The sequence below is a fragment of the Trichoplax adhaerens genome, genomic scaffold (genome assembly GCF_000150275.1).
Source record: "Trichoplax adhaerens TRIADscaffold_7 genomic scaffold, whole genome shotgun sequence".
In the NCBI taxonomy this organism is placed as follows: Eukaryota; Metazoa; Placozoa; class Uniplacotomia; order Trichoplacea; family Trichoplacidae; genus Trichoplax; species Trichoplax adhaerens.
Genome location: NW_002060949.1, coordinates 4,865,910 through 4,984,311, shown reverse-complemented (window position 1 = coordinate 4,984,311; position 118,402 = coordinate 4,865,910). Strand labels below are relative to the sequence as shown.

Below are 118,402 nucleotides of genomic sequence, written 5' to 3'. Positions count from 1 at the left end.
TTTAGGAAGAAATTCAATCACACTAGAAGCCCATCCTATTGCATTGATTAATTACTACACTGACTTTAGAAGGAGTAAAATGTCAATGACTCGATTAGGATTGATTCTCCCTATTAGGTAAATTAAATAGGATCTATTTCAAATTGGGAATTTGAAATTTTATCCAACTATAAAGGATACCAATTCATTTCAATTAGTAAACGATTGATCACTCTACTTCCAACTCATTGAATGGATTGGTTATTCATTACGCTGGACACAAGACAGATAGTGATGTCGTGGAAAAAAAGATGATCATCATTATTATTATTACATGGTACGCACAATTAATGAATGCAATCTTATGTTGTATCTTTATATTTCATTACGTACATAGTCAGACACACAATCTTCAGTTTCGTTTTACTCAATTTTATGATAGCTGAAACATTATTCTGTACTCATCATGATCGTCGATTGACTTCACCGCCGATGGCGTTAGTCAATCTATCGCTCCATTCCTACATGGAAATAAAGATACGATGATGAATTGGATGGAGCTTCTCATCACGTTATCATCAGATCTCTTCTTGTCTATTCAAGAGAGAAATCCTATAAACACTATAGTGTACACTTGATAACAATGCTAAGTAATGTATTATTATCATTTTAATGAGGCTATTGCGGACTAGCATGTCGATCAATGATCATGTCTTTGTAGTATTATCAATGTTATATTACAGTATATACCAAATTACCCATGCATTCTTCAGTATATATTTTAGACAATCTTTCCCAGTGATTAATCGTATTATTATTACGTATTTTACATACAGAATTGCTTTGGCAACGATCGGAGGCAATCATGTTTTTAGATAGAGAGGCAAGGAAAGCATTATAGTAATTAGTTTTTTTATTTGTTTTCGTTTTTAGTCATATCTACGATAATGATATCTCAACGTATGCATTAGAGTAAATTACAGTAGTATGACATCATTTATACCATCATGGCATGTAGAAAAAGCCTCGAATAAATCAACTCTTGTTTCAAGTATCGTTATCTGAACAAAAATCCTCTACGTACGAGTACAACTATGGACTTTTAGATGCGATGATCTATAAGTCCATGGTACATCACGCGGTCATTTATATTCTGAAGATGGCTAGAAACCCCATAGTACTGTATAAAAACAACAACAATAGCGTTGATGCTGTTAGCAATTTCAATAGTGTTCTCATTAGTGTTTTAATGGATAGTTTAATACTACGCAAGCGATAAAGTCAATCGAGTTTGTATATTAATTTTTATTTTTTTCCATTCTACTGTCCTGCATGCTACACTAAATTTTTTCTTTGTCATAGTATTTCATGACAATAACATTCAGCAAAAATTAATTTCAATATAGTGGAGCGAGCTATTTATGTTACAATTGGGGATTATAAAAAATTACTGGTAACCAAATAGCTATATTAAAATGGTATTACTTCGAGAGGAAATTCCTTCAAGCTTATACTCTAGTTATAAACGTATCAACAATATTATCACGATCCTTGACATAGCGAAAAATCAATCAATCATCCGCCATCGCATGATGAATGAGATTATATAGATAGTTATTGCTATGCACGGTATAAAAGTACGTAGAGTCATTTTTCATGGTCTAATCGGTTTATTCACTTAATCAATTCTGTGTCTGTTATCAGTGATATATCGCCAATTAATCGCCTGATAATTTATATTGTTATCTTGATTAATGCATCAATCGTAATTTATCAGTTATTTTTTAATTAATTCTATTTGCCCATTATATAGCAAGAGCTTTTTAAGATACGGCCAAAAATTACTTTGTAAACACGTAAATCCCTCAACTAGTGATGAAAACTATTAAAAAGCTTAAATTGACCATTAGCAAAAATAATAATCCACGATCCTCCCATCAACTAGACTGTCCACTGTCGACTGAGTTGTGCAAGCAATCTATAAGATAATGTTGAAAAAGAAGAAAGGAAGAAACAAGCATCAACTAATTTATAAACCTTATCTATTTTCAGCGATATCTCTCACTTGCTATTGTAACAGTCATGGAAATGCAAATCACTGTTATACTAGTAAGAATGGCAGTAAATTGTGCAATACAACTAATCGTGATAAATCTAGATGCTATCATTCTCTCGAAGTCAATGGCAGTGTAACTACTAGTGTTATGGGTTGTTTGTCGCATGTCAACGGTAGCGGTTCGACTCTATTTCACTGTAACTTTGTACCGAATAAAGATGCACCGATTCGAAATTATATACGTTGTTGCAATTCTGATTACTGCAATTTGGCGCCGCCTACTTATCCTCCACCAACGATGAAGCCTCAGCCATCGACGCCGATAGGTAAATCCTGGAGCGATTAATTTTGTATCTTTAACGGAAAGGTGTCAACGAGGATATTTGAATTTTAAATAATTATAGACGAGTTATAAGATATTTCGCGCTTTTTTATTTTAGGTGCTGTAATCCCTCTTAACTTATAATTAACGACATATAAATTGACTGATTTAAATCGATTCAATAATTAGACTTTTGTACATCACGTGGTAGTAATATCGTCGATCATTGATTCTTGAAAGTAATAGAAAAATTACGTAGATGCCTCAACACAACCAATACGCGTGTAATTCCTTTTTTTTAGGAACTCAAAGCACCCAAAGACCAATCGACAGTGGTGATATCGCATTAATTGTGTGTTCTGCTATTGGTACTAGTTTCATCGTATTAGCCACCGGCTATCTCTATCTAAGGTAAAAGAATTTACCTATACAGTGTTCTTTAATAAAGTTCACATTTTGTGATAAATAGAACGTTAGATCATTTATTGGTTTTCAGCGTAAATGCCTTTGCCCGAAAAAATAAATTTTCTCAAGAAGTTCTTTAACGCTCATATTCATTCAATATAGGTTTAAGCGAAAATATCAGCGGGAGTCGTCTTCTAGCTTAGATTTAAATATGAATGATGGAAATGGTACAAGTGCAGCGACTATGGAATCATATAAAATTTATAGTGAAGTTACTTCGGGTTCAGGCGCTGGAAGGCCGTTGATGGTAAAATTATATTTCATTAAATGTAGGCGAATGGGATTATTAGAATGCAAGTTGTACGATAGATAACCACAATCTTTAAAATAGGTCAAGAGAACATTTGCTAAAGAGATCACTTTAGTAAAAGCCGTTGGAAGAGGAAGATTTGGTGAAGTTTGGATGGCAAAATGGCGCGGTGGATTTGTTGCTGTTAAGATATTTTACTCAATAGAGGTCATTTCATACACTGTGCTGTATTTATGCTTGAATTTGCTCTAGACGCTTATGTAACAATAATTTTAAATATCAATTATAGGAAGCGTCGTGGAGAAGAGAAACTGAAATTTATGAAACAACATTAATGAGACATGAAAATATCTTAGGCTACATCGCTTCTGACATTATGGGTAGCCAAAGTGTTACTCAGTTATATCTCGTAACAGATTATCATGAATTCGGATCGTTGTATGATTATCTACAGGTACAACCAATAAAATTTACATATTATTGCTCACTGCTTAGTTTTCTATTATCTTAATTTTCAAAGGGTCAGTATTGCGATAAATTTGACATGATTCGATTAGCTTTGTCAGCTGCTAGTGGTTTAGCATATCTGCATGCGGAAATTGTTGGTAAACAAGGTAAGCCCGCTATAGCTCATCGCGATATCAAATCCAGGAATATTCTCGTTAAACGTGACAAGACTTGCTGTATTGGAGATTTGGGTAGGAAAAATAAACTTCAGGTTTAAAATTTTACTGTCTAATTTAATCTAGATCAACGTTGTTCTACTTAATATTACTTGTTATTAGGCTTGGCTGTGCGCTATGATTCCGAAAAAGATACAGTAGATATTGCTCCAAACAAGCGAGTAGGCACGAAAAGATACATGGCTCCAGAAGTTCTAAATGATACTTTGAATACCGCTAAATTTGAAGACATTAAAAGGGCAGATGTTTACTCCTTTGGTCTTGTATTGTGGGAAATATGCATTTGCAGCGTTATCAACGGTAAATAATTATTGCTTTTCCTTACGTTTGAATTGTTTGCATTTTCCTATAAATAGTTAGAACTATCTTTTGATACATATGTGTATACACTCTCTATAATAGACGATGATGATCGAATAGTTGAACACCATTTACCTTATTGGGATAAGGTACCGCAGGACCCAGGTTTTGAAATAATGAAGGAGGTTGTAGTGCTGCAAAACACACGGCCACCAATATATGATGTATGGATTAGGGATGCGGTAAGTGTTATCGCAACATGAAAGATATAGCTATAACTGTTATCTTAGGTGTAATCGCTTTTTTTATCCTTGTTAACAATTATAGCATATGCGAGTTATTGGTCAAGTTCTATCTGAATGTTGGCATCAGTCTGCGCCGGCAAGATTAACAGCATTACGGATAAAGAAGAATCTAGCCAAGCTAGACATTGAGATGAAGAAATCTCAACCGATTATTTAATTTAATTTAGCCTTTTGTAGATTAGTTTATCGTCGTCGTGTTGTGCGCAAACTTGGTAAGGAAATATACAGAAGAGATGCCTCATTTTAAAAATTTTTTATCCTTGCAAGCTTGGATTATATTTTTAAATATTACTGTACATTGTCTCATTGCAATGAACAAGTTAATAATCTTATTCAGGTACTTGGTATGAGTTCTAATTCTTACAGTAAGTAATTTTATAACTCAGTTATTGATAAAAGTATTTTATCTGCGCTACGACGACGTTAAATTGTACAAAGTAATTGATATTATTATTGAAGTTCCTGTACATTGAATTGGTACTACATGACTTTTTATTACCCATTTCCGATATAAGATGGCGCAACTAACCTAATAGCGAATCAATTTGTGACATATATATAACTCGACTATATCGACAGTAAGTGAAATCTATAAAAGAGCGGCATTTATCAAAAATTTTAGTTCAATTTTATTCGTGTTTAGACTCTGTACATGTAAATATATACATATATTAACGTAAATTGATGAATCGAAATGTAAATTTCTTGTGTTGAGTTAAATACTCATAATTGTATCATTTCCAGTATTAATATCTAAATGACAGATTTGTGAATATGATGGCAAAACTGCAATTACCATACTTCTCAACAGATATTGTAATTGTTTATTTAACCAACACTGTATCCTCTAAATGAAATTGCGAATTTATGACAAGCTTCATGGAATCTATTTCTGATGAATTAGTCTTGTAATTATTATTTATCGCGTTAAACCTATCAATAAATTTCATGTATGCTTTCATCCGAATTTCAGAATGAAATTATCATTATTTTTAAAAGTGTAGCTGATATGCGAATGCACGTCACTTTATATAAGGTGCAAGTAGATTTTCGTAAACTAGTCTTTTCTGTTAATACCATGACAACATCAAATTTTATAATTAATACTGGATAATGAAATCTCTAAAGGATTTAAAGTAGATTGTTATCAACTGCATGAACTAATTCTGTGGATTATGCCAGAAGAGAAAAAATTAACTCTATCAACAGTATTTTACGACAGAAATGATTTAGAGTAACGGTGCGGCATATGCGTATTATACGTGTATACTCGTACATTGCTTGATCAGATCATAAGTCGATTAAGCTTAGCGTGTGGGGGTGATCTTTATCGCTCAGTAGAATATATCTGAACTTTGCTTAGTATCGATAGATAGACTTACGATATTCTTGTATAGCGTAGAAGAACAACAAATGACCTGATCGCGAAAAATTATTACGCTGTTGTTATAGCATAATTTTTGTTGCCTTTTGGTTTCATGATAACATTGAATGTAAATAAATATTTACTAAATCTACAGTATAGGAGTTATCTATATGATGACTCTATTAATTATTATTAAAAATACATTTGGTTATGGGCATAAAATAATTATATGAACTGCATTAAGATGCGATAATAATGCTATTTCAAAGTTCTAATGCCGTTTATTTAGATAAAGCTGAATTATCTAAATCAACTGCCTTGATGCTAGTGCATTTTGTACCTCGTGTGTGCTAAAGTACGATACATTATTATAATGCAAGAGAATTATTTAATCATCGCCATATGGCATTTGTTAGATAATTTAACAAGCATGTATTAATAAAGAGATAATAAATACTTGCAACTAGCTTGACGGTGTGCTACATCTATTTATAATGTTATTTAAGTAATGTGTATTGATAGCTGTGTAGGTTTGCCGTAAATTAATTGTTATATCTATAAAATTTGAGCTCATAATTTAGTGAAGAGGAGGCACGAGAGAGGTGTAATTGCTAGAAAATAATGAGCTAAAGGTAGTTGTGATGATTGCCATTGAAAGTAAATAAATTCATAACGGTATCAAGCTAATTTATATACTGATTCAAGTAGTGATTACAAATTCGAACCCATAAACGAGAAAAATAACCAATTTGCAGCTGGAATTATTTTTCTAACTTAGAATGTAAACAGTACCGAGTTATAGTAGTTAGGCGACAATGAGATATATATCTGATTGATCTATTTATTAGTTTGACTGTAACAAACTTCACTATCTACTTAAGGCGGCTATTTCTACTACCGTAAAAGTAGTGGTATTAATTTGCTGTTCAAGGTCTTGCCTATCTTGATTGATTGTGTAGCAGCTATCGCCCTATGTTGGGTTTTCTTCGCTTGCTTTCAACAATTTATAATTAGCAGAGTTGTGCCTTGCTTTAACTGACTCCGAAAAGCGATGAAATACGGGTTCTTTTATAGCATTTCTAAACTCTGACACCGGTACTATAGCGTTTCTTATGATTGATTGCGCTAGCTACTGTAGTATTTTTAAGTTTAATTATCCTAACGTTCAGCAGTATCCGTGTAGTACCATATAGTTAATAACAACGCATCTTACACCTAACAATATCGTATACTTATTGATAGCTAATAAATAGCAATAAAGTGATACTGTTTTGAAGTTAGATTACTGAAGGTAATTCATACAGGTACTGATTACGCACGAAACCATATATCCTGAAGATTTTATTTATCTAATATAGAGGGTATCAAGATTGAACTGTAGTATGAAACTCCTAGTATTGCATACCTGATAGATTGACTCTGACCGAATCTTATTGTTTATTGATGACAGCCATTTTCATCCATCTTTAAATTTATTTTACTTTCTAACCTAGAATACGCGGAGCAATACTAACATAGTAGCAAGAATGTAACAGCAGCTAGAATGAACTGTACAGTACTTTACAACGCCAGTATACTATTTATATAGTTATAGCAATATCTCTCTAATTCAGTGAATAGCGTGAGGACACTGAAATAGGCTAGTTTGAATTTCGGGCCACGTTTGCCATTTATTACTATCTATCATGAGGCTAAAGACCTGAAGTAAAGTAATTGATTTTCAATAGTTGCCATGATTCATTAAATAATAAATACGTAGCATAGTTAGCGTAATTTAAGTTTTCGAGCTGATTTTAACAGTATAATCTTTAACTTTAAAATTAACGGAAATAATTATACCTAGTATGATGGATATTCAATCGAGTCCAGCTTAATTAATAACTCGATAAAAAATTTACTTGTGTATGATAGTTATGTTTCCGTAGTAACTGCAAACAATGCAACAGAAGAATTAATTCTTCTGTTATACTTTGTAAGAGCAATTCCATTTAATTGTTGCACCATATAGAGGCATTATTGTACCCACAGTTGCCATATTAACTCGTCAAAGTCATAAACAAATGAATAATAACTCTTTTATTATCTATTGACTTTACCTCTCATGAATTTACAGTTCTCTAAATGTGCCATTATTCTATTTATTTGCTATTGATCAAGGAAAAGATTAAGAAAGTGTTGCAAAATAGACAAGTTATTTACCTTCCTATACTATGATACGATGTATAGTCATTGCTGCTTTATAGTAAGCATCTTTATATACCGTTATTACATAGGCTAACAAAGTGCAACCAAAAATCAGCTTCATTGAGAATAATGTACCTTTATTTCGAAGGGCTAAAAAATTTACAATCAGTAATAACTATAAAATCGAACTCACAAAATTGATCATTCGGTGAATTGATTTGTTTTGCATTGAATCATGATCAATTTGCTACGTCAATTTTCAATTTTCGTTGATTAAATGGAGTGCAATAAAATATCTCTTAAAGTGCTAGCAGTTGACACTTTGTAGTTACTAAATCAAAACAATCTTATCAAACCAATCTTCAGTAGAATCGCTTTACAAGCGTTTCTGATAAACTTAATAATATTATGTCTGTTCCTATTCGTCGATATTATACTGTGCAGTATATACAATATATATTAAAACCGAGAAAGTTTTCGCTAAAGATCATTATCTTCATACTTTGTAAATTTTGAGATATTCCAAAATTATCTAGCAGCTTTAAACGGCTATTACCCTTATTTCGCGTTAATCATGATTTTGCTACAGACAATGATAAGGTGCAGAGCATACGAAGTAATTTATGATTACCCAGGCGTTTATTCACGATAACCCTTTTTTTATATGATCAAGAATTTGCTAGACCATCCACTTTTATTTGATTACAATAGCTATTCAGTTTGGTTATCAATCCGTTCTTTCATACAGTTGTTTGAAGAGGTTGCACCGTAGTTAGGTTGCTCTTGGAGAGATTACGATTTTGCGTCATTGTTGCAAGTTTGGTCCCATTTTTTTCTATCACTGAATTGCGAGATTTCGAACGAGTACATGAGAGCAATTTGTTGGAGTATTTTCTCACTGCAATAGTAAATAATCCATAGATAATAGGATTCCAAATAGAATGAGAATAAGCAATATAGTCAGCAATAAGAAAAAGGATATATCCGAAGAATTGAATGGATTCAAAGGGAGAGCACTGAAATCAATTAATATGATAAGGATGTAAGCTAACGCATAACAGGAGAAAAATATGATGCATATAACTGCCATCATGATGGTGATTTTTCTTTTACTCTTGGAAATAACCTTGCTGCGATTAATTTCTTGTCTTGCTGCTTTATATATGGTTAATGCGATACCAGTGTTGAAAATGCAAATACATAGTAAGGGAATAAAATAGAATAACACCGCCATCGAGATTGAATAAGCTTGGCGACTCTTTAGCGATGTCCATGCTTCGATGCAATAATGATCACCATGAAATTCCTGAACCTGAAGTATAACCCATTGCGGGAAGACAGCTATCAATGCTGTAAACCAAACGATGAGTATAAGCGTAATAGTTGATCTTTTACTCAATCCAAAGGTTAACGGCGATCGAATACAAAGCAAACGGTCGTAGCTAATGGCGACAAGATTTAACGCCGTTGCATAGACTGCCCAATTGCGAACACTGTAAATAGCTTTACACAGGAAATCATCGAAGGGAAATTCGTCAAAGACAGTCACTACGGCTATAAAGGGTATACTTGCGGTTGTAATCAGATCAGCAATTGCTAAGTTGAATATAAATAACCTAGCACTAGAATAGCGTCGATGGTGTTGCTTATACGTTACTACACATAGTAAAACATTACCAATGGAGGATAAAATAAATATGATACCATAGATAGTGATTACCTGAATAGGCGAAGGAGTGGTACCTGTTGAGTTATTATGATAGGTGGTGTTCTTCATTCTTGAATGTTGACGGGATTCAAGGCCCTATTGAAGCTTATCAAACTACTTGAGTTTTCCCGTGTAGTCTTAATAATATCATATGGATAGTACTAATTGTTAGCTATCGACGATGAAGATTTTTCAGTCGTAGAATGGCGCCAGTCTACTAAAATTAGCACAGTAAATTGCTCGTTAATAACGTTGGCTATTTTTCCACCTCGCTCAATACATGATCAACTATGATCAATCTTGCCTTTTCGGTCAACTTGGCAGGAAGTCTATTTCAGACTGTCGGACCCGTCAACGACTTTATTATAATGAGACGTTGCCCAAAATATTGATATCAGATCATTACTTTGCTATACCATATTCATTATGAATAACTTCATTAATTCAAGTTGATTGTTTTAAAATATAATAAATCAGTGTGGCTCATATTGGAGACTACTGCATCATTATAATAACTTAATAGGCAATCCATAACAAAATTCCCTTTTTTCCTTTCTTCTACTATGATAGACATGTGGATGGACATACCCATTTCCCTCGGAATCTGTAGTCAAGCAGGCTACTGAAACGGTTCTCTACAATATAGTGTACAGTAGTGTACAGTATGCTCCAATCGAATTCAATAGACAACACAATAGTTCTATGCAAATTTGAGAGAACTAATACTAATCCAAAATACAGTATTTCAACTGTTTATTTTTTTGGCAAATAATATCCTAGGAAGTGGAGAGCTACTATATTAGTCATCCTTCATTGCCATTCCCGCTCTCCTTATATATATAAATATATATAATGTCGAATGGTAATACTATCTGTTAATTATTAACAAATGGGTACATTATCGCAAGCCGTCGACGTGAATAGTTCTATGCAAGTTTGAGAGAACTAATACAGTACTAATCCAAAATACAGTATTTCAACTGTTTATTTTTTTGGCAAATAATATCCTAGGAAGTGGAGAGCTACTATATTAGTCATCCTTCATTGCCATTCCCGCTCTCCTTATATATATATGTATAACGTCGAATGGTAATACTATCTGTTAATTATTAACAAATGGGTACATTATCGTAAGCCGTCGACGTGAATAGTTCTATGCAAGTTTGAGAGAACTAATACTAATCCAAAATACAGTATTTCAACTGTTTATTTTTTTTGGCAAATAATATCCTAGGAAGTGGAGAGCTACTATATTAGTCATCCTTCATTGCCATTCCCGCTCTCCTTATATATATAAATATATATAATGTCGAATGGTAATACTATCTGTTAATTATTAACAAATGGGTACATTATCGCAAGCCGTCTACGTGAGTTTGTACTGTACAGTATACTGTACAGTACTGTACAGTACAGTATACTGTATTAAGGACCACTAGAGTACTGTACTGTACGCTGTAACTGTACAGTACAGTACACTACAGTATAGCGTACTGTACAGTACAAGACACGACTGTAGCGCAGTAGCTGTGCCCTGAATTTACAGTCAAGCAGCCATTTTGGATGGCAATTGCAGACAGTATACTTATAGTATATCATTTCAGACATCCAATTTAGTTGAGATGGCCAGCAAAATAGTCAGTCTTATCATTTTAGTCTTCTTAATAAGCGGCCGTTGCCTTTCCGTCTAGTAGTCCGCAACACTACAATATGAATGACTAATTGACTATGGAGGTCTTCTTAATAAGCGGCCGTTGCCTGTCCGTCTAGTAGTCCGCAACAGTATACTGTACAGTACAGTACTGTACTCATGTACTGTACTGTACAGTGTATCGTACTGTAGCGTCGTGTACTGTACTGTACTGTACAGTACTATACTGTACAGTACATAAAAAAAGCGTGCATTAACAGTCACAGTGCTGTACTACAGTACAGTACTGTAAGTTGTAAGCTGTAAAAGTACTGTAGTACAGTACTGTACTGTACTGTACAGTACTGTACAGTATGCACTGCGTCTACAGTACAGTGTACTGTATACAGTAGTACAGTACTGTAACACTGGTTGACCGCTGGTTTGTACTCTACTGTATCCATGCATTTTTTCACAGAGTGTACTGTACACTACACCCTGTGCCGTACTCTACCATACAGTAATATATTACTGTAGAGTATGGTTTGCACCATGGTTGTTGAACAAGACTCACCGACCGCGGTGCCTGACGGTCATAAAACCACGTTGTGACGAAGCTTCATCCTCTTTTGACACTACGACATTTACGGCGTGTACAACCTCGAGAAAAGTAAGTTTCTTGCCCTTAAAATAAGTTAGTTTACAGCTTATAACGGTAAAAAAACTGGTAAAATTACCTAGATAGAAATAAAATAAGGCTAAATGGTACAAAATAGGATAGTAATTGATTGATAAGGATCATTTTAGAGTCATTTCAAAGATTACACTAGTGGAAGATGGCGCTATACCTAAAAGTAGCCTTGATAGCGTAGTCAGTTTGATGGCGTAAAATTGAATTCACCCACTCTTTGATAGTAATAGAGTTAGTCATTGGAGTCGGTCTACGCTGTTATTGGTAAATCGTTTCGTTTTTCTTATAGTTATTGATGGATTTCTGTTGATAGATGAGATACGTGAGTGCATACTTGTTAGCACGACTTGGTGGCAACGATTCACCTAGTGCATCGGATATTGAAAGTATTTTAGGCAGCGTTGGTATCGATGTTGATAGTGAAAGATTAAGTAAAGTAATCTCTGAACTAGAAGGTAAAGATGTAGATGAGGTGATCAAAGGGGGTCTTTCAAAATTAGCATCTGTTCCATCTGGAGGTGCTGTCTCATCAGGTATACCAAGAATTTCCATGCTTAAGCGATGATTTCGATCGATCAATTCCAATATCGGCTAATAGTTTAATTTGTACTTTTACAATTATTTGTAGGTGCTGGTGCATCGGCTGGAGGTGGTGCTGCCCCTGAAGCAGAAAAGGAAGAAAAACCAGCTGAGAAGGAAGAAGAAGAAGAATCTGACGATGACATGGGCTTCGGCTTATTCGATTAATTTCTTGGGATTAAATTCTCTTCTGTAAATTTACTACACCTGTCAGTTCCAATGTTAAAATAAAAACTTGATTTAACGTAATCTTGTGCCAAATTACAAGAAATACCGTATTTGACATCGATACAAATTGCAAGCATTTTATCCTCTTTCAGCTTAGGATAGAGTTTGATATTCTTATGCGATAGGTTACATATACATAGTTTGCAGTTCTACAAATTCATCCTTGAAACTGATATAGTTAGACATACGCATTAGCAAGTAGCTTCAGGGTGAAATTCAAAATTTGTATCATTTAGTCTAGTAGGCTGCTTGATGTACATGAAATTATATTTACTAAACTATTTAGGTGCTTGCTGTTATTGAGCATTAGAGCTCTAGTGGCTGATTACTGCGCATAGTACGTAATCATATTTAGATTTTCACCTTCGCTGCTACGTGATAGAGATTCGCCACTTACGTACGATTCTATGCTGATTCCCAGACATTAAAGTACATGTACATCACTTTAAAGCACATCGCCATTGCTGTCAAGGGTAAATAATATTAATTAGATAAAGAACGATATTTGTACCTGCTACCCTAGCAGTCATGCTTCTTATATATGAGGTTTAGAATCAGTGTGTACAGTAGTAACATTGGTGAACCGATTACCTTTCTGCAAACTACTGCAATAACACTATCTTTTCCTTTTGAAAGCCCTCTAAGTCGAAACTTGTTCACACCATTGGATAATTTTACTACTGTGGAAATATAGTGACAAGATCGTAGATACTTTTACTGTCAACGTTTTATTAGACTCGGTAAAAAAAATAATTATACATCATTGGATAGCTCATGAACATGCTACAGTATCTAGGTACACTTTCGCGTATTGCAGATTGCTTAAGTGTTAGTCAGAAGTCAGTGACTGGCGATATTCATTCTAAACGTTATGCTACAAATTCTTCATGAATATATGCATCCACTAAGGTTATTATTTATTAATAATTATTACGAATTGGCCTTGATATTACAACAAATATTACAGTATAATTATATTAATATTACAAAGCGATTCAACATAATTATAATTGAACAAGTTCTAACGCACATAAGATAGGATTGCATGAAGTGCAAAAGTCAAATTACCACATAATTTTACTTTAGTCCAGTCCATGCCTCAATTCATTGTACAGATAGTCGTACTGATTTATCAAGAGACATGAGCAAGGTGACGTATAAATGATTACAATGCAATTAATTCGAGCTGTGGGGATTTATAGATGTATAAGCCAAACTAACTCAAACGCTACAATAATCATACTGTTTATGTGTGCATGTATCATGATTTATGCTTAAGGTTAGATTTTCATGGGAGAAGTTAATTGTAATGGCTATGATTTTCAAACAGCCGGTTATGATTAGATTTGCGAGAAAGAAGATCAATGTACCCCTTCCGATTCTTAAACCGCAAACATGGTACAAATATTCAGAGCTTTCTAAACTATTCATGCCCATAGGATAAATAAATAATCAACGGTGTAGTGAACAACAAAGGTACTGTAATATCAGGCCTCGGTACTTCGAATTATTTATTCTCTTGTCTGTCTGCATTCACGGAAAGACAGTACCCTAGAAAAATAGAAAACTAAAATTAAACTATGATTATTAACGGTATGTGGACGATCAACAAAGTATTTTAATGGAAATCGGCATGCTCAACAATTGAATAAATGCGGTTATATTAGAAATTATAGTTAAGGATAAAACAATGTTTATAAGGTAAGGACAACAATCACACTTTTATAATATTGATCATAAATCAGGCTTTTCATTACCAAACGATAACTTTAGGGACTACGAGTATCGCAGTCATGACGATAAAAACCATCGCAGGGTTTACTACACGGCTTGCCATAAATATTCCGAGGAAGGTTGGCAATCCAATTATAGCAATGATTAATTGAAGAAGGCCAGCAAAACAGAACAGGATTCCTAAAATAATTTTATAATATTACAAATCTAATCAGTTAAATTGGGGCAAGTATGAGTAGATGTTACTATCGTGAATTGATTAGAATATCAAGATCATGAGAATTATTACGATGTTATCGGTGACGTTATGAACTTGCTATAACTATTTAGTAATGCAATATATTGAGCTTAAACGTATTGAGATGATAGAATATTGGCAGCAATAGAATAACTCGCTATTACTAAAACTATTGCAATTGCTCGCTACTCAAATAATTGTATACTTCTTTCTATTACGATAAGGGCTTATGAAGACATCTCGTCAGTATGATTTTAAAGTTATAAGTTTGATGATTATCGATCGTAATATTGACTAGTTTAGTCGCCGTATCATCACTGCGAGCATGATAATAAAACATGGCGAACGTGAAACGTTTACCTTGTTCGTCTTCACTAACAAGCCTAGATAAAATGCTAAGCAAGCAAGGAAGGGTAACTCCTCCTATTGCTCCAACACCAATTGCTGGATATAATTGAAAAGATAAAGATGCGATTTAGGAATCTCATTTAATATTTTAGCCAATGATAGAATATTCTATAACCATACTTGAATTAGGCATAGACATATGAAGCAACATTTGGTAAGAAAAATGCTACTCTGGCAGACCGTGCAATGTATAATTGAATATTAACTTAAGCTGACATTAAATTAACGATATACTCGATTTTAATATCTGTAGGATAGTTGCAAAGATTAATAATAGGAGTACAAAAATTACGACCTGTTCATTTAGTAATAGGTGAATGCAATACAATATAATTGCGAGATACATTGGATATTACGTTCATGGTATTTGGGTAAATCTTTCTACCCGTACATGATCAACAACTGCGTTATTATAATTTCTTAAATTAGGCACAGCACAACTAAATGCACAGTAGTGTTATAAGTGATAAAATGTATCGACTAAATAAATGGTAATAGCACTTACATCCAAATAGTACCGAGCTACTGGTCGTCACAGATATCATGATCGTTTCCATAATCATAAACGTAATTCCAATACCAGCTATTGTCAATTCAGTAAAGCAGCCTTTAAACAGTAACCAGCCAATAACTGCTCCTGCTCCCATAGCTATTTCTCGTCCACAATCATATATTAATACTTTATCGATAGACCAGCAATACGGATAACCGGATAGATAGAGGTTAATCGTTTCAAAAAAACCAATCACGGAAAGTAATACGAATGAAATAATAACCCATATCAAGCAATAATGCACTTTATTATCACGAGATTTAAAGATGGTCTTAAAGAAAAAGGCGATATTTTTAGAAATATCGGCGGCGTATTCTCTTGTCCGTTTCATGTCATAAATGCTGGCTTTGACATTTGGCGCTTCCAACAAATACCAAACGTAGAAGATAGCTAAAGCTACAACTACAGCAGATAGTGCGAGAGGAGGAATAAAACCGTAGTATTTTGCCCATTGCTCACCTACAATTGTAGCGATGCCTTGAGTGAGTAGCTGAGCTAGCTGAATATAAACGAAACGAGATGTACGAGAACTTTGGCTATTAAGATCTACCACGTAAGCGTAGCAGCAAAATATGAATGTGGGATAGCCGCCAAATATTCCAGACATCACATTACCAACGATAAAGCCGGCTGGGGACGAAATTGTTGCGATAGTAATGATATAACCGATGATTTGTATAAAAATACCGGTCATGGACATTATTAAGAAGGTCCTTCGACTCCGGTACTGATCAGACCAAACAGAGTAAATTATGGAGAAGAAAGCAGACGGAAGAATGTATACTGAATTAACAATAGCGATCCAAACAACTGGTGATAGCTCATGATGCTGCGAAGACGGTTTGTTCGTGATATTGGGTTTAGGTAATAGGCCATAGGGGATGCAATAGCTGGAATTGCGACCAGTAAATATCGAAGCATTTGGTGAGTTTTTTAAAGTATTGTAAAAAATTGGATAAGAGGTAGACAATTCGTTGCCTATTCCGTAGCCGAGAAATACTAGGAATATTACGACTTCAATATGTGAAACGTAGCGACGTAGTATAGGAATGGAAAACCTGGATTTGGTATTGCCACTACCTACGAATAAATCATCCAATTCTTCACTTACTGGTTTAGCCGTCTCATCCATGCTAATTGATTAATTTCAAGTAAGAAACGATTTATGCTAATTTTAGATAACTAAAACCGTATTCCTATAACTACCGTACGATTGTAAAAACAATATTAGCTATTATAATTAATCCGTCTAGATACAAACTAGTATCACCTATAGCATCAAGAAGCTTTAGCCTTCAAACTGAAAAAAGAGATGCAATACGTGTAGATAGACACTAAAAGCTTTCAAGCTTTTTTGAACTAATTGACCTAGACGACTCTTGTAACTGTTATTCACTACAGCTATACAAACTGTCTATAGTTAATAAGTAGGTCCGACAATTTAAAATCTAAATTTTACAGTCTAAAATTAAGCAGATTTGTGCAATTAGCAAGATTGAAGTTAGTTTATAAATTTAAAATTAAACACTCTGTAATAATCCTTAGCAGTAACTATATAATAGATACATATACTCGTACAGCACTTTATCTATTAGCAAAATTGTAGTGCTGTAAAATTTTGATTGAAGTATTTTGCTTTAGACCGTAAAAAATGAGTATTACAAAAGGTAGCCAAAAGTAGAATCACTTCAATCAAAGTGTAATATAGCTTTATCTAATTCGCCACGAGCAATCTTTCCCACGAAGTTATAGTTTCAATGGTTGTGATAGTCGGTAGCACTTGAGGTAGTGAGCTCGTCAATTTGTAGAAATTGACGTAGAGAAAAGTAATATATTCAATTATATATAATTACTTGAGTTCTGTTTTAAGTACCTTATGGTGTGCGACTAGCTATTACCATTAATATACTATACAGTCTACGTTGTAATATTCTATGTTATTATTTTGTATACTACGCATTTCTTTACGAATTAAAGCATTGTGCACTGTAGAATGTGTATGCATATGCACGCAAATACCAAGGCATATTAGCTCAGTTGGCATTTGTATCACTCCCTTTCTTATATTGTCTATTTTTCTAAATTGTACAGAATCAAGATGGATAATAACAGGAGATTGCAGTAGCCCATGCTTGCTTGTACCTATACCATAGACCTCTGTGTCCATGTCAGCACTTTGTTATAGCTGTAAACTGTTGCTATTCATAGCTACAATCATTGTAAAGCAGTTTGCCCCCAATTTTTGATCGTATCAATCAATCTATCACTTCAATTTCATGTATTTTTTGTATTAAGTACTTCATTAATGCAGTTGAACAATCAAAGCTGAGGGAGAAGCAATATTATTAATTACAATACTTATTACATATTGTATATTGACGAATAAAAAATACGTTAAAAAGTGAAACATCTTATTTAATACACCATTAGTAGGTAATTCCATTCCGGTAGCCTGTTACTACGCATACTGTACTACATGTTTTAATCAATAAGCTTAGGACGACATATGATACGTTCGTAAGAACAAATCAAGTTTTAAACCTTCGTGACAACTAGATTCAGAATATTTACAGTACTAGTTGTCTAATTTGTATTTACAGTATAACCCATGAAATTTTGTCCACAATACGAAGACTCTTAAAACGTGTTTTGGATCAATCTCATAGACTGATTACGGACCATACGTTAGGATTCAATTCTACATGACGCAAAACTAATCAATAAACACGATTATGTTTTACTATACTGTACCTACGAGCATACGCGTATTGACTTTGACTAAAAAGTAGCAAGTCAACGCATGAGATTTTAGGATTTAGAGCATAATCGTATCGCCATTATACGCATGTTAACATGGCTATTAAATTGTATGGAGCAAATCGTAGTGGTATGAAATGCAATATTTTATTACTATTATTTATTGACTTATTATTAAATAAAGGTATTAACCACTTCGTGAATTTGCAATCATTGGCCACTGGGGAAAAATAGAAGCATACGTGCTCGTATGTCTACCAACACAATACTGCCAGTCATATGATCGGAGGAGAAAAATAGGCAAAGTATCTAAACTTAGTACCTTAATTTATGACATCATAAATTAGTTTGATTTCATAGAAATAAAAGCCACCATGACCATCAGTGGATTTATGATGTCATCTACAATTAACGTCTACCATCTACGGCGCATTAAGAGCTTCTTAGACTGCATTGCTGTACATTATACTGTACATGCACAGCTTACTAACGCTGTGGTTGATGGTCATTGATTAATTATCCACTATACTGTATAATATTCGTAGTATCAGAGGTCAGTAAATTACGCTAGCATCCTACTGTCAATAATAACTATAAGTAGTAGCAATAATGAAGTAAGAACAGAACACTATGGCAAGCTGTAAAACGATTAACAGATCTCGTGCCAACGCGTTTATTTCTTAATAATCGCTACAGTACATACAGTACAATCATAAATGTCATCGTCATTGGCACTGCAAGGGAAATCACGAAACACACTATTTACGTAATTTACCAAACGATAGCACATGGTATCGTCAAATTGTAAATTGAAAATATTCACAGATCGCTTAGGCGATTATTTCTTGATGATGACTATCAGTACACTGTCATGGTAAAATGTCGTTGTCATTACAAGCCCGAATGTCGATTGTCACTAATTCTTTGCCAAGCGGGACGGGACCCGATCTAGACATTGACTGTCATTGCAACGCAAATTATGGATACATGATTTACGTTAAGATAAAACCTAATTAACGTTACCACATGGCTACCATAGCAATTTGGTGAATATGGAACAGTCATCGACTCTTTTTAGCACATCATTGCTTATTTGTCAAATCAATAAGAGTTTATGGTAACTGTGATCAAAAATATCTTTACAATAATACGTATAATAGCAACTTTAACATTTTGTAAATCTTTATTACCTAGATTAGTTTGTCTATTCAATTACCAATCTTATTAATCTTAAGCTATTTGGGGGGACTGCACTATACAGATCCTGCAAATTCCATACTGTATTATCTGTTCGATAATAAAGTACTGTACAAATGCATTCACTATCTTTAGCTAGACTTATTTTATCGTGAGTACTTCTGCGACAAATCCCACTAGTATATACATCAATATCGAACTCAAGGAACTGATAGAATAATTCAGAGAAAATAGAATACTGCAACTCAACTGCTTTTAGCTTATTATAATATATAAGCTTTACGTTGACAGTATCGCATTGTATTGCTCAAACTTGTAAAGCTATTACGACTGTTACGTGTACTTCTGTAAGATGTCTCCTGTCCATGTAATTCAGTCGGAAAATTGAATAGCAAAAAATTCTCTCCTTTATTGGTATCTTTCCGTGCAATTTACTACGATACGAGTTTTACGTTTTCTTCACGTTACGATTCTATCGTACAATTGATCAAAGTAAACGCATACGTCGATTCATGTTAAGATTGATGGATCAAGTGGTTTACCTGCAATTTCAACTTCATCCTCTTCGACAAAATCATTCATTTTGGTAGCTTTTGTACAGGACTTGAGATGTTCAATGGATGGGTGCGGGTTTTCTACCTATTTACAAGGGTGAAAAATGACTTGAAATAGATAGCTAGCAAGACAACACTAAGCATACGACGTAAAATACAATCAAAATAAAATAATTCAAGAGTTGCACATTGAATGCAACAAAGCCAAGAGTGGCGTCAGAGAGATGCATGCTATCACCAGGATTGATTCCTCCTATTGAGGATCAATATTAAGCATCATTCTTTATTTATTTTATAACAAATTACTGTATTCACTTTTCCGTATTTCGTCTGCTGCTTGAACAAGTAGTCCAATAATCAATAAGGATCGCGTCTATTTTGAATCTGTATTTCACTGACTACTTTGTTGTTGGCTGCCAAGTATGCAGTGGTAGGATAGCAGTTTCGTTGAAGTCCGTTGCAACGATGTCGGAGGCAGTGCGCCCTTTTTTTTTTTACTTACACAACATCCAAACTACTGGATCAAGGATCAATTATTGTTACGCTAGTCCAGTAAGCAAGACAGTACAGTGTATAGTGAGTGCTGAACACCAGTATCCTTTAATTTACAAGCTGATGAGATCGTCTGATAATGATCTAATGAAGAAATAGGATGGCTTTTACTTATTTATTTACTCTTCCCGTATAATGTACGAGTATTTGGGGGAATTTCCTTTTATTATTATTTATTTATTTATTTATTTCTTTATTTGGATGGAAAGTCTCTTAGTCAATCTAGTGGAGTCGAAACAATGGAAGGCGTAGAGTGCACAGTGCAGTGTCCTACAGTAATGTACTGTGGCGTACAAAACATGACGCAGTACTGTACCGATGTGGTTGATACAGTGCTACGTTGTAGCATGTACTGTATGGGGGATGCTCACTTTCACTACGCCACGTACTGTATGGGGCTGAGCTAGACAAGGCTAGAGTCATTGTCTAAGCACGTGATTTGCTTGGTCATCTATCCTGTAGAGTTTTTTTGTACAACCCCTTTTCTCTTCCAACTCTATCAAATCTGTACTTATGATCTGTACAGTGTACAGTAGCGTAATGAATAAATGACCAGCTCAAAGATATAACCAGCAAGTACAGTACGTTATAGTACTATTCTAGTGTACCGTACCGTATCGCACCGTTCCGTGCCGTATCGCGCCGTACCGTACCGTAGGTATTGTATCAACCAGAATCTCAATTGCGTTTGGTTGGTTAGTACTCTAATTCCGGACTGTTGGCTGATGTCTACTGTTGTAGTAGTTGGACGAGGGATTTAGCGAAAGAAATTGTCAGCAAAATTGGTTGGAAATTAATTATTATTCAAATTAAACTACACTTTTAGTAAACTTTCTAGCTAATAGGTGAAGCAAGAAAGCATTAGAGATCAATATGGAAGAAACAGCTACCGAATTACCTGCAGGTAAATGACTTACTGTATCTCGTTGAATATGGCCTACTACGACTGTACAGTGTACACAGTCTACTGTACAGTAAGTGTACAATGTTTTCGTCATCAAGAATGGAAAAAATGCTATGCCTGATACCTGATCATCTATACTACCAGTCTAAAATTGAAAATATTTTTATAGCAGATAAATTGGATATGAGAAAGGGCTTGAAATGATTTTCACTTACGTTAGATCATTAGTACATTGATTCATGAAGCATATTTCTGTATCAGCAGTAAAATGAGGCCATGTAGTCCTTTTGCAGATACCTACTTACTTCGTCCTTCGAGTATTTCACTAGCTCAATTTGACACTTTATGACGATTCTGAAAATAGAGTCCACAAGCAAATCTTAATGTAGCAAGATTTGTGTCAAAAGGAAATAAAAGGTGGCATTGTATATATATAGACAAACGTAGTTTGATCTACACACCATTAGTGTTTATTTCCCCTTTAAACTTGTAACAGTCAATTGATTCTCGTTTAGACTTCACAAGTGCCATACCAGCCCCCGTCGTATACGTCGTAGTGAATTAATGTAACACCAAGCCAGTCATGCTTCTACAGCACCGTGCATAACTCAAACAACATATTTTTCTGTATTGCAGTAGTTGCAGTATACAGTTTGGTGCTTTACTTGAAATTGTAACTTAAACCCTTGCCCTTCTTTACTAGCCATTACAAGTGATTGCATGCTTAACAACAGTCAAAGTAGATACCAGTAGTAAATAAAATACTTGCCTTCTGTCTAAAGTGTCTAAAAAGTGATATAGTACTGTAGTGTTCTTCTCTACTACAGTTAGTACTTTACTTACAACTATAATAGTAAGTTCATTTGCAACATAAACTCTTGCCTTCTTTATTAGTCATTATAACTGATTGATTCCTTAGCAACAATCAAAGTGGATACTAGCAGTAAATAAAATACTTCCATTCTATCTAAAGTGTCCAAAAAGTGGGATGATTGGACGATAAGACGGCATCGATACTCTTGACATTATGAGACTGGATTACCTCATCATGAAATCATATGAAATGAATAACGGTATCAACAGCTTCGTTCTTTGCTACGTCAAATAGAAATAATTATAATTAAAACGTGAGCATCATGTGCTCTCCCTATGTCCAATAACCAGTATTTATTTATCAAAGCATTGCGGTATATTTGTGTGTTGGCCTACTTTCTTTTTGAGCAGGATCGCCACTGTATAATTGTATAATGCACGATCATATACCCGAGACAGATGCACTGTATTATGTAGAAGCAATTACTATAGAACAACTGAAAGGAAGTGTTTTAAAGTTTTGATTCAAAATGGCGGGGACTATCTATCGTAATAGACAATATGGAATATTATGTGTACAGTATCTTCCGTATACTGTACAATAACATCACTTTTAGAGTTTTTGTCAATTAGTCAACACTGTACTATATATGAGCTTCAATATTCTCTGATGGTACAGTAGGAGTTCCTTTAAATTTCTATTCTATTAATCATTCGTCTTTTCTCAACTATTTTAGTTACCGCTGCTGATAACAACAATTATAAACAATCCAAGTATAATCTACTCCTAACAATCCGAAAGTATCCTTTCGTTAATATCCTTATCGTCATATTTCTCGTCATTTTCTCGATCGGCACTGTAAATGAACTAAGCGATTCTTATCCATACTTTTACCCTCTATTGCGAATTGCTCCAAATGCATCTGTTTTTCAAACTATTGTGCGACCTGCCAATAGTTGCTTACCCTATCGACATTTAAACAACACACCTACTAAAGTTCCATCTCCAACGGGATCAACTCCTCCCAAACCCTTGCCGCCGATTATATGGATTTCCATTATTAACTTATCGAGCTATTTACCTGGCCTTATATTATCTGTTGTTTACTCTGTTTGGTCTGACCTGTATCAAAATAGAAAGATTTTCCTGGTATTGTGTATAACCGGATTTCTATTTCAAGCTGTTGGATCCGTGCTTACCGTCGCAACCACAGCATCACCAGCGGCAATTATCCCTGGAAATGTAATCTCTGGATTATTTGGAAATTATCCGACGTTCTTATTTAGTTGTTACGCGTACGTAGTGGATATCGATTTGAAAATTAGCCGTACAACACGCTTTGTAATTATCCAATTTGTCATTTTCGTGGCTGAAGCCATAACTGCAACCACTTCGGAAAGATGGGCTAAATACTACGGCTTTAAACCTCCCTTAATTTTTGCAGTCGTGTTATTGGCATTAGCAGTGATATACACTGTGATCTTTTTACAAGCACATCTTGTTGTTGCTACGAAGAATTATGAAATCAAACGGGCTAAAGATCATATTCCTGACCTTTGGCGTAACTTTCCCAAATTTTTTAAAACTATATACAAACCGGGAGAGGATGCCTCTAGAAAGTATTACTATGCCTTGCTAGTAATTTTCTTCTTTACTATGTTTCCAACCACTGGATTTGCTGAAATAATTAACATATACCTCGCCGGTTATCCGTTGTGCTGGAACCTTGATCAAATTCTGGAATATGATACTTATCGTGCTGCAAGTTTTGCAATTGGTGGTATCGTCGTCTGGCTTGCCTTCAAAAAGATTTTATCGGAAATGTCAATTGCTGGTATTGGTATGACTTTTTTTACCGTTCAAATTGGAATTTTGTCCATGGCCACGCATAATCCCACAGTATACGGAAGTATGTTTACGATATGTCATTTGGATTATTGTAATTCATTTATGTACCTATACTGTATTAATACTGCTCAAATAGCGCTCCATTTCTTACACGATCGAACGTCATGATTCCCTTTGACATTACTTACACTTTACAGCAAGCGATGTCATGAATTAATAACTACTTGATATTCATCAAATATAGTTGGTTAAAAACTTACGATTATATTCCATCCTCGTTGTATAATACTTCTAGCTATTGCAGTAGGAGCTGTTGGCGGCGTAACTTTTCCTTGCATCTATGGTCAACTATCTAGCGTGGTATCAAATGAGAATCAAGGTTTGTATCATGATATAATAAGTACTGTAGTAAATTATCGCATTTCCGTGATTTCGTATAACAGTTATTATTATATACTTTATATATAGGTGTTCTTTTTTGCTTTATTGCACTACTTGAGATAATTATTGCTATAGTTGCCTTTCCTATTTATTACGGTATTTTTCTGGCCTCTCGATATTCCAATCCATCTACTGTATTCATCCCCATAGCAGTATTATACCTAATCCCCAAGTGTATAATATGGTAAGGCATTATGAATTAAAGCAATGCATCCCTTACATAGAAAAATTATATGTACGATTAGCTAATTCTAAGTTTTATTTCCCAATTCTTGATTGTTAAATCAGTTCATTAATATCACGGATATGTCATGTCTTATATCTTATAGGTTTAGAACGATAAGAAACTGTAGAAACCGTCGGCATGGAGAAACATCAGAAGCGTAATATGACAATATCTATCTATACCGTTTAAGTTGGTTATATTATTAAACCTATATTAAAATAACACCCTAAGACTTTATTTCAACTTTCTATGTGGTCCTGAACCTTAGTCCTATATAATATTTTCAAAGATGATCACATAAACTGTTAGCTGAAATTTATTTCCTGCGGATAGATCATTATATCATGTGTTTATTAATATTTTTAATTACCTGGATAATTGTACTTTTAGCCATATCAAATCGCTACATGCCACTGTCTTTAATGAACTTGAATGAATAGAACTTACAATATAACTTCTCGATCTTATTTATTAACAAGTATGGCTTAGTCTCACACAACAGCAACAATAATAAAAATTATTATTACAGGATGTGTAAGGCTTTTGCTTAACCGTGTATATGTGTATAAATATACGTAAACTCTTCAGCATCTTCTTAGGATCATCTGATCCGCTTCATACCTATTTTAAAGTTGATCTCAACAACCTATGATTTTTACGTATATTTTTGTAAATGTCCATGTATCTGGTTGTAAAGGGTTGATCGGGATATATTCCAGGAGGAGTCAGTATTGTGTATCTATCATATTCTGCTAATTGATTTTGATTTTTGGATTTAAAGAGTTTACAACGCAAGGTAACAAATACACTTGATAAAATTAAATATTATCAAACTTGTAAATACAATATAATGATTATTACACACCATAGCGGTATTGTAGTCTATGCAAACTATGTAGTTTTATTGGCAAATTTGACCAATGTTATTACCTTCAGTTGCCCTCGAGTGGGTTAACTCGTAATGGACTACTACAGTACCGGCACCTTACACGGAACTTCAGTATCATAGAATACTGTTTATACAACACATTAAATTCATATATACCGTTACTAGCCTAACCCGCATACCATGTCGTGCGAATGAGATAATATTAATTGATACTATACTCAGTACGATGCCATAAAATATCTTCAATACCTTCATAAGCATCATTCGTAAAATCAGTTAAATGCTGTAGTAAATAAGCTATAAAATATAAATAGAAAATTATAGAATACTGTTCATACAATACATTAAATTCATTAAATTCATATATACCGTTACTAGCCTAACCCACATACCATGTCGTGCGAATGAGATAATATTAATTGATACTATACTCAGTACGATGCCATAAAATATCTTCAATACCTTCATAAGCATCATTCGTAAAATCAGTTAAATGCTGTGGTAAATAAGCTATAAAATATAAATAGAAAATTATAGAATACTGTTCATACAATACATTAAATTCATATATAGCGTTACTAGCCTAACCCGCATACCATGTCGTGCGAATGAGCTAATATTAATTGATACTATACTCAGTACGATGCCATAAAATATCTTCAATACCTTCATAAGCATCATTCGTAAAATCAGTTAAATGTCGTAGTAAATAAGCTATAAGATATAAATAGAAAATTATAGAATACTGTTCATACAATACATTAAATTCATATATACCGTTACTAGCCTAACCCGCATACCATGTCGTGCGAATGAGCTAATATTAATTGATACTATACTCAGTACGATGCCATAAAATATCTTCAATACCTTCATAAGCATCATTCGTAAAATCAGTTAAATGCTGTAGTAAATAAGCTATAAAATATAAATAGAAAATTATAGAATACTGTTCATACAATACATTAAATTCATATATACCGTTACTAGCCTAACCCGCATACCATGTCGTGCGAATGAGCTAATATTAATTGATACTATACTCAGTACGATGTCATAAAATATCTTCAATACCTTCATAAGCATCATTCGTAAAATCAGTTAAATGTCGTAGTAAATAAGCTAAAAAGTAAATAAAGAATTATTATAATTAATTTCAACATCCCACACAAGATTCTGTAGAAATATTCTATAAGCTTTGATAATTTATGTTTGAAGTCAAAGTGGGCGTGGATAAAATTAGATGCATTAGCTCTCTTTAATATTACCACCAATGCCATGTTTTCGACGCAATGTCAATAAAGCAAACATTATGTTTGAGCAACTTGACAGTAGTTGTATATAGTACCAGCAGATGACGTTTCCAAGCTAAAAGTTATTATTTTTCTAGCATCGACTATTGTATACAGTAGACAATTCATAGTAATAATTTGCCGTAGGTGTCCAGAGTCCGTTGGTCAAAAAAATTTACAATAGTCCTTGAATGCACGGTATAATAATTAAAATCAACTCACCAAGGCTGTGTACACATATACATTGCGTAGAACTACTTATGCGCTAATTTTACTCGGTAATTTGTTAAGATAAATGACTTCTATCAATGATACTGGCAAGTAAGATCTGAAGTAGTAAGTTATCGTTACATAATGATCAGTTTATGGTAATGACCGACTAGGAGTTACTAGATTTAAACTGCCGATCGTAGTTATTGAATCAAATAGTATTGGTATCTATGAGCGTTTATGTGGATATTATCCACTTTATGGCTACCTTATAAGGCAATTGATGATTAGGATTAACAGGACATTTGGAATTATCGTCATTAAAGAACGTAAATTGCATTAACTTATAAAACAAGATGTCTACTATAATTGGTTAATCGAATTCAGTCTATTCAAACATCTCAGTTGCCATTTATCCTGTAGACGGCATAAGCAAGAAACTTTTCATTGGCTATAAATTGATTATATACGGATACTGGTATTTATTATACAACATTATCTTCTCCGCTGGTTTCTAATTAAAGTTACATCAGAAATGACAGTCGCCAAATTTCAAGTTAGTAAAGCTATTCATAAGGCATTGTCGCCAAGTCATTTTTTGTTAACTATCATTGTATTAACGAATTATATGGTTCAGTATGCTATTGAAACCAATCTTATTGTCGACCAACAAGGACGAAGACATATTGAGCCGATTGCAAACTATTATTTATCGAATAGTTCATGCATCTATTTTAACTCATCACAAACGTATCGATTGGCTGCAATTAGCATGACTAGACCGTCTATTGTGTCCATTAGTACTATTAACTTGGTAACCTGTATATCCACGGCTATTAGTTCCATCTTGTTAGCAAGTTGGTCGGATCGTTATGGCAAACGTTCTATTTATGCACTTATATCTATATTCGGTTTACTTTGTCAAGCCATCATGGCATTCTTAACTGTATACGGCCGTTACAATCCCAATTTACTGATATATGGATCATTAGTATTAGGCTTAACAGGTGGCTTACCAACGTTCATCTTTAGTTTATTTGCCATCGTAGGTGAAGGTTGCCCACAAAAATATCAAGGCTTACAGTGGGCAACCTTAACAGTTTGCATGTATATAGGTTATGCTATTTCTTTACAGATGATTTTTCGAGGGCTTTCCCATTATAATTTAATTGTCATATTAATTATCTGTATTAGTATATATATAATCAGTTTGATCTTTGCATTTATATTTATACATCTCAAATATAATTGTTCAAGAAATGATCACAATGTAGTAAAAAAAAATCTGCTATTGGACATATTAATTAGCTTTGGCGTGACATGCTTTACTTTAGTAAGGAAAAGAAAACATAAATTACGATTTCGCTTGTTATTGGTAGCATTAGTTTTCACTGTATTTTCTTACGCTATATTGACCGATTTGGTCAATACCTATCTTGTCTTGTATCCATATTGTTGGACATCAGCGAATGCTTACATCTTTGAAAGTATTCGTTTACTTGGAATTGCCGCCGGTGGTATTCTCGGTTGGCTCTTCCTTCGAAAGTATCTAAGAGATAGCATTCTAGCCAATATAGGGCTAACATGTGTAATTGCGCCATTGGGAATGATTGCCTTGGGTACGCCACAGCTTTGGTTGCTGTTTGGAAGTATGATCTTCTATAATTTCATAGTAGTATAAAGCAGACTAATTTAAAAAAAAATGAGGATACATGGCAACAAATAGATTACATTAGCATCGATATCTTATATGTCATTTGATATATGGTACTTATCAGTACGAGTCTTTATGATCTATTCAGGGAGAACGTAGTCCGGTAGTAAAATTTAGCCACTATTGAAAAGGATAACCATTGATATCTACGAGTCTCGTACATTTAAATAGCTTATTCAGTAACAAATTAAAGAATATGAAAGGAAAAAGTTTGTTTCTGTATTATATCCTTCAGTAACTTAATTTATCATATACAACTAGCTCTACTTTGATTATATACAGTATAGTTTTAACTGTAAATCTTATTCACAAAATAAAGCATTAATATATATTAATAAAGGATTTTATTCCATCATTTCCTATATATTATTAATTAGGTATAGTAGGCGGTGCGTTAGGGGGAATAGCTGTGCCTTGTATGTTGAATATGATTAGCAAAACCATCAAGAGAAATGAATATGGTACGTTTTAGACAACTAAAATCTTATTACAAGTATTCCCTTATTAGGAATTCAATTTGATATAATATTTTAATCAAATATTAGCTAGCAACAATACTCTGATTGTAAGAAACATTTCAATCAAGATTGACTGTATTTTATCTCTTTTAAAAATATATTGCTTGTTTATTAAAAGCTATGGTGTTTTGTTGGATTGCCATTCTTTATATATTTGGCAAGGTAATTAGCGAGTATATGGCTCAAAGATTCATGATCCTACATGCTAACACACGAAGTGCTATGATAGCATTCGCAGCAGCAAACTTAATTTTATTACCTCCAAAAGTATTCTTAATGTAAGTTCAATAGTAATTTTGTATTTATATAATTTACATTTGTTACCTTAACTCTGTAATCAGCTAAGAAAATGTATCAATCGAATATCTGCATAATCTGGTTTACAATACACGTTTGAATCACTTCTAGTGAGAGGATAAGAATTTGTGAAAGTTCTAATTATTCTTCTCTAGCTTGTAATTATTTACATATATTGCCTTCATAATTTTTAATATGTGTATATAGATTTCTTACATGTTGCGACAAAAGAAAAGAAAAAAGACAAAAGAAAGAAATGGAAACATTTTCGGTTGTCAAAGATACCTTATCACCCATCGATGATGGCATCTTATCTAATGATCATAATTCTGTCGTATCTGAAACTACAGTTTAATGATTTTCATTCCTCATGACTGAAATTTAATCATGTTTTACTCGTGTAAAGGATACTCAAACCAATATGATTCAAGTAATTAGGAAGATGAAATGATATTTTTAATATCAAGAAAAGCTGGATACAATATTACAATTAAAATTTTTGCAAGTTGTTCAATTACAGCTCAAAATATACAGTAACAATAGATTGCTTCTAGCAGAAAGATCAAATTTTTCCAGACTAAAACCGACATTCAGGTCTATAAATGCAATTTTGGGCAGAATATATTTTTCTTTACATAACCCCAGATCCTGGTTCGATCCATGTTTTCTGTTACTTAAGATACATAAATACTTTCGTAACCTATTTTTACCATTATTGAAAATCTGATGTAAGAGAACTACATTGATATTTATCAATTAATCAATAACAATTCTTACTATTTTGAAGATTTCGAAAACATCATCCGTTATAAAAAGTCGTTATTGTAGTTTAATTTAATTGATGATTACTTTGCCTGAACCGAGAGTATAAAAATTTAGGTATACGGGTATTCACTATTTATCTCAAACATCCAACATCACCGTTAATAGATCTGAAATTTTACTAATATCACCTGTACGTATAGATGAATTTTACTGTGATTTTTTGGATAAACTGCAAGACTTGTCGAGACATTAATACAAATTCACCTATCTAAAAATAGCCTATAATTTTTATTTTTAAAATGAAAACATAAAAGTAAAGTGTAACAAATATCTTTAAATAATTATATTAGATTGATTAACCTCACAAGTTTATTATATTTTAATAAAAAAATTCTACCGATACTGTAAAGGATATCATAAAAATTCGCAATTAAATTACTGTTATAATGGGATGATTTCATACGATATTCTTTAATAACATGCGAATCAATATATTGCCAACAATCATAGTAATGTATTATCTGATTAATAAGTAGTTAAGTACTCATTTACTAAAGTGATTAGTCCTATTAAACGCATCATCAAAGATGACATTAATCCGATTTGTCCGAGTGCACGTAAGATAATATATCCCTACAATATCAGATTCTACAAACAGTACACCATATGAGTGTGAGCGATCACCACATTAGTCATACATTCATACAAATTCAACAAGTTAGTATAAGCACTACCTTCAATTAATACAATCGAAATTATTTATGACAAAAATGTAGTGATTGCGGAAAAATATAGACGATTAAAGAGGAGAAAGAAAATTTTTAAGAAAAAATTTACGACTATAACTTATGCAACAAATTGTAAAGTTATTAAATAGTCTCACGTTAAATTTTGTATAATACCGGATAGCTTTTTAATCATGTTACTAATTCAAACTATTTAACATATAAGCAGAAGCTTAGGTTGAAATAAGATGCCTATGCTCACTGCAGTATGGATGGTCTTCTCGCGAATAAAAGCTCTTTCCATGAAGTTCAATTTGGCACTCCTATAACACCGTAATGATAAATTGAAATGATGTAACGATTTGTGTTACTAATTATACTGCCTCTCTTACTTACCACACATCGAAAGCATCTTTTGTGCCAATTATGACCCAGGGCTTCAATCCACTGCTCTCCAGCTTTTACAGCTTCATCACATTTATGACATCTAGTTGCAAATAACTCTTCATAATGAAATTCACAGTAAGGTTTACCATTATCGACATGAAACGGAATATTTCCCAACTGTTTATCACACAAACAGCAAACAAAGTGTTCTGCATGCCAAGTTTTACCAATTGCATTAATATAGTTCTATATACAGTGAATATCATCAGTTAAAAGTCTTTCAAGAAATTGTGTACAAGTATCCACCAATTTACCGAAGTCTTGTACAGTTAAGGACTATTTTATAAAGTATCAATTAAAATTATTAAGATTAAAATTTTGATACTATTACCAACCTCCTTAATTGGTTCGCCACAGCCAGCACATTTGTTTCCAAATAGATTATAGTAGTCCTCTACACAGTACGGAAAACCGTCGTTTTCGATAAATTCTATACCCCTCAAAGACTTTCCACATTCACGACACAGAAAATGTTCTGGATGCCAAGGCTTATTCATAGCCATTAAATGTGGACCACTACATAACAAGATTTATGGTAAATAAAATTAGAAAATGCTACTAGAAATAAACCCAAATAGGTTAATAGTACTTTTCACAAAGTTATATGCATCAAGCAAGTCTTATTGTTCTAGTATCTTGAAATAGCGACAGAATGAAAAAGCGAACCTGATAACTTCTTTACACCCATTGCAGATCTTTGCATCAGGATTCGACCTAGCAGAGATTGTAATTTTAGTCGTCTTTTTACCATCGGGCTTGGGGCTGTTACTAGCCTTCGGTTGTTCACTTTTTATCGTACTCTTTGGGGGTTCAGGCTTCTTTTCGTTGTTTTTAGAAGCCGCACTAGCTGAAGCTTTATCACTATCGTTTTTCTTGCTCGTACTAATTGGTTTCGAAGTAGGTTTACTAATAGTAATCTTACTGGAAGCTGTCGTTGAGCTGGTAGTATTCGTAGATTCTATTGCATATATAACAGAAGTTAAAAGATTATAATTAGCCATCAAATAATAAGGGAATATTTCATTAATTTATGCATGTTATGGACAAATAGTATATTTGTACGAAACTGTTATCACTGGTAGTTTTGGGCGTTGGCTTGATAAAGGCCTTATTCGTGGTTGTAGTAGGCGTTTTCGTAACAGGCGTTTTTGTAGCAGGCGTTTTTGTAGTAACAGTCGTTTTTGTAGTAACAGTTGTTTTTGTAGTAGCAGGCGTTTTTGTAGTAACAGTCGTTTTTGTAGTAGCAGGTGTTTTTGTAGTAACAGTCGTTCTTGTAGCAGTTGCTGCAGCTGGGGCCTTTGTGGTGGTTAGAGAAGGCGTAGATTCTACATTAACAAATACAATTGGCGTCAGAGATATTTGTAAAGATACAAAATAGATCCAAATAATTTGGAATAGGAACATTCATTTAAGAACAACCTTTCTTTTGATCTGCAGTAGATGATTTAGCACTTGCTATGATTTCAGATGGTTTTATTTTAGTTGACTCTAGAAGTAACAATTATCAGTCATAAATTAAACAAAATCATTTATCAAGAATATGAAATAACGTGAAATCTCTTTCATACTTAATCATTTGCTATTGCCTCAAATAAACTGTATCATATTATACTAATGATGATTTAGAAGGTTAACAGCTTTTAGCCTAGTCTATTAAATAAGTTTTAATAAAAAATGAAATAGACAAAACTTTTACTTTTACTATTTTCATCATCTTTCGTAGATTTAGTTGATGATTTAGTGGGAGATTTTTCGGCAGCGGTATCTTTCAATGATTTTTTATCCTTAATAGATGAAGCAGTTCCAGCTACACAGCCATTAGAAAGAGCAAAATCAGTGACATGAATTGATGTCGTTTTGACAATAATAGAAGGTTATAGGGAGTAATAGTACCATTTTTAGGGGATTTGGATTGCATCTTGGAATAGGCTTTAATAGTGGCGTCTTTTATTCCTGGCGGCTTTGATGTAGTTAAATCTTTCGATGGACGTTTAGCAGTAGAAGCAGCAGCACTACTGTTAGCTTTAGAGGCAGTGAGTTTGGAACTATATACAAATTAAAGACATGATACAATAAATTATTGTTAATAACTCATTGAATTGGTTAATTTAATTACATTACTGCAACTATCCTGTCTGATGTTACGTAATATGTTGATTGTGTTATCGACTCCGGATAATTAAAGAAAAAATGCAATTAATTTCAAAAAATTAAGCTTTTTGCAAAAGACCACGTAGACTGATGATAAGTAAAGGAGCAGCTATGCAACTACCTACAGCAAATCTGCTATTGAAATTATTGTAATGCTATCGTATTAATATATGTGGAATAAAGTAGATAATACTTACAATATAAAACAACGAAGTAATAATTTGGCTGTACATTAACTACACATACAGTACATAAAAGGTGAACGATGATAATGCCCTGTAATAAGTACTATCGCTACTACTTTGCGCTAGCAAATAAAGCATGCTACAGAATCGAATTATTTCCTCCATCCAAAAAACAATACTTGAATAAATATATATTACGTATTGTGTAGTTACCATAAAGTACGGTTAGTGTTGTCTTAAAGGAATAGTAGTTTGTTTGAAATTTATCAAAATAATTTGTATAATTAATAGCAAATGCCAAAACTTAGGTTACCAATTACATCATAGGTTCTATTATGATGTCTATGTAGTGAAGGGTTCATCGTTAATAAAATAAAGAATTTTTATATTGCTACACATATAAAATCGAGATATTACTTACAGATGAAAAATTAGATATCATCCTGGCAAAATAGTGTACATACATATACAAGAAATAAAAACTGGCGACTCGATTAAAGAAAAATTGTGACAAGTTCAGTGGATAACTGATTTGCATTTGTTGATGAGAGCTACTGCTACTTATAACTAGCGCATATCGATAAGTCAATAATTAATATGTCTAAAAGGAAGATGGAAGATTTATGATCACGTTGGATGCACTCAGAAGTGAAATACTGGTAAAAATACTTTGAAAATAAATAGCATAGTGACCGCCACATTATATGCGATCTATACTTTACTACTCGCTTACCTGGTTAGCACCATTTTTAATGTGCCGCTATTCTTTATTAGTGACTGAACTTCGACATGTCGCAAAGGTCCACATGGATTGTCATTAATAGCTATGACGTATTCACCGCCTTTTAATTGAACACATTTAGATGCCTTACCACCAGGGATGATCTAAAAGGATAGGAAGAATAAAATATTTATAAAGAGTAGCAACATAATGTTGTAGACCTGTACCATTTTGTGAAGTAACACTTTTCTATGGGTAACATTGCAAAATAATTGATCACAACAGAGGCAAATAAACCGATCTCGATAGTTGACTGCAATCGAATTTAATATGTAATGGTACTATAAATATGCTTCTTTAAAAGCTACGGTTGAATTTTTTGTTTTTGAGGATATAAAACATATGCTATATGAGCCCAAATAATATCATTTGTAACTGTTTCAAGGAGATGGACTTTGCATACCGTACTTGTCCTACATGTTATTGCAGACATGCATTGCTAACGATTTCTAGCAAGGATACGTATAGATTGCAGCTCATGTAAGCACAACGAACTGTGAGTATGCCATATGCATTGGAGTATACTTTAGTTGCGACTTTTTCACTACTATTTGTAGTCATTGCTACTCCAACTTAATCCGTAAACTTATCCAACGTCATTTTTGAATCGCATGATCAACTGGATAATGCGGGTGCTTTACTTTTTAAAGTAGGTGGAGTGTCCAGGTTTTATAATTCTGCATACTAGAAGGCCATCAGCACTCTAATGATTGCATTCATTAATCCTCATAGACAGTAAGGATAGTTATCCATCAATAAGATTATTGGTTACAAGTTATGACTAACAGATAGTACAATTCAACCTGGAGTAACTTTATGTAAACTGATTACGAAATGACTTTCAACATAACACAGCATCGTATTTAGTATTATAATTAACTATTCTAGGTCGTTATAGTAGAGTGTAGTTCAGAAGGATATTATTGTAGACGTTATTACTAAAAGTGGACTCTTGCTACGGCTTTCAGTTGTGACTGATGTAAAATTCATGATTAATAACGTTATTTGCATGCGTAAGCGTTATATTAACTTAGTGTTTATTTATTTTTATAGCATTTAGCAACTAGAACATAAATAATTATAATGACTAGAACGGAAGTTACTTTAGGATTCAGTTGTATATTACCTGCAAGCTATTGCTGTAGTGCTGGACTATCTGATAAATGAAGACATCACTGTCATATAGAACATTTTCAATTTTGAAGCCGAGATTATTTTTCATATCGATCTTAACGACGCATAAACAATACAAAACATTGTTGTCTAACTATGCAACAGCTTGGACTACATCGATCGATCAATCAAAGAAGGAAAGTGTGGATCCCTGTACGGCATGATAGCCAGTCTAGCATGTCGATTTAATCGGTTGTCTACATTTTAACTTTCTCCTATAGACTGCAATATTGAATTTTGTTGACGATGTCAGCAAAAAGGGGATAACCCTCTGCAGTGCAGTCCAATGGGCCTTTAGCCCATTACCGTGGCAACATCGTTTATCAAAGGGCTTCTGTCCACATTACACTGTATACAGTGTAGTCGCTGTTGTACTGTATGGCGCTATATTAACTACTTGACCGTAGTCAATCGATATCGTTGTATCCTAGCTAAATTATCTTCATTTCTTCCTCTTTTTAAGTTAACTCTTACCTTTTGTACTACAATAGGAGATCCAAAATCTTTTCCGCCATGTACACGGATTCCCCATGGGCTGCCGCCTTCTAACACTACCGTGAATGTATCATCGGCCATGAATAGACACACTCGCTTGTTTCTTGTTAATATTGAATTCAATGGGATACAATTGGTAAAATATCAAATCAACTGAGTTGAAATAACCACGATAAGGTATAGATTGACAAAGTGCCAATCGAAATTGAATAGGTTAGCAGGTAAACTGCTTGAGTTTCTTAGACGACCAGCTGTAAACTGTAGAGATAGATGTTGAAGAAAGAAAAAATGGACCCAATGTTGGTTGCCTTTTTTGCTTTAGTTGACCAGTAGATTATTTCTTCTGGCACACTGTCTATGCCGACAGTATGGACTTGCTGCTAGTACAGTACAGTACAGTACACTGTACACTGTACACTGTACACAGTACTGTACACTGTACAGTACAGTACAGTAGAGAGTGCGAAGCGTCAGCTACGGAAGCGTCACCTACGACACTACTGAGTAGAGAGTGCGAAGCGTCACCTACGGAAGCGTCACCTACAGTATGACACTACTGAGTAGAGAGTGCGAAGCGTCACCTGCGAAGAATACTGTACAGTGTACAGTACTACAGTTGAACGAATTGACAGTACTGCACGTACTGTACACTGTAGCAGGAGAGACTTTTACTGTACAGTCTTTACTTTCTAGTCTACAGTACTGCACAGTACTGTAGACAGGACTGCAAATCTGCAGTACAATATCTAGAGTAGACAGTACTGTCTAGTCATACATGTACTGTACTATGCTAGACTGGAATACTGTACTGTATTTAGGAAAACATTAGTCAACCCTTGAGCACTTTGTACTCTAGACAACGCCCAAATATGCTACTCGTGGTGTGTTGTGCTCTGAACACGACCTGGACCACAGTGTAGTGTCTTGATTTTTGCTTTCACAATCTTCTTCATACAGCAAATTAAATAGACTATATTAATTAAGTAATAGTCATCTTGAATATTATTCTACAGTATATGGAATTGGCGAGAAATGGATGGGTCTTCGGTTGTATAGATTGTTTCTAGCACCTCGAGAAGGATTTTGCTAACCTGAAAACAAAATCAATACACCATACTGTGCCGCACTGTAGTAAAAGGAAAAAGGGAACGCAAAGCGGCCGTCAGTGAGATCGACTGTACCGTAAGGCGGAGGCCTATCATGATCATTTCCCGGCCATTCTACTATACTTTACTGTAGGGGGTACCCATGAAAGCGTCTATCCTACTGTACATTACTCACTTAGCAGGCGATGACAAAGATGTGATATCGTTGAAATGATGCAAAAAATCAATCCGCCTGCACATGATGAGTATAGTCAACGATCGCTTGACTTCGCCTCTTCCCTTTCTTTCTTTTTTGGGCAGTAGTTCCCTGACATAACTTGCTAAATAGTTTGACCATAGAGGTAAAATATCTCTCGAATGTACCTGTATGGGTTTGACCGTCAGGCTTATGAACCCTTGATTTCGCGCAGCCACTGTAATGGATTGACTTGATCATATCTCTCTTACAGTAGGTATAATCATCTGGCATTTTAGCATACAGTACAGCGTGATCCTTTTCGTTTCAGAGAAATTAACACTCATGTTTTGCGACATTTTAAGAACGAAATTCATCCAAATTGTTATGTGTGAAAAGAAGAAGCTCTCATAAACATGCCTGTGTAATTTATTATACTATACTTACAGTACATACAGTATAGTAGTAGAGTAATTGAAGTGAAAGCCCCTTCCAGTGTACAGTACTCTAGTATACAGTACAATGTACTGTACTGGCCAGACCTCTCATTGTAGTCTACAGTGTACAGTACGATGCTGTACAGTACACTACTGTAGTCTTCTTGTTAGCGACATCATCTTGATGGAGAAGTTGGCCCAATGACTTCTTGGTTGAACATCTTTAGTCATAATTGATGAACTATTGATGGCCAATGCATTTCTGCAACTTTTTACTACAGTTAAAGTCATCCTTGAACTAAAGATTTCAAAGGTGAATCTCATTTGCAATTGATTTGACCGACGAGTTTGATCTTTCCAAGTCGATATTACTTTCGGTCATCCTGGTGTTGACTGGAAGGGCAAAGATCGTTTCCATTTTAGACCACTACACCAACCATCACTTTCACTCCATGATCGACAGGCTATAGAAGGACACAAGGGAAAAGTGTACAGCTCAACATCCTAACGTTGGCCAATCGATTCTCTTCTCTTTTAATATTGCTTTTCTTCAATTTGGATCTCCAGTACAAATTGGAAAATTGACTTTTCCTTGAGTAACACCGTTGGATATTTGGATTAACAACCATTGCAACGGTAAGTTGGAGCATGAAAGAATACAGAACTGTCGATAACTACTGCAGCATAGGATAAAGTATAGGACATACAGTGTAGTTTGTGTAGGCATGGGATAGCGATTACCACATGACCAGTCAATGAAATTGATCTTTTTTTTCTCCTTCTCTTTTTTTTCCTCTCCTCGACACCATCGACGGATACACAGTGAAAAGGGATTCGGTGAAAGATGATTTATGCCCGATGCAATATTCAACTCTTATTACTACTGAATTTTATATGCTTTACTGGAATTTTTATTGCTACACGGCGCATTGTTCGAACTAGTGAACCCAACGATACCACCAATATGCTCGTATCCAATTTCTCCGTCATGAGATCATTAGCTTTAAGTCATTCATCCAATAATGATAGCAACGTTATAATCAATCTAACCGAAGATATTTCAATCTATCAATACGATGCTAAGAAACCCAACGCTAAAATCTGTGAAGCGCCTGCTTTTTTAATATTAGTTATTAATTCCAAGCCTAATCATCATGATCGTAGAATGGCTATTAGAACTTCATGGGGAAATGGTTCTGATTACGCACGTCGTACCAAGCATCCGGTTGCATGGAGGACCGTTTTTGTAGTTGGTAAATCGGGTAAAGAAGCCGTGGATAAGAAAGTGATTGAAGAAGGTGAAGAACATGGTGATTTAGTCTTTGGTGATTTTCAAGACAATTTAAAATCGTTGACCGATAAAACTGTCTTGGGCATGCGTTGGGCATATTATTTTTGTCGACCTAAATTTTATTTTAAAGGAGATGATGACGTCTTTATTAATGCGCCACGGTTATTCGAATTAGTCTTACAATTGGAACGTTATTTCCCGACTAAAATGTGGATCTGTCGTGCTCATATTGAAGAAGAAAGTCGCTATGCTATACGTGATCGTCGTAGCAAGTACGCAATATCAAGGCGTGAATACAGTAAGAATATATTTCCTCAATTTTGTTCTGGATATGCTTACGTCTTAACAAGCGATGTCCTAGAAGGCATGCTATCCAAGGTTAAAAGCACTCGTATTATTAAAGTATTGGATGATGTCTATGTGGGTATGTTAGCCGATAAAATGGGCATACTACCAAAACATGATAGAAGGTAAGTTGAATGCCATCTTTCCTCTTAACCGTTAGTAAATACATGACCACATTATCCCTCGCTATTTACCTATAATACAGTACTTACCATGTTGATTACCGACAGTAACAACAAAAATTGAAGTGAAGATATTGTTATCCGGTAAAAGTGAAATCTTAGTATAGCAACATTACACTTATTACAACATATCACCTATTCCGCCGTATAATATCTTTCCCCATTGAATTACTCCAAGTTGATGGTCAAAAACTGAAAAATTTTATACACTACACCATAGTACAATTGTACGCTATACTATTTTGACCTTGAAGAGACAATACTTATTTTCCATCTTACTTTGATCCCTTGTACTATGTAGCAGGACAGTAATCATTTATTCCAATTGCACCATTATAAAAATATGCCTTCGTGATCATCAATCGATTAGGGCAATGATCATATTTGTGTCGTCGATGAAAATAAAATGAAAAAAAATTCATAAGATATATTGCTTGTCAAGATATCTTCAAATTGGATTATTTGATATAGTTACAGTAAATAAAAAAGTTTAAAGGGCGATTCACAGCTGTATTGAAGATGACAAGCTTATAGTTATGAATTATTATTGGACGACACAGATTCACATTACCGTCTCAAGCATTTTTTCATAGGCTAGTCCTTTCAACCGATTCTATTTCCATTTATTTTAATCATGAATGTAAGAATAACATATATGTATAACAATGAATCACTCACTATCTACATTTTAACTTTCATAACATCATTGATTAAGCTATTTTGAATTCCTCGTAGATTCAATGTCTATCAACCAATGCCCAAAAATCATAACTATACATTGGAAGAAATCGATGGCTCGCTAGCAGAACATGGTATTAAACCTCATCAACAACGCCGTTTACTAAAATTAGCTATCGAAGGCATGCGATTAAATCGTAAAAGCTATTACAATACAAAATTATAGTTTGGAATTAGATATTCAATACTAAAATAATGTTAAAAACACATGTATCTTTTTGTAGCAATAAAATGCTACAAGTTTTAAATGATTCTTATTAAAATGATGACAATTGAAAATCGTAAATATTATTATTTTATACGTTATTATAACATGTACAGTTTGCGACGAATCCATAATTTTACACGGATATTGGAATAGTAGAATCAGAACGAGGTAGTGATTGATTGCTGTGATATACATTCGCATTGATAACAGGATTTTATAAGAATGAGGGTGATATAAATTTTCTGCAGTATACTAACTCCACTAGGAGAAAGGCCATGTTTTAATAATATTAATCTGAATATTATTATGCCTTCGCGCGAAATTAAAAGATGCTTAATTGACGTTCCTTACACAGTCTTAATAATGTTTTCAATATACGCAAATATATTAAATGCTTATCTTTATCATTTTGTTTTTACTACGATTCTGTACAAAATGGTGCCGTAATAAACTACGAAACTAATCTTAAATTATGTAGGACTATTGGTTCTTTATAGCCTTAACTCAAGGAAAAAATTTTAATCTTAACTGTCAGTAGTTCCCACTATCGTAACTGGCTGAGGTATTTGACTACATTTAAATTGAATGCTTAAGCATTTGGTTTTATCTGCAATTGTCTTTGTTTTTATTGACGAAAATGTATTACTTGCGTAAGCAATACTGGAAATAAATCTGGATAAACAGAATATGATATAATAATATTGTATAATATGATTTTCGTAGAGACTAATGGTTTAGATTTTTTATTATGAGATTTTATTAAGATGCAAGGTATGAAATTCAATGTGACGTGCTGTATAGTGATAATCTGTTTTGTATTGTATGCACCTTAATAAATTCATTTCTTAATTGATCAGCATTTTATTGTATTAAACAATTAAACATCTAATTCCTGTTGAATGTGTGGAATTCTGGAAGGATACGTCGTCAAGGTAAATTTCATAGTAAATCAACATAGGAGATAGATAGAATAAATTGTATTGTCGCTCTACTTAGATGTATTTTTATAGGGACATAAGAAAATTTATTCAATAAATAAGAGGTCTTGTAGTGACGGCATTTATTTTAAAATTGCAATTGTTTCTTGATCATAATCAGTTTAGAAAGGCTTAAATTCGACATAATTTTAAAGGTTGCCGTATCAACTTCGCTACCTTGTATCTATCATAAGTAAATTCTTTCACTATTAAAATTAGCCTTCGTTCGCATTTAAGACAGCAGTAATTTGCTTACGAAATTGGTGATAGCAATCTCTTTTCTGCCATACTATGGGCAACCTTTATGCGTCGTGCCAAGTGCTCTACATCCTATTAATTACCAAAATTAATCTTGATATTATTAAATGAATTTTAATGAACCTGTGTGTATACGTACTACCGTATATTTTCTCCGTATACTTCAAGACAGCACTCTAAAGGTTGTAGATTTGCTCTTGGAACTTAACCGCATACGTGTACGATAAACTAACTGCTTCTATATCGGAAATTAGGTACGGCATATTTCTAATCACCTATAATTAGCCAATACTGACAGTAGCAAATAAATATACAGCACAGTATTATGGAGATAACTTTAAACGTTTCATAATTTCATGTAAAGTACTTGCTATGAAAATATTGTTTATAACGGACAATGCACGAGCTATTACAGTTAGTATATAATCAATACTACAGTGCTAATATCTACTAATAGCAATTAATGCATTTCAGCTATTCTAACGTATTATAACTATAATATTTAGTCATTTAACGTTATTAAATAGCATTTATTATAAGAACGTTTTGCTCCGTCATGAATATTGCTAAATTTACGTTAAATACTTTATTTTCAGTAAGAAATTCATTGTAATTATAAATAATAATTAGTAATAACAAAATAGCAATAAAGATAACATATAGTAGATATATTGTATCAAGTACATAAATTTTAGTAGGCATTAGCCCAAGGGTTGAGTTATTTTATTAGAGTAATTATACTATAAAAGTACAGCTCGGTAGGTACCGGTGCATTCCTGATATTAGCAGTAGTGTTACTATTATATATAATAGGGTAGAATGAAATGTATATTCATAAGTTTATGATCATGTTATGCCTTGAAATTAATTTACCAGCATGATCTAACAGACTTTAAATATATTAGTTATATATGTTTACTAATCAAAAAGAATCGTAGAATAAGTTCAAATAACTATACATCGCGGGTAAATTTTAACTTGAAGTTAAATAAATGCTTATATGCACATACGCAGTATGTATCATATATTTCAAATATAACTGTATTTTCTATGCATAGATTATTCAAATTTGAGTCTTGTCTATCTCCTAAACATCATGAATAAGCTTTGATGACCCAAGAATATGTATCTAGCTATTAAGGCAATTATTGTATTATTAATGCCAGAATGATGCAAATACTAATAGAACCCTAAAATATGAATATGAAATTATGTCAATCACATATTTAAAACTTAAATGAAATCCTTTATACCACTTACTGTATTTAGATTTATTAGTTTTATATCGTATGATTACATTTGATTAAATAGCTAAGGTGAGCATTTAGCATTCCTTTTTTCATTTTAAAGTGTCTAGATCGTAAAAGCAGTCGTTTCTTATAGAAGTGCGGTACCTCATAAATTTAGTTCTATCAATATTATACTGTGTATAATTTACGTTCGCAATATGCTAATGTTATTACTGATCAATCTCAAGAGTATTAGCTAAGAAAAGTAGTACTACTCTAAATTACAGCACGTGAATAAATTAGATAATTTTTATATCAAGCACGAGCTCATTGAGGTTAGACTATGTACAATATCTAGTATGTTATATCCTAAATCGTTGTTAGTTAATTCCATTAATTCGCCAACATAGACAAGTTATTTTTATTAATAAAATCTAACATAAATAAAAACATATTAAAATAAATTATCTATTAGTATAATTCATTTCTGTCTTTGTGCTTAACTATGGATGAAATATGAATGGATGTGTTACAACATATTGTATCTATATGGTTAGATTTACTGTTTAATTAATTCATTAACTAACTGAACATGTTTATAACTTCACGGTCTAATTAATAAAAAATATTTATGCATTTGCAATACATTAAGTCTATCAATTTAATGTGTACTACACCTATCGTAAACAAGAAGGTAAATATTGTTATAGATTAATCTCATTAATTGGCTAGAGAAGTATGTTTACTATATTAAAATGTATAGCCCTAAATAATAACTGAAACCTTTTGATTAAATACAGTACATCGCCTATAGTTCGTCTTTATTGTTTTCATATTTATATTTTAGATATCATGCATCAATCTGTATTACGATATACAGTATTAATGGATTGTTACTGCTGATTGATTTTCTTTCGATCGAGATACAAATGTTTACGGCTTATGCATCTACCATAAATCGAATCCACTGATTTTACATAAGCAGTATTGTATATCTGTAGTTATTCAATCCCACTGATTAGCCTGCGGAAAGATATTTATACTTTAATAAATTAAAGTCTCTAAATTATACAGATAAGCTTTTCTAATTAAATTCCCTATTTATTGTTCGTGTCGATCATTTCTATGTTATATTCCATGCACATAGGTTGCTTGGAATGGCTATTACTAGTTAAATATCTTCAATTGGCCAGGGCAAGCATGTTTACTACTTTAAAATCTCTATATAATGAAGATCTGCCTTTCTAATTAAGTGCGGTATTTATAATTGTAATTCATATAATTTATTTTTCAGTATATATTATATCTCATACATACGTACATTTATAGAATGTCTAGAATGGCCAAGAGAAACTTATTTACTGCTTCTCAAATTTCTTAATAATAAAGATTAGTTTTCCTATTAAAAGTGCTATTTATAATGAATATCGATCATTTTCATATTATTATATCGCACCCTATAAGGGTGCATTACTACTCGCAAAAACGCATATGATACCAGGGGTTGTCTATAATTGCTTTTCCGGTTAAATACTTTATGCCATTAATTAGCTCATAGACTACTAAAGAAATACCGGATTCGTATTTCTTTGGTAGTCCATGATTAGCCCTAAAGTGAGCATACTTACTTCCTTAAAAATCACTAGATGATCATTTCTTACATACTTATAGCTTACACTTTAAATCCATCCATCCATTTCTTTTACAGAGCTAATGTAAATATATTTTACGTATCACTATTACTACTGATCAGTTTCGTTAACAAACTCAAAGGCAGATGTTGTTGCTTCAGATTGGGTGTAAGATATATATTATAGTATATACTATGAATGGAATGGATAACTCAGATAAGTCGTTCAATCTAGATACCGGCCTCCGATTATAAGCGAAATTTACTAGAATCGTAGTTACTATGATGGCTATTCGATAGAATCTGGTTCAGTCATATTGAATAGTAAGAGAATTCTGAATTTATTTTTAATTTGTTTTGGCTTTATTCATACGCTAATTTACCAAATTCAATATACGTCAATAATTCTTATAAACGTATAGTTAAGTCATGGTTTTTCCTTTTTACTTGTAAGCTTGGATCATCTTTTACTTTAGAAAATAGAGTAGGTGCATAGAAATACGAACGGATAACAAAAAATTTCAACTGTGATAACTAGGTTTAGCAATATCAGTTTTAATTAGTCATAATAATTTTAACTGTATAATAGTGGTAAATAAACAGCCGTAGCTAGACTATAGAGGTGGCTCTCATTTGATTCCGGTATTTAACACATTTCTGACTTAGTCACTTTCATATCTTTCAATTTAATCATTCTATCAATAGAAGATCATTGTCCAATGTTGATAAAGATGCTAAGGTAAATGTAATCTTTTCAGTAATTTGTAAGTTGGATTTAGTATCTACTAGGGCAGACCATTTACAAAGAGATTAATAAAGTAATATAGAATAAGGATTAGAGCTGGAAGATTTATTTGATAGTTATTCTCTCGATTATATGGTGTAATCAAGATTGTATTCTAATAATATCGTCACTCGTTCAAGTACTTTTAGTCGTCACTTTATCTTGTGTTTAATAGAATAGGCTGTGAAAGAAAAAGGCTATCAGTAATTTGCCCGAAATCAATAGGAAGGCATAATTGGTAGGGATAGCATGGATAAGACGAAGAATATTTTATGCCTGTATAGTGCTAATAGTGATACGAAGATGGGGCAAAAAGAGAAAGGGAGGAACTCGCTAAACCGAATAGAAAAAGGACCATTTTCTCTTTTTTTAAAAACTTACTTAAGTGATAAATTAAATATTTATTGTTATCCAAATGATGTAACATTAATTAGGACTATAGACCTCATGTAAAGATTAATGATCAGCAACTTGCTATTAACTATTTGTTTTGTTTATTTTCTAATTAATTAATTCAAGCTATAGTTTGTAGTCAATAAAGTACGCGTTAGACGGCATTGAATAAATAAATGACGTTATTATTGTTAATTCGATGAAGAGCAAGTAATCCCATCTAAGGGATAAAACAGAACATTTTACTTTTTCTCTCATCTTTCAATGATTTCAAGAGCAGATCATGTACCGAAGCGTTTTACATTTTCTGCGGCTATGATCACGTAAAAGAGAACCAAAATTGATTCTCGACGAGATGGAGAAGTGTATTGAAAAGGCAATGCCAACATGCAAAATGTGTTCCTCTGGGACCAGTTAAGGAAAAAGCACTAATAGGTGAAATGGAGTCATTCCGGCTAAAATATTGACAAGTGTTAACGGAATAAAAATGAGATTCAATGCCAATAACGTATTTCGAGTATTTTTGTCGTCAAATCAAATTTAATATCGTATTCAATATGAATCGATGGCTAAGATTGAATAGAAGTGGCGTAGACAGGAGACTGGTACGACAGAATAGGGGGGAAAAAAGTAATTCAAAAGGAATAAAAAGATAATAAATTGAAAGCAAATCAAAGGAAGAATCCAATAAATTCAGTCATGAAATTATTCTACAATAATGGCCAACAAATAAAATCTAAATTGTATTGATTTATATGCTATTCAATTGTTTATGTTTCAATCACATCACTTTAATACAATACTTTAAATCAAGAATTAACTGGAGTAAATCAGCTGGTAGAATTAAAACGACTGCCTATGACTCCTTGCTGAGTGGGTTATTCAATTCACTTTAATTGCACTCTTTTGCCTTACAAAGGCCTTGTGAATGGTACGTCTATTTTAGACTGTTGTTGTTCTATTTTATATATCTTTTTTCTCTCATTATATCTAATATATAAAAACATAAATCGACAGTTATAGGATCGGATTGAAATGATGAACACCATCAACGATGCCTATAATCAAGGATACCAATAGCTTCCATGATTGCCTAAGATGATGTTAGGAGATTGAGTTGAAAATATTGCAGTTGTCATTAATCGATATTTTTCCCCTTTTTTGCCGCTAAATTAAAATGTTTCAAGCTGATCGAAAAAAGTTTTTTCTCGAGAGACATTTTACAGTTAATTCCATCTTTATTCCATTCTTGAATTGATTACCTTGATTGATTGATTGATCAACTATATTCAATAGAAGGGTGGGGGATGAAAGAAAAGAACAAAGCTTAAAACTGCAGTTAACTATGTTTTAGGTAAACGTCATAGGCGGCTTAAAGGATAATTTATCATGACGAGTGCGAATTCTTTTCATTTGTCTACCACCAACTATTATTCTCCATTCCCTTCAGGCAAAAACAGTACATTAACTGCCGTATCGACGATTTTTTCCCCTTTACTTTATCTGAACAAGTTTTTAAATGCGCTGTCAAAGCCGGAATTAATCTTTATTTTATTGATTACTCCGACTAACCATCATTGATATCTAGCTATAAAACTTCTCGGTTGGATAAAAATTGCTTTGGATATTCTTTCAAAAGCGCCGAGACCAAGTGAAATTGAAAACCATGTTACGAATCCAATTTATTTACTTCTTTCTCTTAATTGCATCAGCAACTTGCGGTAAGTAGAGAGTTGATAGATAAACAGTATTAAATCATTACTTAATTGAATTTATAATCGGATAGTCGCCATCTTCACTTTCGTTTAAAATAAGCTAACGATAAAAAGCGATTAATTGCCAATTCAAATTCGAGCTTCTTTTCAGCTCCATACTATCCAGCACTATCACGTTACTTCGCCATTCTAGACAATGTTGCTAACGTGTCTTAGTCGATTTCTACGTTATGAAATTATCATTCTTTATTCAGCTATGTTAAAATTTAAAGTAATACGACAAATTGTTGAAATAATTAACCAGCGTAGATACGAACTTATATCAACTTTTTAAACATGGTCAATAGCGTGAATAATTGTAATAATAGTGATTTTTGACAGAAAGTTCAATATTGCCCATGATATCGATATTGTAAGTAATATTATTGCTTTTTGTCACAAGTGTGATCATTGCAGTAGTGACAGTAAATATCAGTAATTCCAGATTTTTTGCTAACAAGGAGTGAAAATTAAGAGAAGTTGTTGTAGTCTATTACCAGTTTCAATGATTATATCTATGACGGTGCAAGGATATTTACGATATTAATTTATTCTTACCGAGAAGATCGTACGCATTCCTAGCTAATAAATTGGATTCCTTACCACAAGTTATAATGAAACATTGAAAATTGATCGTAAGACTATCCTTATCGATCACGACTTTATTTTGATAATATTCGCTAAGAGATTCAATAATTATAATGAGCGCTGAAATAGATTGATTCATGGATAGGAAATGTTTATTAGAATGATCAGATGAGAAATTAAACGTACTGCGAAGATGAGAACAATCTTGCGTAAGGAATGCAAAATAGAATATGTCAAGTGGAGAACATGCAGACGTTCTATTACTCTTTAGACGTTAATGGCTTTAATAAATCTGTTTTATGCTTTCTATTGTGGCCAATATTATCGGTAACATTTGATACCAATTGACATACAGTAGAATAGATATGTTGCTATTTCAAGAGAAGATGACGATTTTATATTCATCCGTCAATATTAATAATCCTAAGGCCAATGACTATTCTTAGTGATTGCTTACTGCTAAATATTAATGGGAAAGGGTTGGAGAAGTAACAAGACAGCCATTTTATCTCACACTTTCCCAGTACTTACTAATACAACAGATCTTTAACTCAGGATCAGTTTATGGGATCATTTTCATCAGATTTCACCATAGATTAAATCAAATGGATGATTTGTATTGGTATTGCAGGCTATTTATTTCATTAGTAACGAGCCATCGTTGTAGATTGCCCAAATTAATATCGAAATGTTTGAGATCAAGATTCCTGAGTATTTCAAGAAGGCAAAGCGATGCAGTGATTAGGCTACGAGCAGGAAATTGAGGTTCTTTCTGCTTTATATACTCATACTGAAGATACTAAATATATAAGGAAAAATATCGACTATACCGATAAAAAGCCAATTAAAAACGATTAAAGTGTTGTAGGCTACTACTTTTCTTCTCAGTATGGTGCTCTCATTGAAGAAATAAATCGAGTAACTTTATTCAAATTGAATAATGCAGCAATAATTAGAATAAATGACTACCGGCAAATTGGTAAACTGATGATGGAATAAGCTGAAACAATTCTTCAATCCTACTTGAAGACGCTAATTCTGAGTGTTAATTCTTAACCAGTTGTGTAAGCGGCATATCTATATAAGTGCAGTAGACGGTTACCAAGATTCATGTCCTGATGGCAAATAAAGACTCACTCTTAACACTGAGTAATTATGTTATTCGTACTGTATACTGTCAATATTCAATGATGGAATAAATTATTTCAAGTTATAATGTAATTTATAGACTGTAATAACAAGATATAAATAGTCTTTGCTTTTAAATAAAGATGATGATATTGGAGCAAAATCTAACGCTTAGGGCCTTGTACGATACGGATATATCCAAATTTTAGCAACGTATCCTATGCTAATAGAGTCTGTCGTTGAAATTATGACTATCGCCATATCAGAACACTACTATTAATGATGGTCATAAATTTTCTTTTCTATCATTCATCCCTGTCTATAGCCATGGGTATACGGGCATTCATATTCAATGAGATCTTTAAAGCAGAGCATCTGAATCTCAAGAAAGATCAAAGAATGGCTTTCGATTGATTCATATTCAAATTAATGCATTACCCTGGTACTACTAAATTTAAATTCAATTTTTTTTATCCCACGCCTGAACTGAACTTACAGTATATTAGCATTAACAATGCTGTAAACAATTTTTCCTAAAAATGACGACAGAGCCAGAGACTTGTAAGAGAACTTCTCTTCAAATATCCTTAAAGGGACTATACGTTAGTTATGAGCCAATTTCATCTTCCTCTAAGATAGATTGGACATTAATCTTTCGTTTAGCCTTGTCCACCTTACAGGGGATTACTTCATTAAAATGAAAACTAAAAATCTACGATAGTTAGGCAAATATTTTAACGTTCCCTTCCTTCCCTTTCTGCATAACTCATTGTCAGACCGTGTTAAGCCTATAAAGTTTAGATCTAGTCATCGTTTATTAACCAAAAAAATTTTATCCAACATCTTGGCATAAAGCGGTTGATAATCTCTCTAATATATTACAACATTTTTACTTATACTTCAATCAAAAGATCAAGAAAGCTTTATCGTGTATGACCACATTAAAAGAAAAGTAAACTGACAAATTTTCTGTAGTTACCTCTTCTATATGATGTAAACTGCATTATGAGTAATAATATATTATAGATTTTAGTTGTAGTTGTAGCTTACTTGATGATGAAATATTTTTTAACCCATCTTCCATCGGACGGAGACTCTGTATGATTATAACCAATGCCAAAATCTGTCTGGCATACGAAAATTCTGGCGATCACTATCTTTGCATATTCTAAATGTCTGTATCTAATATCATTACATAATTGAAAAAAATTCACCTTGCCGATAGTCCATGACATTGATGGCTCTATCTTGTACCTGGCTATATGGACATTAATCTTGCTTCTTTACGAAAATAATTATAATCTCTTACTGATGTTCTAACGCTTCCTTTTACTGCTAGTTCTAAGTGATTACACTTATTATATCAATTACCTCAATTTGCAAAAATAAATCTCGTAACTATTAGACAGCATTCCTGATCTACCTTATAGAAGATTTTAACCCGGTAAAATGATCAATTTTCCATCTAGTCGTTGCCTGTGAGGCAATGGCCCCAAAACTATTTCCAATCTCATTACAGGATTTGAAATGCAAATCCTTATAGATATGTACTATGACACTATTTCTTCTTCCACACTTGCAGCAACTAGAGGCATTCGCTGTTAATGCGCCGTTCAAAAATGATCTCAGTAATAGATGGGCTATAGAATTCGGGGTTTTTCTTTCTCATAAAGTTATGAATGATATAATTCTAGATGCCGCTAATAGAACGATTTGGCTCTAGTCTATTTCTCAAACTGACAAAACTTTTCCTACTTAAATATTGACTGATTCATGAATATTTCATGATTGTGTAGATTACAACCTTGATTAAAGCTTGGTAAGAATACCAAGTTTAGTATAAGTGTAGAATGGAAAACTTTGATTTCTTTGCCATTATTGGCTATCTGCCTTCAGAAGAGCTGCTTAGTAAAGCTATAGCAAGTCCATTCAATAATTTCGAAAGCTTTTTTATTCAAGAATTGTAACAGTCTCGTTGAGAAAGGAATTCCTTCCCATCTTTTTCTAACAAAGAAGACTGTACAATATAAAATTTTTCAAATTATTACTTGGCTACAACGGGATATTCACTAAAAGTGATTATTCGATTTGCTTTTTAGCGTTAATTTTATTTAAACCGAGTTGCTCGCATTAATTAGTGTTAGACTTGATAGAGCAGTCACAAAGTAAAGAGAGTCCATCCTAATGACTGTTAGTGTTAAAATGATTGCTTTGCTGTCAGGAGTATTTCTGTTTTCCATTGAAATCTATTCCACTCTAAATTAAGACTATAGCAAGTTTTTATAGCAGTCTTGACCTTGTTGATCAATAGAATAGGGTTTATGGACGAGCTCTAAGGCTGAAAAAGAAAAACCTTTTCGTCTAATTTAAAATCCACATGTGTTAGTCATGACAGCGTGGCGCTTGTAGTCCTGAATTAAAATGCATTTTTAGGTCATTATTAATTTATTAACTGGCTGTGGATGTTCAATTTGTTAGAACCTTAAGGATTTCTTGTTAAAAGGGTCTTTCTTAGACACTTGAATGGTTTGCTACCATGATTTCTTTCGCATTATGAACACTAAAGTCAATTTGTATCGTAATTATCTTAGTACCAATAACTAAAAATGGAGAAAATCAACAGAATCTCTTATATTGACTTAATATCTATTAATTCAACTCGATCTTTCTTTATAATCTCTGTTCTTCCTGCATTTTAAAATATCGTGCAGATTAATGATTTTTAGTGATTTTATACTATAGTCTCCAAATATATAGCAAAATCTACGCCTTGTTATTCTATACTTCCACGATAGCATTTCCTTTAACCTATTGTAATAAAATTTAATGATGTTAACAAATAGGCTCGCCGTACTTACTATGAAAGAATTCAATCTATAAAGTGTAAAATTAGTTCGGTTAGCTACTATTGAAAATAAGGGTCTCTATAGATATCACAAAACCAATTTATATTATTTCATAGCTGTATACGAGTATATAAAGAAATATACATTTCTTGGAAGTTTAGAATCATTTTATCATTGCTTACCATAATTATAGATCTTATATTAGTTACTTAATGTTCGCATTTTCTCCAAGTCAAAATAATATCAATTTTTCTCAAGTAAAACTGGAATTTCTTTAAATAGAAATCTCTATCTTCCAAATCATGTTACTTCGCGTGCTTATGAGTAAGATTGTTTGATATTATTATGTTCTACCATGAACTACTAGAAGAAAACCAGCAGGTCTTCTTCTAGGTCTTCTTCTAGGTCTTCTTCTAGGTCTTCTTCTAGTATTCTTCTAGTATTCCAGGTCTTCTAGTAGTCCATAGTTCTAATTTGTACTTTTGTTCTATCTCTTGATTGTATTAGCAAAATTATCTTGGAAAGCGAACATAGGGAGGTTAAAATAAATCACACTATTGGCTTATGTTCATATACTGATCCTAATGATATCCTTACATCCTGATTAAGAATTTAAAATGTTTGTATTGTAACTGGGAAAATACATTACCTTATGTATGAACTATTTAGTTTAAGACAGTAAATGATTGTATAACGAGATATTTAAAGTAAATTTATCCGGCATTTAATTATAAAAATAATTCTATAGTCACTTGCTAATTTTGGATTAATTAGCCAGTATTGATTTAAAAACAGTAGAAAAGAATTATGAAAAAATGAGCGTAGAATGTATCTAAAATGAGCATAATGACACTTTAGCCCTTTTCTCAGCTCTTTTCTCTATAACAGCTAACGCCATGTTGTACCGCAACGATTAATGCAATAATTTCGAATAACTATTTCACTAGTTGGCAATTTGATAGAGAATTGCTTAACATATCACTATCAAGATGAGATGAATTTTCAGACTAATGCCTCTGTCAATTATTGAGTCATTAATGGACGCTTTCTGTCTTATGGGCGAGAATTGGGCTCAAAAGGATCTAATATCGCAGTTGGAATAGTAGGGACACGTACACTGAAAGATTATTAATTATCGATTCTAATAAGGGCGACTATATCTTATTCTGCCCTACTGCTACTTCTTTACAATAAAATTAGTCAAAATGAATAGAGATAAATGTTTGCTTTATTACTAATTTTTTAATTTCTTCCATTATAATTAGATTTTTTCGATGGCCAAGGCTACGTTCAGTATTTATCGCAAGTAGCACCAACTGTATCCCAATATAGTAGCAATCATACATTAAGGATATCATTAACGACATCTTCCACCGATGGTCTTGTACTGCATACTGTTGGTCGTGATCGATCCAGTGTTACATTGCAATTATGGAAAGGATTTCTACGTTATGGATTTACAACACCGGACGGTAGAACCAATTGGATCCATAATTCGGGAAATATCAGTGATAATAACTTGCATTCTATCACTATCAGGAAAGCAGGGTACACTGGCTATTTATCTGTGGATACAACAACAAGTGCTAGTGTTAATTTTACTATGGGACACCGTGGCTCACCTTTCGATAATATCATCTACGCTGGTGGTCTTCCGTCGGATTTGGCAAGCGCCCAACGTCCATTTTTAATCGGTTGCATTGGCAAAATTGTAGTGGACCAACAAACGTTGCCAGCAAATAATGCTGCTATGAAATTTTGGTCTAGAATAAATTTCGGCAATGTTACCACTAGTTGTACGGCATTAACAATCTATACACCTTATACTTTCTTGGATACATCATCGCACATGACATTTAATTCACTATCGCCATCATTTACCCTATCCTTTTCATTTCGTACTGTCCATTACGGGTTTGGCATTGAGTTAATCTCCTTAGCACGATTACCAACGCAACTGAATCCATTTTATGTTAGTATTGAATTTGGTAAATTAAGTGTTAAATTTATTGGAACACAAGATATTTTCCTTTTTGAAACCAGTGTTACCGACGGTGTTTGGCATCAATTTACATTGAATGTTGTTAATGATCGCTTTACAGCAACTTTAGACGGTAAAAGTAAAGCATTAATATTTTTACGTGGCAGTGATCAAATTGCAAGGCCAACCATCATTATTGGTCGTTCATCAGGGACAGGTTTTAAAGGATGTATACGTGATATCAAGATTAATCAAGTTCGTGTCAATATTGATGACGGCAATGTTACTAAAAATTCAGTGATTAAAAATGGCTGCACTGTGTCCAATTTGTGCTATCCGGTCTCACCTTGTTTTAATAATGGCATCTGTAGTATGGTAGATAATACATTTCGATGTGATTGTGATATATCGAGGCCATACCAAGGACAATATTGCCATCTATGTAAGTTATTCAAATGTTATGATTGAAATAATTGTTGATAGACTGATTATTGTAACTGATCATTTTTACAGATAATAGTAAGAGTCAATGATAGTTAAGATTAGCATTCTATTTTCCAATTTTCCTAAATTTATTATAACAAGTACAACATCCCGCTCATGATATTATCAGTATACGTACTGTTTGGACTCCTAGATTACTATTACTGTATAATTATTATTCGACTTCAAAGTCCAATAGCTAGCATTCTACGGCAAACCTCTTTATTGTATCTTTACCATAGATCTAAATATGAGATATTTTTATTGAAGTATTTTCGCAGCCAATTTCTTGGTTGTATCTTCACTATAAATCTAAATATGAAATATCCGTATTGAAACATTTCGCAGTCAATTCCTTTACTGTATCTTCACTATAAATCTAAATATGAAATATTCATATTGAGACCTATCGCAACAAAGTTCTTTATTATGTCTTTACTATAAATCTAAATATGAAATATTTGTATTGAAATATGGGTTCCATTTATCTGTAATGACTTGTAATAGTATTTTATAATTTACGCCTCTTCAAAATCAACTCTCTTTCAGCTACTTACTATTCGCATGCGTGCATTTTAGGTGTATAACTTTTTCTCTGCTTTTTCAATTCTAGATCGATATAAAAAATCATGCCACGATCACTTTCAAAGTGATACTAGAAATTTGAGCAATAATTATATGATTGATCCAGATGGTCCATATGGTTCTAATTTGCCATTTACAGTCTACTGTGATGGTAGATCACCTAGCGATACTGTAGCTACGCATAATAATACTTTACAGAGGAATTTACGTCCTATTGCGGCTAATGTTGGGCCCGGTAAAGCAGTCACTCCATTAGGCTATCTTGCTACAACGAATAACATCAATCAACGGGGAAATACAATTTCAATTCAACAATTATCTGCTTTGGCTAAAGTATCAGATCGTTGTCGTCAAGATCTTAGCTTTACTTGTAGACAAGCACTATTACTTAATTCACCTGGACAACCTTATATCTGGTGGATATCACAAGATGGTCGAAGAATGAAAAATTGGGCTGGAGCTCCATCAAATTCGTCTAAATGTGCATGTGGCGTCGTAAATAATTGCTATAACAAAAATAAATCATGCAATTGTGATTCATTTGCTAACCGTGTTCTAGAAGATAGAGGAACATTAAACGACAAAAGATATTTACCTATAAAAGAATTACACCTTGGCTTGTCACAAATAACCAATTCAACTTTTGCCTCCTACGATATTGGCAATTTTATCTGTAGTGGACCAGGTAAATTGAAAATATCATGCCAAGTTACGCTTATAGGATTTTATTCTCATCTAGTCCTGTCTGTCTTATTTTCCATGTAGATCATTAAATTTATTTAGAGTTTATTGAGAATTTATTTTTTGCACTACTGTTTGTTATTAAGATGGATTACCAATTTCGTTTATGTTATAAATGCTATACGCGTACTAACAATATCTGGTCATAAGGCAAATCGAACAGTTGCCAATTATTTTCTTTTGATTTGATTTTTCTTTAGATTGATCATTATCAATCGTATAAAGTCAAATTAATGATATCTAGCTATAACCGTTGTCAATTTCACACTCATAAACTAAAGTAACTAACTAGAAGTAAAGCATAAACGCATACTGAGATAGGAATGTACTTTGATCGTAGTTCATTTTCAATTTACTTTTAATTTTATAGGATAGTCAAAACTTGCAATTCTATTAATTGAAAAATAACAAAATGAATAACGACTTCCGTACATTTTATAAAGTATTTCTTTACTTTTTTATCCTTTGATATTTTAGCTCAGCCGAGTAATATCATTACTCTATCGTCCACTACTCATGGCCTACTGATCAATGACTGGGGAAAATATTTTAAAACATCGATTCAATTTTATTTTAAAACTCAAGTATCTGCTGGTACGCTGTTAAGTTATAAAGGATTATCCTTTGATTACTTTACAATTAAAATGTCTGCAGACCAGTTTGAATTGAGGTATAACTATGGCCATACTGTTAGCGATAGTAAAATTGTTGTTCGCCGGCCATCACAAGGTCAACTTTTTAATAATAATCAGTGGCATATGGTTAAAATTCAGTTTTTCCCTGGAATTGCGTCTCTTCAAATCGATCGCTTGCCCATCCGAAACCATATTAATCTTCATGGTATACAAAATCATCGATTTACGAACATCAATGGCCCACTTATTATTGGTTCTAACTTAATTGGGTAAGCAAATGACTAGTCCATAAACGGCAATATCTGTAATGAAATACACGTAATATCATAACTGACTGCCGCTATCCATCAGTTTTGTTAGTGTTTACGTGCAATTAACATTCAAAATTTTGTACTCTTTAACCTCATTTCAATTTCTCAAGAACTTTATAGGCATTAAATTACTGTATATCATCACAATTTAGAACTTATTAGCTGGTTATTTCATCCTTAGGTCGATAAATACAGCCCCTTTCATGTATTGATATGCAACTAGTCAATTGCTTTATGATTTATAATTTGTTACTGGAACGCGTAAATTTATCATCTGCCAGCAACTTATTGCTCATGTACTATAATTATTCCATTAGAATAAATTTATTTAATTAATTACTCCGTGATTTATAGTGCAATTTTGCTAATGTATTGATTGATATACCAATAAATAGCCAAACAGGATTTGCTGGTTGCATTGGCGATTTAATCATCGATTATAAATTGCTCGATTTACCTAATTTGGCTGCAAGACCTGGTCAAAAAGGTCTCCGATCTGGATGTGCTGATGCCTGTTATAATAAGCCATGCAAGCATAATAATCCATGTAGTGGTGATTTGTTTTCATTTACATGCAATTGCTCTCAATCAAGTTATACAGGATCAACATGTAGTTATGGTAAGATTAAATTGAATATCTTGTACTATGAGAATCCTATTTGTTTTTGGAGTAAAATATATTGCCTACTAAACTACTATAATATAGTTTTAAACATCATAGCTATTGCAAGCTATAGGAATTGAAATTAGTGCTAATAGTTATTTTAAAGAAATTTGAAAAGTATTTTGATCGATTTAGTAATACCACAGTCGTAGATAGACTTAAAACCGTTTACGAAATTTACACGATAACTATAGTGATGAACGAATTAACGAAAGCCATAAATCATGTTTTATCCCTATAGTATTTTCCTAGTATAAACGATTAAGAATATCTTAATAAGTAGGCGTAATAAGAAGCCGCAGTGTAGCCTAAATTAGGTTAAGATTATACTCTATAGGGTCAAAAGAGAATAGAAGAACTAAGTGTTTGAGTGCAAGATTAATCATTCTGTGACGAATTGTATATAAATGGTGAATTTTTCTGTAATAATTTAGATAGTCTGATTGCAACTAGATAGTCCTTGTTAGTTGTAAGATGAAGCTAATTGATGTAAAAAGTGAAGTTTACAAGAACCTGTGGTTCTTATTTTATTACTTTAAAGACACTATATCATAGAAGCTTATAAGGTCACTAATTTTGAATGTGAAATTAAATGTAAAATTAAATTTTTAATTATTTTAGTTAAGGGTGCCAGCATTGCAGGAGATGGCTATATTCAATATACATCACCTAATGTCAATTTTGTCTCTGGCCAACAACATCATAACATCCTCTTTTCATTTGTCACTACAGAAAGTGATATTGCTCTCATGACTATCAATGCCAGTAATATTTATTTAGGCTTTAGTTTACGCAATGGTCGTATAATGTATAGCATTAATAGCGCTATCGTTCAACTGCCATTAACTGTTAATGATGGAGTTAAACATAATGTGACGATAGTACCGTCGAATGGATCGCTAGCTGTTGATGGAGTGGTTTTATATACTAGCGAAGTGAATACCATTTCTAGCTTACAAAATGGCGTGATCAGATTAGGCAACATCAATAACTCTCCTACGTCATCTTTCTGTGTGGATAACGTATCTTTTGCCTCTGTTCGTATTCTCGATATCGCATTCAATATTGGTAGACCATCGAACATCATCATTCATACTAATAGAAGAAATCCAAGCAGTAGAGTGTATGAAAATGTTTGCTTCGATAAATTAACTCGACCTCCACCAAGTTATTGGTCTTCCTTTCCTAGTACTAGACCTACAGCAACTTCTGGCTCCATTTCCCCACCAGTAGCTCAGACTGTTGATCCTGGCGTTATTGTTGCTATCGTCATTGTGGTTGTTCTCATTTTAGGAGCTATTGGTACCTTTCTTATATTTAAATATCGATCGCATAATTCTGGAGAACACAATATAACCGATGTGGATTCAACTAAATTCAGCATGGAATATATTGATATTACCTATAGAAATAGCGATAGAAATGGCGATACAAACGGTTATCATCTCGCCGATCATAAAGATAAAGTATCTAGCAATGGCTCATCTTCAGCGAAAAAAAAAGAAATTCATCTCTAATATAGATGGCTGTATGGATGATGGTGAACATGGTGAAATTGAAAGTGATGAAAAAGTTGTAAATTAGAGGAATGAAAAACTCTGTTAAAGACTTTGGCAAAATTTAAAGAGAAATTTACAAACAATCTGCGAGAGATTGTAGGCCATTATCCACTTTTTATGTTGTGTTCAACTTATCGCGATCACAGTAAGATAGCTTGGTACTATGTGATGGCCTTATACATAGATAATCAAGGAAAAGATTAATAAGAATATATCTTAAATGTTGGGGTAAAAATGTTATTAAAATTTTTATGCAGATAGTTCATGCTTTAACTGAGTATATAAGTAACTTGTTGTTGGCTATCCAATATGAATTGATTGTATTATCAAAACTGTCAAGATTGTGTTCGATAATTATGTATGATATTAATTAATTTATTTGTTACTTTCACTACTTTATGAATATTGATTCAGTTGTTTGAATTGTTATTTTTAAGCATCGTAAAGCCGGGGATGTTATTTTTACTCAACATGTCCCAACTGACTTTTTTTTCCTATGTAAGTCATTACGTTTAAAATCTTCTAAATAAAGACGATTGATAAAAGGATGCAGGATAAAAATTAACTAAAATGCAGTCATTAGAAATCGAATTATTGCCGAATCCAAGATTGGATATGGGTATAAATCGATTTCACCATCGTTCTAGCAGTGCTTTCACAACTTTTGGAACCGTATATTGTCTTTGCACATCTTTATATTATTGTAATATTCAATATGTTCACGATATTTCCATTTTTTCTTGGTAACTTGCAAAAGATTTCCATCCTCTCAATTTTAATTTTCAACCATTGACATGGCTCTCCTTATGCTAATTAACTTTATTATAGCAGCCTGATTTACATTTATTTAAACCTTATTTATTTCTGTGTACAAGCAGCACACCGTAGCTACCTTTTAATTTTAGGCTAGCATGATTAAGCCGTAAAGGCTTGACCTTTTAAATTGTTTTAAAATAATAATTTAATGATCTATCTTTGTAAAATATCATATTGAGTTTATATCTACAATTTCTACCCTGTAAGAACTGTCAAAAAGATAAAGTAGTACGAATCTACTACAGCTTAGGAGAAAGCCTATTATTTGCTCTATTCTAGCATTACGTTGAATAGCTAGTACCTCTTTAAAAGTCCATTTTCAACGATTCGATAACACCTCTTCGATAGGATAATCATTATTTCTCGTCTTTTTTTTATAGATTAATTAGTTTGCATTGCTTTTAAAATAATAATATGAAGTAATTGCCTGTTACAGATCAACGTGACGACTATTACAGAAATTAAGTTCATATTGTAATTAATTACATCGGCAATATAGCTTTGATACCTACAATGGAGTCATTAGCACTACATGATACTATTATTAATTGCTTATGATGCAACATTATTGGATGCTTGTTGTAAATTAGACAAACAACATAGTCGCCATTATTAGCCGTAACAAGATAAATCTTTGGGAAATTTTACGTATTGGTGGCTTTGATTAAAATGGTATAGTGAGATAGATAGTAGTTTTAATTCCTTATTCCATACAGTAGTAATGCTATACAAACTCAATATCGTGATATTTGCGCTCTATGTATGCTGATACTTCCATATTTTTGACTTATAGTATAGTTTGGCGGCCTTTTTTGGGGGGGGGGGGGAGAAATTATGACTGAAGGAGCTATCCCGCAGAATTGATTTCAGGCATAGACTGCTAAATACACCATAAATATTTGGTAGTTCATGCCAGTAAATAATTTTGAAAGTTTGTAGTTTTAGACTATTTACGAAGAGTGATCATTAAGAAAACTAACCATAGAGAAATGATCTAATATAAAGATATGTAAAGCAGTAGCCAAAAGAATGATATGTGTTCGTACCTGCTGCATAATTAACATTGGCAGTTTGTAGTTTTAGACTATTCGTGAAGAGTAATGACTGAGGAAACTGTCTACACAGAAATAATCTTGTACATGAAATACTAAATACTCCATAGTTATTTAGTAGTGCATGTCTACAGCGCAAAAAAGAATGATATTTATTTGTACTCGCTGCATTTTTTTTGACAGGTTGTAGTGTAAGACTATTTGTGAAGAGTGATGACTGAGAAAGCTATTTATATAGAAATGATCTAATATAAAGATGTATAGGCTAGTAGCAAAAGAATAACACCTGCGTTCACTACATGACAATAATTGTTGTTTGCCAGATTATAGTTTTAACCTATTTACGGAGAATGATGATTGAAATTCTATTGGCACAGAAATAATGTAGTGCAAAGGTGCATAAATTGTATATGCCAATAGCAAAACGAATGATATTTATGCCCGCCGAATAATGATGATTACATTAGCGGAATGTAGTTTTATAAGCATTCTTCAGATACTTTGTAGGATTAAGTGTAGAGACAAGTATAAAGTATTGCTGATAAAATCCAGGAACCAAGTGTGATGCGATATACTGTATTGCACAGTATACTCTCTATAGAATCGATCTGACTAAGTTTTTGCGATGTTTACTATAGAGGCTTTTCAGAATCTGGCATTTTTCTTTCTTATTGCTATAAAATTGCTTATAAAGATCTGACGGTAGATAATTTTAAGTTCAACGAAATATGAACATGACCTTATCCCGACTAAATAATATGGTTCAGTGTTACGATGCGTAACTTTAAAAGGATAGTTTTATTTTATGTGCACCAGGAGTTTCTGACGAGACTATAAAAGAATGGTGCCTGAAGATCCCTTTTTTAGTTAGTTAGTCGGTTGGATCGTCAACTAGTTTTTCGATTGATATTTAATTGTAAAGTCTATAATTTTGGGTGCCGAGATTTCTTCAGTATTAAATGATAGTAAATCTCTGACTTTCTCGTCTATACTATCTGTGACGCTATAATTATACCATAGTATTCGGTCGTTGGAACTGAATTATTTGGTGATATAGCTAATCTCGCCTCTTTAAGTTAGTAAGTGGCGTTCTCTGCAAGGATTGGCGTGTGTAGACTACTTTGTCACTAGTGGTGTGTGACATTCAGCCTTAAAATTATAATTTCTAAAAGCTTTTAAGAGACCTTCACTTTACTGAGAATTATCCCATGTCTAGTTAGCCGAATTAAGATTGTCTCTACTTAATTGTTATCCTCTATACTATGATAGATGAGTTGACAAAAAGTTAATCATGACTGTAGTTATAACTCTGGTCACGAGGAATCTTGAACTCCGTTACCATTGTACTTCAGAAAATAAAATTATAGTCTACAGATATTATATTTTTATATAATAACATTTCTCATGAATAAGTACGAAGATTATCAAGACTTAGACTTTAAACTCTTTAGGTATGACCTACCTAACCCTAATCCTATCTAAGGTCATACCCAAGTTGAAAAGGTTATGGTGATAATGAGTAGGCGTTCTAATTTATATATCAGACAGGGTACAAGCAATGCCCAATACAAGAAAGTTCATTTTTAAGACGTACCGGTAGTATTATCGAAGAAGGTTAACCGATTAATTTGACCGTATATTCATATCGTCTTGATAGAATGATAATAATGCCAGTAGTTATTAAGCAGAATCTTTATGTGACCTTTGCTGAAGATAATAGGATATTAAAATGGGTCCTAGCTCGCATAAACAGCATGATAGCTAATCCTGTTCTTGCCTAATAATATTTCCATAGAGTTAAAGCTGAAGCACAGTAGGACTACTGTCTGTCTTGACATAACTTGTCTATGTATTTAAAATAGAGATTCAATGATTTCGCTAATTGTGTACAAGGTCTATACTAATTAAGTAATGGATTGATTGAAAATATTAATCAATTATTTAGCTTAAAACTGCATAAATTGTATGATATTGAATCTTCCGCTAAGCCTATTGAAACAATGCAAAGAAAAACAAGTCTATTTCGATCTTTATTAAAGTTTATTATGTTGGCAAAGTTATTATGATCTACCTTGGATATCCAGCAGTGAATCTATTTAATTCAGTAGGTCATCGGATTTAAAATAGGGCACTACCTACGGCTTGAGTACAATAAGGTAGGGGGGAAATAATTAAAAAGATAGAGTTAAAAAACATAAAACTCCTATCATCTTTCTTAAATTAGTTTGTTCTTGTTGTGGTAATGATCGATGACCCAACAGGTGCAAATATTGTCGTAGTTTAGGATTATTATATCATCGAGTGCAATAATTTCTATTTTGTTAACATGGGAGAAGATCAACATAGTACAGAGATGGCAGAAAAACAAAGCTGTCATGATCTACAAGTGGAAGAGGATCAAGGTACCGCTAAAGTAGCCGGAGAAGATAGCCAACAAGAAGTTGATCCTTCGTCAGAACTACAGTATGGGTGTTTTTGCTTCCGTCCAAGCTGGCTACAAATCTTTAATCATCGTAAATTTTTAGCTTTCTTGGTTGGTATGTGCCAACTTACCTATAGTATCATTACTTCTGGTTATGATTCTAGTATCGTTAGTACATTACAGAAAGGTTTTGGTTTAACCAGTTTTGATATTGGTGGTCTTGCAGCTTGTTTTAGCGTATCACAAGCTTTCTTTGGTGTTTTAATTGCTCATAAAGGAGCTCATGCCCACAAGGGCAAGTGGATTGGTGTAACTGTTATCATGACTGGCCTTGGATGTTATATTTATATGTTACCTCATTTCTTGATCAATTCCTATTCGGTCTTAGATTCTTATAGTGGCAATAACAGTGCCACAGATTTATGTAGCCTTGAAAAAGCTGCTACTGTAACCGGTATTTGTGGCGGTCAAATAGCTAATAAATCTTTATATATTGCTCTCTTTGCAATTGGATTTATTGTTATTGGTGCTGGTACATCTGTTATGAGAACTTTAGGATGGTCTTACTTAGATGAAAATGTTAGTCCTACCATATCTCCTGCCTATACTGCATACAATTTATCCATGATTGGTCTTGGTACAGCTCTTGGCTTCGCAGTTGGTGGAGTAGCCATTAACATATATGGCGAGTGGCCGACAAAATTACCAGGTGAATAAAATCGTTTGCGTAGCATATAAATTATCCTTTCCCATCTTCCGACTACATAATATCTGAATAAGTTATCGTATAAGAAATAGTGCAGCATAGGACGATATATCAATTAGTTCGAAAGGAGTCGTATTTAAGAGCCTTTTACTTTCTCTCTTGTGAGGTAGATATTGATTTAAAGGTCATAAAATTCAATACACTTGAGTTAAAAATTGTTTCGATGTTAGTCGCCATCGCATGAAGGAATAAATTAAATTTTATATTTTCAAGAAGTACAGAGTTGATGCCATAATTTTACTTACCCTTATCTTGATCGAAAATTAACATGGAATTTTATAAATTGATATAAAAAAACTTTCAATAAGAATAATTAATAATTCCAAAGATTTAGATCATATTGACTACTAGCTTTTGCTTATTTTTATACTACTTTTATCAGTAGATCCAATATTGAACATCTGATAATATTATCATAATTAGTTTTAGTTTTATTATTTGATATTTCTTCTACGTTAATTAGCAAGAAGGAAAATTCGAGACATGATAGTAAAAACTTAACTTCTAATCTTTCCCAAATTATTGAATGTCATGAGTTGTAACAACTTCACCGCTACCATGCATTATAATCAGATGTAACGATTATCATTTACCCCTTGTGTAAATGATATTAGCCTATAACTCCAATTTAATTCTTAATGAATAGAAAAGTCCTGAAATTTAATATAGTTTAAACCCATTATTTTATTATTATTAGCAAGATAATATTGCTTAGACTACCGGTAAGTAATTAATTGACTCTAAGTAGAAATAGAAATAGGTGTATGTTGTACTATAGTTTAATATAATTTAATAAATTGTTTCGATATTGATATAACTGTAATTTTACGATCATTTAGCGGTAATTTAATGGCTACTACTGGTAATATTTTACTTTCTTTTAATTTCCGAATGTTCATCGGTTACTAGATCCAACTTTAACACCTGAAAGTCCGAGTTGGATTGGTGCTTGGTGGGTGGGTTACGCATTTGCTGGTACTGTATGCATTATTTTAGCTATCCCACTGCTAGGGATGCCTCGCCATTTACCTAATTATGAACGATATAAGGAAAAACGCATATTGCAAGCCGTTGGTAAATCACGAGTCGATAAAGAATATGGAAAAAGTTTCAAGGATCTCATACCAGCCGTTAAGGAATTAATTTGCAATTTACCGTTTCTATTTACTGTCTTAAGCTTGGTTGGTCATTTAATTGTATTAGCGTCCGTTGGGGTCTTTTTTCCTAAATATATCGAAACCCAATATGGTATTACGGCAGGAACTGCAAATATATATTCTGGCGTAATTGTTATAGCAGGAATGTTGATAGGAGTTATTTTGGTACGTAGACATGAAATATTGCAATAAAGATTATATATGTAATATGTAAGATCAGTAGATGATAGCTGGTTACGTGAATCAGTAGAAATTCATTAGTTATAGATTAAAAATAAATTAATAACTGATTTTTTAATTTGATGGTTGAGTCTCCAACATGTATTCAGCTTTGATGTTTACATTTATACTGTTATATGTTTTACGCAATAGGGAGGATGGGTGTTCAAGTTAAGAGAGCTAAAAGTGTTAGCTCTAGCAAAGCTTGCTTGCATATCAGCCGCTTTAAGTATTTTAACTGCAGTAGGTTTTCTTATTGCTCGATGTCCAAGTACCGAAATTGCTGGAATTAACGCTGCATATGATCACAAAATGTAAGTTGGACATCTATAACCTTCGAAGATATAATTATTATGCATTACTGGATAATTATAGATCATTTTTTAAACTAACCATGGAAGAATAAATTTAGAATTTAATATTTAAACTGAATACTATAAAGCATTATTAACAATTTATACTATAGATTATGAATTACTATTATATAAGTTAATAGTAAGCTGCTTCTGCAATTCTAATTCAAATCGATTTTACGATAGGAACATTAGCAACTCGATTGATAATAGCAGTGTCCTATTGGTTGCAAATTTAACAGCTACTTGCAATAGCAATTGTCACTGCAACTCAGTCAGCTTTAAACCGGTATGCGATCGCAACCTAGGAAAAGTTTACTTTTCCCCATGCCATGCTGGGTGTCTATCAAAAACTAGAATTAATCGTGGCAGCGTGGTAGGTTATTATTACATTGGCAAGCATAAATATGATTATTGATGATTTAGTAATATAATTTAAAGCTGTTTAAAAATAACCATTTTCGGCTTTTAGTTATTCGAAGAATGCAATTGTTTAAGTAAAACTGTGGTATCGACACCAGCGGAAAGTGATAATTTAGGCCAAACTATCCTTGGCTATTGTCCGAGTGCATGCAAAGCATTGCCAGCTTTCATAGCTTTTGGTGTACTATTCTCTTTTCTAGTTTACTGCAGCTTTATACCATCATTTCAGATCGTTATCAGGTAAAAATTTTATCAGTCAAAATAAAATTATTGTGATATTGATTATTATATATAAAGATGTTAGGTTCTGCTACTCTAAAGCGATTTTCATGCGATAGTAGCTATGAATAAGACGATATATTGATAGAATGTTAATTAATGAATAGGAAACTGTTATTAGTTACAGATTTAACCGTTTTGTAATGAAACTACTAATATGCTCTTAAAACGTTTATATACAATTGCTTATCACCTCAATCATTATTTGATACATATTCATATTGTTATGCAGTTAAAACAGCAATATTTGATTTAATAATCGATTTACCTTTCTTAGATGTGTACCAGAAAGTCAACGTGCATTAGCTCTAGCTGTTCAGTGGGTATTTATTCAATTCTTAGCAAGCACTCCAGGTCCAATTTTGTTAGGGTATTTCATTGATAGTGCGTGTATGCTATGGAATGAAGATTGTGGAAGTAGACAGTTCTGCTGGATCTATGATAATACTGCCTTAGCTTTCAGTTTAGCTGGAGCTGTAGCTACCATGAAAATCTTTTCTACGGTCTGTTCTGGCTTAGCATGGTATTTTTTGAATCGTGATATTGCAAAATACAGCGCGATCGAAAATGAAAATTTGAAGAGTGAAGGTAATTTTTCGGCCGAGACTAAAGTTAATGATGAGGATGTATCAAAGACAAGAATTACTGTTAATGGATTAGCAAGTTTGGAATACTATCCATATATTGAGTATGAATCTAATGTTTAAGGTTTATGATCGAGCTAGTGAGGTCGTATCCTATTTATATATTAGATTGTTAAGACTTCAGTCTCAATAGATAGCATGATCAACTGTCTTTATTTCTTATATATAAGACTATTGATAGTAGGTATCGAAAGGCGTTTATCTATCTCATATTTCTGATCAAAAGCTAAACTATCAGTAATGGATAAAGCAGTTTACCATATTCTACGATAAGTAAACGTAGTATATAAGATATATTATAATAGATCATAAATCTATAGGTAAATATTCAGTGGTATGTTAAACGACTAACAATTTCGGAATGAAAATATCCATTATTTACATACAGTAGATATGGATAATTGGAAATTTCTTGTCGATAGTTTTTATTTGTCGGGAATATTTAATAAACTTAAAATTATTTCTTAGGTTGTCACTGTTAGAATACGAAAATAGATGCATATATTTTAATTTCATTTTCATAATTACCCTAGCCTCAAATGTTTTCTCACTTCCATAACGATATCAAGTATAGTGCCCTGAGTTTAGCATTGAAAAAATTTCCTAATTAGCATCGAAATTACCAGTACATACTACAGTAAGATGCAATGCTTGTGTAGTTTGATATGATTAGTTGCTCGTATCTCGGAAAGATATGGTATTCTAATTACGTAATAGGCGCATGAAAGCGTGAATGTATGTATTAAGCGTGATGATACAGCAATGCTACTACCGATACTTAACAGGTAATGCACTAGAACTTATAAGTATATGCATTGAAAAGATCGGAAGTTTTTCTAGCCGGTATTTTGCTGTAGATACAGTCACCATTTGATTTTATTGTAATAAAGCTTAATTTGCTTTTATAAATTCAGATAGTAATTTATTGTGGACCCTAAGAATTAGCTTTATTACATCCAAGTTAGCACTATTAACCCAGAAGTACTATTTAAAGCCTCACCTGTATCCTGATTTAAGTAATTAATAAAATCTTAAAGGACTAAAGACTAATAGCATTATGCATGCATTCATGAAACTCCAAGAACTAAAAGCAATCCGCTTAAACTTTAAAAATATGGCATTGAATCTATTGAATATTTCTATGAAATATGATTTAGATCGCATAAAGTTTAAAAAGCTAAATTACATAGCGTAAACCATGAAAGTATAAGCATTCCACATTGACTGAACAAGAATACTTTGACTATGTAGTCGATCATATTTCTGAAGTTACAAAGGTATAGCAACTTTAGTCTAATTATAGACAACATGCATTGTCCGATGATTTTATACAGCTCAATGTAGCTTCGAGTATGTATATCCGTTTGCATATATATTGCTTCAATGGATCAGCAATGATACCTTACTGGTAGCGCTAATATTTCAGAGTACAGAAATTTACAGACTTAAATTAGATCAATAAAATTAACTCATTTTACAGAAGTGCTTGAAAGTCTCTGAAATGATGATATTTAAATTACTATATAAGTATAAATAAAATAAATGCCTGTCACGATAATTATTATATACTATGAACAGATAATAGTGTCTTACATTCGTTGCATAATACTTATGTAAAGTATGAGAAAATTTCGATATGAAGAATAGTGAATGAGTAAATGAATATTGATCATAATACTGTTTTAGCGAAATCGGAATAGTTATACAGCAAATAATATTACTGCTTTAATATTGATAAATTTGATCTAAAAGAGAAAATAAAGTTTAAAGCAGAGAATAGTAATTACACCCAAAAAGTATAGTTAGGAAATCTAGTCAATTATAATTTTCAATTAATTATAGTTAGGATACTGCTATTAGACATAAATTAGGTAAAAGAAATAAATTGTTACTTTAAAAATTATCAATATTGGAAATAATATGTTGAAGGATCCATAGAGTCGTCGTAAAATCTGTATTAGGAGGCCACTACTGCCGTGGTTGCATTTTCTTCACACTCAATGACAGATGCGGATAGTTTACGGAGCCTTGTAGTTTCATTACCCTCGAAATTACGTGATGAAATATTTCCGTTACCTATATTCATTGGTGTCTTATCATTCATAACATCCTTTCTAAGGTAGTACCACGCCACATAGGAGAAGAAGGTAGCAGCACCTTTCAACAGACAAGCTAAGCCACCGATCCAATATGTCATGGTTGCGTTATCGTATAACCAACAAAATTTTCTTTCACCGCATTGTTCATTCCAAAGTACGCAAGATGTATCAATGAAATAACCAATAAGTAATGGGCCTGGAATTGTACCAATAAGTTGAACGAAAAAAAATTCTACAGAGAGAGCAAAAGATTTTTGGCTGTCCGGAACACATCTGTGAATAATACGTTAACATGATTAATTAAAGCAGATAATATGTCAATACCTATAATAGAATAAGCCCGCGAGCGTAGTCTATACATGTACAGAAGTACGAACTAAATAAGGTATATTAGTCCTTTCTTTGATGTAATTTAAATATTACCTTATAATTAATTGCGTTGCAGGTACTAAGTTTAGATATGATAAAAAAACTAAAATACCCAACAGAACTAAGAAAGGTACAAAAACAGTACAATTTCGAGGACAGTAGTTCTTAACAGCATCAAACGTTGCGTTTAATTGTCTTGAGCCTTGAATACAACTGCAGTTATAGTACACCTAAAAATAATAATAGAGCTTGTCACATTTATACGATTCATCATAGAATGCCCGTATTTGTAATTTCAGTTATAAATTTTGTGCATCTGTTTATAATACTTTAAACAGTTTTATAGCTTAATTAAAACACAAAGGTCTAATAATGAAGTTGATTTTAGTAAGATAAACAGCGATATTTCGAACCTCTTTATACATTTCACTAGGTTGTTTTGATTGGCAACCAGCATGGCAAGGTGAAAAGTACGTAATTTTGTTCTTCATGTCGCATATTGGATTGAAAGTGTTTATTTCACAATGACAATTTCGATTGCAGGTGGATACCAAATTTGGCCTACCAGTTATATCACTGCTATCACATGTAATATTAGAAAATTGAAAGCTACGTTAAGTGAAGTTAAGCGAAAGAGATTTTAGATAGTTTTAATGAAAAAGTAAATGACATGTAACCTTGCATTTGCGTATGATAGATAGACTCCAGCTATTTTTGGATTGTCACATCTAGGTATGAAGAAGAATGCTGCAGCAATAGCGCCAAGGATAGAGGCAATGAGTGTAAATTTAGCAATGGAAAGTGCGTCCATTTTTTTTGCATTCATGATACCGCCACCCTTTTGGAAGAAATTTGAAAAGTTTTGGTTTTAAGTGGAGAGGATATATTTATAATCAATTTCTGCAGTACGTACTATACAGTGTATGGTACTATGTTGGTCAATTTCATAAACAGTCCTAGTTTTAAAGTGTTACATACAATAATATAATTACATTACGAATATTTACAGTACTTACAATAACCATACCACCAAATAATCCAATTATAAGAATGATACCAACATATACACTGCTATCCGCAGCCCTTAAACCAAACTGTGATTCAATATATTTGGGCATAAAGGTGGATAATCCTGACAGCATAATGCTCTGGACAACCACACTTCCTACTGTTGCCATAAATGGTATATTAGTAAGTAACTCCTTGGTAGCTGGCCAAAATTCTTTGAATGATCGTCCATATTCTCGGTCGACTTTAGATTTACCTACGGCTTGTTTTTCTCGTTCAGCTTTATAAGTTTGATAATTGGGTAGGTAGCGAGGGAATGCTATCATAGGAATAATTAAGATAAGTAGTAAAATACCTGAAGCCACATAACCTAGCCACCAAGCGCCTAACCATTGTGGACTGTCAGTATTCAATCCGGCTAAAGAATTTAATATATTGTTTCAGTTAGCTAGGAAAGCATAATTCTACCATTAGACAACAGTAAGACAAATTGAGAACATTATATCTACAGGAAGAGAGTAAAATTTTAAGCTTTTATAGTTTTAATACTGAAAAGGTAGGTAGGTTAAACAACCTTTATTCACAATCACGATATTGTATTCTGCCCGTATCTACTGTACATAGTTTGACGATTATAAGTATGAAAGAAGGAGAAATTGAATAAATTGCCCCTATATTATTATCTAGTAATTCAATAATCTAATCTGATTACGGATGCAGTGATGTCGGAGAAAAGTAAATTAACGCTCAAAAATACTAACCAGGGGGTTGTCGTGGCCAGTAAACAAATGTGTTGACAATAAGGCCACCAACGACATAGCCAGCAGCTGGTCCTAAACCGAACATGGCTAAAACAAATCCAATGTATAATGGCGATGATGTTGGGCTTACACTATCGTCAATATACGACCAACCGATTGTACGTAAGGTACAAACACCAAGGCCGATTATAAATTGAGCAAGTGAAAAAATAAAATAATATAATCCATTGGAGGAATTGGCGTGATTACAGCTAATGATGGCCGTGCTATTAAGCGTATGGTTGGTGATCGTAGGATGGCAATTACCGTCGTTGTTACCAAAGACTAAATGATTTAAAATTTGATAACTACCAATAATCCAATGTGGCATAGCATAGATTAATAAACCAATACCGACAATGAGTAAACTTGCAGTCATCCATTTTCCTTTATGACCGTGAATAGCTAAGAAGGAAAAAATGAGCCCACAAATCGCATTGGGAACATTGAAAAAGATTGTGATAACACCAATATCGGTTGCTGATAAATTAAATCCTTTCTCTAATGTTGAGATGGTACTACCTTTAAAGCCAGACACGGCTTGATATAAAAATTGATATAAGCCAATAATGAAGGTTAACCAGATTGGACTATTGAAGAATTGCAACCAATTTGGTTGGAAGCATAAACAACCGTAGCGTGATCTAGTCTGGGTTGTTGATATAGCCACAATGTCTTTCAATTTCGTGTTACTCGTATTATCATTCTTTGCTATAATTCCTGGATTCTCTTGGTTCTCCATATTGAATGATTGGATCAACTTGTTGTTAGTATAGTAATTGGATCATTCAAAATTGAATCAAGACCAATAGAAACTATTAATTGAAATTTGATGACGAAGAAAAGGTGTTGATTAATTTTCCGTCTTGCAAATGGATTGAGCTTATTGATGTACAATATAATGTCAGTATTACAGTTGAATATGCGGCAGAAAAACTGAGAAGCTATTGAGTGAAATGGACGTTGAAGAAAGGTGATGATTGATTAATTCTCCAAACTTGCGAGTAGGTTGAGGTAGGTGTGGGTAGTCCACTACGTAATTCAATACTCTGATGGAAGTTTTCCAATTGGAATGAACGATAATAGATGAAGGGTTTCGATCAATTTTCCAGATTTACCAGTAGATTGAGGTTGATATTCTATTACTATACAGTGTCCACCGCAGCCATGTTCTTTTATAGCAAGATTCTATTGAACGAGTAGAAGATTCATTCAAACAACAGTATCATCTTCCAATGGCTATCATACCCAGTAAGATCATAAGTTAGCCTACCTCAATACAACCTTCCCAAGATGTAGAACCAAGGTATCGGCTGAAGATTAATCCTCAATCGTAGGTTGATATAAAGTCAAGGAAAAAGTAGCAAATTGGGTCAATATTAAGTGAATTTTTATTTGTTTAATCGATGTTTCCTAGTGATCGCACAATAATCAAATTTCTCATACTCAATGCCATAATGGTACGCAAATATGAGTATTGATGCTATAATAATGGTTTAGGGTTAGAGACGAGTTCATTTTGTGTATGAAGACTTCGTCCACAAAATTTCTTCTACTCAACGTCATTAGAGTACGCAAACGTCAGTATCGATGCCATAGCAATGGTTGAAGATTATTGCGTTGGATATGAGACCAACGACGACATCTTTAATATCCTTTTTTTGGCGTGGCTCATAAGCCGATAGAAATTAGATTTTGCCACTCAAATTGTATTCTAGCACCGGATATACTGTAGTAATTTCAAGAAAGATATCTAATTTACATGTCTTACGTCAATTCAACAAACTACCTGGAGCACAATATCGCAATCAAGGGATCTGTTTCCATACATTTGCGCGAGTGTTGCCATGACAGTTGCAGCTCTACTCCTGACCTCAATAGATGCAGCATAAACGAATAAAATTGATCTAGCAAAACAATTTGAGTTAGCTAAATCAATGTTTTCCCAACTCCTTCATATCATTTTGCAACCTGCATCTTTTTATATACTATATGTACGGTAAAATAGATAGACATGTACTCGTAGATGATGAACGTAAGCCATTTTCATGCGGCTATTATGCTCTCTATACTTGTGAAATTGCTTATTCAATATTATTTGAAATTATCCAACGACGGAATAAATAAATAAGCTTCAAATTTTCCCCCCTTGAGGCCGTGCTCGCAATCTACAGTATGTATCGCAATTGCTCTTTTGTAACTCTAATTATAAATATTTCCTTATATTTGTAATGCTATCAAATTACCGTTATGACTGTGCCAGCATTTATCCAAATCTTCGGTTATAATTCGATCTACTTATCATTAACCGTAATCCATGCAATTTTGAAGCATTAGAACATATCAGCAACGGTATTCTACATTCATGCCGTCCAGAATGATAGCAAAATTGATATCGCTCGTTTATGTTTAGAAATAGCATATCGAATTTATTGGATATTTCTATAAGATATGAGTATAGTATAATTTAAAAGCGCAAGGAAAACCGCCTTTCATTCTATACCTACTGTACTCGTATAAAGTTCATGATTAATAAATCATTTCAAGATAAGAAACTGAAAAGAAAGGCATTAAATTGCATAGTATGCCAGTAGAATAGAGAATTATAGACATTTCTAAAGTCTGAACAAGAATACACTAACTCAATAACTTTTATCGAATTTTCTGAGTTCATAATGATACAGTAACCTTAAGCAGACGTCATACGACAGTTTTAGACAAATCAAAATTGCTTTACATACGTACATTAATATGCTTCTAATACTAATATACTTCTGCTTGCATAATACGCTGCTTCGTGGATCAACAATATATCATATATTGCTAATTAATCTTTAACTCATTGAGAAAAATGTCTGAAGGTAACTGATAAAGTAAAAATAAAAATAAAAATTATCATACGCTTTGAATAGATAATAGTATAGTGCCTTGCCTTCTCGTCGTAATTATGGGACGAAAGAAAAAGAGCTCATTAAGAAGAATATTCAACAAATAAACGTATAGAATGTTACTTTATAACTGCGTTAACGAAATTGGAATAGTTATACGCATAGAAATGATATTATTGCTTTAAAATCGGTAATTTTGATCTAGGAGAGAACGTAAGACTAGAGTAGTAAAGGGAAAGTGCATTTAAAAACACATAGAAAATTGAATTCATTATAATTTTAATCAATCACTTTAATGGCAGTAATTAACTGAAAATTGATTTAAATGAAAAGCTAACTTAATTATTACCTAAAAGCTGCTAATATAGGAAGTAATATGTTGAAGTAATCTTTAGAGAAACTAGGTAAAACCTATTTAATAGACTACCGCTATGATAGTTGTATTTTCTTCATGCTAAATGATTGATGCAGATGGTTTGTGGGACTTGGTAGTTTCGCTATCAATAAGATTTTTTAATGGAACATTTCCGTTAGATACATCCATGGGTATCTTTTCTTTCATAACATCTTTCCTAAGGTTATACCACGCGATGAAGGAGAAGATAGTTGCAATACCTCTCAATAAAGAAGCTAATCCACTGATCCAGTTTGTCATATTTGCGTTATTATATAACCAACAAAATTTCTTTTCACCACATTGTTCATTCCAAAGTATACAAGAAGCATCAATAGAATAACCAATTAGCAACGGGCCCAGAGTTGTGCCAATAAGCTGGATGAAAACCCATTCTATCGAGAGAGCAAACGATTTTTGGCTATCTGGTACGCATCTATGAATGATTTGGAAACATAATTAATTAGAAGAGATAAAGTATTATGTCGTAAAACAAGTACAGTACAAATTATTGATATATTGATATATCGATACTGTATGATCGATATGAATCGAATTTTGATTGAACTTAAACGTTACCTCAAAAGTAATTGAGTATCAAGCATTAAGTTGATATAGGTTAAGAAAACCAATATACCCACTACAACTAAGAATGGTATGAAAATAATACAATTTCGGGGGCAATAATTCTTAATTGCATCAAACGTTCTATTGGATTGCCTTGAGCCCTGAATACAACTGCAATTATAGTACACCTAAAATAAAAATATTAAGTTAATAACAAGGCCCTGTTACATTATATGTTATGCAGTTCGTTGTGTAGTAACTATGTTTCAAATTTTCTGTTTAAAGTATGTCAGCAAGCAGTCGCTCTGAAAATTTTCAACTTAACCAATACATAGATCTAATGAAAATTAATTACATTATCATGACAAAGAATATTTCGAACCTCCTTATATGTATCACTGCGCTGACTCGATTGGCAACCGGCGAGGCAAGGTGAGAAGTATGTAATTTTGCTCTCCAAATCACATATGGGGTAGAAAGTATTTATTCCGCACTGACAGTCTCGATTACAGGCGGATATCAAATTTGAGCTGCTAATTATACGGCTACTATTAAGTATATAAAAGATTTTATAGCTGAATTAATTTACAGGATGGTTGACAATGACTAATGATGAAAAAGTAAATGGTATTAACCTTGTGTTTGTGTGTGACCGGTGAATCCCAGCAATTTTAGCATTGTCACATTTAAACATGAAAAAGAGCGCAGCAGAAATGGTCCCAAGGACAGAAATGATGAATGTAAATTTAGCAATAGAAACTGCGCCCATCTTTTTAGCTTTCATTACACCGCCACCCTTTTGGAAGAAATTTGAAAAGTTTTCATTTTAAGAGTAGAACGTTTAGTTAGTATTAATATCTACTGACTGTATGCTCTTATTATGCGGTGTATAGAATTACGTTAGCTAATTTTTGTAAACAGTCTAGGTTTCAAAGCACTATTAATAATACTGTGCAATATGCGAAATAGTTCAATATGTACGCTACTATGCTTACCACGGCCATACCACCGAATAATCCAAATATAATAATAATGCCAACGTATATACTACTATCCGCAGCCCTTAAACCAAACTGTGATTCAATATATTTGGGCAAAAAAGTCGCTAATCCAGACAGCATAATGCTTTTGATAACCACACTTGCTACTGTTGCCATAAACGGGATATTAGTGAGTATTTCTTTGGTGGCCGGTAAAAATTCTTTGAATGATCGTCCATATTCGCGGTCGACTTTAGATTTACCCACTGCTAGTTTTTCTCGTTCAGCTTTATAAATTTCATAATTGGGTAGGCGGCGAGGGAACGCTATCATAGGAATAATTAAGGTAAGCAGTAAACTACCGGAAGCCACATAGCCTAGCCACCAAGCACCTAACCATTGTGGACTGTCAGGGTTTAATCCAGCTAAAACATTTAATATACAAATATCGTTGACAGTTAGATAGGAAACGGCAATTCTGTCATTTAGATAACATCAAGATAAATTAATAACAGGATTTCTATTAGATAGAAATAACATTATGAACTTTTATAATTTTCATACTCTGAAAATACTAACCGGGAGGTTGTCGTGGCCAGTAAACAAATGTGTTGGCAGCAAGACCACCAAGGACAAAGCCAATAGCTGGTCCTAAGCCAAGCATGCTTAAAACAAATCCCATGTATAATGGCGATGATGTTGGGCTTACACTATCGTCAATATACGACCAACCGATTGTACGTAAGGTACAAACACCAACACCAGTTATAAATTGAGAAAGTGCGAAAGCAAAATAGTATAATCCATTCGAAGCTTTAGTGTAACTATTACAGCTAAGTATGGACGTGCTATTAAGTGTGCTGTTGGATGTACCGGTAGGATGACAATTACCGTCGTTGTTACCAAAGACTAAATGATTTAAAATTTGATAACTACCAATAATCCAATGTGGCATAGCATAGGTTAATAAACCAATACCGACAATGAGTAAACTTGCAGTCATCCATTTTCCTTTATGACCATGAATAGCTAAGAAGGAAAAGATTAGCCCACAAATCGCATTGGGAACATTGAAAAAGATTGTGATAACGCTAATATCGGTTGCTGATAAATTAAATCCTTTCTCTAATGTTGAGATGGTACTACCTTTAAAACCAGATACTGCCTGATATAAAAATTGATATAAGCCAATAATGAAGGTTAACCAGATTGGACTATTGAAGAATTGCAACCAATTTGGTTGGAACCATAAGCATCCATAACGTGACTTAACTAAATTGTCTTGCGACTTCACGTCACTAATATTGTCATTCTTTTCTGTATTCCCTTGATTTTCCTTGCTGTCCATGTCGAATGATTTGATTAATTTTTGTTATAAGGTTAAGTACGATAGTCTATATCAAAATATGCGCGTACCTAGAGGTAAATCTCTAGTCCTGCAGGTGTATTGAGTAGATAATTACAATAAAAACAATAGTAATTATTGGTAGAAGTTATCAATGGAAATCAGTGATGAAAAAGGTACTGACTTATTTTCTAGACTCTCGACGAATAGATAGAACCTGATATTGTAATAGCTGATAGAAGCTGTTGATCCGAATTGATGACGAAAGGTGTTGATTAATTTTCTGGACTTGTGAATAGCTGTAACCTAATGCTGTAATAGCAGATAGAAGCTGCTAATCAATTTTCTAAACCTGTAATCAGGTTGAGCTTGAGTTTAATGCTGCAGTGTTGCAGTAAATTATGCTACAATATGTACGGTTAAATTAATAGTAGCTGTTGATTGGAGTTCACATGAAGGTGTTGATCAGTTTCCCTGACTTGCGAGTGGATTAAGCTTAACGTTGTATGATACAACGCACTACGTACAATAATTTGGATCGAGGTAGAGTTATAGAAAGAGAGTGAACGAGGTAAAAATTTTAAAAAGTAGATAGAACCTGATGCTATAATAGCTGATAGAAGCTGCAGATTCAAACTGATGATGATGAAAGCTGCCCATCAACTTTTCTAAACTTGCGATCCGATTGGGCTCGCGTTTGATGCTGGAGCACTGCAGTATGTACGGCAACTGATAGTAGCTACTGATCGCAGTTTTCCTGACTTGCGAGTAGATTAATTTTAACGTTGTACAATAATTTGAATCAAGATAGAGTTCTAGAAAGATGGTTAATGCAACAATTTTAGAAACTAGAAATCTGGTTCAATTCAAAGTTCGATCGGTAGACGCGTTGAATTTTGCTCTATTTGCAATCAATATTTTTCTGAGTAGATGAAAGACTCCCTTGCTAATAAGAGCATCGACTTAAGTAGCTAAGACGTACAGCCAAGCTATTTATTTAGAGGGAAAACAGCATTTCTGATCAACATCAAATCAGTTTTGATTTGCTAGTAACGGTGTTTATTAATTAATTTAATTAACGTACTGTAATCGCTTACGGGAGCACCTGATAGGTGGGCGTGACAATGTCGGCAATCGATATGATCGAATAAACCGGTGTCAGTCTATTCCTAGTACGTACGGGTACTAGTGTTTTACGCCTATACTGTACCCTAGTCTACTAACAGGTCTTCTAGCGGTTTAGTAATGTGTTTGCCAGTTCGTCTCCCCAGTACCTCCAGCACTCGTAAATGCGTTTTTTTTTATGAAACTACATCAGAAAATTAATGTAAAGTAGAATTGTGCTGGCTAGAATTACAACTTGCTACTGCAGCTATAAGGGTTACAGTTCTACTGTAGTTCTGGCCTTAAAAGGTGCAACCTAAACTAACAAAAGATGATTAATTAGGTTAACACTTTTCGCGTCTGGATGCGTCAAAATGAGCATACTTAGAATGCATATAAAATTAACAATTTGGAAAATGAATGTGCTTCACATTGGCAGGGTAGCCTATTTGTAACATCAAATTAGTAAAGTCCTGTCTGTCTTATCGGACTAATTATACGTAATTTAGTTTCACTAGATATCAAGATCCATTCTTTTTATTTACTTTCTATGCCACAAAAGACCATTGATGATAAATGCCCGGGCATTTGCCTATACCACGAATTACGAATAATACAGCTTATCGAATGTCATGATAAACAAACGTATGATAAAAGATATTGTATAAAGGTTATATTCGTATGTGCAAGTAAAGTACAGGTATGCCTTATGAAATTGGCGCTGCAGTGCAGTGTACCTAAATTGGCGAGGTTAGTAGTATGTACTTAAATGACTAATAATTTTCAAGTAAAAGTCTATTTTTTGTATATGTTAGATATGATTGATAAGTAATTTCTTTAAATGGTTATTAAATACCAATCGATAACATTATTCAATTCTCTTAAAATTTCTTATTAGGACCGATCGCATTTAGAAATGTATGTATGCAGGTTATAATTAATTTCTTTGTTATACTTACTTTAATTGCAAGTATTTTCTAACATTTGTAAAACTAAATTATCGTCATGACCATACCAGCCTTGTTTCAAATGCTCATATATAACCTGGCTAACTTAGTAACATATAATCCATTTAAATTTCACAAGAATAGATTATATTAGCACAGTAACAAAAGTAGTGCAAGTTTATATGAGTGAGTATTGCAGACGGTCGTCAATGCATTACAGCGTTGTTATGCTGCTGAGCTTGTCATACTTTCGTTTCAACTCTTCAATGTTCTCTTTTTGTGCTTTCAGATCCTTTTTCACGCTAAATACTGTCAAGCGCTTCTCTACCGACCGCATACTTCCGCGTATAAAGGTAGTCTACTAAAATGCTATCAAAAGTAATATACACTGTACTGCAAGTAGGCAATTCGAAATAATTTCGTCATTATGTATATTCAAAAATTTCCAATTAGCTTTTCTATTTTTATATATTGCGATTCTGTACGTTTAATAGCAGCATACTTGAAAGTCTTACTGCACTATACTATGGACTATACCTTGGAAATTGCGCAACTGTTGACATACTAAATAAAATCTTTCAAACAAATATGTTGAACATAGTCTAACTTTAGTAAAGTAACTTGAAACACATTCCATAGAATTATTAATTATTATAATTAATTAATTAATTAATAATTAAGTTACAATTGGTCAGTTGTCGTACTAGTGATCTCTCGTCTATACTGTAATCTACAAATTGAAGTGATGTATTAGACACATCTGTCAACCATAATGACTTGTACTATCCATACTGGAAACATAGCATGCTGTACACTATTTATTATCAGCATATGAAGTTTTCGATTGTTCCTATAACGTCAATATACTGTAACCAACAGTAAAAAGCATATGAAGTGCATCCATTAGCTACGCATGCTCATAAGCAACACATACGTTAACTGTGTTGGCAAGATGGCTGCAACTGTCCAGGGTGATGATGATGATTTAATCGACGACGATATTGGAGCAAGTATTAAATACCCACCTAATGTAGAAAAAGCCATTAAAGAGGTTAAAGATAGAGATCAATCTTATGTTCACGATAAGCCTTAACGTTATTCATTTACTCATGTTTTATTGGCCAATGATTCTACTATGAGATTTTTAAATTTCTATCATGATGATACTGTCATGGCTTTGTTTGCCAGGCTCAGGCTACATTGCTGCATTGATATTTCGATGTTATTATGACTATGTAATTTTATCAGTTATCTTACATAGTAGAAAAGTTGCTCTTATATGCTAATATCTAATATTCTTTTATTTTAGCTGTTTCCCAGTAATGATCCACTAGATGCACCTGACTTTAATGCAGTAGAATACATCAATACTCTTTTTCCTACCGAGCAGGTACATGATAAACTTTGCGCAGATGCGTATGTTTGTACTCTCATACTGCTATATTGTATTGTTTTCTTGATAAATTACTAATGCAAGAGGATTTCTAGATATTATTTTAGTTCTCTATTCTCGATTTGCTCAGTCTAGTTGGATATTACTGTAAATAGTGGCTGGAAATAGTGATACACAGGTTATTACAACTACGTAGTCTCGTACATGTCGACGCTTTGATCATCAATATCGTACTTCGACCGCTCAATTCACGAGTACACTACTAGACAAAGATTTGATAGTTAATAGGAGATTTAAAGATTTACCTGAGCTGCACAATTGAATTTCTTAATTTTATAAAGAAGCATATCAATATGTATAAATACTACATCGTCAAAACTCCAAGATAGCTATAATAACATTTCTTGTTATGCTATGTCTTTTGCTAGTCTTTAGCCAACATTGATGATGTTGTCCAACGTATTCGTTTGAAAATTGGGTAAGTGCTGTACAGTGTGTTTATTTTCGTTCCCAACATTTGGATAGCAATGTACATAGAGTATTTATTACTATGTGCTTTGACTGTTCTTGTATAGATAGCTACGTAATGGTATAAAGTATAGTATTATTACATTAGTTTCAGTAATATTTTATCCCTTTTTCTATGTCTGAAAACAAAATAAACATACCGTACTTACACTGTGTAAACTAAATTTTTGCATTAGCGTTTGAGTAATCGTCGCTAAAAATTATCTCTGTTCATAAATGAATAAGGTGCTAGCTATGGTAGAGATATATCTACGCCAACATCCTATTAACTACAGTATATCTGATTAGCGTGAATATTTTAGTCGTTTAGATGATGAAATTCGCACTGTCATTCGCAGTCAAACCAATGTTGGAAGTGACGGCCGACAGGTCAATACTGAATAAAGAGACTTCATTTTTCTTATCCTATCAAGCTTCGCTAATTAATTGACTGTGACTAATTATAATTATCAGGCATTAGAGGAAGCTCAAAACGCTATCACAGAGCTGTTTTCTAAAATATTAGATATTAAATCGAAAGCCGATAAATCAGAGCAAATGGTAAAATAATACATATGTACTATCTTTTATATAGAAATTTTGAAAATCAATCTAAGATATACGAAATTTAATGTGAAAATGTCTTTGTTCGTTTTTTCTTGCTAGGTAAAAGAAATAACTCGTGATATCAAGCAATTAGACCATGCTAAACGCCACTTAACATCTTCTATTACCACCCTTAATCATTTACACATGTTGGTAGGTGGAGTCCACAGTCTAGTGTAAGTAATCGGTCTTGTCAAATATTCTAATGACGTTGGCACTCGTAGATACACAATAATAATCTCAACTGTTTGATATTATAGTAATCTAACACATCGCCGTCAATATGGAGAAATTGCTAATTTATTGCAAGGTGTTTTAAACGTTAAAGAGCACTTTGATAAATATATGGGCATACCGCAAATTAAGCAATTAGCTGATAGGTAAAATAATTTATGTCCAGATAAAGATTGCAATCTATCTGGATATATTATACTGTAACTATCGTTTCTGTTTGCTTAGAATTACCGAAATTCAGAATGACTTAGCTACCCAAATTCAAAATGATTTTGAAGAGAACTTATCTGCTGATTCAAAAAAGAAGGTAGAATTACTATTATAATGAATTATTTCATTACTTTCAGCCTAGATTAAAATTTTTTGTGTCCCAAATATGTTATAAAATATTCATTATATATCTTTAATTCTTAGTCTCCTAATTTAAAGCAACTAACTGAAGCTTGTCTAATCGTTGACATTTTAAATCCAACAGTAAAGTAAGTTATCAGTATAAGGTTATTGTTGATGATGATACGATTCTTTCTATTGTAATCTCGATTTTATGATGTATTTACCGCGATATAAACAACATCACGCAGGAAACGATTACTCAATTGGTTTGTTAAGCAACAGTTGTCGGATTACTTGACTATATTCTATGATTCTGGTGATGTACGTATCTACTCTCAGATTTTCAACAGATATTCTAATATAAGATCGAAAACTACTGTATAATTGTGATGCCTTGTTATTAATTACATATATATAATACGGGTATGCTTATTTGGATGTTATTTATTATTTAGACTGCTTGGCTAGATAAAATTGATCGACGCTACACATGGCTCAAACGTATCTTAATGAATTATGAAGAAGAATATGGACAGCTATTTCCTGGTCACTGGCACGTACAGGAAAGAATTACATATGATTTTTGCTTAACAACCAAGTTAGTCGTTTAACTACATGTCCATTCAATAGATAGTAAAACCAACCTTAATGATTATCATTTTATTCATTTACCACTTTTATAGAAAAAATTTAGGTAAAATCATGTCGGAGAGAGCATCAGATCTTGATGTTAAGCTGCTTTTGTTCGCCATTCAGCGAACTACTACTTTTGAATCACAAGTCGCTAAAAGATTTGCCGGTAGTAATTTTGAAGAAGTAAGGCGATGGTCACTCTTTCAAGCATGATGTATAATTGGGTTACTTTGTTGTGATTTGCGAATTAACTGCTTATTATAAAATAATGGATGATTAGGAAATATCACCGGGAAACCCATTTAAAGATAAAGATGAGGTTTACTTACTATGACTTTCATTACTGCTGTGAGCATTCATTCTGGTCTTCCACTTAGTAGCAATATTTTTATTGGTTAGGATACTTCAAAATTGTCTAAGGAGTCGGTTTTTATCGGTTCTATATCTTGTTGCTTCGAACCCTACTTATACTTTTACATAGATTCTCAGGACAAGTATGTCAATCAATATTATATCTTAGTAGATAGCTAACACTATTGACTTGTTGTTATCTACGTAAACACTCATCAGAATATATACTTCTCATGTATTAGGAGCCTAGGAGAATTAATTGATAGATTTATTCAAGAATTTAAAAGTCAAGGGATTCCAAAAGCTGTCGAAAATAGTGATGGTGGCATTGTATTGCCCAGTTGTGCAGATCTCTTCGTATTTTATAAAAAGTGTATGGTTCAATGCTCACAGCTTAGTACTGGCCAGCCCTTATTACAGTTAGCCGGACTCTTTAAAAAGTACTTGAAAGAATACGCTACGAAACTGTTGAAAAATAATTTACCAAAGTGAGTTTTATGCTTGTGAATACTAGGATTGCACAATATTGTGTGATCGAATTTTATAAAACATTCTTTGCAGGATATGGTACAATGTGTCTTTCAAACTGGTGATTTAATTGTCCATCAACTTTGATTAAATAATTACTTTAGGTCCGGTAGTGGTGTATCATCAATGCTAAAAGACGTGGAGGTTAGATTTAGCGTAGATGATCAAGCTACGATATGTTGTGTATTAAGTTCTGCGGATTACTGCTTAGAAACAACCGTACAAGTAAGTACCGAATATCGTAAACCATAACTGTGACTTAGCTAAAGCTACTTTACAATCATCTAATTAGAGATACAATTTTCCTAGTTAGAGAATAAGCTGAAAGAGAAAATTGATCAAACTTTGGCTGAAAAAATCGATTTTAGCAGCGAACAAGATGTATTTCACAAGTAATAAGCTTTAACTGATTTCATAAAACAACGATATTGCCTTAGTGCTTATAATTGAACTGTAATGGCATATTTCCAATTATGCCCTCATTTATAATTTTAGCATCATATCCAATTGTATCCAATTATTAGTCCAAGACCTGGATAATGCATGTGATCCAGCTTTAAATGCTATGATCAAGGTAAACGAATTCGTTACGAGATATCAGTCTAGTTATACCTGATTTTCTGCAATTCATTATGCCAACTTGTTTATTGTATGAATAAAAATGTCAACATTTTAAAAATCCAGATGCACTGGCAAAATGTCGAAGTTGTTGGCGATCAAAGTAATTATGTGACATCGATATGTTCTCATTTATCCCAAGTTGTACCGAAAATAAGAGATAATTTGGCCTCTGCAAGGAAATATTTTACGCAATTTTGTATAAAATTCGCAAAGTAAGCTCAGTAGATAATGTACTTGTAATAAACTAAGCATACTGTACTAAATTCGTTTTATCTGCACGAATTTCTGTAGTTCTTTCATACCGAAATTTATTAGCCATATTTATAAGTGTAAGCCAATTAGTACCGTTGGAGCAGAGCAGGTAAGCATATTTCTTAAATTATAACGATATACTGTATTTTGTGTTATATTTATATGATTAGGACATTTATACTTGTATCGTTACTAATGCACATGTACATGTACTTGTACAAACATTCTACGCTTATGGTTTTATCAGCTATTGTTAGATACCCATTCTTTAAAGACAACTTTACTAGATCTTCCATGTATTGGAGCTTTAACTGCACGTAAAGCATCGAGCAGGTACATTTATATATTTACGACATATTTTAGTAATTCATTACTTATTTTATAGCGACTGATTATTCATTCTCATTTTGGTAGTTACACCAAAATTATATCGAAAGGCATGTCAAAAGCCGAGATGATATTAAAAGTATGTAAAAATTAGTCTATAAAGATGCTATAAATAGCATACTGTTTGCTTTACATATGATGAATATTATACTAAATTCTTAAGAAATATTCCAATACATTTAAATAATAACAGGTTGTTATGTCACCACAAGATCCAGCTATGGGATTTGTTGAGAGCTATATCAATTTACTTAATGACTATGATGTATCAAATTTTCAGAAAGTCTTAGAGATGAAGGTTAGCAAATATAAACCCAATCATGGATGTATTCTACCAGATATTATTATGACATCATTTAGTGATATGATAAAAATTTTAAAGATATTTTAATAACAATTACGTTAGGGAATGAAACGAAACGAGCAGCATAGCGTCATCGACTTATTTAAGGCAAATATTCCATCTAACGCAGCGGCTAGCGAACAGAGTTCAAACAATGCTACGGCAACAACTGCCACTACTACCACAATAAGTACATCTACTACTACTACCAAATCGTCAAATCGACGTCAACCACATCAAGAACCAAGTCGTATAAAAAAATTAGAAAGACTGATCAAGAAGCAATTCTAAGACATTTTGTTAGAACTGTGTATGGATTATGCTAGTGTACAGTTTTAAGTTAATACTTTTACGGTGATGTAAAAGGAGACGGAGTGTTATGATCCAACCAAAGATGATTATCAATATAATGAATTAGTATTTAATGGCGTAATATTCACTATCTGAAATATATTTATGAAGAGTGTTTTGAAAGAAAGTAGCCACATTGCATACACATATTTGTTTGTTAGTTAGGTATATTTTATTTTCCCTATATGCTATCTTTTAATTACTTTATAGTTTAAAATGAGATTAATTGAAAATTAAAAAGATAACATTATTAACACTGAATACTTAGTAATAATTACCATTATTTTTGCTTATGATTGTTATCACTGATTAAATTTATTCGCCTGATAGCGATTATAGCGGTAAAGCGATGCATGAAGATAGGCAATTTAACAATGAATTCAAATGCTACCAGCAGATAGAGTATAAATGGGAAGTAGGATTTTCGTAAACTTTAAAAAGATTTACGATATTCTATCATAAACGTAACAAATATGCTTAGAAAAAAGAACGAAATAAGTTAAACATATGTACCATACCATTAAGTTATAGCATGGTTGATCGCAACATTGAGGTTACTTAATGTAGACTGGAATTTAGAATTAAAAATTTTAAGATGCTATTAATGAAGTTACACTTTAATTTAAAATCAGTGACCATGTAATGATGGTACAGCATTGAGTAAATAAAACATTAATACAGTGTAACAACTATTCGATCATGATTCACAAATCAATTTACCAATTGGGATACAGTAACAAGTTGACGAGATAAGTATTCGCCTAGTTATGTATTCTTACTGTTACAAATCTTAAAACTACGAAAATTATTGGATTTGTATCTGCCAAATTAGGTGGATTTAGGTAGATAATTAATCAAATGCTATTAGATAGATATGAATAGTAGCAGTTTTGATCTGTAAATCAATATCTACGTGATCATAGATAACGTAAATGAAATATAAACTATTCAATTCATATTACAGTTAATCAAATCCATTAAGCAAATTAATGTAAACGGAACAAGTAAGTTGACAATATTCACTCGAAATATAGTCACAATATTACGAATTTTACATTATAATGAAAAAGAATTGCTCAATTTAAACAATATGCTGTGATTCTATATACTCGCAATTCAAATACTGAGAGAATACTGTCAGTAAAATTTTTAAATTACAGATATACAGTAAATTACTAGAACATAACTTGAATACAAATTATGCGTAATATTTGTAGTCATTTCAATAGAATTACAAACTACCCGTACTGATTGAGTTTAGAATCACGTATATTTTCAACTAAAGTAACAGAAGTTTTCTGCCCAAAGAGTGGTCCTATCCAGTTGCAATGTTTGGATTGATAACGTCTTGCTAACTGTCTAAAACTTTCAATAAAATTACGATTCATTAAGCCATAAATAATTGGGTTGATTGCACTGTTAAGATAGGTCAACCAGGTTAATACTAAAAAGACTACATCAGATATTTGATAGGGTAGATACAGCGCTAGTACTGCTTCTAAAGCTGCTGGTGTCCAACAAACTAGAAAAGCGCTAATAAGCGTAAGGGTTGTTTTGGTTGCTTTACAGATATGGCGCTTTCGATTAGGTTGAGTAAATGCATTGGATTGGACAGCATGAGAGCGAATAGATAAATTAATCGACCATACTTTACGATTAGAATCTCTTGCTTTACAGTACATAAAAATATAAGAGAATACGACAAATGATAGCAGTAAGCAAACTTCAATGGTGGATAAAGTTATATAGACTTGATTTGGTAAACCACGCATTAACGTTGAATCAATCCAACATGATGCCGATGCTTGCATAAATGTATAACGACCAAGAGCCATAACATTCCAATCCCAGCATGGGTATAACAGCATGAATACCAGCAAATATCCATGAAAATGCAATTAAGATGGCGATAAATTGCGATGACATCCAGCTCGGATAATGCAATGGTTTAAAAACTGCTATGAAACGATCAGTTGTAATACTAGCAATAGTGGCAATGGAAGTCCCTCCGGCAAGAGTATAGAAGAAGCCACTCATGACGCACAGAACAGATGGAAGGATATTTCTTCTATAAATGAGTATCACTAAGGTGGATGGGATAACAGTGCAGCTAAATAATAAGTCAGCAGCAGCTAAATTAGCCATTAAATATCCAGAATTAGTGTGCAGTCTTTTACTATAATAGATGGTAATGATGATTAAAAAATTACCGATGAAAGCGGTAACCATAATAATAATGATAATAATAATAAGGATAATGGTTAAACTGGGATCAAAATGGATGCGATGATCAATTTGCGATATGTAATAAGAGTTATTGCGGCATACTTGTGGAAAGATGACTGGATTGAAGAGTTGAGAATTGTTATGATTGAGAGAGCCACTTGCTATTGCCGCCATTTCTTTGATAGCTACTGCAATGATTGAACCTAATTGCCTTAAAACCACATTAACTGCAAGAAAGTCACTCAAGTACTGCCATTCCAGTTTCGTATTTCAATTCAGTTAGGCTTTAGACTTGGATAGCGTAAAAAATGTGAAGAAGGAATATTTCTATAAAGGAAAAAGAGCTAATGATCCTTGCCTGATAATTTATCAGGTTAAGACACGTCTTGGTAGTGATAAATTATGGTTTGATCGCTAATTATCTATTTTTAATCTACTTTTGAAGATAGAATGCGGGATGTTTTGATAAGGCTCTATTAATGCCTTGAATAGTGTTGACGAATTATAAAAAGAACCCGTATAACTTAATAAAGTGCTTCTGATCCGTAACAACCTTAACTTTAGCTAATGAAGATAGTTACTATCGTAATATGGGATCTAATTGTGAAATAAAGATGAAAGTCCTAATCGAGAAGTATGTTAGCTCAACTTAATTTTAGCAACAGTGATGGGTGAGATGAAATGGATAGAGGAGTTCGATAAGTATATAGCCTAAAAGTAATAGCTTAAATTGAATTGAATTTGGGGTACTTTTTAAGACCTATTGGATATATCATGGACAAAATATGTCGTCGATCGTTGATATTTGTTTCGAAGAAAATAAGATCGATATTGAAGATGGAGGTGGTTGAAAATTTTTGAATTAGTTTTTCTTTTCCTCTTTTGCTTTCCTTCAAGAATAATGAGAATCAAACATCACAATATAGTACAAAATAAAACAAATTGACAACAGTTAGCCAAGTTGATCAATCAATAATTCTTTTGACCAAGATACAATATTAAATCAATATAAGGACAAATTGTTATTCGTATGTTATCTACGCAAATTTTAATTTTCCCGACAATAATATGAATAATTGATATTGACAATAACTATTCTTGAATATATTTTATTTTTCACGTACTCTCGTTATTTGTATTCATGACTATTTGATGAATTCGATGATTTAATTAATTGATATTGTTCTTTTAACTGCATTAATTAATGATTCCTTATCAATACGGAAAAATCATTTCAATCGGCCTCATCAATACCGGAATTATCTTCAATAGGATAGAATTTTATGAATTATCTAAGGTCATCACATGTTTCTTGACCTGCTTCCTTTCCAATTCGATAATTATTACAATTTATCTTTAATTATCGAAAGGATAATCACTTCCTGTATTACATAATTTATTATCTTTCAGTTATCAACCTTTTATTCAATCGGACCATTACATAAAAATCCAGCTCTAACGATGGTACAGATCAAAATGATTGAAAACGATTAATATACTGCAATATATAAAAGTACATTATTCAATTAAATGGTAAATCGTGATTTAGAGCGTGATACTAATCCTAACATTGTCTTGGCTTTTCGAAAGACTATAAGTTAAATCAAAATAAATACCTCTTTCCTCCAAATAAAAAATCTTGGAGTGATTACAACTAATGCATTTGTAATTAAAATTACCGTAAAAGATAATTTCAATTTTAGACAATTAAATAACGGAATGGTATGATATGATCGAAATGCATTCGATTATATCTCGAAATAGGCCTATTTTAGTCTTTCTTTTCTACTCAAGCAAATTAATTTTCATTTTATGTAGCATGATTACAGGATATACTCCAATGTATTGGACAGTAGATCATAATTGATCTAATACAACTTTTTGTTTCAGCTCCAATTAATGCCTCGATTAAAACAATTTGAAATGGGTATATTTAATGTGTGTATGTTACTGCTAAAGCCGATAATGCAGCCATTACCGGTATTGGCTGGTCAAGTTCATACTGATTCCTTTAAGTAAAATTTAAAAGAAGTTTGTAATTATACAGTAATGCATAGTCATGCAAGGCTTTTGCAGCAATGCAAGGCTTTTGCAGCAATGCATTTAGCATGGCAATTGTTACATGCTCTACTGCTAGAAACAAAATATCCAAGTATATAAATACTTTAAATTTAGAACAAAGTTATATGATCATGTCATGTAGCATGACAATATGGCAATTGTAACGATATGTTCATCAATCTACAAGACGTTAAACTACATGAAAAGGCATAAAAAGTAATACTGTATGTGGCGAAAATGTAGTTTATATAAATAAGCAATCAAAACCTAGATAAACATAGTTTCCATTTTGAGTCATTTAATGAAACGAATGCGAATGGAAATTGATCAATTTCGCCCTGTGTCACAAACCAGCTTCGTGACAAGGATAACGTAAAACAAATCTCTAAATTTCTTTAGTCTCCGGGATTCAGTATCCCTACTCACAAGAATTTAGACGCCTTTGATTCTACGTTAAAACAACTATACAATTGAGAACTGCTTTATTCAACTATCTGACGGGCTTATATACCCTTCTACAGCAGCTAACATTCACAAATCATCTTATAAAAATACTTAGGTGAGATAACTAGTTTTTCACAGTCGGACTACAATATGTCCATTCACAGAATCATTTCAGTGCACATTACAGCACAGCATTAAATTTACTGTAACACATTTATAATTAGAGTAATTCCTATAGTAAATAACTAGTTGTAATATAATATCACTATATTATATTAACCAAATTTAGATAGCTATTTCTTCACGGTAGTTCGTACCGTAACACCCTGATATAACTTTATAATCGTCTAGCTACTGTAGTATGTCGACATAATGCTTCATAATAACATTTCAGCTCTAACAATCCTCCAAATACTGTCATGGTCCAGTACACTATTTCGCGACACTATTTTTCACCCTTTGTAAGACTGTAGACTAGATTGGAAGGGATAAAAAATATACAAATCTGAATAATTTTAATCTATACATTAGTTATTAGAATCTATGCTCCCAAAGCTGTTTATTCCGATGGTATATCAATGGACAATATCTTCATAGCCGAAGAAACTATATGCTAAATGAAAATATATCCCAAAGGAAAATAAAAAATAATGGCAACAATCGCCAGAATCAATAGAAAATATTTTCATGTAATGTAATTCAATATCATGATAGTATAATTTATATATAATATATACATTGCCCCAAAGTTGTTTTATTCTGATTGTATATCAATGAAAAACATTTACACGGTCGAAGAGACTATCTATGTGTAAATGAAAATCTATCACAATGGAAAGCAAGGGATAGGCGATACAATTTAATATCATGGTAGTATTCACTATGATATATATGCATACAGAGTACGCATATTTCCCTTAAAGCTGTTTTATTTTGATGGCGAGTCAGTGGAATAATCGCGACAACCTCTTTATTACCGGAGAAACTATGCGATAAATAGAAATCTATGGTAAAGAAAAATAAGAAATAATGGCAACAAATGCATCATTAGTCAAAATCAATAGAAAAAATATTTTCACGTAATGCAATTCGATATTATAATAGCATTGTATAACATGATGAAAATCTATTGATGATGGATCGAAGTTAACTTATTAGATAATCAAATACAGAATAGAAATCAACATTTAAGGGGTATTAAATTATAATTAATAAACAGATAATCAAGATAGGAAGGTAGTTTTTTAAAAGATAAAAGGGCTATGATAATAATATTACGAGTGATTTTTTTACGAGAAGTTTGGAATAATAGAAAATGATCTAGGGTAAAAGACCAGATTATGATATTGGACATAGCATGAAAGATAGATGAGTTCTAAAATACTGATCTTTCAATCAAGAACATAGAAATGAAAGATGCGGAAAACGGATAACATCAACTTTCTTTCAGAAGTGGTCATTAAATTGAGGCTGACCATTATGCAACAGATGCAACTGTTGTACTTTTAATTTATTTCTTTGAAATTAAAAATAATGCCAAAAAGAATCAGCTTCCTGTTCTAATAAATCAAGTGCATTGGCAATTAGGAAAGAAATGAAAGTAGGAGATAAAAGCTGCGCATAAATTCTATAAATCCTTCTGTCCAAAGTGAGATTTTGATACAGAGCATTTTTTATCTACTTATTCTGTTATTCCAGCATAAAAACTGCGTGGTGGATACAATTAGCCGCTAACTTAACCTTAGTCTATATTAAGAGTTTCTGCTTTATTGTTATTAGTAGACGGATTTATTTTCTCACTATATAGTCAATGCTTAAAGTTAGCAGTTAGTTGATTCACTTATCTCTTATAATATATCATCTTTAAAAATTAGACTTTGGTCAAATTAATGAGGTATTCATGGGAAGGGAAGTAATAATAGATGCATAACACGTGAAATTATTATTTCATGATTTTGTGGTAGTCTAGTCAAATATTCATCAAGTTAAAACACCAGATAATATTTTCATATGACGATTGAATCTAATTTGCACAGCGATAATTAAAAAATTTTTTAAATCTGTTTGTCACTTTTTTAATTATTAACTTAGAATCAAAAGTCTAACTCGGTAAATTCCGTAGGGTACTTCTCAAATCATACCCATTTTAAAATTTGAGGGGGCGAAATGGTTGATAATATTGTATCTTATTTGATTTACCAGTAAAAGACTCTTAGAAAACTCGTAATAAGCAGATTTCTTAAATACATACAAAAAGAAATTGTCCTTTCCTTTATATATTAATTGATTTTTATGACTTATCTCTTGCTTTACAACTAATGAATCGCTTATATATTACTATGTCGTGTTGTTTTTAACAGTAGCATAGAATATAAAAGTTATCTACTCGTTAATTGATTTAAATTAATAATTACAGACTAATGGAGTAGTTGATTACAATTTCAATTTTTATTTACGTTTTATGTACGAAAATTGGGTTGAAGTAAATTGAATTGAATGAAACTTATGAAAGATTCTCGACTTACAAGCTATTGCCAATTCTTGATTATCAAAAGAAATAATCTATTGCTATCCATAGAAATGGAATGAGATAATTATTATGCAATAACAAAACATATTTTGTTTCTTTACAGCATTAATTCATTATAATCTCAATTCTTTCTTCATTTAAGTATAAAAATTGAAGCAGAATAGATTTACTTAAATGAAAGTAAGAAAGTTTCTGTATCTATAATAAGCTGTCATGATCATCAGAAGAAATAATCTATTGGTATAGATAGGTGCAGAAAAGAATGATTATATAGTTTTTATATGTTAACAATGCGTTTGCTGCATATTTCCCATATAGTATTTTAGTTCAACTATCATTGAAATATAGTTAAGAAAAAAATTCGATTTGTCTGCGCAGGATAAGGTATACACGTACAATAAGAGTAAGAGCCTAGAGAATACGATGACTAGTAGATTGCGGTTACCTTAGTGCTAATTGTAAAGTGATGAACAAACAATCTATGAAAATCAATAGGTATAGAATGAGATAAATGATTATTTAATTACAATCTAAGTTTCTAAATTTTCAATTATGGTAGCATGTTAAGTGATTTACTTCCTTTTGGTATTTCCAATTCAATAACAATTAAAATATGGATAGAAAAGACAATAGCGATCCAAAGAAGGTATACGGTATATGCAAATTAGGAGTACGAATATCAAGAACGTAATCATATTGCGATTGCTTGAGCTATAAAGTAATAAAATTATTTGATATCCTATAAATGCACTATTTGATTGAAATTGAATCATGATGAGTGTATATCCAGTAATACAGTAACTAATTATTAACAACAAGTATTATTTCATGACTATTAGAAAGTGTAAAGACAGACTATCTAGTCTGAGCTAAAACACATTACCTAAATCCATCAAGTTCGTTGATGATATCATGCATAGTAGATAGAAAAAAGCAATTACTACAACATCTATTTTTATTGACAAATATCTTAAAGAAATACAAGGTTACGTTGCTAAGGATAGGCTAGTCGTTAATAAAATTTCCCTAATTAACATATGTTCTTATAGAAATATTTTCAAAATCGATCTATTGATGCTGTTGTATATTTTACAAAGACTAATAACATTCATGCAACTTCATAATTTTATTGTATCGATTTTATGAATGCCCGTGATGATATTGCATTAAAACACTGTCTTTAATTAACTACTTACTTGTTAATGCAGTACTAATGTATTTTACGGCCTCTAATAACTGATAATTTGACCTCGTTATTGATCATAGTGGAGCCATGTTAAAACTAATATAATTTTATAGTTTGCAGTTGTCACGGTGTTAAAACCACTATTAAGTATAAATACATTCTATTAATCGTTGTACAGATAGCTTATCGTTAGGCTATAGATAGTAAACTAGTTCATTTTCTAGTAAGAGCAAGTGAATTATTTAAATACCTAATTTATTAGAGAGCCTAAAGGTCAGATCGTGTTCCGATCATGACTTTCTCTGTTTTATGCGCCTTCTAACGTACTTTAAAATAGAATATAAAGTGATACAAATTTAGGTCTAAGAATATATGACAGCAGTGTAGTTTATTAGTATTAATTTCTATTACTAGAGAATATAAATAGAAGACATAAAAGTGAGTTACATTTTACAATATAGAGAGTTCGTTATTTTACTGTTTACGCGCAAGGAGGTATATATTTATGCCGTGGAAATTAAGGAAAAAGTTCATAGTTGTCACGGAGAATTAATCTTGATAAGTAGTTCGAGATAGGAGAAGGCTCAGAAACATCTCCGATATATCTTTGTCACGAAAAGAATATATAGATATTGGGTGACAGCAGCTATTAAATTTGTACTCCTATAATATTGCAATCTAAATCGACTGACTCTTGTCAACGTACGAATGCGATAAAGGTGTATTACTAATAGTTAAATCTAGCTACTGACGAGTACTACCACCATAAATTGTCACGAACTTATAAATAGCTATATGACGAACCGTGTTGGAGTTATCGCCGTGATCGTAGCCTACGATTAATTCAGCAAGGCTAGATAGATAAATATGGCTGTTTCGGTAAATTATAATCAATCTGTTTATATTAGCAGTAAATTCCGTTTAAATTTATTCCGGGTGAAATCTATGAATCATTTTACAAACTTTGAAAGACCTCTATCATACGTTCATTTACTCTAGAAAATTATTAAGAATTTGATATTTACTGCCTACTGGTATCGATTAAAACCTAAAATATTGGTCTGGTATTATTACACCAAATTTTAATGAATTGGTTAATATTAACCGATACGTAGGTTAGTAATAACAGCCTGCAATAATTCAAACTAGCTTCGAATTCATAAATGTTGGAGTAGACCTGATGACGGGCCCGTGAGATGACTATCATTGAAAAATTCATCGACGATCAAAACATTTCATGATGATCAGATTCATTCAATGGTTTTACACCAAGCAATAATCATACAAATCTGTTATGAATTTATTATTGTTAGAAGATGGTCTATTGATCGTCAGTCGGTTAATTAAAATCTGAAGTAATAACCTGATATTATTTCCAACAGTGATCAAAATACTTCATGATGGATCATTATATATTGATTCAATTGGTTAGTGTTAAGATAAGTACTAACTATATCGAGCTTACTGTAAATTTTGCAATAATTAAATGATAAACGCTTATTAATATTCAATTCTATAATTTGAAATTTTAGCACAGTATCGTTTTGTTAACGATCAAATCACTTCATAATAAATCATCTTCATAGATTGATTCGATTTGACAGTAATCAGTAACAACTACAGTATATTATAAATAATCTACTGTAAACTTATTAATGTTAGAAAAGGATAGTAGTTTCATGATTGATTATGGATCGATTAAAATTTGGAATGATAGCCTGGTATTATTTCATTATTGATACAAACACTTGATAATTGATCAATATAAATTGATTCTGTTTGGCTACGGTAACTATAAATGTCAAGATACTTATACAGCTGGTTTGATATTCGTCCATAATTGATTGATATTAATAGCTAGAAAACAGGATAAGCTCTTAAGTTTCTCATCATCTATCCGTATTCGGTGAACAGAATATCAAGAAATAAATTTAATCGTGTAATTAATTCTAATCTGAAAACTTGATAAAAATTGTCTAATGAAATGTAAAAACATGTTTATTCTCGCAAGATGTTATTGTGTACTATTATTTAGTGATGGTGATGACATATTGTTAAACATAATGATGTAAAATTATAGCATGGCTAGTTATTATTTCTTTCATTTTAAATTTAAAATAAATTTATCGTCATCATAGCCATAGGACAGAAAAAAATAAGGGTATAAAATTCAATGCTAATTGATACAGCATAATTTATGAATGTAGTCATGAGATACAATAACCTATAGTAGATTAGAATAGATATGGAATTACCATTGTACTTAACGCGACAGTATTATTAAAGGTAGAGTAGATTCTGATATTAAATCATGTTTTGTGAGTCAATAACGTGAGAGCAGCCTAGTATGGCACAGATGCTAGGAACTAATTTACCGAAATTTCAGAAGTAATTTATTCTCTCTCAAGGAAATACTGATAGTATCGTCAAAACTCAACAACTATTTAAAATACTTTATTATAAGTACGGTAAAAAATATCAGGGCATAGCTTGATTTGTAAGCCCTGAATGCAATCAATATTAGTTTGTAATGTGGCATCAGAAGCTTCTCCTAGCGATAGGATAAAATTTGTCTCCTAACCGTAATATACCTTTCTAACGCTATTAGAGTATCATCTAGCAGGTTTATACTCATTTAGCCTATCCTAATAATATTTTTAATTATTTTTTAATTATCGTACTGATCTAAATCTAATAACAATTACATTATACCGGCATTCTTTATTTTCAAGCTGTAAAAGACAATATTATTTTTTTATTAGCAATAAATGATAATAGCAAATTTATTATGACGGACAATTTTATCAAAACTATTCAAAATTTCATTTAAAGTCAATAATTTTGATTGCAAGCTAATTGTTACAGTGTTAAATACTGTATTACAGTAGAAATAACTATGTTAGGATAATTCTGTTAGACTATCCTTATTTAGTTAACTTCTAATTTGGATATACTGTATTTTAATATAGCACTGACTTTTTATGACAGTGACACTTATACACATACTGAAATTATAATAGTTATAATAGGGAATGCAAATCATCTGCTTACAGTTCGAATCATTGTGATTGTAATTTACTTATGGTAGACTGTAAATTATCATGGAAATGTTCCGTGGTAGGACATATCGTAATCTGACTATTCTGTATTAGTCATTACATGTCTATGTTCGTAAATACTGTTGTCTGCATTAAGGGAGCAGTAGCTAAAATTAATATCTAATTCAGTAAATGATTCTAATGTTAATTGTATTAACTATGACTCATGAACTATTGAGGAATAGTATATAAATGCAGTATATCGTGAAATAAAGAAGAATTGTCTAACTTAGTGTTTAACGTAAAATACGAGGCGTTTAAGTCTTTGTGTAGTCTGCTAGTAGAGCAAAAGTGTTTGTGATAGTGCAGATATCGTTCCTTGATACGTGGTTCAAGGAATTGACTTATTGATCGTATATTGCGTTATCTTGTTGCAAAGCTGTTTTGTGACACTAATCTATAAAAATTTGAAAGTAATTGAACTTACTATTATTGATATATTTCTTACTGTTAAGAATAATATTTGACGTCCTCTAGTATTCTTAAATCATTTAAAAATCTTGATTATCTCCATCAGTAAATAAATAGCTTAAATTTCGTTATTTCTCTAGCCCTAGTTGATTCCAATGATGTAATATTTTTTAGGCGATACGTTAGTCCATTTGTATTGAACTAGATAAAGAATTTCTTTTACTTTTCTGTGCTGCTATTTTATTCAAATATATGATAAATAATAGCAGTCCCTTTAGTAAGACTATATATTTTGCATAAACCTGCCAAATTTAGAGAAATTTATTTCAATCGATTTGTAACAGAAATATTTCATACAAGTAGAAGTTGACTGCAATGCCACGGAATTAAACTATTAAATTTTTTCTGATAATAATTTACGATGCCAAGCTAAGGCTAATGTTAATAAAAGTTGCTAAAATGAATACATCTATTCGAAAATTAATTCTTTTATAAAAATGTTATGATATATGCTACTCCATCTTATTATTCTAATTGCTGAGATTCTATGACGCAACAGAAAGTGAGTTAGAAGGCTTTAAAATAGGACATCACATAAAGTAATCGTATAGGAATCTATTAATCTTCAAGTTAATCGACAGTCTAATCATCTTGCTATTACTTAATTTTGATGTCAAAACAAGAACATTATAGATATGTACAAAGTCTGATAGTTTGTGATGTAAATGAACTTAAAATAGTCAAATTTATTAATTACACGTTACACAGATATGAATTGAAACTGCTAAGCAGCTGAAATATATCCAAATCTTATTTGCATCAGCTTTTATTTTAGCATTGGATATTAAAAATACATATTGTACGAAGCGATAAATTAATAAAAATTATTGCAACAAAATCTTGAAAGTTCATCTTTTTAATACTTATATTCAATCATATATCATGCAGCTATTGTACTGGTATTGTTTGTGCCCAGTCAGATTCCTTCGAGATATGTCAGTAGCTTTGATGATAATTTTCCAAAATGCTAGCTATTCCTATTATAATTAAAGGACTATTTAATTTTAACCTATAATTTTTCCTTATAAATAGAAATATATTTATTAAGCGAGACTAGTTCTAGATAAATTGGAGCATTATCTAGCCTTTGAGATAGACATACTTCAATGAATAATTACTTTTCTGGTTAGATTTGTAACACCAATCCCGATCATTTAAAGTCTAATTTTACCTGCATTGTGCGTCCTTTAGTTTCGATAGGTAGCATAATTGAACATGCAGCACTCAAAAGTGACACTAGTCCATAGATGGATAAAGCTAAAGCCTTCGTTTTTGTAAAGACAATCTATATATCAAGAATAAAGTAGTCTATTCAATATATTCAACTAAGAAGAGGTATCTATTAATAATTATAATTTATCAAATTAAAGTATCAATAATTTTAGATTCTAAATTAATTTTGTTTTCCTAGTTTGCAATGAGTTTACGTTTACTGATTGCATGGTAGTAATTGAGACTACGAAATCGAATTTAAGTTTGGTCTATAGGCGGAATTTATTCGAAGCATCATAGAGAAAATGTAAAATTATGTACATACATTAATATTTATCTTTCGAAATACAAAATTTCGATACACGAGTATGCATATTAAATTACGGATTAAATGTAATCGTGATTTGTCGTCATAATATTCCAATCCTGATGAAAACATAGATGTGCGTCATGATGGAGCAATGAATAAGGAATAGAAATATAACTAAATATTTGTGCAAGAAACGGGTAACTGTAGCTAGTATAGTAGTACAGTACCTATTTATTGCATCGTAATACTGAGACAATTTCACGTAGTAAGCATTAAAAGCAGACTAATAGCAAGAATATGAAACAAATGAATCTGATGCTCGTCTTCCAGATCTTATGAAATGAACTATCAGTCGTTTTTTGTTATGGCAACTATCGAGAGGTACACTACACAAAATTGCGATGAAAAGGGAATGCAAAGTTTAGCTGTTAGAATCAAATTGTATAAAATTAAATTTCGCTAAAACCTGCGCAATAAACGGTGTAACCATGGCGCTGAGTCGAGAAAAACCGCTACAGAAGCCTAAACCACTTGCTCGAGAGCTAGTTGGATATATCTGGAAATACGGAATAAATATGTTATTACGTATAGGTAAATATAATTGCCATGCAAAATACTTTATATAAATAACAAGGAAGCAAATTAAACCCAAATTGTAATGCTTCTCTAGAACGATGATAAAAATTCATAAACATTTAATGCCTTACTATTGTGATTGACTAAACTAGATTATAAATTTAACTGTAATATGAATATTATAAATAAAATAAAATTAATTTATGCAGCGAATATTAAGGAATTAACATTTTAGACGTCGCATTAGATGGTATACCTCAGGTATATAAAGAGCGTCTTAACATGGCTATCAGCTAAACTAGATTATAAATTTAACTGTATTATAAATATTGTAAATAGGATTAGTTTATAGTTTATATAGGAAAATGAAGGAATTAACGTTTTAAAGTAGTGTTAGACGGAACTGTATACTTAGGAGTGTACAGAGCGCCTTACTATTGTTATTGACTCAACTACATTATGAGTTTAACTTCAATCTGGATATTATAAGTAAAATTGATTTGCGTAGGAAATATGAAGGAATTAACACCTTAGGAGTAGCATTAAATGGTATACCTCAGGTGTGTATAGAGTGATGACTTGATACTCTCCTACCAGCATAGCTCTGTTTATGAACATTATGATAGTCTTCGTTTGACTATAGATCAGGGAATCGCAATAGTTTTATACATATTACTTGCAATTATAAAGTAATACGCATAGAACAATAAGGTCGATTTAATTAATACATATAAAAATGAATCAGACTTACATTGTCATATTGCAGACAATCAAGACAAAAAATAATACCGCCGATATTAAACATTCCAAGGCTAGTAATTTTTTCCTTCCTAGTCTTTCAATTAAAGCAAAGGATAGAAATGTGCCTAACAAATAGTATCATCAAGTGATGTAGATATCAGATTGAAATAGTTTAAGTAATGCTACTGCTAGTATTATATGTATAGATCAACCTAGAAATTCTGCGAGGGTCGTAATTAAAAGTTGTCCATAATCAGCTGTGGTTAAGACTTTACAATCACACTTGGATTGTACAAGGCTGTTTGCACCTATAAAAATCAGATTGCTGCTGATTTAGAGTATGATAATAGGATCACTTAGTTAATAGAATTAAATAATATTACAAGAGTAGTTTGATAGATAAATTACCACAGTGATCAGTAGAATACACCAGTGGAGCAATTAATATAATGCCGTAGTATGTGAAGCCAGTACAGAACCTGATTGTTAACAAATAGAATATCTTGAATGAAATAAACCACCTGTTATACTATTAGAATGAATTAATTTTAAGTCTATAATAATCAGATAGTCTTTAAAAATTCTTAGTAGATACTCTAATCAAAATTTCGAATAGAGCACCATGAAGTAAGGTATCAGGTTACTAGGATTTATTTACTGATCATATGAAGGAGCATTCATCTTTACCATATTGTCCAAAGTAATAATGTTGTTTTTCTATACGGTGGCATTAATAAGTTTCGCAGTCTTCCATAATTCATCTATTTAAATTTTCATTAAGAGTAATATCGCAATACTACCAATATAAATGCCTTATTTATCTTATTATATAGGTTTAAATAAAGCACTCAACAGTGAGTAAATAATCGCAAAATTTTTACAGACCTTTGTAGGTTGCTTAATAGTTCCCTGCAAAATTGGCTTACCATTCACTCTTGCTGCATTCTGTAAAGTAGCTACTGCTTTGGCGTATTGTCTGGAATTTATTAAATACCGTGGAGATTCTGGAAGATACTAATCATTAAATTGTTATTAATATACTAGAAGACAGTTCACAGATATTTGAGTCTAAATAGCATATCAAGGAATAAAACTGATCCTACTCTGAAGAAAAAAGAGAAGAAAATACAGGGGAAAGTAGAAATTGCCACCAGATACCTCCAACCAAGATGTGGCATGATTGCATAGGCTAGAAGAACTTCTAAAGTAACTCCTGTTGACCAAAATACCTAAAATATACGACAATAAATAGAGTATTGGGCTATAAAGGACTTAGTTTTGTTCGCTGCATTTAATTCTGCATAAGTACCGAGAGAAAGATGACAGCTCGAGCTCTAATGGGCGTCGGCAAAAATTCACTAAGAATTGTCACCCTATCAATTCAATGACGATAAATGCAGAATATTAGCATCGAACAATAAAGGCACGTTAGTAGTAATTTATTCTTGTTATGAGATGTTCATGAATTACCATCAGTAGATGCACTATCTACTATTTTAATCACAGTTGTGAGAGTTTTTTGTTTATGATCGTTAGAATGGCTAAAGCACTTTAAAAATTTTATGTAATGGCATACATTTGAGTAGATCCCGATAAACTGAATCCAGTTAATGCTCTTGTACAAATAATCCAGAAATAACTTGGAGAAAAAGAACACAGAAACCCGTAGTAGAATGTTAGGATAGCTGCTGAGAGTACACCCTAATAAATTAACAAATATATAAGATTAAAATACTTAAAATAGATGCCGTACGAGCTAATTTAAAGACTATTCTCAGCAAAGTGACAGAGTTATGAATTCTATATTGCTGACTAAATCACTTGTATTCCTTAAGATCGCCCTAGCAAAACTTAAGCCGGATGAAAATTAGTATGATCTTAAATACCTTATGTAAACACTATCAATTGTACACTACGTTACTAAATAGATTTTATATCGGAAATTTATAGATTTGTCCACATTATCTCCAGGTTACAGTAGAATAATGTTTTTTAAATATCTATTTCCGGTCCAGAATATTTTAACCCTAAGACTACTGAGTATTTGTTGCAAAACCAAAGTGTTTCAATAAGTTGTATAATAAAAATAATTCATATAACATATTACCAATTGAATAGCTTGCATAGCATTGTAAAATTAGGTCCATATTTATAATTTAAGATATGCAAAGTGACCGTATTTGATAAGCTGCAATTAGTATCTAGATACGATATGATACTGTTTGGCAAAGTAAGCAGCCATTATTGCATTTCTGCTATTAGCAGATCAATCACTAATTACTGACGTCATGATCTTGTCTGTTATGGATTGTTAGCAAAATAATAATATTGTATGATCGTGATCAAATAGTATATTTGAGACAATTTACCAATTTACGGCCATAGATATCACATATCCAACCCCAAAAGAGTGCGCCAATACCTATCCCAATAAAAACGAACTGTAAAAGAATATAGAAAATAAATTAAAGCAACTAGCAGTAAATGCCCGTTACAATAACGGGTCTGGCTATCATAATAGGATTGCAATCTCCATTTCTATCGTATTCATCCCATATTAGTTTGAGTTTACTGTCCGGTATAACTCGTGAGCCTACTACCGTATAACTGTGGCGTATCTCATAATTTTATTGGAGTACTTCCATAATTATGATTATGTGGTGGTTGCAACTACAGTCTTCAATACTGTGCACAAAACAATATAGCTCCTTAGAGAATGATATAATAATCAGCTGCAAGTCCATCAAATTATGGGTTATAATATAAGTAGTTCATACATTGGCAATATTATAATTTATCGACGATTACGAAAATTTAGTTCAAATAGTATTCGTTTCTGCGTTAATATCTATGATATATCCATAGGTCCGTCGATTACTGTACAATGTACATGTAGTATATCTGGTAGCTGTTAAAATCTGGATATCGATACCGTTGTCATGAAAGCTTCTTGCCATGGCGATAGAGACCATTCACATAGAAGTACAGGTCCAATAATGGCTAATAACATGACTTCCATGGCATCAACGAGCTAATTTCGTAATCAATATAAAAAATACGTGTTTTAGCTAGTCCATAGATAGAATTAAGGCAGACTTGAGTGAGATAGAATTACTATTGGCCCGAAAGAATCGTAACTAGGTAATGTAGAGTATGATAGAATTCGGTTAATATGTATCATTAAATCCTAACCTATTAGTACTAAAATTATCATTACTAAGATTCGGACATTTTGTGTTTACGTATCTTGACATTATAAATACAGTATTATCCACCTATCGACAGGCTAGCCTAAATAAATAATTATCGTCATTTAAGAAATATAAAATAAAAATGGCTTCAATTAGCATTTCTGATGTGTGCTCTAAATTAGATTGGAATATGACCGATATTGAATGTTGTTAGAATGGATTGTACAGATACAACTCTGGTGATTAATGAAGTCATAAGAATAAATGCTGTATTATCTGATAGAATCTAAACTATGTAGGTGATTAGTAATATATCTATCATTATTTTATATCTAGTGTTTTATTTTGTTGTATATTAAACTTAAAAGGTAGAATTAATCAATCAGATCTATGATAAGATCGACTGCAATAATATTGGATCGGAGTTGTCAAATAAAAATTTTGAATTCAATAATAGAAAAAAGTGTAAGTTTTATTTCTTATCCTATTTGTAGATTATACTTTCCTATTATAAGAAGACTTTATAAGAAAAATTGTTTAAAATCTGAATTAATCTATAATTACCCTCATTTATCTTACCGTATCGCATCCTGCCAATAATAATAGTCGAATTTGATACTTGCCAAATCCTATCGAGTTAATACAATCTTCGACTGTGCGGTCTTGGTCGCAATCTAATATGGAAGTGAGAAATGTTATATCAAAGATCTCGCACATACTTTGTATATTATTTTTAACAGCAACCATAAAGTTAAAGAGCTGATCAACGGATGTAAATAGTTCTTGACCATGATATGTAAAATTATTTTTCTTCTCAATTTGCAATCAACTACTAGGCATTATATAATTTTGTTGTATCTGAAAAGTCTCTAATTCTGAAATCATCCGATATCACGAAATTCTAAGTTCGAAATTATCTTTCATGTACCTAATTGATCACCAAGTACTGAATGATTATCAATTGAATGTTCGGAATTGCTTGCAAATATTTCACCAGTTAAATTTAAACTGGCCATCATTAGATTTTTAAACAGGTTTACAATGTCCTAGTAGGAACCCATGTAGATATTTGTATATAAAACGAGTCTATAGAGACATGCTTGGTATGAGAGTGTCTGAAAGGAAGCGTTATTATCGCGTATTAGATCCTGATGAGATACATGTACGTGTACAATATCTTGCAGTGACATTAAATAAGACTTTAAGCTTAATGCATAGTAAGATAGTTAATAGAAAAGCAATTAATTACCTTAGCTCGTATAATAATAATACAAATGCAAGGGAGCAGAGGCCATTGTCCAAAGGTCACTAGTAGTACAAGAGTTGAATATTTAAACTAGAGTTTTATTCATCGTTTATTAATTTAATTGATAACTGAGGTATAAAATTGCTCTAAATAAATTAACTTCGGAACTACTTCAGTTTGAAGTATGCTAAAAATGATCTTATTATAACGATAGAACTATGCTGCTAGGATTACTATAGAACTAATTTCTTCTATTATATTACAGGGTTGATTTTTACTGTATTTAAATGCATTAACAAAATTACGGTGCTTTTTAGGTCATCTATTCGAGTGATTCCGCTCATGATCCTGCAACTACCTTTCCAAACTATTTCTAATCTTCAGTATTAACATTAGTATTGGTACAAATTCAGATAGTTATCGTGATTTTGTGAGTTTTTCTTAATTCAACCCCATCTTGATTGATTACCACTTTGCAAGCCTGATTTTTGCATGTAAATTGCTATCAATATTTAATATAACTACTCAGATATCCGTTGCTTTGTTCATCTAATTTAGTATGCAATTAAGCAACTATTTTCATGGACTTTTTTTAATCATTCTTCAGTATCTGACATCATTTATTGATGGAAATTCAAAGAAACGAGTATATCGTAGTTTTAATTCGAATATGTAATATTTTTGGCGTAAAGGTGATCGAAATAATGTGATGGGTTAATAGGTCTTTATATTGATATCATTGTATCTTCGGCATTACGCTAACGCGGGTTGCTAACATAAATTGCAATCATTTAAATATGCTATCGGTAGTAAATATCGATTACACTAATCATTTTCCCCTCTTTTAAATTACATAAATAACATTGAACTAATAAAGTGATCAATTCTTTATATTTAGCTTGAATGAACTGCCTGTTGATTTTTACGTACAATAACTATATAGAGCAATAATTTAAGTTATTCGAATAGCTTAGATGATTAAAATTACGGTATATTATTTTGCTATCTAAGTATTAAGTATGAAGATTACTAATCCTAGCGTATCTACAATATTAGCTTTATGTTTCAATGACTCAGCAAATTCTATTCGTAGTATTATAGCTTTGTAACAATCTAATTTAAGAATTAGTATATTTGTCTTTTGATTGATTTACGTGCTACTTGATGAGTAAACTCCTGTCGAGACTGTAATTGAAGTTCGTTATTATTATATAAAAAGGTTACTTAACGTTTCGATAGGAGTTAGCACTCCGAGTAGTAGGGAAATCAACCATAAGATATATACGTCAATTCTTAGACTAGACTACTGTCACAAAACAGCTTTGCAACAAGATAACGCAATATACGATCAATAAGTCAATTCCTTGAACCACGTATCAAGGAACGATATCTGCACTATCACAAACACTTTTGCTCTACTAGCAGACTACACAAAGACTTAAACGCCTCGTATTTTACGTTAAACACTAAGTTAGACAATTCTTCTTTATTTCACGATATACTGCATTTATATACTATTCCTCAATAGTTCATGAGTCATAGTTAATACAATTAACATTAGAATCATTTACTGAATTAAATATTAATTTTAGCTACTGCTCCCTTAATGCAGACAACAGTATTTACGAACATAGACATATAATGACTAATACAGAATAGTCAGATTACGATATGTCCTATCACGGAACATTTCCATGATAATTTACAGTCTACCATAAGTAAATTACAATCACAATGATTCGAACTGTAAGCAGATGATTTGCATTCCCTATTATAACTATTATAATTTCAGTATGTGTATAAGTGTCACTGTCATAAAAAGTCAGTGCTATATTAAAATACAGTATATCCAAATTAGAAGTTAACTAAATAAGGATAGTCTAACAGAATTATCCTAACATAGTTATTTCTACTGTAATACAGTGTATAACACTGTAACAACTACTAAGATACCACACTACTACTAAGAGGATTTGCTTACTCATTTAAACATTAAGCCAATACTACAGATATACCGAAATTATTAATCTTTATATGTAATCTCTAGACAGTATAGAATCATATTTTAAATCATCAAAACTTATTTATGTTTGAACATAAAAGCTTTAAATATATTTTAAACCATCATAGCTTATTTATGCATAACTTCTAGATAGCATAAAATATATTGAAGCCATCAAAGCTATTAAATCATTCGAATAGCTTTGGTGGTTTAAAATATGTTTTTTGGCTAAGTAGGGATTATATATAGATAAGCGTGATAAAATCCGATCACGAAAATTCCAAAGTTGTAGAAAATTGGAGCTTTATTAGATCTCATACAAAGACTAGCTACATGCTGCCCTAATCTAGCCGAATATAACTACTGAAAAATTTCTAGAAAGAACAATCAGATAATCTAATGTTTCCAGCTTTTATACTCTCCGTAGTGTTTCGCAGCTACAATCAGCATAGCAGCATTCTACTATATTTTACACATATTCAGCTTATTATTAGTTCCAATATTTTACAACGAACCATCATTAATCCAGTATAGAAATGATTACTGTATTTTCGTAGACATTATTCCTACCACTCAAAGTACAATGAACTAAGCATATACTACTATATGATTTACATATCTATTTCTACCTCTAACCTTATTAGTAGCTCAACACCTTACTGTATATGGTCATCTGTACTCTAGCATAGAGTCTATTCTTACGGCCTACTGTATAATTATGGGCTACTAAATATACTGTATCATAAGATAAATATAGAAAAGACACTTCTGTACATCACACTAAACATGGCTAATAGTCTACAATCACTATAGTAAGTTACTTTACAATAAGATAAATAGCTAGATTACAATTGAATAAAACAATGCCATAGCCACAAAATCCCTATGGGATGGTACTTACAATTGCTTAAGAATAGACCTGTTGATCGTTCCGTCGGCCTAGCCCATTGCAGAATCAATGGCTATTGAGTAAAATTCTCGTTGAAGCTAACGAGAAGACAGATATAAAATAGTAATTTTAAATGTAGATATCTTAGAATACTGCAACAGTCTAAGATCTATTTTTGCTTGAGTTTATTGACGATAGAAACTATAGGATTAGAACCCATGTATAATATAGTGTCGAAAAATTACTCTTAAATACATGTTGTTCATAGAATAGATACTTTTACAGCGTTATAACTCTGGAAAACGAACTCAAGGACGTTATTTTCGATCGTAGTTTGTCAGTAATAGCATTTTCTAGTGTATTTAAAGTTCTATAATTTTATACAGCTCTTTCAATAAATCGATAAACCTGTCATTTTATCATCAGTTTGGATAGAAAACAACCTATTTCAACCTCAATTGTACTATAGCTATCGACTAGAATTAAGTTGTGATTTACACAGTTCTTAAGATTGTGTTAATCGATAGTTATTTCGGTATAAAATAGTACGCGTACTGCGAAAGAGAAACATGGCTGAAACAGACTCAGAAGTTAGGGAAAGACTATTAAAGCAATCAACAACATCCAATTTATCTGGTAAAGTATAAAAAGTACTTGCTTTGACTTTCTAATTTTATGTATACCCTATAATATAGCAGCGTAAGTTAGCAGTTATCAGTATAAACTTAAAATGATAACATTTACTATTCAGAATGCATTCAGTGATCCTGGCCCATTTTCCAACTTCCTTGATATTCCTAGAAAGATCATTAATCTGTAATAGAATCGCGATAGTTTAAATGGCCGAAATACTATTTTGATCTATTTTATACTTCTTTAAGTATGATTTACTAATACTGTCTATGATATTTGTCACTCATCATTACCGGATATAAAATTTGTCTAATCGCCTCAATTTATATCAAAAACATTTTTGGCTTAAGGATGGCAGCAAAAGCTTTTGTTCAAACTTATACAGTTTCAAGTAGCAAAATTGATAAAGTTTCTTTATTTTATCTCAGATTTTAATCTTAGAAAGGCTTATTCTATTGAAGAGTATATCAATCATATTGGGTTTGGTTCGTATCAAATTAAACTTACATTCTTGGCAGGCTGTATTTGGGTTAGTCAAGCAGATAGAAATTGATACCATATTAATTTCTTGGTGTAGGCAATACTACGCCGAATAAAATTATTTTACTAGTCAACGAATGTTATGCTAAATTGAATCAAAATTAGCCTTTAACGAAATTAAGTAGCCTATTGTACATTGCTTACAACTTTAGAATAACTCTACCAAACTAAGAGTGTACTATGTCCGCTATTTCGATCGATTTTTACAAAGCAAAGACGACTAAATTAAGTCTGTATTGATAAAAATTAAAAAATAGTCCTGTAGCTGGTAAATAATAATGTTGGAACTGATAAAAACTATCCTATCATTATTAATTCAGTGATAGTACAATACTGCAACTGACAATTTATTTTATATTAGCCATGAATAACGATCTTACAGCAGGATATTCAGTCAGCGATCACTCCAGCTTGCATTTTAGATGCATATCTTGGGAGTGTTAATCAAACTTAAGAGAAAAACATTAAATTACGGCTAGTTTTTTCTTTAAAGAATAATGCATAAACTTTAGAAATATGCACAGTATATATCCGGATATGTGTGTTGTTTAAAATAAGCACAGTTCCTGCACTTCTACGATATTATATATATTTTAATTAGAAATGATGACGAGTACCGTACATCAACTTATATTCATATCTTGAAAGTGTCAATCAAACTTAAGAAAAAAACATTGAATTAACGCTAGTTTTTTCTTGAGAGAATGACTACTTAGATACTGGAAATGGCATACAATATATCGAGATACATGTGTTGTTTTAGGTAGGCACAGATTCTACACCTCCGTGGTATTATATATGTTTCAATCAGAAATGATGGCGAGCGTATCCACTTTTGCTATTCTAGATTAACAATCCTGGCTTAGATACCGCTCTAATCCTATTTATTGATATTTCATTAATGACTATGAACGTAGTATCTAACCTCTTACGTGGAAGTAGCGACTGCTTTTATCATAATATGATGAGAATAATTAATATTCTTCTATATAAGTAAAGAAAACAACTTGATTCTATTTTTATATTATAAATATGATGAAAACAATGGATGTACTTTCTGATGGCTTACTGTAGATTGTGGCTGGTATGGAGGTATACCTCCAATCTATTTTAACCAGTGCTTTAGAATGCGCTTGGAATATTTCTTCAATACAAGCAGCTTTGATATCAATGGTAGTTCTATTAAGAGAGATAAAATTTATTTTGAATTATCTAAAATTAATAAAAGAGAGCAATATCAAAGCAAGTAGTATAATTTTGTTAATAAATTGATCTTCTTCAGGTATCATTTATTGGTATGTTCATTGGTGACCCTATTTGGGGATGGTATTCTGATGTTTACGGAAGGAAAATGGTATCGTGTTAGAGTATAATTTAATATTTGTTGATAAATGATACAATCGGATTAAAGCAGTATAGCGCATAGTATAGATTGATTGTATTATGAAACGCGTATCCATCTATATCTTTAGTTTTTTCACAGTCAATATATTTCTAAATACTGATTACAATCATTATTTAAACTATCACCTACAAAATAAAATATACCTAATTATTAAGATGACTGTATTCATGTATTAAGCTTCGATAATTTAGAATATGAAAGTTTAAAATCGTCTAGTGTTAGTCAGAATATATTCCATATCTCCCTAGTTAAATAAATCAAATATGAAGATCAATATAAATATTTTTCTACTCATATATCAGAGTATCGAACTTTAAGATCTAGGTATTACTTCGAAATATTGACTAGTGATATTTACCTAATCAAAGTGGGTGTTAAAGTTGCTATAATAAGTTTTATTTTAATTATATATAGATCTTTGTAATTGATTAGTATTAGAGATTCAGCTACGTTTAATTTCTGAAATTACCTAATAAATAAGTTAAATTCTTTAGATGGAAAGATCTATTTCTAAGGAATTAAAGAGTAGAACCTTGTAATTATCTACCATTAATTTAAAATATTCTGTTTTTGTCTAGTTAAGCACACTAAAACTTAAAATTGTCTAGTCTAGTTCTTATAAATCATAGAAACTTGAAACCGCCCGATGCTGTTCAAAGTATTCAATCCTTTACAAATTTTTACTCTGTTTCTATCTTTTTCATAAATAGGCGGTTTTCTATTCCACTTTATGGACATTTGTTTATGCTCTACTCTCTGCCACTTCTCCAAGTTTTTTTTGGATAGTATTTACACGAGGTCTTACTGGCTTTGGTATTTCTGGTGCTATCCAAGTGTAAGATATCTAACATTGCTAGTAACGCTATCGTGTATTATATGAGATGGTACTACCAATATAATTCAGTTACAGCTTGAAACGATTAATCTTTTAGTATGATATTATTAGAATACAAATTTTTATAAACTAATTAATTAAGCATGACTACTGTTTTAAATGCATTTCGAAACTATTCTATCGAATTAGAGTTACTATTTACTGCGAGTTTTTACCAGAAATTTATCGATGCCTATCAATACTTGTCCTTGCGGTATAACTATTAATTTTCTACTCTATTTTAAATATGAATATTTTAAATAGTTAAAATTTTAAATATATTAATTTGAATACTTTCATGACTTGGTAGGTATTTTGGTCTATCGGTGGCTGTCTTACCAATTTAATAGCGATGCTTGTTATGCCAACACTAGATTGGCGATACGTTCTTGGATTTGCTAGTATCCCATGCCTTGTATTCTGCCTTTTATACAAGGTAGGAAATGTTAAGAACGCTATTACAATTTAGTTTGCTAAAACAAAAATGGCGTTACTAATACTAACATTTCTATATCTTAGTTCGTACCTGAATCTCCCCGATTCTATCTAGTTTCTGGTCAACGTAACAAAACCCTTAAGGTCTTAGCTGATGGTGCTAAAGCAAATGGAGTATCTCTTTTAGAAGGAGATCTCATTGTACCAGAAAAGGTCTATTATAATCATAGAACTTCTACATTAGATACGGTCGAATTATTACATATGTATTTTGATATATCTACGGAGCATATATTTAGAATAGAAGATATATATTTATAAAAGATTGCACTTACAGTGAGAAATATTCATTTCCAATCATAGGATAGTCTTGGACAAATCCGTACCTTATTCAAGAAGCAACATCGAAAGACAACAATTTTATTATTTCTTATTTGGTAAGTTTGTTTATTTGTTGTCAATAAATTACATAGCTAATCAAGATATTTATATTCTTAGGTACTGCTGTAATAATTTTTTGAGTAGCTTATGCTATCATAAGTAGTATCGACTTATTGCTACTACCTATGGCACGGATAGATATTAAATATCAGAAAGACATTAGTAAGTAGTAATTATTTCATGTATTTAAGTAATGATTTCTATGAATTAGGAGCAGCGCTGGGTTTTGCTATTTTGGTATGATTTTATTATCCCCACTTCTGCTTGTCAATCAAAATTGTGGTAATCAAATAACACAATTTACACAACATGTTTTATTATTAATATTATCGTCGCAATTATGACAATCAGACTTACCTGGTAAAAATTAAAATCTGTTAGGAAATGATAACACTGTAAGGAACACGATTAGTGATTGCTCCTGTAAGCCATTAACCACCAAACATTATCAATATCTTATAGCTACAGCATTCGCTGAGATTCCTGGTTAGTAACTTGAATAATTAAATATGCTGTAAATAAGTATAGCTAGACGTAAAACGACATGTCATGAAGTGATTTTTGCTAATTAATGCTTATCTTATTTTCATCGGATAGTATACTTTGCTATTTGTTGTCTATGACATTATATATTCTTTTATAGATAAATGCAAAATTTTATAATGCAAGTATTATTTAAGTAAGGATAACTAATGTTACTGTCATTGTACTATAGATTGACTGACTTTTAATAAAGCTTGGTTTCAGTTTTTATCTAAGATAGACTCCTGATGACAGGAGATCATTAGTATTCAGGATTATTCTGCAGGTAGATTTCGGCAGGATAAATCTAACAATGGGCTCATAATGTCATATGTTTCTTGTTTTAGCATTAAGTCTCCTAGTTATAAGTTTTCGATTTATACCAGGACGTCAATTGAATATAATGTCTAAGCGTAATTAATAAATATGCTTAATGATCACTTGCCTTATTTTTGGTAGGGTTAATAGTCTCCTTTATTATAATTCAATTACTGGGAAGAAGGAAAGGTATAGCGTTGCAGTTTTTCCTAGCAGGAATTCCCATTCCGTTTTTAATAGCATGTACTTCATCGTAAGTTTGGAATACAAACAATTCTCTCAATATAACTTTTGCCTGAAATAAAATTATTAATGATAGTAATTATGCATACTAGTATATGTTGTATAATTTTAAAGTTTAGTAGCTGTGTATCTGATGTGTGATATTGCATGATATTAGACCGTCTCTGTCCTGATCCATGTTGTATGCTCCTTTATTATCACAGCTATGATAGAACACTTATTATAGTATAAATATGTGCTTGGACTTCATATTGTGTTATCTATGGACCTTTTATCTAAAAATTTACTATAGATTGCAATCACGACTCTAATAGTTTCCGATACTTACCAATACTGCCGTTATATGACAAAAGGAAGCAAGGTCATATAGCCATCTCAGCGATGTTTAGTAACTTTGTAGAACTTAGCGTACGATATAATGGTAGAAATTCCGTTTCAATGGGTCATACCAATTGAGTAAAAAAATAGGCAGAGAATACTAGGAACAGCATCAAATTTAGTCTGCCGTTAGATTACACCCTAATAACTAATTAGAGTCAATAAACTCAATTTTCGAAAAAATTGACCTTGCTTCCTTTTGTCATGTAACGGCAGAATAGTCATTAAATTACAGATATTAACGGTGATCATGAGGAAAGAATTATAATACTTCTGGTCCTATTGTACGGCTAAGGCTTTATATTAAACTTTTATATTTGTATGTTACGGTATCAATTAGACTTCATTTTGATATTCCTAATATTATTAGGTTAACCGTTCTTTAGATTATTATGTTTTAAGATATCATTTTACAATATTTATTAGTATAATATTTCTCCTAATTGACTATCTGTATATATAAAGTTGAGCAAATATAGTTTTAGGATTTATTAATAGTGAATAATATTTGCCTATCTAATGGTTAATTTATCAAATTGATGTACCTGTTATGTGTTCTTTGTTATAGAGCGACGAAAACTATTCTATTAAGCTGTACTAGAGCATTCTCAAATGCAGTGTTTCAGACGATAATCCTTTATACAGCAGAGGTATGAAATTAATCTAATCTATTAATGCATTCCGCCCTATTTTTAATTTTAATAAGATACTAGTAGTATTTTATGCATTAATAATCTCGATCAGGATATAAATCGCAGCCCTGTGCCAGTTTGTTTCGGCACTTACATTTGTTAATGCGTCTACATGTATATATAACACGTACTGGTAAAAATTGCTTTTCTAAATCGCTTTATATATTACATCTCTTTAATATTTCGGTTTAATAAAAATGTATCATAGCCTAATATAAACTTGTTAGAACTTGTAATAACGTAGAATAACTGAATGAGTAGATAATTATATAATTAGCTAAATTTATGGCAGTGCAGGATGTAATAATTTAATGAAAACATTAGTAAAGTCTAAATGAAATTTTCGACAACTATGGTAGATTACTTTAAATCATTTCATAACCTGAATTATTTCTAGGTGTATCCTACAAGCATTAGAGCTATTGGCCTTGGAATGTGTAGCGCTGCTAATCGTTTTGGTGTTTTCATTAGTCCTCTTGTAGCTCAGGTTATTTCTTAATTATAACTTTTAATTTACGATCCGTAGCTTATTAAAGGGGTATTTGCGGTTTATTTAAGAGGCAGTCAACTAGCAGGGACTTTCTCTTCCTTCGAGCAGTCCCTAAAACCAATTAAGATAATTTTAAGCGAATAGTTTACTAGAAATTTTGTAAGTGTAATGTGTAATTTTTTCTTATTTACAGGTCATCTTTCCCAAATCTAATCTGGCAGGCTTATTAATTTATACAATTTTATGTTTATCAAGTGGTATTCTCGCGCTGACTTTACCAATTGAAACCAGAGGAAGATTATTACAGGTATGATATAACGATTAAGATCATTAAAATTAGAATTAGCAGCTATAATGCGGTAATTTTTTATTTCAATATATCTTGTTGTAGTACAGTGTTACAATACCGTTAGTATTGTAAAGTATAAATCTTATAATTTTGGACATTAAAATGTACTTAAGTAAAAATAGGTCTTAGAATAGGACATTTATATTTCTAGAAGATCCTTATGTATTTGATGACATGCCGATACCTTATTGATACTAAATGTAGTAAAGCTATTATTAGAATATTTTGATATTATGATTACGATTGAACGTTTAATGTTATAGTCGTCAAACGTTGTTCTAGACAAGAGTCATAGAAAAAGTGGGATAACGTAGGAAAATCTGTTACATATTTACTAGGGTGATGAAAACTAAATTAAGTGATAGAGATAGCAATAGCAATATGTTTACGCATAAACGTTATCTATATAGCCATGATTTTTCTTGAAATATAGATAACTGTTGTTGATAACTTTAGTTCTAAACTTGACTTAGTATCTTAAGCTAACTCTTGTTGTCTTGTTCCAACTACTGAGTTGTTACATCCAGACCCAAATTAGCTTAAGATTACAATTATAGTTGCAAGTCGAACTTAATTTATGAAATAAAGTGAAGTTTACAAGAAATCGTAGTTCTTATTTTATTATTTTTAAGCCACTTTATCATATTTAGCCTAGGCAAGTCATCAGTTTTTACACACGGGCATGACTAAAATTGATTTCCATACAACAAAAACTTAATCAAATACGAAAGTAGAAACTCAACCATTGTAGTTGTTATTAAATATGATTGAATTATAGTTTGTTTGTATGCTGATTTTAATTAGGAGACGTCAAACGCCAGCGCAAAATGAAGCAGAATTGCAAGATCCACTGTATAGAGAAGCTATTGTAATACTTTTGCGATATTAAAAATTAGAGCAAATGATAAGCACTTATTTACGTAATTCCTACGTATCAGAAATTTAAAAATGAGTACACAGATACAAATTAATTAATCAATCGATTTCCGAGATTATTTACCACTAGTTCTTGTATGGTATACTTTTCTGGGCTATCAGAGCATATTAGACGAATGACCAGATAGATATTCTGTCTTCCAATATATATAGTAGGGCTGCTGGATAAATGCTATTTAGGCACTGTTGATAATATGGTGGTATAATTTGGTCAAAAGTTACCAAGTGTGAATGGATAGATTCTATTTGAATTAGCATTATTAGTAAATATCTCTGAATACTAATACCAAATTAAATTGGATAATGATGTGTACAGAAAGTATTCTTGCTTAATAGCTAGATACTAATAGTGATCTGATAGCATAAATTCATGGTTTAAACTAATTGTAATTAATAAATACTAAAGGCATTATTATGTTGGAAATTGCCGTTTATTTTGGGGTATGGCAGTTTAAATGTTTTGTAGCATATCATATAAATTTATAAATAAACGTCCTGCAGCAGTAGTGTCATAGATTTTTTAAATATTATGCTGCGTTTTGGATTATTTAACAGGTATGTTATGCGATTGATAATACAATTTTCGAATTGTATCGACCTAGATGTCAGGATGACGAATACACTAAAATTATTGTATCAAAATCTGCATGCTATAAAATAGAAATTAATGTAATTTCATAATACGAATGGATATCAGAGATTGTTTATTTATTTACTTTGGTCTATATTCGACTGGTACCATTGAAAAATTTTCCGTTAAAAACTAGATAAAGTACTAAGGATATTGTTACCAACAAGATAGCATGATAGCAGCTGTATTCTTTGCACGGGGTAATACTTCCATCTTTATTATATTTAAAATATGGAGCACATAATTGCGTATTCACCTTTAAAGTAGCAAATGCGAAACTGATACTACAAATATAATTAATTAGTAATAACGAAAGATAGGTAATATCTACGTGGTCAAGTTTTGGTAAATTTCATTAGGCGAGGTTAAAATTTTAACACACATTGAAATTATTATTTACAATCAGGAATAAACTTATTAACAGGATTTGTTACACAAATAAAGTTAACATTAGCAAAAGAATGCTGAAAGTATTGTACATTCAAAAGAGTTAACATTCAAACTTGAATATAACTAGGA

The 118,402-nt window shown here is 32.2% G+C and overlaps 14 protein-coding genes across 14 annotated transcripts; 9 read left to right on the top strand and 5 right to left on the bottom strand.

The window, feature by feature from the left end:
* Positions 1-3,006: 3,006 nt before the first annotated feature.
* TRIADDRAFT_27560 (uncharacterized protein) lies at positions 3,007-4,517 on the top strand (the record flags this gene model as incomplete). The annotated part of the gene is made up of 7 exons (XM_002114445.1): positions 3,007-3,069; positions 3,154-3,279; positions 3,362-3,526; positions 3,593-3,770; positions 3,858-4,055; positions 4,176-4,297; positions 4,383-4,517. The coding sequence occupies 7 exons, from the start codon at positions 3,007-3,009 to the stop codon at positions 4,515-4,517; spliced, it is 987 nt and encodes a 328-aa protein (XP_002114481.1).
* A 7,380-nt stretch (positions 4,518-11,897) lies between these two features.
* TRIADDRAFT_37976 (expressed hypothetical protein) lies at positions 11,898-12,756 on the top strand. The gene is made up of 3 exons (XM_002114444.1): positions 11,898-11,918; positions 12,253-12,472; positions 12,568-12,756. The coding sequence occupies exons 2-3, from the start codon at positions 12,253-12,255 to the stop codon at positions 12,684-12,686; spliced, it is 339 nt and encodes a 112-aa protein (XP_002114480.1). The 5' UTR covers positions 11,898-11,918; the 3' UTR covers positions 12,687-12,756.
* A 1,743-nt stretch (positions 12,757-14,499) lies between these two features.
* Positions 14,500-16,811, bottom strand: TRIADDRAFT_58349 (uncharacterized protein; the record flags this gene model as incomplete). Its single annotated transcript, XM_002114131.1, has 3 exons — positions 14,500-14,660; positions 15,079-15,162; positions 15,632-16,811. The coding sequence occupies 3 exons, from the start codon at positions 16,809-16,811 to the stop codon at positions 14,500-14,502; spliced, it is 1,425 nt and encodes a 474-aa protein (XP_002114167.1).
* Positions 16,812-21,612: 4,801 nt separating this feature from the next.
* On the top strand, positions 21,613-25,089 carry TRIADDRAFT_58348 (uncharacterized protein; the record flags this gene model as incomplete). The annotated part of the gene is made up of 4 exons (XM_002114443.1): positions 21,613-21,643; positions 23,194-24,366; positions 24,601-24,684; positions 25,076-25,089. The coding sequence occupies 4 exons, from the start codon at positions 21,613-21,615 to the stop codon at positions 25,087-25,089; spliced, it is 1,302 nt and encodes a 433-aa protein (XP_002114479.1).
* A 3,205-nt stretch (positions 25,090-28,294) lies between these two features.
* TRIADDRAFT_58346 (uncharacterized protein) lies at positions 28,295-30,247 on the top strand (the record flags this gene model as incomplete). Its single annotated transcript, XM_002114442.1, has 5 exons — positions 28,295-28,478; positions 28,743-28,982; positions 29,455-29,538; positions 29,714-29,873; positions 30,100-30,247. 5 exons carry the CDS (start codon positions 28,295-28,297, stop codon positions 30,245-30,247), a joined length of 816 nt encoding a protein of 271 aa, XP_002114478.1.
* Positions 30,248-31,615: 1,368 nt separating this feature from the next.
* Positions 31,616-32,344, bottom strand: TRIADDRAFT_27665 (uncharacterized protein; the record flags this gene model as incomplete). Its single annotated transcript, XM_002114130.1, has 3 exons — positions 31,616-31,705; positions 31,779-32,015; positions 32,165-32,344. Coding segments are annotated over 3 exons (507 nt in total), but the record flags the coding sequence as incomplete, so codon positions are not given.
* A 6,976-nt stretch (positions 32,345-39,320) lies between these two features.
* TRIADDRAFT_28091 (uncharacterized protein) lies at positions 39,321-40,097 on the top strand (the record flags this gene model as incomplete). Its single annotated transcript, XM_002114441.1, has 1 exon — positions 39,321-40,097. The coding sequence occupies one exon, from the start codon at positions 39,321-39,323 to the stop codon at positions 40,095-40,097; it is 777 nt and encodes a 258-aa protein (XP_002114477.1).
* Positions 40,098-52,985: 12,888 nt separating this feature from the next.
* Positions 52,986-59,600, top strand: TRIADDRAFT_58343 (uncharacterized protein; the record flags this gene model as incomplete). Its single annotated transcript, XM_002114440.1, has 6 exons — positions 52,986-53,007; positions 53,949-55,106; positions 55,761-56,417; positions 56,951-57,377; positions 57,815-58,038; positions 58,705-59,600. 6 exons carry the CDS (start codon positions 52,986-52,988, stop codon positions 59,598-59,600), a joined length of 3,384 nt encoding a protein of 1,127 aa, XP_002114476.1.
* Positions 59,601-63,977: 4,377 nt separating this feature from the next.
* On the top strand, positions 63,978-67,587 carry TRIADDRAFT_1002 (uncharacterized protein; the record flags this gene model as incomplete). The annotated part of the gene is made up of 6 exons (XM_002114439.1): positions 63,978-64,641; positions 65,608-66,020; positions 66,228-66,388; positions 66,644-66,803; positions 66,900-67,090; positions 67,407-67,587. Coding segments are annotated over 6 exons (1,770 nt in total), but the record flags the coding sequence as incomplete, so codon positions are not given.
* A 2,323-nt stretch (positions 67,588-69,910) lies between these two features.
* On the bottom strand, positions 69,911-72,587 carry TRIADDRAFT_1133 (uncharacterized protein; the record flags this gene model as incomplete). The annotated part of the gene is made up of 6 exons (XM_002114129.1): positions 69,911-70,145; positions 70,296-70,471; positions 70,655-70,817; positions 70,919-71,079; positions 71,258-71,667; positions 72,011-72,587. Coding segments are annotated over 6 exons (1,722 nt in total), but the record flags the coding sequence as incomplete, so codon positions are not given.
* Positions 72,588-75,391: 2,804 nt separating this feature from the next.
* On the bottom strand, positions 75,392-78,226 carry TRIADDRAFT_58340 (uncharacterized protein; the record flags this gene model as incomplete). The annotated part of the gene is made up of 6 exons (XM_002114128.1): positions 75,392-75,767; positions 75,911-76,086; positions 76,281-76,446; positions 76,534-76,694; positions 76,894-77,303; positions 77,458-78,226. The coding sequence occupies 6 exons, from the start codon at positions 78,224-78,226 to the stop codon at positions 75,392-75,394; spliced, it is 2,058 nt and encodes a 685-aa protein (XP_002114164.1).
* Positions 78,227-81,226: 3,000 nt separating this feature from the next.
* TRIADDRAFT_58339 (uncharacterized protein) lies at positions 81,227-86,753 on the top strand (the record flags this gene model as incomplete). Its single annotated transcript, XM_002114438.1, has 24 exons — positions 81,227-81,325; positions 81,584-81,664; positions 82,096-82,145; positions 82,498-82,564; positions 82,649-82,735; positions 82,841-82,956; positions 83,041-83,160; positions 83,240-83,321; positions 83,429-83,493; positions 83,596-83,668; positions 83,803-83,945; positions 84,031-84,163; positions 84,261-84,299; positions 84,380-84,474; positions 84,574-84,819; positions 84,964-85,084; positions 85,169-85,251; positions 85,355-85,433; positions 85,544-85,692; positions 85,772-85,841; positions 85,980-86,065; positions 86,147-86,198; positions 86,313-86,417; positions 86,526-86,753. The coding sequence occupies 24 exons, from the start codon at positions 81,227-81,229 to the stop codon at positions 86,751-86,753; spliced, it is 2,469 nt and encodes an 822-aa protein (XP_002114474.1).
* Positions 86,754-99,979: 13,226 nt separating this feature from the next.
* TRIADDRAFT_28017 (uncharacterized protein) lies at positions 99,980-105,576 on the bottom strand (the record flags this gene model as incomplete). Its single annotated transcript, XM_002114127.1, has 14 exons — positions 99,980-100,114; positions 100,818-100,907; positions 101,483-101,564; positions 101,679-101,793; positions 101,881-101,966; positions 102,052-102,147; positions 102,356-102,429; positions 102,554-102,682; positions 102,772-102,897; positions 102,978-103,041; positions 103,245-103,369; positions 104,038-104,109; positions 104,601-104,699; positions 105,439-105,576. The coding sequence occupies 14 exons, from the start codon at positions 105,574-105,576 to the stop codon at positions 99,980-99,982; spliced, it is 1,431 nt and encodes a 476-aa protein (XP_002114163.1).
* Positions 105,577-109,565: 3,989 nt separating this feature from the next.
* TRIADDRAFT_58337 (uncharacterized protein) lies at positions 109,566-116,797 on the top strand (the record flags this gene model as incomplete). Its single annotated transcript, XM_002114437.1, has 15 exons — positions 109,566-109,632; positions 110,058-110,158; positions 111,452-111,523; positions 112,285-112,409; positions 112,599-112,662; positions 112,759-112,884; positions 112,968-113,096; positions 113,247-113,320; positions 113,536-113,606; positions 113,706-113,810; positions 114,306-114,417; positions 115,354-115,435; positions 115,875-115,964; positions 116,161-116,274; positions 116,750-116,797. The coding sequence occupies 15 exons, from the start codon at positions 109,566-109,568 to the stop codon at positions 116,795-116,797; spliced, it is 1,380 nt and encodes a 459-aa protein (XP_002114473.1).
* Between the last annotated feature and the right edge of the window lie 1,605 nt (positions 116,798-118,402).

Bases quoted from the DNA above. Each gene is read 5' to 3' on its own strand.
- TRIADDRAFT_37976 (XM_002114444.1), top strand. From the start codon at position 12,253: ATGAGATACGTGAGTGCATACTTGTTAGCACGACTTGGTGGCAACGAT. The intron at 12,473-12,567 runs GTATACCAAGAA...AATTATTTGTAG, and splicing joins TGGAGGTGCTGTCTCATCAG to GTGCTGGTGCATCGGCTGGA.